The sequence below is a fragment of the Ovis aries genome, chromosome 11 (genome assembly GCF_016772045.2).
Source record: "Ovis aries strain OAR_USU_Benz2616 breed Rambouillet chromosome 11, ARS-UI_Ramb_v3.0, whole genome shotgun sequence".
Classification (NCBI taxonomy): Eukaryota; Metazoa; Chordata; class Mammalia; order Artiodactyla; family Bovidae; genus Ovis; species Ovis aries.
The window spans coordinates 50,660,226-50,772,376 of record NC_056064.1 but is presented as its reverse complement, the minus strand read 5'-3'; the positions used below and the strand labels follow the sequence as shown (position 1 = coordinate 50,772,376).

Below are 112,151 nucleotides of genomic sequence, written 5' to 3'. Positions count from 1 at the left end.
GGGATTTGCTCTCCTGCCATAAATGACTAGAAAACTGGAAAGAAAAAACATGAGGCAACTATTTTTAGACATTGGACAGTAGCCATTCCAGGTCTGTGATCCCTAAGGGAAGAGAAACATCAGATGTGAGCCCTACAATTATCTTGGCTTTCTGTCTAGAGGTACTTTCTGGAGTGAGGCACAGAACACAGAGGTCATGTGAGTTGAGACACAGAGACTGGAGTTTGGAGCGGATGAAATGTTTGGCATGTGCAAAGCAGAGTGTCTAAGGAGGTGAGTGCGCAGAGAACGAGCTCTGGAAATCTACATAGGTGTCCCCTTAATTATGAATTTTAAACTGTGCATGTGGACCAGGAACCCCGTGAGACTCAGCAAAGAACAACTCCCAGAGAGCTGTGAAGCTGAACCATTCCCAGAGCTCCAGACCAAGACACATGTGAGTTCCCAACAGACCTCATTATTAAGCATCTAGGGCCCTTCATGGAGATCCCCTAACAGTCACACCAGGAGAAGCGCTAAACGAGAATTAAAGGCTTATCTAGACTCAGCCTAACAAAGCTTTAAAATTGCCTCCAAAAAATCAGACTTCTCTGCAAGTAAGTTGACTTCCTGTGGGAATGAAATTCAATACTCCAAAAAAAAGGACAATAAAATCCAGAGATTCAATAATGTAACACTTACGATGTCCAACTTTGGATGAAAAACCACTAGACATGTAGAAGCAGGGAAGTGTGACCCATACCAAAGAAAAACCAGTCAGCAGAAACAGGCCCAGATATGAGATGGTGGAATTAGCAGACAAAGATTTTAAAAGAGATGTTACATATTCATTCACAAATGTAAAATAAAACATGAACATAATACAGAGAATGAAATGATCTAAAAGAAACCAAATGGAACTTCCAAGGCTGAAAAATACAATATTTAAAATTAAGAATGAATCCCATAGGGAATTCCCTGGGGGTCCAGTGGCTAAGACTCAGTGCTCCCCATGCTGGGGGCCCAGATTCAATCTCTAGTCAGGGAACTAGATCCCACATGCCACAAGGAAGACCCTGTGCAGCCAAATAAATAACATGAAGTTTATAAAAAGGAAGAAGAATGAGTCACATGGACTTAAGAGCAGAAAAACAAAACAAAATACCAAAGACCTGGAGGATACAATAGTAACTATCCAAACTAAATCACAGAGAGGAAAAACACAATGTATCAACATTTTGGGGCCGCAGCCAGAACAGTGATTAGAGGATATATATATACAGTTTTGGGGTTTTTTTTAAGTTTTAAATGTTTATATTTTTAAAAGAAGTCCCCAAGTCAATGATTTTAAGGCATAGAAAACAGAAGATTAAATCCAAAATGGAAGGACAAAGAAAATAGGAAAAATCAATGAAAATGACATAGAAAATGAATATGCAGGAGAGAGAAATCACTGAAAGTAAAAACTAGTTGTCTGGGGACTTCCCTGGTGGTCCAGTGGTTAAGAATCCGCCTGCCAGTGCAGTGGACAGAGGTTCAATTCCCAGTTTGGGAAGATCCCACAAACTGCAGGGAAACTAAGCCTGTGTGCCGCAGCTACTGAAGCCTGTGCACCCGAGATACCGTGCTCCGCAGAGAAGCCATCGCAATGAGAAGCCAGCCCACCCAACCCAGAGCAGCCCGTGCCTGCCGCAACTAAATAAGACCACAGATAGCAACAAAGACCCAGGCAGCCAAAAATACGTAAATAAAAATGTAAAACACTTTTTTAAAAGCTAGTTCTTTGAGAACTTTAATAACTTTGATAAAACTTTAGCTATACTATTACCGGCTGAATTGTGTCCCCCCTCAAATTCGTCTATTGAAGTGCTAACCCCCAGGACCTCAGCATGTGATTGTATTTGGAAATGGGGGGCTTTAAAGAGCTCATTTAACTTATATGCAGAGTACATCATGAAAAACGCTGGGCTGGAAGAAGCACAAGCTGGAATGAAGATTGCTGGAAGAAATATCAATAACTTCAGATATGTAGATGACACCACCTTTATGGTAGAAAGTGAAGAAGAACTAAAGAGCCTCTTGATGAAAGTGAAAGCGGAGAGTGAAAAAGTTGGCTTACAGCCTGACATTCAGAAAACAAAGGTCATGGCATCTGGTCCCATCACTTCATGGCAAATAGATGGAGAAACAGTGGAAACAGTGAGAGATTTTATTTTTTGGGCTCCAAAATCACTGCAGGTGGTGACTGCAGCCATGAAATAAAAAGACACTTACTCCTTGGAAGAAAAGTTATGACCAATCTAGACAGCGTATGAAAAAGCAGAAACATTACTTTGCCAACAAAGGTCCATCTAGTCAAGGGTAAGGTTTTTCCAGTAGTCATGTATGGATGTGAGAGTTGGACTATAAAGAAAACTGAGTGCAGAAGAATTGATGCTTTTGAACTATGGTGTTAGAGAAGACTCTTGAGAGTCCCTTGCACTGCAAGGAGATCCAGCCAGTCCATTCTGAAGATCAGTCCTGGGTGTTCATTGGAAGGACTGATGCTAGAGCTGAAACTCCAATACTTTGGCCACCTAATGTGAAGAACTGACTCATTGGAAAAGACCCTGATGCTGGGAAAGATTGAAGGTGGGAGGAGAAGGGGACGACAGAGGATGAGATGGTTGAATGGCATCACCGACTCAATGGACATGAGTTTGAGTAAACTCCAGGAGTTGGTGATAGACAGGGAGGCCTGGCATGCTGCAGTCCATGGGGTCGCAAAGAATTGGACACAACTGAGCAACTGAAATGAACTGAACTGAAAGAGGTAATTAAGCTAAAATGAGGTCAGGTAGATGAGCCCTAATCCAACGTGACTGGTGTCCTTATGAGAAGAGATAAAGACAGACACACCCACAAAGGACAATCCAGTGAGGACACAGGGAGGGAAAGGACCATCTACTTGCCTAAGAGAGTGGCCTCAGGAGAAACAACCCTGCCAAAACCCTGATCTCATTCTGTTGGCCTCCAGAATTGTGAAAAAATAAATATCTGTTGGTTAAGCCCCTTGGTTTGTGGTAATATGTTATGGCAGTCCTAACAAATTAATAAAAGTGATCAAGAAAAAAAAAAGAGACAAATCACAAACCCTGACACCAAAAGTTGGCAGAGATACTGCAAGAAAAGACTAGTGCATACATGTGAATATCACTTAAAAACACAGATACAGAAACACTTAACATACTAGCAAACTAAAGCAACAATAGACAGAAGAATCACGACCAAGTGGGGTTTATGCCCAGGAATACAAGACTGGTTTAACACTCAACAATCAATCACTGTAATTCATCATGATAACAGAATAAAGGGGAAAAACTGATCTTCTCAATGAGGCAGAAACATCATTTGACAAAATTCAACACCCATTTCTGATTGAAAAAAAAAATCATGGGACTTCCACGGTAAGCCAGTGGTTAATATTTCCCACTCTTAATACAGGGGGCATGGTTTGATCCCTAGTTGGGAAACTAAGACCCTGCAAGCCACACAGTGCAGCCTAAAACAAACAAACAAACAAAAACAGCCTCATATCAAAATAAAAATAGAAGGGGAATTCCTGAACCTGATAAAAAGTATCTATGAAACACCCACAGCTGACCACACTGAACGATGAAAGACTTGAGAGCTTTCTAAGATAAGGAACTATTGTTATCACTCCTGTTCAGTCTGTTGAATTATCATACTGGAGATGCTAGCCTGTGCAATCAGACAAAAATAATCATTAAAAGCAAACATATCTAAAAGAAAAGTAATAATAAACCGTTCCTTGTTCATGACCAGGATCTGGTCATGTGTGTAGAACGCCTACTTCTGGAATTAACAAGTGAATTAGCAAGATCTCAAGATGCCAGACCAGATGCAAAAATCATTTGTCACTGTTTCTCACACTAGCAGTGAGCAACTGGAAAGTGAAAAGAACCAGATCATTCACAAGGATAGCCCAGAACATCAAATACCTAAGAATAAGTTAGAGCTATGTAACACCCATCAACTGAAAACTATAAAATCTTAACTGAGAGAAATGAAAGAAGACCTACATAGATGGAGGGAAAGAAAACACTCATTATTTGGAGGACTCGGTATTGCTAAGATGTTGATTCTTCTCAAACTGAACTATAGATTTAATGCAGCCCTAATCAAAATCCCAGAAGGCTTTTGTTTATAGAAAATGACAACCTGATTCTAAAATGGATATGGAATGCAAAGAACTTAGAGCAGCCAAAGCAATTTTAAGAAAAAAGAACGAGGTTGGAGGACATACACCACTTGATTTCAAGACAATGTAAAGCTGAAACAATCAAGAGAGTTTGGTCCGAGGAGGATGCATATATAGGTCAATGGGGCAAGGTAAAGAGGTCAGAAGTAAACCCACGCAGTCAGTTGATTTCTGACACATATCAAGCAATTCAATAAAGAAAGGAAAATCCTTTCAACAAATGGTGCTTGAGCAACTGGATATCTCTGAGGGAAAAAATGAACTCTTACCGTACGTCATTCACCAGTGATCAACTTTTTTTTTTTTTTTTGCCTCGCACCATGGTTTGCAGGAGCTTAGTTCCCTGACCAGGGATGGAACCTCAGGCCATGGCAGTGAAAACACTGAGCCCCAGCTAATGGACTGCCAGGGAATTCCCACACAATCATCAACTTTAAATGAATCATGGATCTCAACGTAAAAGTTAGAACTCTAGTACTTATGGGGAAAAAAAAGGTAGGACAAAATCTTGATGGCCTTACAGTAGGATGTAAAAATCACTAATGATAAAAGGAAAATTGGTAGAAGCTCCCTGGTGGCCTAGTGGTTATGAGTCCGGGCTTTCACTGCCGTGGCCCGAGTTCAATCCCTGGTTGGGAACTGAGATCCTGCAAGTCACATAGTGCAGCCAAAAATGAAAAAGGAAAAATGGGTATATAAGACGTCAACAAAACTTGAATGTTCTATTCTTCAAAGTACACTGTTAAAAAATGAAACAGCAAGTTACAGAATGAGATAAAGTACTTGCAACATATGCATCTGATAAATTATTAGTGTCCAAATAGACAGAGAACCCTTACCACTGAATAATAATAAAAAGACCAACAACTCAATAAAAATGGGCAAAAGAATAGACTATATACTTCAGAAAAGAAGACATAGAATAGACCAATAAACACATAAAGAGATGCTCAACATTATTATTTATTAGGAAAATGCAAATTAAGACCACATTATGAGACCACTAACATCTAACAAATGACTAAAATTTGAAAACATTGACAACACCGAATGCTGGCAAGCATGTGGAGCAACAGAAATTCTCCTTCATTGCCAGCGGAAAATTCAGAATGGTACAGCCACTTTGGAAAACAAGTTGGCCATTTCTCACAGGGACTTCCCTGATAGCTCAGTTGGTAAAGAATCCGCCTGCAATTCAGGAGACCCTGGTTTGAGTCCTGGATCAGGAAGATCTGCTAGAGAAGGGATAGGCCACCCACTCCAGTATTCTTGGGCCTCCCTTGTGGCTCAGCTGGTAAAGAATCCGCCTGCAATGCAGGAGACCTGGGATTGATCCCTGGGTTGGGAAGATCCCCTGGAGAAGGGAAAGGCTACCCACTCAGTATTGTGGTCTGGAGAATTCCATGGACTGTATAGCCCATGGGGTCACAAAGAGTTGGACACGACTGAGCAACTTTCAGTTCACTTCACTTCGTTTCTTACAGAGATAAACACAATCTTACCATACAATCCAGCAGTTATACTCCTAAGATTTTTGCCTAATGGATCTGAAAACTTATGTCCACACAAAAATCTCCAAAAAAAAAAACAATGCTTATAGCAGCTTTATTCATAATTACCAAAATCTGGAAACAAGCAACATGTCTTTCAATAGGGGAATGGAAGGCTTCCCTGGTGGCTCAGTGGTAAAGAATCTGCTGCCAACGCAGGAGACACAGGTTCAATCCCTGATCCAGGAAGATCCCACGTGCCTCAGAGCAACTAAGCCCCCGAGCCACAGCTATTGAGCCTGTGCTCTAGAGTCTGGGAGCTGCAACTACTGAGCCCATGGGACACAACTACTGAAGCCCTCAAGCCCGAGCTCTGCAGCAAGAGAAGCCACCGCAATGAGAAGCCTGTTCTTGGCAACAGAGAGTGGCCCCACCAGCCACAATTAGAGAAAAGCTGGCACAGCAGTGAAGATCCAGCACAGCCAAAGATGAATATATGAATAAGCAAATTAATAAAATTATTTTAAAAAAACATTTAGGAAATTAAGGGAACCCAGGAAGGAAGGCAGAATGTGGCAAAAGAAGGTAACAATTACAAACGGATGAACCCGCCTCACTAAAGTGGGTGGGGGAAAGGTACTGACCTAGGTAACTTTGGGAATGGGAGGATCCCTAAGACTAAAGGCAAAAGAACAGCACATAGCCCCATACTGTAGCTGGTAAAGTTGTACTGGTACAACTGGATTAATTCTGGTACTGGTTAATTCTGAAACGCTGCACAGTTCAGTTCAGTCGCTCAGTCCTGTCCGACTCTTTGCGACCCCATGAATCGCAGCACGCCAGGCCTCCCTGTCCATCACCAACACCTGGAGTTCACTCAAACTCACATCCATCGAGTCAGTGATGCCATCCAGCCAGTTCATCCTCTGTCGTCCCCTCCTCCTCCTGCCCCCAATCCCTCCCAGCATCAGGGTCTTTTCCAATGAGTCAACTCTTTGCATGAGGTGGCCAAAGTACTGGAATTTCAGCTTTAGCATCATTCCTTCCAAAGAACACCCAGGACTGATCTCCTTTAGGATGGACTGGTTGGATCTCCTTGCAGTCCAAGGGACTCTCAAGAGTCTTCTCCAACACCATAGTTCAAAAGCATCAATTCTTCAGTGCTCAACTTTCTTCACAGTCCAACTCTCACATCCATACATGACCACTGGAAAAACCATAGCTTTGACTAGATGGACTTTTGTTGGCAAAGTAATGTCTCTGCTTTTGAATATGCTATCTAGGTTGGTCATAACTTTCCTTCCAAGGAGTAAGCGTCTTTTAATTTCATGGCTGCAATCATCAGCTGCAGTGATTTTGGAGCCCCCCAAAATAAAGTCTGACACTGTTTCCACTGTTTCTCCATCTATTTCCCATGAAGTGATGGGACCAGATGCCATGATCTTAGTTTTCTGAATGTTGAGCTTTAAGCCAACTTTTTCACTCTCCACTTTCACTTTCATCAAGAGGCTTTTAGTTCCTCTTCACTATCTGCCATAAGGGTGGTGTCATCTGCATATCTGAGGTTATTGATATTTCTCCCAGCAATCTTGATTCCAGCTTGTGCTTCATCCAGCCCAGCATTTCTCATGATGTACTCTGCATATAAGTTAAATAAGCAGGGTGACAATATACAGCCTTGACATACTCCTTTTCCTGTTTGGAACCAGTCTGTTGTTCCATGTCCAGTTCTAACTGTTGCTTCCTGACCTGTATACTGTACAGGAAGACCTTTTTTTTTTTTTTTTTGAGCTTCAGTTTATTGCACATTGTTTACAAATCAAAGGTTTGCGGCAATTCTACCTTGAGCAAATCTGTCGGCCCCGCTTTCACAACAGCGTTTGCTCCCTTCGTGTCTCTGTCACATTTTGGTTATTCTCATGATATTTCAAACTTTTTCATTATTATCATATGTGTTACAGTGACCTGTGATCTTGTGATCTACTACAACTCACTAATGACTCAGATGATAGTTAGCATCTTTTAGCAATAAAGTCGGAGAAGGCAACGGCAACCCACTCCAGTACTCTTGCCTGGAAAATCCCATGGATGGAGGAGCCTGGTAGGCTGCAGTCCGTCGGGTCACGAAGTCGGACACGACTGAGCGACTTCACTTTCACTTTTCACTTTCATGCACTGGAGAAGGACATGGCAACCCACTCCAGTGTTCTTGCCTGGAGAATCCCAGGGACAGGGGAGCCTGGTGGGCTGCAGTCTATGGGGTCGCACAGAGTTGGACACGACTGAAGCAACTTAGCAGCAGTAGCAGCAGCAATAAAGTATTATTTTAATTAAGGTACATACTTTTTTTTTTATAAGACAATGCTATTGCACACTTGAAGCTTCTCTGGTGGCTCAGATGGTAAAGAGTCTGCCTGCAATGCAGGAGGTGTGGGTTCAATCCTTGGGTCAGGAAGACCCTTTAGAGATGGGAATGACTACCCACTCCAGTATACTTGCATGGAGAATTCCATGGACAGAGGAGCCTGCCGGGCAAAGAGTCAAAGAAGACTGGGTGACTAACATATGTCACAATAACTACAGTATAATGTAAACATGTTTGTAAAGATGTTTTTGATGTGGACCATTTTTAAAGTCTTTATTGAATTTGTTACAATAGTGTTTCTGTTTTAGGTTTTGTTTTTTTGACCATGAGGCATGTGGAATCTTAGCTCCCCGACCAGGGATTGAACGTGTAGCCCTGCATTGGAAGGCAAAGTCTTAACCACTGGACTGCTAGGGAAGTCCTAAACATAACTGTTATATGCACCAAGAAAGAAAAAAATTCATGTGACTGACTTTATTGCAATATTCGCTTTATTTGTTGGCCTGGACCTGCAATATCTCCATTCTGCCTGTACATATACACTGGAATTGATGATTAAATGAATGTATGGTGGATGCTGGGGCTTCCCTGGTAGCTCAGCTGGTAAAGAATCCGCCTGCAATGCAGGAGACCCTGGTTTGATTTTGGGGTCAAGAAGATGCCCTGGAGAAGGGATAGGCTACCCACTCCGGTATTCTTGGGCTTCCCTGATGGCTCAGATGGTAAAGAATCCATCTGCAATATGAGAGACCTGGATTTGATCCCTGGGTTGGGAAGATCCCCTGGAGGAGGGTGTGGCAATCCACTCCAGTATTCTTGCCTGGAGAAACCCCTGCACAGAGGAGCCTGATGGGCTACAGTCTACGGGATCACAAAGAGTTGGACACGACTGAGCAACTAAGCACAGCACAGCACAGCATGATGGATGCTGGAATCTAGGTTGCTCATTGTTAGAGAAAGAGGTTACAGATAAATGAAGGCAGAAGAGTAGACTGATCCAGTGGTAGCGATTAGAGTTCGAGACATCAGTAGGAGCTCATGCTTAACTTAATACAGATACAGATGGTTTTATACATATTACGTGCGCACACCAAACCCAGCGTCATGAAGCTTTTGTCCTGTTCTCTTTTTTAAAAAAATTATTTTAATTGGAGGCTAATTACTTCACAATATTGTAGAGTGGTTTTTGCCATACATTGGCATGAATCAGCCGTGGGTGTACATGTGTTCCCCATCCTGAACCCAATTCCACCTCACTCCCCATCTCATCCCTCAGGGTCATCCCAGTGTACCAGCCCTGAGCACCCTGTCTCATGAATCAAAACTGGGCTGGCGATCTGTTTCACACATGCGTCCTGTTCTCTTCTAAGAGTTGTGTAGTTTTCGGTTTTACGTATAGGTCCTTAATCCATTTTGAGTTAATCTTTGTAATCTTTGGTGTGAGGTAAGGGTCCAACTTCATTCTGTTGCATGTGAGGATCCTGTTTTCTCAGTACCATTTGTTGAAAGGAATATACTTTCTCCACTGAATGGTCTTAGCAACTCTGTTGAAAATCATTTGGCCATATATGGGAGGGTATATTTCTGGGCTCTTCCCATTGGTTTATGTCTGTCTTTATTCCAGAACCAACCACACTGTTTTGATTATTTGTGCTTTGCAGTTAACTTTCGAAACCAAAAAGTGTTCATCCTCCAGCTCTATGCTTTTTCAGGATTGTTTTGGCTATGCGGGGCGCTTGAGATTCTATGTTAATTTTAGGATGGATTTTTCTGTTTCTGAAAAAAAATGTCATTGGGACTTTGGTAGCAATTGCACTGAATCTGTAGATTGCTTTGGGTAATACTGACATTTTAACAATACTGTCTTCCAATCCATGAACATGGGATGTATTTGTGTCTTCTTTCATTTCTTTAAGCAATGTTTAGTAGCTTTCATGGGACACATCTCTCATCTCCTTGGGGGAAATCAGTTAGTTCCTAAGTATTGTATTCTTTTTAATGCTATTGTAAAAAGGATAAATTTTATATACTGTGTATATTTACCATCATTTAAAAACAAAAGCACCTCACAGACCAGGGAGGGAGACAGGTAACATAGGCATTGAAGTGGTAGGATAGGTGTACAAGGGGTGGGGCAGGGCTGTGCAGGGATTTCATGGTACAGATGCACAGGTGGTGCACTGCACAATTCTAGGGGTAGCCATGCGTATATACATTGATGCTGTATCAGACTGCTGAGGCTTCATTATTCTGCATAACCAGTGATTCTGTAATTTCACCAGCTTACAGCAGTAAGAATTTGTTTCTTGCTCAAGCTCTATGTCCAAACATGTTAGCACTGATGATATCTCTCAGGCCTCCAGGCTGATGCAAAAGCCCCTCTCTGGAACACTGTGGTCCCAGAGCAGAGGGAAAAGAGAGCAGGTCCGCCCTACATAGGTTCTTACAGCCCCTTCACTCCTATTTCATTGTCTAAAAATGTGTCCAGGGTCAAACTCACCATCAATAGGGTAGGAAGTGGAACAGACCCCAGAGAGGGGCAGCCTCTGAACCCTGCACTGAGACAGGTCCCCCTGGAGGGCACCCCCTAAGGCCTCAGCAAAAAGCTGAAAGAGGAAAGGGAACTTCCATCGGGAAAAAAATCTGAATGGCCACTGGTCGATGAGGGTGAAGTCTGCAGACCAGCACAGCTGTAAGGGGCTGTGGGCCCCCCAGGGGCTCTGTGTACAGCAGGCAGCCCCAGCTGGGGTGGCTCACGTGCCTCTCAGGAGGAACACCCCAAGGAGAGCTCCCCAGGGCTGAAGTTTGGTGCCTCTAACCAGAAAAGGGTCCTGGGAAGCCACAATCGCCAAGTCATTAGAGACTGGTCTTTCCAGTGCGAATCCTTGCAACTCCCTCCTTGAAACACTTTCCATCCTCTACTCAAATACTGATCATTCATGATAAAAGGGCCTCGAACTTGAAGTTGCATCCGACAAACACAACATCCACCTCTTGCCAGGGGATGCTAATTTTGAGTTGGCATCATCACTGACCGTCCACCAGGCACGTGGATGGGCTCCTCACACCACAGGAAGGCTGGGCACCCATGAACCTCCTGCGTCACTCGCTGTCCTCCACCTGTCTCAGCATCAGGACACCAGGGGCCCTGGAGAAGAGCCTCTCAAGGGTTCAGCTCACAGATTTACTCAGGACGTGTTTCTCTGAGGGGACAGCCCTTCCAGAAGCTTCCATTCATTAAGCTAATTGGCATTAAGGCATCGGTCTTTGAGGTTTTCTTGCCTTCCCTAAGTGGCCCACAGAATGTTCTCTCATCTGTGGTCCTTCCGTGGTCTGGAGATATATATATACATATATATTTTAATTAGCCTTTATGTCTTTTTAAATATTCATTTGGCTGCATCAGGTCTTAGCTGTGGCTTGCAGGTTCAGTAGCTCTGTGGCATGTGCGACCTTAGTTCCCAGACCAGGATCAAACCCACGTCCCCTATATTGGCCTGCAGGTCTGTGGTCTGCAGATTTATCCCGTTTCCCCACTTCAAAGATGCTGCATTCCAAGCGCTGGCTGGCTTTGTTAATGACGTTCTCCCTTGAAGAGCTCCTTCTTTCTGTAGAAGTGGGCAGAGCTGGGAATTGCCTGGCACTCCAGTGGTCGAGAATCTGACTTCCAGTGGAGGGGATGTGGGTTCAGTCGGTGGCTAGGGAACTAAGATCCCACATGCCAAGGGGTAGCTAAGACCATGCACCGCAACCAGAGAGAGGCCCAAGTGACACAGCTAAATCCTGATGCAGCCTCAAAAAAGAGGCAGAGACAGAAGTGGGCAGGGCTGTCCACCTCTTGCTTTGGTTTGAGCAAATTGTGTCCAAAGTCATAGTGACTAGTCCATCTTTTCCTCCAGCTTCCTCTCCTGTGCAAAGCATAGCATTTTGCTGTACTCTGCAGGCAGAGCTGACAAAGGTGAGATTTTCCACAGAGGCTGGAGGAGGGCCTCCCTCTGGGGTGAAGTCTCTTTTCACAGATGGCACCGTGCTGAGCTCTCCAACAGGTCCAGCCAACGGCGCCAGGGGCCAGGCTTCCCCGCCATGCTCCTTCCTCCAGTGGGTACAGTGATTGGGTTTGACATCTGGTAACTGTCCCCAGAATGCCACAAAGAAAGGCCAGTGTCTTCTGTGTTGCAGAAATCTTGCTACACCCAAGAGCAGAAGGGCAGGTGACATGCGCCCCTTTCACCCATGGGGATGGTGGCTGGCCTCCACATGGAGCAGGCACTGTTCTCATTTGCAGAGGGGACAGAGACCCAGAGTAGAGGGCCATGCTCACTGGGCCCAATGCAAGGAAGGGTTTATGGAGCTGGGATTGTGGTCACCCAGGTCACCTTTCTCCTCCCTGTTCCTAAAGGTGTTCTCTCCTCCACCTCGCTCACCTGAGTCCGGTCTATCCTGTTCCCTGAATCCAATCAGGCTTCAAATCAGATTTTCTTGTTCTGAGTGGAATGCTGCCCAGGGCAAGAGAGTCATTTCTGACCCATCACTCTTGTGTTCCATGAGTAAATCACAGGGCTGCTGTGAGCAGACAGGAGCAAAGCAATTGGAGGTCTGGGCTTGGCAGGGTCCACATTTTTGTTCCCAAGACTCCCCATCTCCTTCAGTCATTTGTTCTTAGGGCCCCTTGCTCCTGACCCAGTCTAACAAGGCCTCCCTCCCCTGGACCTGGAAGCCCCTCCCCAACCACAAGGTTAAACTAGAAAGCACTATCAGCCCCCACAGGTGAAACTTGCTTCCCAACAGCTGAGGCATGCAATCTCCAGATACCTAAACCATGTTCTTCCAAACCCTTAAAAGCTTTTTCAATCAGTTTAGGTCTGACCCAACCTGCCAAATTTGAAAATCTGAAATAGCTGTGGAAGACTCTGCCTGCCCTTAGGGAAAGCTTTCAGGTATTAGTCAAGGAATCTAGAGCCCAAGTCAAGTTCACCCCACCAGGTGACCTTTATCAGCAGACTGAAGGTTCCACAGCTCAGCAAGAAGGCTCTAATTAACCCCATGGTTGTTTCACTGAGTGCACCGCCTCCCCACCACCTGTGCTGAGAAAGTCACGCCCTTCCTGCTTCTATGGGAGAGCATCTTTACACCAAAGAAGTGTAAGATGCTGCCCTCCTCCCAGCCCCCTTGGGGGCTAGTCCCACCCAAGCTTTCCTTTTCCCTGGAAGCCCAATCTGACACGGACTCTAGATGCTCACAGGACCCCTGTTCACCTCTGGTTTTGGAGAAACCAGTTTTTGTTGCCTAATTAGAGCTTGAGGCTGTTACACCCCCACACAACCCACCACTCCCCACTGATCAAACACAGGCACTGATCGGTTTACTGCAGCACTTTTATTTCCTCACAATGACGCGTTGCTGGGGCCTAATGTTCTCACATGACAGTAGAAAATCAAAGTCTGTTGTCATCTCTTAAAAGAATTGAGAATTGCGTACAAAAACCTTACATAAATTAAAAGGATGAATAAATTTACAGGTGTGAATGCAAACTGTTTCCAACTCAAGGCAAGTAAAAGCCCATGGTGTTCTGGTGGGAAATCTTCAGTAAGAAAGGAAAAGCAGGTCCTACGGCTTGGACCTTCCCAACCCCATGTAAGACCGGCCAAGACAGAAATGACAACTGTTTCAGGACTCTTGCCAGCCTCTAGAGAAATCCTGGAATAGGCAGCTCTGACACATTAATACCCTGCACAGACTGAGAGACTTGCAGTCTCCCAGATTCTTATCAAGCCATTGGATTTCTCTTCCATAACATTCTCACCTCAGCTACAGAGGTGAGAGAGCCGAATATAACTAGGGGTTTAAATCAAAGATATGCACAGGGTATTAAACATATACCAAGGTAAGAGTTAACTTGAATACAAGGTCAAAATCAGCAACAAGTTCTACAATCCAGTGCTGATATCAGATACAAGCTTCAAGGACAAATTTCTTTTCAAAGGCTTATTCCAGTTTCATGAGGCTAGCATGAGGTGTATACATTTGCCAGGGCAAATTTATACTTCTGAATTAACTCATGCAGCAAATGCTACGCATCTGCTCGCAGTCCGTTTAGAAGCATTTGCGGTGGACAATGGAGGGGCCAGACTCATCATACTCCTGCTTGCTGATCCACATCTGCTGGAAGGTGGACAGGGAGGCCAGGATGGAGCCTCCGATCCACACCGAGTACTTGCGCTCGGGAGGAGCGATAATCTGAAATGACAAGAATGGGGCTTTAAGTGGGTGGCACCATCTTAGCCGCAAGGCCCCTGGGCCCAAGGCCACAGCCGCCTCTGCCTCACCTTGATCTTCATCGTGCTCGGAGCCAGCGCGGTGATCTCCTTCTGCATCCTGTCGGCGATGCCAGGGTACATGGTGGTGCCACCAGACAGCACCGTGTTGGCATACAGGTCCTTTCGGATGTCCACGTCACACTTCATGATGGAATTGAAGGTGGTCTCGTGGATGCCACAGGACTCCATACCTAAGGGACAAAGCTCACCCTCAGAGATCCCACATTCAAGGTGAAAAGCACCTTGACCCTCGGCAGCCTCAAAGGGAGGTCAGTCATGCTGCCCGCCGGACACCTACCCAGGAAGGACGGCTGGAAGAGCGCCTCGGGACACCGGAACCGCTCGTTGCCAATGGTGATCACCTGACCATCGGGCAGCTCATAGCTCTTCTCCAAGGAGGAGGACGACGCAGCAGTAGCCATCTCCTGCTCGAAGTCCAGGGCGACGTAGCAGAGCTTCTCCTTGATGTCACGCACAATTTCCCGCTCGGCTGTGGTGGTAAAGCTGTAACCACGTTCCGTGAGGATCTTCATGAGGTAGTCTGTCAGGTCCCGGCCAGCCAGGTCCAGACGCAGGATGGCGTGGGGGAGGGCGTACCCCTCGTAGATGGGCACCGTGTGGGTGACCCCGTCCCCAGAGTCCATGACAATGCCAGTGGTGCGGCCAGAGGCGTACAGGGACAGCACAGCCTGGATGGCCACATACATGGCAGGAGTGTTGAAAGTCTCGAACATGATCTGCAGGAGACAAAAGGCTCCTTTAGTCAGAGGAAGGGACTGGGGGCCACCCCATGCTCTCACACCATGCCAGCATGCCACAAATGTGATGTGTGGAGAAAAGAAAAGGAAGCAAGCAGAAACACAAATAAGAAACCTTGAGACTTCAGGAAGGAAATGCCAGGAGAAGAACAGAACCCTGGAAATATTGAAAGAAATACTTGAATTTCAGAAAACAAAACTGAACATGAAATGACTAGCGAAATAGATGAAATGGCTCAACCCACCCGCCTGTGCTTACCTGGGTCATCTTCTCACGGTTGGCCTTGGGGTTCAGAGGAGCCTCCGTCAGCAGCACGGGGTGCTCCTCGGGGGCCACACGCAGCTCGTTGTAGAAGGTGTGGTGCCAGATCTTCTCCATGTCGTCCCAGTTGGTGACGATGCCGTGCTCGATGGGGTACTTAAGGGTTAGGATGCCACGCTTGCTCTGGGCCTCGTCGCCCACGTAGCTGTCCTTCTGCCCCATGCCCACCATGACGCCCTGGTGTCGGGGACGCCCAACGATGGACGGGAACACGGCCCGGGGGGCGTCATCCCCAGCAAAGCCAGCTTTGCACATGCCAGAACCATTGTCGATGACGAGGGCGGCAATTTCTTCTTCCATGGCGATCTATTCAAAGATGAGACCCACTCAGGCGCGCCCTGATGCTCAGAGAACGGCCCCAGCAAAGGCCCTCCCCGCGAGGCGTTCCACCTCCCCCCGACCCGGCTGCAGAGTAACCGCCTGGAACCGGGGCCGGCTTTTATGTAACGCCCCCTCCCACGTCGTTCCGCGGAGAGAAGACCGGGGGTTCTCAACACTGCCGCCCGGACTCGCCCTGCCCCTTCCCCCAGCAGCACACCCGCTGCGCCCTCCCCGAACCAGCTGGGGCGCGTCCCAGCCCACTTACCCCACCCCACCCCACCCGACCACCCTTTGTTCCCGGGGTCGAGGTGGCCAGGCCTCTAGGGCCGGGAGTAGAAAATGGAACTGCGAAGGGGTGCGGGGGCCCGGATACCCGGGCAGGCCGCCTAGGCCTGGTCGCTTACCGATGGAGGAGACGGGCCGCGGGGTGCGGAAGAGCGAGCAAAGAAGCGCGGGAGGACACGGAACGCGAGCCGGCTGCGGCGAGTGAGACCGTCCGCGGCCTCCCCCGCCGGTATTTAAGCGAAGCGGGGCGCGCGCGCGAACCGGCGGCGCGCGCGGCCCCAGAACATGTCCATATATGGCGATCTTTCCGAACGCCGGGCGCCCATTGGCCCGCCCGAGAGGGGCACGTGGGGCCCCTCGCCCGGTCCCGCCCCCCGCCCGCACCGCCCCCAACCGCCCCGCCCGCGCTGCCCCCGGGCGCTGGAGACCCCCAGAATGAGACCCCGCACTGACCGGCGCGCGGGCAGGATGGGTGGGCGCCCCCGGGGGGCTGCAGGGGTGGTCGCAGAGGAGGCCGGGAGCTGACCTGGGGGCCCCGCCCCGGGACTGTCGCGCGCCGTGGGGGAGGGCCTGGCTGCACCCCGAAACTGCCTGGCCCGGGGCTGGGCGGCACCCGGAACAGGGTGTGTACCCGCGGCCTAGCCGCGCTGGTGGGCTTTCCTCCCCGCGCCCCCTTTAATTTTCCCCTCCTAGTCTCTGCAGGCCATCAAGGCGGGTTCCCGGCACCGGGCTGGGGGAGGGGAGGGTGGTGGTCCCGGCCGGCCTCCCTTGCGGCACTGTGGGCCCGGTGTTCCAGGGGAGTCCTGGGGAGCCGTGACCTCGACACTGTCTGGATGGGAAGGAGCCGCTCGTCCCCCACCGCAGCCAGGACCGCGTAGGTCTCAGCGTCGGAGTTGAGGCACCGTGGTCCCTGACAGTACAGGGACTGGCCCGATTCTACCACACCCAACGCATCCTGCCCCTCAAACCGCAGGCCCGATTGTCCCCAGGCGGGGGCTCCACTCTGGGTTTGGGGTCACCCTGTCCCCTCTGGGGAGGGGGTGGAGCTTTGTTTCATTTTAATAACCTTTCATTTTAATTCCCTTTGTAGGGAAACAGGCAGGGAAGAAGTCTTGACTGCCTAAACGGTCAACTCCCCCGCTAAACTTGAAGGTGGCACCCTCTCTTCTGTCTAAGTTATGTGTGTGTGTGTGTCTGTGTGCGTGCGTACAGTCGCTCAGTTGTGTCCCACTGCTGGACCCCTGCTGCCCTGGGGCTGTGGTTTTCCCGGGTCCAGGGCGTGCCCTTTCTCCCAGGAGCTGGCACTTGAAGACTTGTCACCTCTGGCAGGGTCCTGATGACCCCCTTTGCCGCCAGTATTTGGGTTATGTCTAGAGGGAACTAGGTACCATGGTTTCCTTGGACTTGTAAGCTTCAGGATTGCTCAGTAATGAATGAAAACAATCAGAGGAGATATGGGGAAGAGCAGTGGCCAAGAGGGATGGCAGTGGTGCCAGGCAGAGTGAGTCTGGGGACTCGTCCAAGGTCCAGGTGCTCTGGGCTGGCGTCTGATGGGGGGCGGGGCCGCGGGCCCCAAAGAGCTGGGCAAGGTCTGGCGTCTAGCTGATATCCACATCTACCTTTGCGCTAGGCAGGTAAAGCAGGTGCCCAGCTCACCTGCGGACTGCAGTCACCCAGATGCCAAAGCCATGCCTATGGGCACCCTTAATGCCAGGCCTAGCTGGGTTCCCGACTCCCAAGACTTTGCAAGGGCGCAGGGCAACGCTGCTGTCCATCAGGTGTGTGCTCCACCCAAGAGAGAACCTGGGGCTAAGTCTCCCTCCAGAAAAATCCACCCTTACAGGCGCCCCTGGGCACAACCACAGGGCCTTCAATCCCCAGGTGGGGGAGTGTGTGAAGATGACTGCAATACTTGGGGGGGTCCCCAAGATGTCACACAGGGCAAGTGGGAAGTTTCCAGTATCGTCCAAGGCGTCGCGCCCAGTGTCCGCCTACCCCGCATTCCACTCAGGCGCTCTCGTCTGCGGGGGCCTCCCCTCCCTGGAGGCCTCCCCTCCCCGGACTCCAGTTCCCTCCGGCACTCCTTTGTCTGGTGCGCCCGGGCTGCTTCGTAGGACAGATGGGGAGGGGGCGGAGGCCGTCGGAACTCTGTCCCCTTCCCCACCCACCCCCCCGCTGCCATCTTCCCCACTTTGCAAGGGCGCTGGATGCACAAGCCAAAGGGTCGTGGGGGGAAGTGGGACCAGGCCTGGGTTCCCGGGGGCTCCCACCCTAGGCAGCCAGCCCCCCACCCGCAGGGCCGGCCAGCGGCGGAGGGGAAGGGGCGCTCTCAGCCGGCCTGGCGCGGGGTGGGATGAGCTGCGGGAGCGGCTTCCACTTCCGCGGCTGTGTCACCCGGCGCGGGGCAGGGGGAGGGGGGTCAAGGTGCGGCCGCAGGTGCGCAGGTGGGGGGCGGCGGCGCGCAGTGCGGCCATATTTGGCCATTTCGGCGCCGCCGGAGCCCCACCCGCCGCCCGGGCAGCCGCAGCCCGGCAGCCCTGTCCCCGCCCGCCGCCGGCCCTGAGTCACCGGCCGGGCGGGGGGCGGAAGTAACGGACTAGGGGCTCTGGGCGCGCTCCTCGCCTTATTTAGTCAAGGAGGCCGCGGATTGGCCGGCGAGACAAAGGGGCGGTGGCGGGCGGCCCGGGCGGGGGCGAGGCGGCCCCGGCGCCTTGGAGGGGACGCGGCGGGGAGGGGGGCCCGCCGTCACCGCTCCCACCCTGTCCGCGGGTCCGCGAGACCCCGCCGCCCCGCGTCACACCCGGCCGCGAGAGCGAAGGGTGGGGTGCGCGTGTCCCCAGAGGCCAGGTGGCGCGGGCGGGGGTGGGGGGGTGGGGAAGTGGAGCTGGAGGTTTGGCTAGGGCGTGGAGGGGGCGACCCCTCGCCTGGGAAGCAACCCCCACCCCGGAATCAGCAGTAAGAGGACGCTGCGGGTCCAGGGACCGAGCCCCACAGAGAGACCTCCAAGCCCTGCGCAGGGGGTTGGGGAACGCCGCATTCTGTGCTGTGATTTTTCTGTTTTGCAACTGGCAGTGCGAGGCCTCGCCCAAGGTCATCTCAGGGCTGTGCTCCTGGAAGCGAAAGGCCGCCCCCTCCTCCCTCAAGATGGAGAAGCCCAGGAATCCCTTGGGAGGGGACCACACGAATGTGGCAGCCCCTGGCTCGGGTGAGCAGGGAGGCCCTGGGAGGAGGAGCGAGAGACAGCAGCTGCACTTCTGCCCAGAAGCGGGTGTGTCCTATCGTGAGGATGGAGGGTGGTCAGAGAAATGATGTGATTTTTTTTTTTTAATTCGGTGCTGGGCTTGGTGGATTTATCGTGTGCTTGCTGCATCTCGTTTCATCTTGTGGCCATTTAACGGCTGAGAAGACACTGGTGCAGGGAGGTGGCATTACCTTGCAAGGAAGTGTGGCCTGACAGACTTAGCCCCAGGCCTCCCCAGCCCTGGGGCACGGCCAGGCAACCCCAGCTCAGGGTCTTTCTTTTCTTTCTCTCTGACAGCCACACCAGTCTGTCAGTCTCCCTGCTCCAGCCTCCAGGGATCCTTCGCAGGATCAGGGTCACCTCTGTACCTGGTAGCGTAAACTGCAGCCCATCACCCAACCCCTGCCTCCCGCCTCTCGCCATCTCCCACTAGCCAGTTACTTGCCAGGCAGCATAGGGACTTGGTAATAAGTCCCCCTTTCTGCCTTTGCCTCTGCCACTCCACCTGCCAGGAATGCCTTTCTTTTCCCTACCCCCATATGCAACGTGGGAGTCTGAGTTGGATCCTCGAACAGGAAAAAAAAAAAAAAAAAAGACAGTAGTGGAAGAACCGGTGAAATCTGAGCAAAGTCTGTGAAGTTTAATGAATTAAGTACCAGTCAATTTCAGTACAACAGTTGTACCATGACTTGTGTAAGATGTTAACATTAGGGGAAACCAGGTGGAAAGTCTACAGAAATGCTAATGCTGACTTTGGGGCCTTTGTGTCAGTCTAAAATTATCTCATAATAAGAACTTCATTTTTTAAATGCCAAGGAGGGCTTCCCTGGTGGTCCAGTGGTTAAGACTCTGTGCTTCCACTGAAGGGGGCACAAGTTCAGTCCCTGGACAGGACATGTAGGGAAGTTCTGTGTGCCACAGTATGGCAAAAAAAAAAAAAAAAAAAAAAAATCCAAGGAGAACCACAAAGTTTCCCTACCCTCAGCTCACTGTCCTATTCTCCTAGGCTTGTGGGTCAAATGCAAGATGAGTGTTCTATCACATAAAGCCTTCTCCAGGGTGCTGGGCTGGCTCCCATGGCAATAGGCACAGCCCCTGGAGTGGTTCTGTCTGTTTGGAACAAGGGTCCCCAGACTGCCCTGGTAAGCAAAGTCAGGTTCCTGCTGGCTTGGCCCACCTACCTCTAAGTTTCAGATCAATAAACAAGAGTCAGGCCACATACTTCTGTCTCTGGTCTAGGTGTCTAGAGGGGTTTGTTCTGCCGGCCCTTTACAGACAGGCATGCAAAGTCCAGCTGTCCCAAGGCACCCCAGGAGCCCAGGGCTCCAGCCCCAAGCCCTGTGGAGCCTCCATGGTGGCCAGATGCTTGGGTACTCAGGCATTGGTGAGTTGTCAGGTGCCGTATGCTCATCCTTGCCATTTGTCCTGTGCCAGGATGCACTGGGCCAGGCCTCTTCACGTGTCATCCAGTTGTTGCTGCATGAGGCAGGTAGACTGAGGGTCACAGGGTGTCCCCCCCCAATGAAGTTGGGAGGTCAGGTACACAGAGACACCCAGGCCAGGGCTTCACTGCTCCGGCAGTGGAGAGCTTCGGCTATCTTACAGACAGGCCCTGCTGGAGTTTCTGGGAGCTTCCCATCTCACTATGATGCAATGGGAACCGAGAAGGCCCTTGGAAGAGTACTGGGCTGGGAGTCCGGACCTGAGTTCTGGGTCTCAATTTCTGTAAAGAAGATGGGCCAGTGATGTGAGCGATGTTTGACCCACCAGAGGCTCTGAGGGTGGTGGCCCTCCTACACTGGACATAGGTCTGGGGACAGGATGCCCCTGGATGGCTCAGTGAACTTTCCCCAAGCCTCACTACTGAGGTTTTCCAGACCTCTGGCCTCAATGTCCCCAGGCATTCAGTTTTCTTTGATGAGTAAGATGTACTCACTCAGCACCTCCATGTGTCAGACCTGAGATTCTCTGGAGCAGCAGTCTCTGCACACTGCTTCCAACGGTGCACCCCCAGGCCTCATTCCCCTGGGCCTCCAGGGCCAGTGACAATGCTCTCTACACCACTGAGCAGCCTGCTGACCTGGCACAGAGGTCCAGAAGTGGTCACAGTCTGCTTTTCACCTTTGCTTGCACACATGCCAAGAGCACACTTTGCCCACCCGTGTGAACCCTGCTCCCTATGGTTAGGACTTTTCATGTCTGCACAGTTCTTACTCTTAGTGAGCTGTGTCCACAAATTGCCAAAAGGAACCAAGGATTATACCCAGAATTCTGGGCTTCCAGCTGCTTCATCATAGCCCTACCTCAGCATGTGGCTAAAGACAGAAACCAGGGTGCCTGCCAGACCATAGCACTCTGCACATCCTGGTCCTGTGTCTGTCCAGTCCAGCTGCCAGCCTTCTGTTTCCCTCCAATTAATGCTACAAATCCCATCACCCTGCCCCCATGCCACCCACTGCCTTGAGACAGAAATTCAGCCCCTTACCCTGTTGCTGGGGGCTCTCATGGCAAGCTCTGATTGACCCTTCCACCCCCTCACCTCACACACCACCCACTCACAGCCCTCCAGCCCAGGACCAGCATCTGCCCAAAAAGATTTTCCCATTGGCTGCTGCCTCTGCAGGCCTCCAGGTCATCCCCTGGCTTTGGGACAAGTCCCCACCTCCCATCTGAATGCTTGTTATTCAGTTTGTCCCCGCCCTTGGCCCCAGAGTGTGGTTCTCCTGAGGCAAGGTGCAGCCGGTGTCCCCTTATACTTGGGAGGGAAGAAGGAATGGAGGGGGAGGGTTTCCAGCCAGCGCTGCTGGAGGGAAGGGCCTTCCCTGAGAGTCAGAAGGGGGACAGGGGAGCAGCTGTGCAGAATATGACTCTAGAGCTGAGAGGGAAAGGAGACCCAGCCAAGGCCTGACTGCCCCCAGGAACCCTCTTCCAGTAATGCAGCTGGTAGGCGCATGGGGCTGCCGGCAACAAGGGTGGGGCCCACCTCCTGCACCTCTCGCTTTGGCCCCAGGCTGCGGCGAGCTCGCCCAGCCAGCCGAATTCTCTTGAGCTGGACTAGGTCAGGACTGTCCCAACAGGTGTCCCCACCCCTGGGAGGCGGATCAGGGCAAAACACAGGGAGGAGGCCGCTGGTCTGGTTCTGTCTGCTCCCCTCCACTGCACCAAAGGCTGCAGCTGGGGTGCGCAGAGTGGTGCGGGACGAGGTCAGGGCTGAGGTCGAGTTGGGTCACCCAGGCCTTCGCGGCACCCCTCTTCCTGGGCTCAGACTTCCCGGGGAAGCCGCGCTCCGGGGGCGGGGCCTATAGAGCCCAGCCCAGCCCACTCCGGCCCCGCCCACTCTGGACTCTAGCTGGCCGGGCCCAGGGCCGCTTGTCCTAATTTGGTCCCGAGCCGGGTCCCAGGCCTCGAGTCCTAGCGTGTCCCTCCCTGTCCCCCGGCTCGCCTCCACCTCCGGGAGCCTGACCCCAGCCCCAGCACCGGCTTTCCCTGGGCCCTTTGGGGTCAGCGCCGGAGTCCCGGGAGAAGCTAGGTCCAGCGGGAGGCGGAGAGAGTGCGGAAGAGGCTGCCGCCGAAGCAGCGCCAACTGGGCCCGGAAGCCTGGGGCACCCTGCCACCCACGGCCATTCTGCGCCCCCTCTGTTAGCGGGTTTCAGATCTGGGGCCGCCCGTTCACCGCTCAACCCGCATCTCCGCAACGGGGTTCGGGCAGGGCACCGCACGCGTGGCCCTGCAGACTGGGCAGGTGGGCGCCAGTGCCCGCACGCAACACTCACCTCTCCCGATCAGTCACGGGCTGGGTGCGGGTCATCCCCTGTAAGCCGCGAGTTTGCAGGCTTGGGCCAGGAGATGGCGCTCTGGCCGGTCGCGGCGGCCCGGAGCGTCCAGCTCTAAAACAGGTCACTGTCATTCCCAGGTGGGCCGCCAGGTGGATCCCGCTATCGCGGCAAAGTGCCCCGGGTCGAGCGAGGACTGGGTGAGTGGGCCGCACCTGTCAGCCCCACCCTAAACCTCCACCCGGCTGGCCCGGGCCTCCCGCACAACACCGGCAGCCACTCACCCGGGCTGGGGAGGTCGCTGTCGGTGGCCGCTGAGTCACTGCCGCCCTAGGGTGACAGGGAGCGGCTTGGGAGTGGCCGGTGACTCCAGTCAGTACTGACGCAGGGAGACAAGGTGGGATTGGGGTCAGCCTGTACCCAGGGCAAAAGAAGAAGGGAGGGCCAGGGCCACCACTCAGGAGGCAGGGCCAGCCCACCCCTGTGTCCCTGTAACTTCTGTTCAGGGAGCAGACAGCACCCACAGACGGACTCCAAAGCTAGGGCGGACTCTGGGCCTGAGTGTGTCTGTTGAATACACAGCTGGTTTAGATGGCAGCTGCCATACTGTCTGCTCACTGGACACGCTGGGTTATTTCAGCAGCTAGGCCACCTGGCCAGATGGCCTTAGATAACCAGTTCGGAGAGAAGGAGGAGGCTCAGAGAGGCTGAGGTTGGTTTGAGAACACACAGGATGATTGGAGGGGTGGGACTCTGAGCCCCTCCCCCAACTACACACATCCTGCTGGCACCGCCAGGCCAGGGTTGGGGGCCGAAGGGGTGTGTGTTCAAACCACTTCTCCAGAAGCCATGCAAGGGCTGTCAGCTGGGGAGCTAGGTCATTTGGGGTTAGGTTAGCCCCAGGAAGGTGGGAGTGGGAGCTGGTGGAGGTGCACCCTCTAGGGAACCTGGAGTGCCACACCCGGGCAACAGCAAGACCCAGAACGCCCTGGGGTGGGTGGGTAGGGAGGGAGTTGAGGGCAGACTCACGAGGTCTCCCTGAAAGTCGATAGGTAGGGGGCAGAGAGAGCCAGGTTGGGGTCAGGTCATTCCTGGGGAAGGACAGAGGACGCCCATGGGCAGGTGGCCAGAGTGGCACCTCTGCCTCCCTGGGTGACAGGTGAGTCACCCTACCTGTGTGTCCACCAGGGCCTGTGTGAGTGAATTGTCTCAGAAAGCTAGCCCCCAGGAGCAGCCCTGACCCACAGGAGTCAGCCAAGGTTAGCAGTACTGAGCAGGCTCACAGATCCACTCCTGCCCACAGCATTTTCTTCCCTACCTTGCCCAGACACAGACTGAGTGTGGGGCTGGGAAGGGGCAGGCCTAGGGCCTCTAAGTAGGAGCAAGTTGGCATATCTGCCGGTGCCTGTGTGTTACCTACCTGGGAACAAGGGAGGGAGTTTCAAGATGAAAATGTTCCCTCAGATTTTTTGGATGAATGTTCAGCATGCAGGATCTTATTTCCCTGTTAGTTGCTCAGCCGTATGTGATTCTTTGTAACCCCACGGACTGTAGTCTGCCAGGCTCCTCTGTCCATGGAATTCTCCAGGCAAGAATACTGGAGTGGGTTGCCATTCCCTTCTGTGGGAGATCTTCCCAATCCAGAGATCAAACCCAGGTCTCCCATATTGCAGGCAGATTCTTTTACCACCTGAGCCACAAGGGAAGCCCTATAATACTAGAGTGGTTTGCCATGACCTCCTCCAGGGGATCTTCCAGAATCAGGGATCAAACCCGCAGCTCTTCTATCTCCTGTATTGGCAAGTGGGTTCTTTAGCACCTGGGAAGCCCTAGTTCCCTGACTAGGGATCAAGCCCGCGCCCCCTGCATGAAAGGACGGACTCTTCTCCACTGGATGGCCAGGGAAGTGCTATGTTCCCTCAGGCTTGGAAGGCTTGACTCCCTGGCTCTTCCTACTGCTGCTCTTGGGATATGGTTGTCACTTGAGCCCCACCCAGAGTCCATGGTTTTTTGTGGTTCTCCACAAGAGTTTGTTGGGCTTCCCAGGTGGCGCTAGTGTTAAAGAAGCTCTCTGCCAATGCAGGAGACTCAGAAACGTGAATTCGATTCCTGGATCAGGAAGATCCCCTGGAGGAGGACATGGCAACCCACTCCAGTATTCTTGCGTGGAGAATCCCGTGAACAGAGGAGCCTGGGAGCCTGGTGGGTAGCAAAGAGTAGGACACGATTGAAGTAGCTTAGCATGCATGCCCAAGAGTTTAGGCTTACCCCTTTTTTCCCAGCTGATCTGAGATTTCTGGGGTACCAGTACTGAAGACTTCTCATTCTTATCTTGGCCATTACTAAGCCCTAGGCCCTCAATGTCCTTCAGTTCTTCGGAATTTTCTCATGCTATTTCTTTTATATTTTCCCTCTTTCCTGTTTTATTTTTTCTATTCTTTGGTTTGGGGTTTTCTATTAATAGACTGGTCATACCTCCTGGTTGAATCTTTTAATCATCTTATTTTTTCTTCTATCTCTATTTTTTTTAACTTCCTGTAATGTTTTTTGACTTCTGACCCTGCAGTGAAATTTAATTTTATTTACTTATTTTAGTTACACTGTGAAGCATGTGGATCTTAGTTCCCTGACCAGGGATTGAACCCATGCCCACTGCAGTGGAAGCGTGAATTCTTAACCACTGGACCTCCAGGGAAGTCCCTACAGTGGATTTAAAATTAGTTATTATGGTTTTAAAAAAATTTTTTTGAGACACTTTCAGACACACTAATTATTTTTACCACTTGTCACACTTGTCTTATTTTCTTTTTATTTTCCTCTTTTAATTTCTAAACCATTTGGGAGTTGGTCTCAGGCATTCTGACCTTTACTCCTTAATATTTCAGTGTCTTTTTCCTAAGAACAGGGACATTGTCTCATATAACCACAGTACAGCAACCAAAATCAGGCAGTTTCACATCAATATGACACAGTTCATCTAATCTGCAATCTAAATTTCAGTGATGACAGTTATCCCAATAATGTCCTACACAGAATTTTTTCCTGACCTAATCCAGGATCTGTATTGCATTTAGTTATCCTAACTTATGACACACTTAATCCCCAGAGCCTCACTCCTGTTCTCTGTACCATTTATAGCATATCACCCATGCTGCTGCTGCTGCTAAGTTGCTTCAGTAGTGTCCGACTCTGTGGGACCCCATAGATGGAAGCCCACCAGGTTCCCTCATCCCTGGGATTCTCCAGGCAAGAACACTGGAGTGGGTTGCCATTTCCTTCTCCAACGAGTGAAAGGGAAATTGCTCAGTCATGTCTGACTCTTAGTGACCCCATGGACTGCAGCCTACCAGGCTCTGCAGTCCATGGGATTTTCCAGGCAGGAGTACTGGAGTGGGGTGCCACTGCCTTCTCTAGCATATCACCTATAGGTGAGAAGATTTTTATCAGAAGCAGACCAGCACTAATGCCTCAAGCTTTAGTGGCTTGGCATGGTCCCCATGGGAACCATTTGATGAAGGTGCCCATGTGCAGAGCCTGTTTGACTGTAGGACCAGGCAATGAACCATTCCTGTTTTGGCCTAGAAGTCAGAGACAGAGCTTAGTTCTTTTTGGATCCCCAGCAAGGTTTCTGGCACACAGTAGGTACTTAATAAGTGCCTGTGATTGTTGGACATGAAGTGTCTGATTCTTTCATGATAGCCTGAGCCTCTGCAGATAGATTTGGCCTTGGCATGGGTGTTTGGCTGAGAAAAGAAGAGAACCTAAAGGCAAAGGAGAAAAGGAAAGATACCCCCATTTGAATGCAGAGTTCCAAAGAATAGCAAGGAGAGATAAGAAAGCCTTCCTCAGGGATCAATGAAAAGAAAGAGGAAAACAATAGAATGAGAAAGTCTAGAGATCTCTTCAAGAAGATTAGAGATACCAATGGAACATTTCATGCAAAGATGGGCACAATAAAGGACAGAAATGGTATGGACCTAAACAGAAGCAGAAGATATTACAAAGATGTGGCAAGAATTCACAGAAGAACTATACAAAAAAGATCTTCATGACCCAGATAACCACACTGGTGTGATCAGTCACCTAGAGCTAGACATCCTGGAATGTGAAGTCAAGTGGGCTGTAGGAAGCATCACTATGAACAAAGGTAGTGGAGGTGATGGAATTCCAGTTGAGCTATTTTAAATCCTAAAAGATGATGCTGTGAAAGTGTTGCACTCAATATGCCAACAAATTTGGAAAACTCAGCAGTGACCACAGGACTGGAAATGGTCAGTTTTCATTCCCATCCCAAAGAAAGGCAATGCCAAAGAATGCTCAAACTACTGTACAACTGCACTCATCTCACACACTAGCAAAGTAATGCTTAAAATTCTCCAAGTCAGGCTTCAACAGTACATGAACCGTGGACTTCCAGATGTTCAAGCTGGATTTAGAAAAGGCAGAGGAACCAGAGATCTAATTGCCAACATTCGTTGGATCATTGAAAAAGCAAGACAGTTCCAGAAACACGTCTACTTCTGCTTTTTGACTCCAGCAAAGCCTTTGACGGTGTGGATCACAACAAACTGTGGAAAATTCTTCAAGAGATGGGAATACCAGACCACCTGACCTGCCTCCTGAGAAATCTGTATGCAGGTCTAGAAGCAACAGTTAGAACTGGACATGGAACAACAGACTGGTTCCAAATAGGAAAAGGAGTATGTCAAGGCTGTATATTGTCACCTTGCTTATTTAACTTATATGCAGAGTATATCATGTGAAATGCTGGGCTGGAAGAAGCACGAGCTGGAATCAAGATTGCCAGGAGAAATATCAATAACCTTAGATACGCAGATGATACCACCCTTATGGCAGAAAGTGAGGAACTAAAGAGCCTCTTGATGAAAGTGAAAGAGGAGAGTGAAAAAGCTGGCTTAAAACTCAACATTCAGAAAACCAAGATCATTGCATCTGGTCCATCACTTCATGGCAAATAGATGGGGAAACAATGGAAACAGTGAGAGACTTTATTTTTGGGGCTCCAAAATCACTGCAGATGGTGACTGCAGCCATGAAATTAAAAGATGCTTGCTCCTGGAAGAAAAGCTATGACCAACCTAGATAGCATATTAAAAAGCAGAGACATTACTTTGCCAACAAAGGTCCATCTAGTCAAGGCTATGGTTTTCCAGTAGTCATGTATGGATGTGAGAGTTGGACTATAAAGAAAGCTGAGCACCAAAGAATTGATGCTTTTGAATTGTGGTGTTGGAGAAGACTCTTGAGTCCCTTGGACTTCAGGGAGATCCAGCCAGTCCATCCTAAAGGAAATCAGTCCTGAATATTCATTGGAAGGACTGATGCTGAAGCTGAAACTCCAATACTTTGGCCACCTGATGCGAAGAACTGACTCATTTGAAAAGATCCTGATGCTGAGAAAGATTGAAGGCAGGAGGAGAAGGGGACGACAGAGGATGAGATGGTTGGATGGCATCACCGACTTGATGGACATGAGTTTGAGCAAGCTCCAGGAGTTGGTGATGGACAGGGAGGCCTGGGTGCTGCAGTCCCTGGGGTCACAAAGAGTCAGACACAACGGATTGACTGAACTGAACTGGTGTCTGTGTGTGTCTGTGTGCAGGCATCTGTGTGTGTGTTTGTGTGAAGGTGCACCCGAGCAAAGTCTGGGCAGAGGCTTCTGTGGTCACCTGCAAAATTGTGAGCTCCTGACTGTCCATGCCAAATATTGACACACCTTGGGCACTGGTGTGTCTGGAAACCCAGGTGGGCAGTAGGCAGTCATATTTTGATGAAGCTGACCTGGTCCTCACTCAGTCCCACACAGCTGGGACTCACTCAGATAATGTGAATGCTCCTCTTATTCCAAGAATGTGCAAAGGTCCTTAGGTGTGGGTGCTGGAAGATTGCCCAGTGGTCATTGCCCTCAATCCTGTCCTTGTGGTCCCTTTGGAAACTTTTGGCCTTGCTGGAGCCCAGAGGCCTCTGGTCTTTCCCTCCCCTCTCCTGCCAGATATAGCCCTCGTCTCCACCTCTCCCCAGCCCCCCACCTTATGGCTTTACAGGAGACAAAAACCAGGAGATTCACCAACTTCGTACCCTGTCAGCCCCAACTGGGGGTCTCCCCAGCCCAGCCAGTAGGTCTCTGCTTAAAGTGGAACCGCCAAGATGGTGTGTGTGTGGGTGCATGTGTGTGCGTGCATGTGTGTGTGTGTGTGTGTGTGTGTGTGTGTGTAGATGAGGGTCTTGGGAGGAGGGGTCAGTGGGGGAGGTGAGAGGTCTTAAGAGATGGTGGTGGGTGGAGCAGGCTGGGCACCCTCAGTGTTTGCCCACACAGTGCAGTCTGAGATGTGGGCACCCCCTCCCTTCTGCCCTGCTGAGGGGAGCTGTCACCCTAAACCGCCAGCAGGCCTCCAGTAAACCAACCTAGGCCCCCGCCCGCCCGTGTAAGTGGAACTGCGGGGCAGCGTAGAGCTCCGCCATGAAAAAATCATGAGGACACCAAGCTGTGGGCCTGTTTCAGGAACAATGCAGGAGGCTGGGCCCTGGGCGCCTGCTGAGCTGGACCCCAGATGGGCCCAGATGGGCCCAGGAGTGAGGAAATCAGGGCCTCGGGCTGTGCCCAGCGGCACCTGGACCACCAGAACGGCCCTCACCTTGTGGGGCCAAGGAGTCCGGGGCAGAGGGTTAAGGAGGGACGGCAGAGGCCTGGCATGGGAGGGATGGGGTGCCTGGGGTGGGGGGGCGAAGAACACCCAGGGCAGCAGCTGGCCAAGGCCTGGGGCTGAGGCTCTGGGGTGAGGCGCCAGTGGTCTCCTCTGTGAGGAGAAGTTCCCAGACTCACTGCCCTGTGGGCAGGGGCCTTCTGCTGTTGCTCAGCGCCGGGAGTACAGACCTGATTTGGGGAAGGTGTGACTGTGGAGGTTCCTTAGCCGGTGGGTCTGCCCTGGCCCCCATCCTGGGCCATTTCTCAGTTTCCAGGGCTCCAGGCCAGCTGAGGCAGGGACGGCCCCCTCCCCCAGCCTGCACACACACACCGCCTGTGCCAGCTCACACCACCAGCATCAGCGTTGCCCGGGCACTGAGCCTGGCGCACGCGCTGGTTGCCATGGCAGCAGGCAGCGTGCTGGCAGGAACCCAGGCTGGGCTCTAGCATCAAGAGCTGGCTGTCTAGACGTGCAGAGGTGGGGGTGCTTTCCCTGGTAGCCCCGGAGGGGCCTGGCTACGGGGAGTGGGAAGGTGGTCCCTCCAATGGCTAGGACTACCCAATCCCCAGCATTCTAGGAAAGGAACAGTTTCCTGAGAGCTGCCGGGTGAATGTTAGGGGTCTAGGGGGCTTTAAGGCCCTCTATGCGCCTGGTCCCACCTGGACACTAAGAGGGGCAGGAGGCCAAGGATTGGCCCCAGCCTTGTCTGCTGGGGGCGTCTGATAGATGAGGCCATTCCCACCTTCCGGGGCCAGCTGTGGCCCGAAGGGCCCATCTGGCTGTGCCCATCTGCAGATGGCCACTCCCAGTAGTAGGGGCCAGAGGCATGGCTCATTGCAGGAAATGGCGCCCTCCTCCAGTCAAACATATTAAAGTTGGTGTGTTAGGCGGCCTGACATCTGTGCTCAGGCCTGGTCCTGGTTGCAGATGGCAGCTCAGGGTGGTGAGCACACACTGGGTTCATGCCCCCACCCATGGGAAGGGACGGGGTCAGGTTTAGAAGTGAGCAGGATAAGTGAATGGGGCTCCGAGAGTGGCAGAGACCTTGGATGTCCCAGGGTCCAGGCTGGCCAGGGCAGTGGTGGGCACATTTGTATGCCCCAAGTGGGTGGCTGTGTGGACAAGTTCTGGCAGGGGGCATGGGGTTCTGTGGGAAGGGTGCTCCCCATTGCCTGCGGATGCTGCCCCGGTGTGAGAAGCGCCCCAAAACAAACTCCCTTAGGCCACCCACAGCCTGGTCACCCTGCTGGGCAGCCTCGAGGGGGTTCTGAGGCTGGGATCCAGAGTAGCATCTCTGGGCTGGGGCTGAGCCAGCAGGTGGCTGTGGATCACTCTGCCCAATTCCTGCCTGTGTGTACTACACACACACACACACACACACACACACACACACCCAGACTTGCAGGCATCCTGCCCACCTATCAGCAGATGCTGGGCCCATCACACAGGAACACCCACATCAAACATTCACAGGCAGTTATTAAGTACCTACTGTGTGCCAGAACCTTGCAGGGGATCCAGAAAGGAACCATGACCCAAACAGGCAGCTAGGCGAGGCCCTGAGATCCTGGTTTGGGGAGGGAGGAAGGGAGGGAGGAGGGACCATCTGTGCAATCCCCCTCCCTCCAAGGAAGCCTGTGCTGGAAGGCCCGCCTCTCAGAACCCACCTCCCCAGCCCCCAGGGCCTGAAATGCCACCTGGTGGCTCACGCCCCTGGATCAGTGCCGGGGAGCCCCACCCTACCCCCACTTGGGGCTGTGGGACCTGAGAATTGAGAGGCCATGGGCACTTCTGGCTCTGCTGCTGAGAGGCTGCCTGGAGCCAGGCCTGCTTAGCGCCTGGTGGCTGGGCTTCCTCCTGCAGGGCACGTGATGCCCATGAGCGCCCTGCCAGCATCAGTCAGCGTTAATGAGGCTGTCGTGCTAATCGGGCCCGGCTGGGCTCCTTCAGAAGGCTGGCTGGGAGTTGGCAGTGCAAAAGGAGAGAACAGTGCCCATGCCTGGGGTGGCCACGGGCACAGCTGCCCCTCAGGCTGCCCATACACATGGGAACTGAAGTGTGGACAGCATCACGGCTGGTACGGCCAAACCAGGACATTTCCCTGGCATCAAGGGCTGGGCAATGCAGTCCCCTGGGAACGTGGGGGGATTTCATGTGGGCATCATCTCTGCGGAGGGGGTGCAACCCCAGATTACATCTCCCTTACCATGGGGTGTCTGGCACACAGCCTAGTCAGTCAGTGTCCCATAAACCCCTATTGGCCACAGAGGTGGACGACACTAGCCAAGACCAGTTCCTTGCTCAGTATGCACCGTGCTGTCATGGGGATTTGTGTGCAGACCTATCTCCCTGAACCCCAGTGTGAACCCCTCAAGCAAGGGGTCAGGTCTCCTGGTCTCTTGCTCAGTGTGCACATGCCTGGGGAGGTCACTGCCCGGGACTGGGGACATGGAGGAAGGACTCCAGAGCCATGTGCCCATCCACCCCACCCACCTCCTGGGGCCTCTGCACGCCCAACCCGAGGCCCCTTCATTCTGTTGGACCCCCATATGGCCTTGAAAGGGATGGAGGGGTGATGCCTGGAGCATCAAGGGCAAGACTCAGGAGGCCAAGGCTGGAAGTGCCCTGTGGCTCCCACTCCTGGTCCCCAGGGAGGCCTGAGGGTCACACGCTGTGATGAGGAAGAAGACACCAAGGCTGGCCTGGGCCCAGGGCAGGTGGCTCTGGTTTCACTACTTGGCTCCTGGCCCCTGAGGCAGGTGCAAGAGACAGACAGGCAGGGCGAAGCTGAGCAGGCCCACCGCAGCCCCCTAAGGCAGCCTCCTCAGGCTCAGGGTTTGGGGAGGTACAACAGGGTGGGACCCCAGAGACTGAGCTGGGAGGTACCAGGGTCAGAGGTAGTCAGCTGTGGCTTCTCCTAGCCTGTTGCCCTTATCCTTCTGCTGGGAAGGTTTTGCCCTATGTGATCGTGGGACCCGGCCCATTAAGGATCCCACAAGGACTCCACAGTCAGGCCAGTCGCTCTATGCAGTGTGAGTGGCAGTTCAGGGGTCCCCAGGGCCATCCATCAAGGCTGGCTTCACCAGAGCCCACCCATGGCAGACAGAGCAACCTCATGGGCCCTGAGAGTTGCTCAGGGGACAGGGGTCGGGTCCGAGCCTGGCCCTGTGACCCCAAGTCCAAAGGCTTGCCACCTCCTTGTGCTGCCCGGGATGACGCCTGCTCCGCGTGTGCTCCCAGGCCACCCTCCCACTGTGCAGCCCGCGAGGTGGGCATGCTTGTCTCCATCACACAGCTGCCACCTCAGCCCAAACCGAGGGCCCTTTCCCCCGGAGCCCAGCAAAGCCAGGCTGCCTAGCCAGTGTGAATCTGGCTGAGGAGCTGCCTCTTCACACCTGGCATGGATCTGGGTGCCACGAGTGCTAGGATGAGGGGGTTGCCTGGCCCGCTTACTGGCACCGACAGCCCTGCCTGCCACTTTCCCAGCTACAGGCCACCCTTGGGAAGCATCAGACTTGGGGCTGCAGGCTGTGACCCAGGGGCTGCTGAGGAGGACATGCAAGGCTCAGCCGCAGCCGCCCGGGTAGCAGCAAGGAATCAGAGAAGCGGTAACTGGATCTGGCAGCTGAGGGTGGAGGGCTGCGATCGGGTTGCGGCCACATGCAAGTTTTCCACCAGGCAGCTTTCTCTACCCCAGGAAAGAGCTGGGCTGGGCTGGCGAGTCTGTGCAGTGGGTCTGGGGGCCCGGAGGTGGGGGGCAAGGAGAGAGGCCAAGACTGGGGGGTGGGTGTCCAGAGGGTGGGGCACAGCACCGGAGCCAGAGCCAGGCAGCCGCCAGTGAGCACAAGGAGGTGGTCAGCCCTGCGGTGAGTGGCACTCTCCAGCCCCTCCGGCCCCGGGCTCTGGCCCCTGGGCAGTCCGGGAGTGGCTGAAATCCAAGCTGGGGTAACGAAAGGCTGTTCCTAAGCCGGCACAGTTCTGATCCGCCCTCCCACCCGCCCTCTGCTGCCCGCTGGCCATGTAAGAGCTCCCCGGACCCGCCACTGCTGGTCAGAGGCAGCTTCTGAGAGGGCAGCGGGTCCATGACGCCAGCTGGGCCTGGGGGCCGCTGGCCAACCCAGACGAGCTGGGCCTCTAGGGGACCTCAGGGGTCGTGAGCACAGAGAGAGCTTCCCGGGCCCCCGTCGGGGACCTCAGCCAGGCCCGAAGATGCCTACCAATGGCCTGCACCAGGTGCTGAAAATCCAGTTTGGCCTCGTCAATGACACTGACCGCTACCTGACGGCTGAGAGCTTCGGCTTCAAGGTCAACGCGTCGGCACCCAGCCTCAAGCGGAAGCAGATGTGGGTGCTGGAGCCAGACCCAGGGGAAGGCACTGCTGTGCTGTTTCGCAGCAGCCACCTGGGCCGTTACCTGTCGGCCGAGGGGGACGGTCGTGTGGCCTGCGAGGCGGAGCGGCCAGGTCGTGACTGCCGCTTCCTGGTCCTGCCACAGCCCGACGGGCGCTGGGTGCTGCAGTCGGAGCCGCACGGCCGCTTCTTCGGCGGCACCGAGGACCAGCTGTCCTGCTTCGCCACGGCCATCACCCCGGCCGAGCTGTGGACAGTGCACCTGGCCATCCACCCGCAGGCCCACCTGCTGAGCGTGAGCCGGCGGCGCTATGCGCACCTGTGCCCGCGGGAGGATGAGATGGCAGCAGACAGTGATACGCCCTGGGGTGTGGATGCACTCGTCACCCTCATCTTCCAGAACCGGCAGTACTGCCTCAAGTCCTGTGATAGCCGCTACCTGCGCAGTGATGGCCGCCTCGTCTGGGAGCCCGAGGCTCGCGCCTGCTACACGCTTGAGTTCAAGGCGGGCAAGTTGGCCTTCAAGGACTGCGATGGCCGCTACCTGGCACCCGTGGGCCCTGCGGGCACACTCAGGGCGGGCCGCAACACACGGCCTGGCAAGGACGAGCTCTTCGACCTGGAGGAGAGTCACCCACAGGTGGTGCTGGTGGCCGCCAACCACCGCTACGTGTCCGTGCGGCAAGGTAATGGGGTGCGGGGCCTGTGCGTGTGTGTAGGGTCATGTAGCAAGTGGCTCCGGGTTGAGGGGTGAGAATACACTTGTAGAATACAGTGGGCTATAGGCCAGGTATGGGGTCCCTGTTGAGCCTCAAGCCCGCTGGACAGCTGCTGAATGCAGGATGGGCAGCGCCCAGGTGGAGGTGGTTGAGGCCCAGGCTCACCGTGATGAGGGGCAAGAGGGCAGGCCCCATCCACACCGGGCTGCCCCCTGACCACCCTTCCCCTTTTCTTCCATCACCCCACTTCTGAACTTTACAGGAAATTGGGGCTGTGACCAAGGGCAGGGAAGGCAGGCAGCAGGAACGGAGTGGGACGGGGTCCTGGGGGCCCTTCCAGTCCAGGGAGATGCAAGTGGTCCCTCCAGAGCCTGGGCTCCTTGGTGGGGAGACACTCTCTGTTCAGCAGGTGTCGCGTGGCTCCCCCCAAGGCCCCGATCATCGGTCACCTGCTTCATGTGACCCGTGGGCCCTTCTCCACATGATCACCTGCCTGTGGGGTGAACATGGACAGCTCCTACTTCCCCTCAAGGAAAGTGAGGTTCCAGAGTGGCTCCATGCCACTTGGACTCCTGGCTCTGTGCACCCAGAAGGGGTGGGTGTACCCGGACCCAGCTCACTGCCGCCACCTGGTCCCAGCCCTGAGCACATAGAGGGGTGGCCCAGCTGTGGCTCTAGGGGCTCCTGCCTGTCATTTGGATCTTCAAAGCCAGTGCAGAGTAGGGACCGGCATTCAGCAAACACCCCTGAATCCTTGTGGAGTGTGGTTGGGCCCTGGGGTGTAAGGGAGGACAGACAGCCCCAGTCTTTCCCGTCACAGGTCCTACTGTCTGGCCACACTGCTTTCTGGCCTTGACCAAGGCCCATATGCTTGGTTTGCCAGTAAAAGGTGGGCAGTAGTGGGGAAAGCTTTCTCTGTGAGTCAAAGGAAATGCTGGCTACAAAGCATTTGTCCTTGTTCAGCTTGTGAGTGAGACAAGTGGTAGTGGGGATAGTGGTGATGCTGGTGGTGCTACAAGCGGTGGTGGTGATGGTAAGGGTGCCATGGTGATGGAGATGATGCTGGTGGTCCTGCTGGTGATGGTAGTGATGGTGATGGTGGTGGTGGTGAGGGGGGATGGTAGCCGTATAAACCATTTTTCATTCTTTGGATTACCCTGCATCTGACCTGATCCCTTTGATGGGGAAATTCCCCCACAAAGGAACAGATTCACCCCCCTCCCCACCAACACCACTGTGAGGCCAGAGGTACCTACATTCACCTCCCTGCTTTCCTTGCATAAGCCTGAGGGCATCAGACCTGGCCCTGAGATGTTCTGATGTTGACTTTGCTAATCAGTGATTCAGGGAAGCAGAGTGTGGCATCTCAGGCTGAGGGTGGGATAGTGCTGCTAGGTTTTGAGGCAGCTGGAGTGGTGGCTTCTGCAGAGTGGGCTGGTGGTTCCTTGGTCCCTGTCATTTTGCTGGCCAGGTAGCCCCCAAACTTGTCTCCTTCCCCCAGGCCAGGGTGTTGGTGAGCAAATTGGCTTTTGCTGTTGATTTTTTTTTTTTTTCCTTTCCCAACCTCCATTAGCCAGAGTCTGCTTGTTTCTGCTATGCCCACTGCCAGCCCTCACTCATGTGGCATTGCTGCTGGGCTGCCCAACAAGCAGTGTTTGCTGCTGCAAGTAACAATGGCTGCTTATTGGCTTAAGCCATGAGGACGCTAATACCTTGCCTAAGTGGAGGTCTGGAGGCACAGGGGTGGTAGGGTCCCAAACAGGCACCACATCCAGCTCAGTGGCATCACCAAAGCCCTCTGCTTTTTCCTCTTTGAGGAACTGCTCTCCCAGGACAGTTCTGCCCTCAGACTGGTGCCCCTGTGGTTACAAGATGGTTGCTACTATCTGGGACCTCATGTCCAAACAGAACAAAGTCCAAAGGGAAGAGGGGCACTGGCTCTTCTTGTGGCTTTGCAGGAGTAAGAATATGTCTCCTGTAAATGCTCTCAGACACCCCTTCTTGCTCATACATCCACCACTTGATCAATCCCTCCTGGGACAGTAGGGTCTATACTCTTTGCCAGCACCAGCCAGGACTCCATGAGACCCTGCTGCTGCAAGATCAGGGTCCCAGGAGCAGCTGGCTGTGTGAGACCGAGCCCCTGGGCTGTATCCTGTCTGGAGAGGGTGTGTGGAAGGAGATGCTGGGGACACTAAGAGGCTTGACCTCAGAGATGGGGGTGGAAAACTTGCAGCCACAGCCTCAGACCCCTGGCTTCACTCCTCCCTTTAGTACCTGTCGGATGGCTCCCTCACCTTCTCAGGTCCTACTTCAGGGAGGCCATCCCTGGCCAAAACCCCAGCAGTCATGGGCACTGGACATACCATTTTTGTTGTCCACCGCTCCCCTTGGGCCAGCGTCTGGAGAACAAGGCCCACTGTTTTGGTATTGCTGACCACAGGCTGGGGGCAGCAGGAGCTCACTTTGTGCAGCACTGCTGATGGGATGGTGGGGTTGGCAAAGAGAAGGGGTCACTTTCTTGGGGTCTGATCAGTGATCTGTGTAAGAAGGGAGACAGACTCCAGTCTGGGGGACAAACAGGACAAAGCCATGGGCACCCCCTCCAGTCTGGGCCCTGTGTGCTGCCCCACTTCCTTCCCAGGGGGCAGGGCAGGACAGGATGTGGCCCTGACCCTTCAGCCCTGATGGGGGTATGCCCCACTCCCTTCTGCTCTGCTCACTGGAGTTGTTGGGGCTCTGCCTCAGGGGAGCTCTGTGATCTGCCAGTTGCGATGGAACACGGATGTGGTTTATGGGAAGATACCAGGGAAACTCCACTGCCTGACTGCTCTTCTCTACCCTGGTCACAGATGCCCCATTCATCTCCCTCCCAAGCAGAGTCCCAAGTAGCTTTGCCCTCCCTCCAGGGTCCTGGGAGACCACACACTTGTGTATGAGGGGCTGAGATGACAGGGGGCCAGTCCCAGCTCAGTGCCCAGGAGCAGATCCCAGGACCCCGCTGTGTCCTGAACCATGCTAGGGAAGGACAGGGACCCTGCTGTGTCCACCCAGCAGCTTAGGGAGGAGTTATAAATAGAGGCTGCTGTAAGTCCTGGGTCCAGAGAGCAGGAGCAAGCAGATTACCTGCTGATTAGCTGAGGCAGGGGATTTGGCGGCACGGAAGGGCCTGGCTCCTGGGGCTGTGCTGGAAACCCGGCCTCTAGGAAGCGGTGTGAGTGCGTCCACAATGCGCCTGCACCGCACTGGAGCAGAACTCCAAATCTTCTCAAGTCCAAAGGGTTCTAGATGAGACCCCCGCTGACTTCAGGGATGCCCCAAGAGCATGCCTTCCCATCCCTCTGCTCCCCACCCCACCCAGGGTGAGGCGTGAGGGGCTTCCCATCTCCTCCCTCCAGGGGTCAATGTCTCAGCCAACCAAGATGAAGAACTGGATCACGAGACCTTCCTGATGCAAATTGACCAGGAGACAAAGAAGTGCACCTTCTATTCCAGCACTGGGGGCTACTGGACCCTGGTCACCCATGGGGGCATCCAGGCCACAGCTACACAAGTGTGAGTGCACCATCCTCACCTCTGTGACCCCTGCATCTCCACCATCACCATCACCTCCTCTACACACACCACTTCTGTGGCCGTCACCACCACCTCCTCCACCATCATCTCCATTTCCACTACCACAGGCATCACCACCTCCACCTCAACCATAGGGACCACACAGCCGCCCAACCAGGGAAGAAGGCTGCTAGCTTGCAGGGCAGCTCTTCATGGTGGTGGGTGTAGCAGTGGAAGTCAAGTGTCTTGAGCGGGTGGTCCTGGACTTGAAGGGGATGCGGGAGGTCTGACCCTGAGTCCCCGTGTCCTGCTTCTCTGAGGGGACCTTGACCTGCCCCTTCCAGTTCTGAGAACACCATGTTTGAGATGGAGTGGCGGGGCCGACGGGTGGCCCTCAAGGCCAGTAACGGGCGCTATGTGTGTATGAAGAAGAATGGGCAGCTGGCAGCCATCAGCGATTTTGTAGGTGAGCACTCCCCTCCTGCCCTGGGGAGCCTGGGGCTGGGCGCTCTGCCTGGGGACAGTTCCAGCTCAGCCCATCTCCACCCAGGGCTGAGCCCTCTCCCTCCCCATGGAGCTGCTGCTGTCTGCGACAAAAGAGTCTTACTTCCTGTTCCAGCCCATTGCTCTTGATGTGGGGGCTCAGATCCAGAGCACCCCAATCACTGCTGCACTTCTGGGGAACCAGGGGCTCACATAAGCAGTGGGCAGATCCAGGCACACAATCAGGGCAGGTCCTGGCCTGGCGCTCTCGTGGGGCTGCTGGAAGGTCCCTCAAGCCCTTGTCTCGCCAGCAGGGGAGGACGAGGAGTTCACCCTCAAGCTTATCAACCGGCCCATCCTGGTCCTGCGCGGCCTGGACGGCTTCGTCTGCCACCGACGTGGCTCCAACCAGCTGGACACCAACCGCTCGGTTTACGATGTGTTCCACCTGAGCTTCAGCGACGGCGCGTACCAGATCCGAGGTGCGGGCAGGTGGGATGGGGCTGGGGAGCAGCGGAAAGGGGGGTCCCGGAGAGAGTAGGGGGCTGTGCCCAGCCTGGATGGGGGAGCGAGCCACCGGCCGACCCCTCTCTGGCCCACCCCAGGCCGCGGCGGCGGGTTCTGGCACACCGGCAGCCACGGCAGCGTGTGCAGCGATGGCGAGCGCGCCGAGGACTTTCTGTTCGAGTTCCGCGAGCGCGGCCGCCTGGCCATCCGGGCCCGGAGTGGCAAGTACTTGCGTGGCGGCGCCTCGGGGCTGCTGCGCGCGGACGCCGACGCGCCGGCTGGGGTTGCGCTCTGGGAATACTGAGTGCCGCCGTCTGTCCCCCATTAAACCATGTCTGTGACCAGCGGCTGGCGGGTCAGTGGCGAAGCTCGCGGTGCGTGGGGAAGGGTTCGCATCCGCCCGCCGCAGGCCCTCTGGGCCTTTCCTGCGATGGTCGCTCGACCGCCAGAAAATCCAAGATTGGCGCTTTTCCAGCCCATTGAACATCCGGAGACCCCTTCCTGGACTGCCAGTCCCGGGCCTTCTTTTGTCTGCATCACTCCTTGGCACATAGCTCCTCCCCAAGCTTGGGGGCGGGGGTGGGGAGAGGACCCCCATTCTACTCAGCAGGACAGGGATGGGAGTGGGATAGTTGGGAGGAGCCTCATCCCAGGCCCCAGCAAGTCAGGTAGGTTAGAGGGTCTTCAGGGTCTTCAGAGCACATATCACTGCTCCCTTCCCCAGGGGCAGGGTCTCAGGGAATCCTGGAAGCACCTGATGAAGTGACTTCCACCCCTCCCAGACAAGGTTATGTGCAGCCAACCATGGGGGAGAGGGCGCTTCTCAGCCTGTGCACTGGCCTGCTGCCACCCAGCGTAGGAAGGGTGGACCACCAGGACAAGGCCCATGGTTCACCCACAGGTCTCCCCAAACCAGCTGGCACCCAAAATACCCCAGTCGCCAAGGACCCCCACCCAGGCCAATACCTCCTGGAGGTACTGGGCAACCTGGACCACGGGAGGTGGGAGTGGGGTGGGAGGTGTGCCCCTGGGATTGGCCTAGGCCTTGAGGACTGGGTGATGGAGGGCTGAGGGGACAGCCTGAGCAAAAGTAGGGGAGACCACGGGCCTCAGCGACCTTTCCCCTCAGCCCCCATCCTCTCCCACCCTGGGCAGCCCCCACTCTTGCCTGGGGCCTGAAGCGCCCCTTCCAGTGAGTCTGGCCAGCGTGAGGCGCTTTGGGAAAGGGGGGCAGCTGGGACTCCTCTCCAGGGCCCCACTTTGGCTGGCTCCCTGACTCACCGCTTCCCTTCACCTTAGCGATGAAGAAAAGCTGGGTCCCACGTGGGCCAACAGGTCAAGGTGGGCTCTGATGGACACTGGCCCAGAGGGGACAAGGGGACTGCCCTGTGTGCGGTCTGCACTGCCCCCTGGTGGCCTGGGAGACAGGAGGGTTGCCTGCTGGGCACTCTTGGCACCCTTGTTCAAGTGCTCCAAGTGGGCGCCAAGGAGGGTCTCCTGTTTGCTGACCTTGGCTGGACAGGGTACTTGGCCTCAGACATGCTGAGTGGAGTCTGTGCACCCCAGGGCAGTGGCTGGAGACGGGAGGCAGGGAAGAGGGCTTGTGGGTCCCTGTGCGCTGGCCTGCCCACTTCCTCCCCCCCCCAGGAAGTGACAGGAAGACAACCCTCAGAAACAGCCACTAAGGGGGTGCAGGCCCTTCCCTGGTTGGGCCACAGCTCCCCTCCAGGCTGTGTAAGGACCACCCAAGCCAGCAGGGACCGGAGGCCAACTGCTTGCTCATCCTTGAAGACAACTGTTACACTGCTCCCAGCACACACGGGGACAGGAGGCACAGGACAGTACTGGGTGGGCGGAAACTCCTCCCCGTCCTCCCTCCTGCTCAGAAGAACACTCCAGTGCTGGGTCTGTGTGATGACCCCAGATCCCAACTTGGAGCACACTACCGCCCCTCTCCCTCAATGGAGCATGACGAGGAGGTGCCCGTGGTCCTCCTGGGGAGGGGCCCTCATGACCTAAATGGCCCTGCAGGGACCACTTCACCCCAGTGTCTGAGGGTTCCCACTGGCCTGAGGGCCCCAGAGAGGCCAGTTCAAGGCTCCTCTGGGGAGTGCAGTGGCCACCAGCCTTGGCGGGGGCTTGGAGCTGCAGTGAGCCCAGGAATCCAGGTCAAAGCCGCCACCAGACCGCAGGGAGGAGGCTTAAAAAACAGCCCAGGACAAGGCAGAGCAAGAGAAAGGGTCATTTTTTGAGGCGGGGTGCCCCGCAGGCCCTGCATGCACAGCAGGAGAGCACCGGGTGAAGTCCCGGGGGAGAGCCACCCTCCCCCAAAGCACCGGAGCCACCCCAGGGCTGCTGTCGGCCCCGAGGGACCCTTGGAAACAACGCACAGTGCTGGGCGCTGGGTGCGGCCCCGGCCAGAGGCATCTAGTTGTTGAGTGTTGTGGCCACAGGGCACCTGCAGGAAAAAACCCCACCCACCCCTATCCCCACCCCCACCCCGAGTCTTTGTGCTTTGGTCACAGGGAGCACCCTCCCACCTGGCGACCCCAGTAACTGCAGAGAAGCAGAACCAAGGCACCCAGAGCAGGCCCGCTGTGCAGGTGTGGACAGTGCTGGCCAAGAGGTCTATGGGAAGGCGAGTGGTGCTGCCAACAGGGGCAGCCCCAGGCTCTGGGCACCATGGTGGGAACCAGACAACCGCTGAAACGCACCTGCCTGAGTCTCAACCCCAAAGCCCTGTCTCCGGGGCCCCTGCAGGCTGTGAGGGCAGCAGCAATCCTGCTCTGGAGTCTAGACCCCATGGCCAGGCCCGACTTCTGAGCGGAGTGACGTCGGTGATCCAGCCCCGACGTTCTGGGTGGGCGGCGGCCCAGCGGCGTGGAGGTTGAGTGCAGAGGCTGTGGCAGCTGCTGGAGGAAAGGAAGGAGTGATATGGGAGGCCAAGAGGGCCCCCGGCCCAGTGGGGTCACGGATTGCCTGGCTATCCTGATACAACGCCTACATGACCCGCCTCCTCTGAGCACACCCACCCCGGGGGGCACCGGGTGGCCATCTGGGGGGCTGGCTGCATTCACCCCAGACCTTCCCCAGCTGTAACCAGGCCAAGTGCCTCCTGGGTCAGGAGCCAGGTTATCTCCATAAAACCATGGAGATACTGTGAGCTGTCAAGGGTTCAGAGGCTGGGAAGGCCCAGGGCAGGGCGGGGTAGGGGTTTGGGGAGGGGGCTGCTGGTGTCCCGGGCAGGGCGGGGCCTACCTGGCGTCACAGCAGGAGGAGGCTGGGGCTGCGGAGGCGCCTGTACACCTGCAGCAGCCTCTGGGCGGTGACGCAGGAGCTGGCTTCATCCTCCGTGCACAGCCGGTCCCGCAGCGTCTGCACCTCCCGCAGCAGCATCTACAGGAAGGGACCGGTGGCGACAAGCTAGGGGCCACCTTCCTACTGGGCACGTCGGCAGGCCCCTCCAAGAAAGGGGGACACCCACCACTCAGATCCCACCCAGGCTGTGGCAGGTGGCCCAGGAAACACACTCCTCTGTGGCCTTAACATGATGACCCCTCGGGACAGGAGGTGTGGCTGGGCTGAGGGGAGACCCCGTCCCCAGGGGACGGGAATGTCCTGGCCAAGGTAGAGCAGTGTAACTGTGCCCACTCTGCCCTCCTCTCGCCCCTGCAACAGGAGCCCAGAGCTGACTCTGGGCTGAGCGGACTGGGAAGCCCTGCCAAGCTGGGCGATACGCAGGTGCTTGTGTGTGTGACCCCAGTGGAGCCCCAGCGGGTAGAAGGTTCAGGGCACAGACCCCCGAAGGGCCTCACCTCGTGGTTGGCCTGCATCTGGTGAAGATACTGCAGGCGGAGATCAGGTGGGCTGGAGCCCCTGGCAGCCTGCTCCACCACCAGCCTCTGGAGGGATACAAGGGGTAAGTGGCTGGAGAGGGCGCCCCTCCTGTGTGTCCCCAGACAGAGCCTAGGGCTCCTGGCACCGGCCTGCAGAGCCAGGCAGCCCTCCCCGCTAGCTGAGACATCCATCAGGCCTCCCTGCCTCGCCTCTAGTTAACCTCCGCTCCCCAAGAGCCCCAGCCTGATGGTCGTTTACTTGGAAGTAACGTTCCTGATTCCCAGGGAGGATGCTCCCAGATGGATCCAGGCAGCAAGGCTCCCACTGGTCTCTGGGGCAAAGAACTGAGAAGAGACCCCAATACCTCGAGAGACGGCAGGAGGTGCCACCAGAGGCAGAAACTACACATCTGACAAGGCCCCCAAATTCTGAGTGGCCAAGTGAATGAAGAACATTCTGTCATAGGTGCACGATGTGGCAGACGGAGTGCAGAGGTCTGCAGCCCACGAGAAGATTCCCATCAGGGGAGTGCCCGCAGCACTCCATTAGGGGCTGACTCAGGCCTCCCAGATTCACACGTGGAAGGTCCAGCCCCCAGCACCTCAGGTGATGGTGTTTGGAGAAAGAGGGTCTCTATAGATAATCAAATTAAAATGAGGTCAGGTGTGTGGGCCTTAATCCCACAGGACTGGTGTCCTGCTAAAAAGAGATTAGGACACGGACATGCCAAGGGAAGATCGCGTGAGGACCTGGGGAGGAGTTGGCTGTCCACACACCCAGGAGAGAGGCCTCGGAAGGAATCACCCTGCAGACACCCGGCCTCCAAACTGAACCCACTGTGTCCCGTCCGTGGCACTTGGTCACTTGGTCCTAGCAGCCCTGGGATGCTAACTCCCCTTCTTGTGGGAAGTCTGGTCAGCATGCTCCCCACCGCCCCAGTTTCTCACAACTGTCCACCTATCAGCTGCCACGCTCGGCAGGTCTGCAGACGGCCCTGCACGTTTCAGGCCCAATAAGAGCAACCACGTGGCACCTTCTGGGGTGGAGGGATGCAAGGGTGGGAGCTCCGCTCTGGGGACAGAACAGATCCCTGAACCCGGGTGTGAAGCCACGGCTGTGCCATGCAGGGCTGTCACAGCACGGCTGAGGGGGACCTCTGGTCAGGGCTTGGCCCCCAGGCTTGCCTGGGCACACAGGTGGGTCTGTTAATTGAACAGCAGCCTCGGATCCCTGCTGGAACTTGGACTGCAGCTCTCCGACTCTTGGGGTCTAGGGTGGGGTCTGGGCATGCGCACTGGTGAGTTCCCAGGTGAGGCTGCCACAGAGCCCACATATAAGGAAAAGCATGGGAATCGGCTGATAGCTGCCAACCCAGCCTGCTCTGTGCAGCCGAGGCCACGCACACAGAACAGGTGGGAGAGGGGCCAGCAGGCCCTGGGCCCAGCCTGCCAAGCCACCAGCTCACAGATTTCCCTGGGGGACACAAAGACCTCCCCTCAGATCCTAGAGTCGTGGCCCCAGTAGCCCCACAAGGCATCGAAGCGGCAGTAAGCGGCCCCCAGGGCTATGTGTTTGTGAGGGGCTGGCTGCCAACTCTCTCTTTCTTGGCAAAGATATGGAAGCTCCGACAAGCACTTTATCCCAGGACCCGAGCTGGACCTCTCCACACTACTGTATGGAAATTTCATGCTGACAAGTCACAGGTGGACTGTCTCCCTGTAACCACGTGTGCTCACGGACCACTGGGGGCTACTGCCAGGAGGGTGAGAGACAAGCCCCTCACCACCTCCCAGCTGGCCAAGCTCATTTGCAACCCCAGGCAGGAAGCCAAGCCACCAAGGTCCTGTGTCCCCACCACCCCACAGAGACTTCCCAGGCAAGCCCATGAGGGCCAACAGACCTGCAAACGCCCGACAATGGCGTGATGTGCCCTGCACAGGTTGGCTAGAGAGGAGCTCTCCACCTGGATCTCCACGGCCTGGACGGGGCCCGCTGGGCACAGGTCGGTGACGGCCACCTGCAACGCACGAGGAGCCTCGTTGGCTGTCCACAGCCTCGTCTGGCCCGAGGGCAGCATGGCCTATGGGAGCATGTGAGCTGGCTGAGGCATGTGAGGCCTGGGTGGCCCCTCCACATCCCATTCTGGGCAAAGCTTGGGGGGCCCCAGGCCTCAATCTCCAAACCCAGCACGAGTTCCCACCTGAAGAACCAGCTAGCCAAGCAACAGCAAAGCTGCTCATCTGGAAACATCCGTCCAGGAAGAGCCCTGCTCCCTCTGAGTCCAGGTGTGTGGCACGTACAACAAAGGCAGTGATGGCTGTGGCTGCACCACCAAGGACAGCCTACGCCCCAACCACTCCAGGGCCCACGCTGTGCATTCCAAGTCACCCCACAGCAAGGTCAGGTTGTAAAAAAACAGGGAGGGGGCTGGGTAACGGAGATCTCTGCCCAGTGCCCTCCAACCAAAGATAAAACCTGGCAAAGATGGGTGATAGCCAGGACACAAGGCAAGACCCCAGGGACCTTAGGAAAGATGTTGTCCCTGGAAGTTCTTCCTTCTGGGACTGTGGGATGGCTGGGCACCCCACCCTCTCCACCACCAGGCCCCCGGGACACCCAGCGTGGATGCTGCCTAGTGTCGGTGGACCTGAAAGGGCCGTCAGTGGGCAGCCTCCACCCACCACCCTCAGAGGGGTGTGCTGGGTCACATGGGATGCTCCGCCACAGCCACCAATGCTGCGGCCCGAGGGTCAGCTGGATGTGACCCCGAGGCTGCCAGGAGGGTCTCCGGAAGGAAGGTGTGTGCAAGGACTGCACCCAGAGAACTGAGCCCCGCCTCAGTGTCTCAGTGGCCCCTGGGTGGGGTGTCTGTGACAGGGCCCAGCACCCTGCGGCTCTGGGGGCTGCGTGGCTCAGGGGCTGGAGGGCTTGTGCTGCTGCTGGCGGCACAACTGATTGAGTTGCTTGGGCCACTATGAACTCCAGCTGGACGCAGGGCCAGGGCCACGCATGGGGAGTGCTGGTCAGGGTGGTCCTCATGGAGACCTGGCTGGGAGGCTGATGCAGCTTTCAGCCCTACGAAGGCCACCCCATCACAGCCTGCCTCTCGGACGTGGGTGCGTCGGACTTCTCTGGAAGGTGGGCCCCAGAATCTGATTCCTCTTGAGTGGCCAGGGACCCCACTCAGAACTGCTGCTGTCAAGGCCAACGTCTCCCCCTGGGGCAGGAGAGCTGACCCCTGCTTGCCTCTCGGATGATGAGGTGGACATCGGTGCCATCGGGGGCCACTCCCTGGACAGAGGACAGCGCCTGGGCCTTTACGATGTCGGCGGCAGCATTCTCGGCAAGGAGCCACTGCAGGGTGGCACAGCCCAGGGACACGCCTGGAGGAGAGAGGTGCGCCAGTGAGGCTGGCCGGATTCCAAGGGAGGGAGGAAGGGCCCTGAGGCTGCCTGAAGCCAGTCAGTGCCACCAACCTGCGTGACTGTCCCCTAAGGCGGCCCTGAGCAGCTCTGCAGACACCTTGATAGTGGCCACTGACGGGGGCAGGTACTTGGCCCGCAGGGACTCGGGTCCTGCCGGCTGGCTGCCCGGCACACGGCAAGTTCCCAGGAAGGTGTGGATGGGGTCCCTGGCAGGGCCCAGAGCCTGCGTGTAGGGCACGCCCAGGCTGGGGAAGCGCAGGCCCTGCAGCATGTCCACCGTGTGCTCGCTCAGGGGCAGGCACACACCATCCTGTTCGGGCAGGACGATGGGGGTGCACTCGGCCGAAGGGGGGTCCTTGAAAGGGTCCCGGGGGGTGAGGGCGCTGCCCACGACCTCCCGGAGGCTGTAGAAGAGCGCGCAGGACACGGTCACGGGCAGGTCGAGGGCACCGTCCTCACCAGGGCCCAGGGGCAGCGTCACCTCGCGCCGACCGCCGGGGCCGAGCTGGTCCACAGGGATGGTGTAGGTGACAGCTGAGCCAGCCGAGTCCAGGTCTAAGGCCTGGGAGCTGCGGAGCACCTGGATGCACAGGGCCCAGCCCCGATCCAAGCTGAAGCCGCTGCTGTTCTCCAGCAGGCAGGTGGCCACCAGCACGTCCTGCAGCTGCAGGCGGCTCCAGGTGGTGCTGATGGTGCAGGAGATGGGCCGCGGACCCTCCCGGCTTGACAGCAGGGCGCAGCTCACGTTCATGACTTCGTTGAGGCAGGTCAGGGCCTTGTCCCGCTGGTCAACTGCCTTCTTCAGAGAAGACACTCTGGAAACAGACGTGGCTGCTGAGGGAAGACCCAGACCTCATTCCTCCTTAGCATAACGTGAGAAGCCTTCACCTCAGGAGCTCCCGGCCTTCTCACACGACTGTCTAACCCAACCCTCCTCTCCAGCAACAAGAGAAGAGAGGGCGCAGGATGGAGCTGAGGCAGGCTGGACTTGGTGGCTCGCCCCTTGGGCTCATGGAGCCTATACCCCCAACTGGGCCATTGGGCCAGGAGGTGCCCATGGTGGGGCTGGCCATCCCTGCTGTGCTCCCTGACGTGTTCCAAGTTGGCCCAGATGCCCCTCTGCAGAGCCACCGTTGACAGCCCAGAGGGTGGCATGCACCCTAGAAATGGTCCTAAACCACAGGGGCCTGGTGTCTGCGCTGGCCTTTACTATCACCTTTGGCCAGGCACCACGACGTCTGGGGCAATCTCGGGGGTCAGAGGCAAAGTCACAGGCCCTGTCCGGACCAGTGCCAGCGCCAGTGCCAATGCCTTGGACACCTCCTGGATGCCATGCCGGCCTCTGCCCAGGCCGCAGCCCGCTGCTCACCTCTCAGACACGGTGCCAATTCCAGACAACAACTGCTTAATTTTCTGGCCAGCCTTTGCTGAGGTCACTCTGGAGGGCTGAGGTGCCTCATCATGTGGGTCCGGGCGGCAGATCATCAGCCGGCCTTTAGCAGACAGGGCCAGGAGCTCGGCACCCCCTGCAGGAGAAGACATGCAGGGCTTGGGTGGCAGGCAGGGAGGGGCACACGGCTGGGAACAGGCTGTGAGGGGCCTCCCTGGCAGGGGGTCAGCCAGCAGAGGCGTCACATTGTACGTGGACTAAAAGGAAACAGATGAGGGCCATCGAATTAGCAGGGTGCATACCCCCTTCAACAGCCTCCGCCTTGAGTAGAGCTGCTCTGAGATTTCCTAAGAGAAGTAAGTGCTACTCAAGCCCAGGCCTCCTTCACTGACCAGTCTGCACTTGCCGGGGCCTTTCTGGAAGCCTGCCGCCTCCCCAGCAGCGTTCTGCCTCTGTTCCCACTCCTGGACACCAGAAGCTCCCTGGGAAACAGGTTCCATCTCCTGCGACCCACTGGTTGTGCAGGACCAGTACCACTGAGGCCCTGAGCCCTGCCCAGAGGTATGGCACCCCCATTGCCTGCTACAGGCAGCCCTTCTTTCCCTGGGGGAGACAGCAGTTTCTTCCCATCGAAAGCATTTCTTTCCTGTCGGGTATGGTCCACGGCAGGCCTTACAGTGCACTCATGGGCTATCTTAAGGGGAATATACGGTGTGGGGAGGGCGGCTGTACACCTCCCCCCACTACTGGGCAGACATGGCTGAAATCCTCTCTGGCTCTGTCCAGAGAGAACACACATATCAGAGCTCAGGGATGCGCCCTCCCTGCCCCCCACCTTCAGGGCAGGGTGGGCTCCTTGGAGGCCACTCGGTAAGTGGAACAAATGTTTTCCAGCCTTCAGGAGAAATGTAAAGGCTTGACCTGAACCAGTTTGAGTTTCCCTTGGACCACCTGCCATGTGAGACTTGTCACGGGAAAATGCTCTTACCAAGGGTTGCCCAGGTGCAGACCCTACCCAGGCAGAGGGGCACAAACCCCATCCCGAAACCCACACAGGACCCCAAGACCAGCATCAACCACGAGGCTGTGCCGGCGGAGGGTCGGGCTGCCCGGGGCGGTTTTAAGGAGAGCAGGAATGAGGTAGGGAGAGGAAGATGGCCAGTTCACAGGGAGGAGATGCCAGGGCGGAGGCTCCACCAGCCACCGCGGCTTTGGTTTTTGGCTTTCGGCCGTGGCTCATACCTTCAGGCACGCTCGATGACACACACAGAGTGACGAGGCTGCAGATACCCAAGTTGTCTGGATACAGTAGAGGGGGCAGGCTTCCTGGGGCCCCGTCACTCTCCGTGGGGTCCAAGGGGGAACCCTCCTGAGCCAGGTTGACTACACAGAGGCCCGCGGAGGTGCTGTGGTACACGTGGCTGCTCCTGTCGCAGGCTGCGCAGAGCACGGGCCCCGGGACGCTGTACTCCCGCAGCTCAGGCACCAGGTGCCCTGCCTCATCCCAGCTGGCCTTGATGGCCAGCGTCCGGCCGTGGTGACCGAGGGCCACCAAGCAGTCGCAGTGTATGTCTTCCACGTCCTCGGCCAGCGGCTCTGTCCTCAAGGCGCCAATGAAGACGACAGGCTCCTCCAGGTGATGGAGGATCTTGACAAGGGCCTTCGGATCACCCAGGGCTGACGTGGAGGTGACCAGGGTCTTGATGATCACACAGCAGAGCTGGCCATCGGGGAGCCCACAGAGGACCACAGGTGACTCCAGGAGGGCGGCATCAGCTCCAAAGAGTAGCCCAAAGAGGGCCCCCTCCAGCATGACCCCCTCAGAGCTCCATGAGTGGCCAAGTGGGGTCCTGGAGCCAGGCGGTGATGCACAGCACAGCACTGGGAGGAAGCAGGGGGCTGCGGACGCCCCCTGGCTCTCAGCTGGGGGGGTGCAGGTGGACAAGTCCACCTCACCAATCTGGCCTCTGGGCCTGGGGTCCTCCCCTGGAGAGGGACGCTCAAACAGCTGCATCTTCCACTGGGTGGGGCCCAGCGCCAAGGTGATGAGTGCATCATCAAGGACGGTGAAGGCATGCAGCGAGGCATCCGGGAGCACACAGGACTCTGGGTCCACGTGGATCACAGGGACAGGGGGCTCACCGACCTGCCCATCGTCACTGTCCTGGTCGTCCCCGCCATCCTCCTTGTCTCGGCTCACAGACCTTGTAGAACCCAGGGAACTGTCGGTTACAGTGCTCACAGGCTCCCTGCAGGACAGCCTGCCACTGACATGACGGGTGTGGGGTCTGCACAGGGAGCGATCTCAGAGGCTGCCACCAGGGAGCAGCTGGCATGCCACAGTGCCTCCCACTTGCTCCAGGGAATGCTCTCCCCCACCCCGGTCACCCAGGGACACATGCATAACAGCATGCATCAAGGCTTCCAGAAATGGGGTTTGGACAGAAAATTCTCAACAATGCAGAACTGTCAGGCCCCTGAGTCCTCACCTGTGGTGAGTGCTCATTCTGAACCCAGTCCAGAGGTGACCAGACCATATAGGTCACCGGGGCAGTGTTTGAGGATGACAGGGAAGTACTACCACTCAGAAACAGTGACAAGCCCATCTAAGGGTATGTCAGCCTCAACCTGGGAGAGGGCAGTGTGGGCCCAACCCAAAGCAGTTCCCGCCAGCGACCAAGCCTCACCTGGTCGTCTGGTCCAAAGACAAGCAATAGATGCCGCTCTGGGCGCACAGGACATAGAGCACCTTGTGAAGGGCCAGGAGCTCCAGGTGCCACACCTGACCGGGAAACTTGTACACAGCCTGGACGACCGGGGAGAAGGACAGTGCTGGGTCAGGGGCGTGGGGGCTCAGGTGAAGCAGAGGACAAACTCCTCAAATGCGCCGGCCGCTCGAACATCCACGCCCGACCCTGGCCCCTCCAGGACCCCGGATCCCTCCCGCCCCAGCCCCCCATCCCCTAGGCCCCCAGTCCCAGCCCCTCCCCGGTGTGCCCGGTGCTCACGATCAGCAGCCGCCCTTCCCGGTCGTAGACATAGACCAGCTCTCTCCCAGTGGACAGGAAGATCTCCGCCCCGTGGCACAGCACGCGAGGCTTGCCCGCCGCCAGGCCCCCGAGCGGGCAGCAGAAGCCCGCCAGGTATTCGACCCGCGGCCTGGGGTCGGCCATCGTGGGATCGCCCTGGAGCCCGGCCACTGGCGGGGGCTCGGCCTCGCGGCGCGGGAGCCGGGGGGCGGGGCCCTGCGCTTTACGGCCGCCTAGGTCGTAGCGCGGCCTCCGCCGTACGGCGGGGCCGGGGGCGGGGCCGCTGAGCGCCGAGTTTCGGGGGCGTGTCAGCGGGAGCCGAGTCCTCACGCCGCCCGGATGAAGCTAGCGCACACAGAGCTGTATGGCAAAGGGCCAACGTGTTTAAAGCCAAACGCGGGAAGCACAAGGGCCTGGCCTCTCCACTCCTCGCCACTCGGGGGCTCCACTGGGCCCGCCCGAAGTCGAAGGGCCGGGCAGGCTCTCGAACCCGGGCTAGTACACGGGCTCCCCCAGGGCGGCGACCCCTCAGAGCACGTCTCTTCCGAGCGGACAGTCTCTTCCGCTCCTAAAGCGACTGTCTAGCGTTTGGGGGCTGGGCCTGTGAAGGGGGCGGGCAGCGCCAGGTCTTGACACTTTCGCAGCCGGGGTCTCTTCCCTCTGAGCTACTGAGCCACAGCCACGCCTACCCCGTCCCCGGGACACTGCCGCCTCTGAACCTAACATGGACAGACGGGTCTCTTGGATGTGTTGGTTTGACTGGACAGTGGGGAAAAGGGGTAAGCCAGAGGAATTCTGGGTTGAGGGCAGAAGACCATAAAGAAAATCACTGGTTAGGCCTTGGTAAGGGGGGCGGGTACAGCTCACCAGCAGTCATCCTGGTGGTCAGGGTGAAGACAGGGCAAGACACCTCTTCTCCCTAACTCTATCCTCCATGGCTTTGGGGAAGGGTCTGATCAGATGGCCCAAGAGTTCTCTGAATAGAGACCGAGATCAGAGTGACACTGAAAGATGCCTGCAGATAGGTCAGTTACACTCCTCTCAAGGCCAAACATCTATGAATGAAAGAGGCATCTGCGGTGGTGTGGCCAGACAGGCCAAGTTGAAGGGGCCCAGCAGCCAAGTGTTTTCTGGGCTTGAGTTAAGCTGACCTCACCAATGCTGATTTACCTACTGAAACAAGAAACCAGTGGCACAAGTTCTAATCCCCCTTGTTGAGGTTGGTGCTCAACCCCTAGGGCAGTGGAAAGCCACTGTGCTTCTGGGTTGGACCCAGCATGAGCGCACCATATGCAGTCTGTCCTTTGCCCTAAGACCAGCTCCCACTTGGCTTTTGGAATTAGAAGTGAGGACTCCTCTCAAGACACACGACTCTGAATTCCTCCTCTACCCCCCTCACCCTGCCCCCAAGTGCAACCTGTTCTTGGCTTGTGTTATGACCACCAATCTTTGTGGGTGACATGCCCATACCAATTTCTACTCTGATCCTCCCAGACTTCCAACACCAAGGGAACTATACTGAGATTGTCCCAGAGAAAATGACCATATGGGCAAGTGGACTGCAAGGAGATGGGCTAAGCCAGTCAGGCCTCACCACCCTGCTTCTGCTTCAGCCCTGACTGGCCAGGCACTGTGAAGTTGGTCACTGCTCTGCCCCACTCCCTTCGGCTTTGGAGGACTAACAGGCTCCTGGCCCCAAACCCAGGCAAACCCCACACTCTGTGATACTAGGATTTATGACCATCAACAGTCTATCCTGAACAGTGAGGGGTCCCTGAATGCTGATCACCCTGGAGGGTAGACATGAGCAATGGGCTTAGCCAGCTCAAGAGGTGATGCAAAGGCAGAGACCCCTCATGTGGGTGTCCCCGGAAGGCCTGTGGCAGGATGTGAGACAGCAGAGCATGCTGTGGACAGTCAGTTGGTCTCTATGCCACATGGAAGCTGTATCATCTTCCAAGGACAAACTACTGACAGACAGCACTGGGGGCGTGGTCGGGGGGGACAGGACACAGCATGTACAGGCAGTGCCAATTGCTTCCCATAGCAACATGGAACGCCAACATGTTGAACGTGCCAAGAAAAGGGGTGGCAGGACCCTGTGTTCTATTTCCAAGCAAAGCAGTACCTTCCATTTGCTTGATTTCGAGAGGAGGGGGCTGTTCCAGAACCTTGTTACTTCATAGAACCAATAAGGTCAGCAGCCTGAGCCATGCAGAAGGCAGAACACTGCCAGTAAAAGCAGGTAAACTCAGGGACAGGGCTGGAGCCGGGAGATGAGGCCACTCACCCCAGTCCAGAAGCTAAGCTGGGCCTGCCTCACCTAGGGCCCCTTGGACATCAGTGGTGGCGTTTCTCATATATGTGTTCAAGGAGCAGTGAGTCGGTGGCCAAAGGACAGTCGGCTGTAAGGTGTGTGTGAAGGCTCGACAAGTAATTCAGGCCAGGCAGCATGTCCTCTCCAGGCCTTGCTCCCCCTGCATCTGTGCAAGTTCTGGGCTTTGTCCTCCACCTGCTGCCTGGCTGCCTGCACCTGACCCACCAAAGGCCAGGAGCAGCCACATGGCTGATGGTGGGAAGGGTGCAGGAAAGGCACAGAGGCGGCCAGGCTCTGCTCTTCCCATGGACATCATGCTGGGAGCACAGGGCTAACGAGCCTGGGCAGGAGGGGGGGTCTCTATCCTTCATACTCTAAACACATCAGCAGAGGACAGTGATGTGTGGAGAGGAAGTCGTCAAGTCACCCGACAAGGTAGGCAGGTCAAGATCAGGGCAGGGAGAGGCCTCAGGGCCCAGGAAGGACAAACGGGGCGCTGACAGTCGCTTCAGGTGCTTTTATTGGTTCACTTGCAGGGCTGGAGTCCAGGCAACGCTACTGCAAACCCAACCGACACACACCTGCAAGACCCAAGTGGGAGCACGGGGAGCAGACTGGTCAGTGGAGGCTGGGCACCTCGTCACCCTTCGCTGAGTTATGGCGCCTGGTGGCATGAGAGGGTGTGTCCACATGAGGGCAGGTAGGATGCAGGTGGGGCTGGGGGCCCCCTCCCTTGTGTAAAAGGAGATGGCTAAGCTGCCTGGGCCTGAGTCTGCTGGCAGGGTGCCCCCACTCCTTATGCTGACCCCTGACTGTCTTTGGACAATAAAGTGCATTACTGAACAAAGAGTGACTCAAAACCAGAAGCAGAGAAATCACAACACTTTTTCTTTAGCTAAAAGACAGATGGAAATGAACTATGCAGATGCCAGAACTTCAGGGCGAGCGGGATATTGGTCGGAGAGAAGGTAAAGACCAGAACAGGTGGAGGAGGAGCGGCGGGGACCGCGTGGCCTGAGGTTAGTGCGCTCCCACTCCTCCTGCAGACTCACGTCTGATCAAAGGAGCAGGTGACCTGGGCCAGAACACGTGCCCAGCTTTCTGGCCGGCGGCCACAGATGAGCTGGGGAAACGGGGCTCTGCGCCTCGTGCCCCTAGAATAGGTCCAACCCACTGGCCGCTTGAGTGTCCTATGCCAGGTCAACCCGGAGGTGCCAGGCACACCCCTGCCACAAGTGAACACAACACCCAGGTGTGCTCTGTTCACAGGCCAAGGGTGAGGGAGGGCCACAGAGATTTGCATCCTGCCCTGGGACAGAGATATGAAGTCCTCAAGCAGCCTGTGTCTGGGTCCACCTCTCCTGGGGATGGGTGCAGTGCAGCTCAGAGATACAGGGTTTTTTTTTAAGGCAAAGAGGCATCAGGACATCCACAGCTCCTGGGGAAGGGCCAGACTGGAACCCAGCTGTAGAAGAAATGCGGGACCCTAGAGCATGTGCAAGGTCTGACCACCTTTGTCCTGGGATGGCCTGGACCCACACCTCAGCATAGGACCCACTTTCCAACAACCCAGCAGCAGCTCCACAGCCCTCTACAACCAGGTTCCTACTCCCTGACCTGGCTTGTAATGTGGCCTTGTCAGAGGCCAGGGTCTAGGCAGGACAAGAAGGAATGGTGTGGGGACAAAAGGGACCAGAGCTTCCAGCCCTGCCTGGGGCCACCCAGCTCACCCGATGCAGGCCTGGTCAAGTGTTGGCTGCCTGAGGGGCTGCCTGCTCAGTGGGGGACACTGCCAGGCTCCGGCTTGGTCCTGGGTCTGCAGCTGTGCCAGCCGTGTGGCCTGGCAGGAAAGTCTCAGGCACTGAGGTTCACTTGTGAGGAGACCTGACTGTGGGTCCCCCGTCCACTCACCCAGGCTGCACACACCTCCAGGAACTCATTAAAGGAGGGACGAAGGTGGAAACTAGTCTCTCTCACTCCCCTTTTACGCAGTTTTTCTTTAAAAAAAAAAATAAATAAAAGTCTTCTGGGCAGGAATTACTGATTAACTGTTATTACAACCAAAGCAGACTTTAAAACCCCCCATGGACGCTGGGTGGGAGCAGGAAAGGGCGGGCAGCAGATTCACCTGCAGACCAGGCTGACAGGAGGCCATAAGCCCGTGGCCACACATTTCCACTGCATGATGGCTACCAGAAGGGGAAGAGGTGGCCCTCACAGGCAGGGTCTGCCCCAGAGCATCAGGGTACAGAGGTCACCAAGAGCTCCCAACCAAAAACATGGGAGGAGCAGGAACAAAAAGCATCCAAGGAAGGGGAAAAGAAAGCTGGATGGTGGCAGCGAGCCCTCCCACCCCCTCGATTCCAGGTGATGATTCAGAGGCACCTAGTCCTTCTACCACAGTGGGGGCTGCTGTGGGGCGGCCGGGTGAGGCCACACCATGCCTCCACCAGGAGACTGGTTTTAGCCCGCAGAGCACCAGCCTGATTCCCTCTCTCCAGGGAAGCCTGGTGCTGAGAAGCTTCCTGGGTCAGAGACCCCAGGGCAGCCGCCCCCGCCTTGCCTTCAGGGCTGCTGAGGTGGGGCACGGTCACAACAATCTCGGCTTCCGAGAGGGCTGGGGTGGGCCCAGTCCTGCCAGCAGGGCCCGGGAGCCCTAGGTCCTGGGGAGGCTGCACATCTCGCAGTGGCCGGTGCCCGGCTGGTTCATGAAGGTGCAGTGCTGACAGGCCCACATGGCAGACGAGGTGGCATGTGTGGAGCCCCCGACGGCTCCGTACTCTTGGAGGCCTGGAAGCTGCACACCAACTGTGCCTGTGGGGCAAGAAGAGAAGCAGTATTCATCCATTTTGCACAGGGAAGATGCCCCACCCCGTCTGAGAGTTCTGCACAGCTGCTCATCAGGACAGGAGTGGACCTGAACAGCAACTGCCATGGGCGTGGACGAACGCGGCTTGAGAGCCCCCACCTTGGGTCCCCTGCTCTCTCTCACACACAGAGCCCTGCTAAGGAAAGCTGCTGTCTGCTGAGCAGGAAGCTGCCGGCTGTGGCCACTCACACACCTGCCCACTGCCTCCAACCAGCTGTGTCAATGGCTCCTTCCTTTTCATTGCTGAGGAGCAGTACGTGGTATGAAGAGCATCTCTGGTTATCTGTCTCCCTCCTGATGCACACTTGGGTCACTGCCAGTTTTAAGCTATTGTGAACAAAGCTGCCATGAATATTCTTAACGCAAATCTTCGTGCGGATCTGTGTTCGCCTGTCTCTCGGGTAGCAGTGGGCTGGCTGGGTCATCCTTACCCGGGCGCGGGAGAGGCTCCAGCTGCTCTGCGAGTGTGTGAGCACGCCATGCAGCCAGTGTCCGCATCTCATCTCACAGCATGTAATGGCAGCTTATTTACTTTCCACTTTTCTGATGACTGATGGTGACCTTACTGAAGCTCTTTTTGTGGAACATTTTCTATGGCTTATCTTCTAGTCTGTACCTTGCCTTTTCAAATTTTAGACAACATTTCTTCACGAGCCCAAGTGTTTCATTCTGATAAAGTCTACCTGACCAATCTTATAGTCAGTGTTTTTCTGTCCTACCTTCAAGGTCCTGAACATGTTCAACTTTTTTTTTTTTAACATATATCTTTATAGTTATAGATCTTACCATTAGGTCTATCAGCCTGTGATAGACCTAATGTCCCAGCCTGTATTGATTTTTTGTTTCTTTGATTAAAAAAAAAAAAATCTTTAGCTTCTGCTGTTGCAGCACACAGGCTCAGGAGCTGCAGCTCTCCAGACCTAGAGCTCATGGGCTTCAATATCTGTGGCACACAGGCTGTTGCTCCACAGCATTTAGAATCTTCCTGAACCAGGGATTGAACCCTGTGTCCCCTGCACTGGCAGGCAGATTCTTAGCCACTGTACCACCAGGGAAATCCTATGTTGATTTTTATATATGAGGTGTACTGCAGAAGTCCAAGTTCATTTTACCCACACAGATACCCATTTGCTTCAACATGTTTTCCTAAAAAGGGTGTATCTCACGTAATCATTCAGGTGCCTTGTTATCACCCAGTTCTCAACTCGCCATCTGGCCCATTAGCCTATTTATTCTCATGCCAAAGGCACCCTGTTTTAACCATGGCAGCCTTACTATTGAAAACAGACAGTCCACATCCTCCAGCTTCATTTTTTAAAAATATATTTAGTTACTTGGCTGCACCAGGTCTTAGTTGTGGCACATGGGACCTTCGATTTTCACTGCAGCATACAGGATCTTTAGCTGTGGCATGCCAACTCTTAGCTGCAGCATGTGAGTTCTAGTTCTCTGACCAGGGATCGAACTTGGACCCTCTGCGCTGGGAATGCAGAGTCCAATGGCACCCAACTCCAGTACTCTTGCCTGGAAAATCCCATGGATGGAGGAGCCTGGTGGGCTGTAGTCCATGGGGTCGCTAAGAGTCGGACACGACTGAGTGACTTCACTTTCACTTTTTACTTTCATGCATTGGAGAAGGAAATGGCAACCCACTCCAGTGTTCCTGCCTGGAGAATCCCAGGGATAGGGGAGCCTGGTGGGCTGCTGTCCATGGGGTCGCACAGAATCAGACACGACTGAAGTGACTTAGCAGCAGCAGCAGCCACTGGACCACCTAGAAGTCTCTTCTTTTTTCATGATTGTTTTCTAGGCCCTCTGCACCCCCAGATAAATTTTACAACTTTTCCCTCCTCTCTTCCCTTGCAAAATAAATATGTCTAAGGGGAATGATGATTGAGATTGTACCAATTAATTTTGGGAAAACTGACATCTTAGAAATATCTTGCCTTCCAGTCCAGAACAGTGGTATTTCTTTACGATCTATTTAGCTCTTCTGGCAAAGTGTCAGCTTTCAGCAGAGAGCTCTTATATGGCACCGGTAGACTGTGTCATGAGATCGCTCGTGTTCTGTGACCCTGCATCTGCGAAGGGTACTCCATTGCTAATTTACGTTACCAACCCCTGTGCAGTGAGCAGAGTTCTTTGAGTACTGTATCTGTTGACAGCATTTGACAACCACACAGCACGTTTTAGCCAAGTGACAGGCACTTTCCCAATAGAGGCTCTAGGCCAGTGGGTCCAGACCATATCATCCTGCTGCTGTGAGACTGATGCTTGAATAGGTTTGGGTTTCTTCCCACCTAAGTATGAGGCGTGGAGCCAATGGGACCCAGCTCCTACGGGGTCACTAGCTTTTCATTAGTTTCTAGTGAGGATGGCAAGGCACACCACATGCTCAGACTGAATCCTTTCCTGATCTAGTTTTCTTTTCTCCCAACTGGGCCAGTGCTTATCTAGGAAAACCTCTTGGTCAAGCCACTCTCCTTTCCCAGCTTCCCTGTGTGCTCTTTCTGGAGCTCTCTTTTTAGAGAGAGGGTTCCAAACCACTAAAGCTGCTGCAGTCAATGTTTCTGTGTGAGGCATCTGAAGAATAACACCAGGAGCTGGAAGAGCCCAGTACGTGGGAGAGCCGGACCAGGAGCTGAGACCCTGGCCAGCAACTCACACTGTCCACCCAAGGACATGAGGCCATGGGCTTCACTGTAGGAATTTGGTGATGACATTGGGTCCTCTGTTTCAGAACGTGAGGGCAAGAATTAGATGGCACGTCCAGCTCTTTTACCATTTGGCTGTCAGAATCATATAAAAAGAAAACTTAAACAGAACAGTAACACGGTGAATTCCAAGGCTCCTCAACCCCTGAACTTCCAGGTACTCAGTGTAGAGAAAGTAAGATACCCCATGGGGTTCCCTGTGGCTTGGGTTCCACTGAGGGTTTCCTGACTAACTCTGGCCCTCCAGATTGAGAAAATGTTTAAACACTTTTTAATATGTACTTTCAGGTGTGTTTTCAGGGGGCATTGCAGTTCTTCTGAAAGCCACAGGGCAAAGGGCCACCGGGGTCACCACCCTCTCGAGCTCTTGACAAGGGCACTGGGAGTATGGGAGCAGCTGGATGGAGGCTGATGGATGGAGGCTCTCACTCTGAAGACACAAGATCCCCTAATTCTATTCTCTTTTCCTCCTTCTCCACCAAGAATACTCTGAGGATTGATGGGGAAAGGGGAACAGAAAAGCCTGAGGAGCCCAAAAGCTCTCTGCACTCAGCACTTAGGTGAGTGTGAAATTCCTGTTCACCTAAAACAATGACTTTCAGACTACTCCTAAGATGCTTAAAGAATCATGTACAAAAATCCATAGAACTGTGTACCCAAAATGTGTGGCCTTAACACATATGTTACAGTGATAAAAACACCTGTGGGCCCCAGCAAAGGTCTGTCTGTGCTTGTTCCACTGCCCATGATGCCATCAGGATACATTTGGGGTCCAGTTTCCAGGGCCCAGGAAGAAGTACTGGGCCCTGAAGGGCAGGAGTCTGAGCCCTGGTCATGGGGGTTGCAGGAGGGGAGGACACTTACTGCAGAGCTGCTCAATGGTGGCCCATTGCTCAGACTTCTTCCAGGTCTGGGCAAGCTCCTCGTTTCTGGTCCTCACAGCCTCCAGCAACAAGCTAATGCTGTCCTGCAAGAAGCCAGAAAGATTCCAACTCGCTTCACTGACAGTGGACAGACTTGCTCACAAGATTTTCCTTCCCAATATCAAGACACACTTAAGGGAGAATTGTGAAAACCTCCCAGGCCGTCACATGAAACGCGAAACAACACACACTTAGTCTATAAAGGCAAGTGCTAAATTGAGCTAAAGTGTAAATTCTTCCCAGAGAGCCCCAAGGTGAACACTGTGCTGCCCTCTCCTGGGCTGCCTGCTCCACCCCCTAAGCAGTCACAGCTCACAGGCCTTCTCCTGAGGGCCTGGGCAGACAGGCAGGAGCCCCGTGGCCATGAGGCCCACCCTCATCCCTCTCGCCTCCCTCAGTCCTCTGTCTTCATCGCGTCTATATCTCAGTGCGCTTCGCAACCCAGAACTCCAGGGCAAAAGTGCAGAGAACTGAATAGCGTTTATAATTAGAAACTTACAAAGCCTTCCAGGGCCTCTCAGGCAGTACCTTCAGAAAACGCTTCCTAACAGATGACTGCAACAACAGCACAGTTTCCAGTGAGAAGGCCCTAAGCTCTCACCACCTTCCCAACCGGACAGGCAGCAGCTGAGCCTGGGACTGGAGCTGCAACTCTCTGGGCTAAACAGGGAAGGCAAAGCTAGTGTGAAGCCTCAGGATGCCCAGTGTCAAGTATCACAAGTGAGCAGTCTGGACAAAAACAAACACAAGATCAACCCAGCAGGACACAAGAACAGCTACAGAAAAGCAGTGGGAGGAAGGGGCCTCGCCCTTCTATTCTGTCTCCTTGTAGAAATGCGTTTCTTTGGGTCTCAGGCAGAAAAAGGGCCAAAGTAAAAGGACAGCCACAACACAACCCATGCAAGAGGCTTCCTGACTGGACCCGCTGCTCCTGTGCTGCTCAGAAAGCAGCTGCCATCTGTAACACTTCGCCCTCATCTCCCCACAAAGTATGTCTTAAAAACGCCAACTGTGCAGCTGTGCGCCTGGGGCCTGGATGCTGGCCAACCTTCTGGGCCAAGGTGATAAACCAGAGCTGATTCGGGAGAAGGGGGGATCAGGAAGAAGCAGAGGCTGGGGTTCTCAAACTGTTTCAACAGGAATTTTTTAACTGTGGATTTCTAATGCTTCCCTTAGAAGCTAAGTGGCCTCTGCGTCCCATATGATTTGTCCTCTGTCATGGAGGGCAGACACTTTTGAACAAGCTATTCTAGTGCAAACTCTAAAACTGAGAAAGTCACCTATCCAGGCCCTTGTGCAAAGCTGCTGCCCACAGGACAGGTTAAGGGGGCCTTAGCTGCTCCGGTGCTGCCCAGAGTGCTCCAGTCTGAGGACAGAAGCCCACCTGGCTCGTACCTGCAGAGGCATGACGTCGTTGGTGACCAGGAACAGCAGGAGGTGGAAATCCGAGATAGTGTCCAGGAACACAGATGAGGTGTTCTGGGACAGGTAGGTGGCCAGGCTGTGGAAATCCTAGAGATCCAGGTAAGAGGGGGAGGAGGAGGAGACAGACACAAGCACCCGTTGGTCCCAGGTCAGAGTTGGAGGAGAGCCACTGTCCTACAAAGACGAGACTGAGCACATTGAGCGCTGAGGGATGGCCCACCCCCTCTCCTTCTAGAACCATTTACTGGGAGCCAGGGGTTGAGGAACACAGCTGCAGAGGAAAACTTCCAGGAAAACACTCGGGACATCTGACTTATGGAAGAGTACTGACCCAGCTGTGAGACACATTCAAACTCACCTCTGGGGTGGAGTGGGAGTGGGGAGGGCCACGTGGTGCTGCGAGAAGCCCTGTCTGTCCGGGTGCACTGTTGACCAGGGCAGCAGAGTGGTGAGGAACAGGAATTGGGGCAGAGGGATGGGGGGACTATATGACACTAACACTTTCAATGGGACTGAAGCAGGACGTTCAAGGGTGCTACCCCAGTCAGTGGCCCTGTTCCTCCACCAGCACCTGGCCAGGTGGGCAGTGAGGAAACCAAAGTATCGGAGAGGTGCTGGACACGAGTCACTGTTTCAGAAGAAATTCTCAATGCAGACATTCTTTAACCAGGCCCCTTTCTGCAGTGCCTGTGATCAACTTGGGATGTGTGCTCACAGGCCACTGACGTGAGGACAAGGCAGTCATGGCAGTTCTGACTAGCCTGATGTGCAGGTGAGAGCCGAGGTGGCCAGGCCACAAGAGGCCCCATGGCTTGGATGGTGCCAGAGAAACGTGGCAAGGTCACGAGGTAGGGGGCAGAGCACACAGCAAAGCAAGACACCGCCACAGAAGACGGCGCTTAACAACAATCAATAACCTTGCTGGAAGAGGACATGAAGTGACCGATAAAACAGGCCCCCTGAGAATGGTCCTTCCGGCAAATCCACAGGCCTGAGGACTTAGCGGGATTTGCCTCTATGCTCATCCACTGCCCCTGCCCTGGAGAGGGCTCATGCGATCAGCAGTATCTTAGAAAAAAGCCTAACCAGGCTTTGTCACAAGAACGAATGAGCAGAGTCAGAAACCTTGATACTTTCTGGAAAAATAATAGTGACAGTAGATAAACAAGCAGCAGCGACTTTAAATTATGTTTCTAAAGACAAAGAGCTTACCTGTGTCTCACCCAGTACATCCCGGTTTTCAATGGGAAATGGATTTTGTGAAATAGAAAAAGTATAAACTGGATCCTTGGGGAAAGTTGTTGTGATCTAATGAACAAAAACACAAACCCATGATAAATTAATTGTGTCGTAAACAGGGATGTGGGCCCTAAGCACACCAATCCTTGGAGCCCCGAGCTGCTCACAGGAGCAAAGTCCTAACTGTTCTACCCTGAATGGGATGCTTAGCTCCTAGGACAGCCCCTAAATGAAAATTCTGAAACTGTGGCTCTCAGAGGCAAATAAAGAATCATTTTTCATAGCTGGTAAGACTGTGGTACCCGTGGGCAGTTTCCTAACTCCATCTCCACTGGAACGGCCTCTCAGCTGCTCTCCCGCTGCCAAGGGGGAGCTAGAGGGTGGGCCACGCGAGAGAGCAGAGGCATGAGCGCCATCTCAGGAGCCAACTCTGTTCCAACCACCATGTCTGGAGGGCAAGTGCAGAACCAGCTCCTGATGGTTTTGAAAGCCACGGTGCCCTCCAGTGAGCTGGCTGAGGCCCCTTACAATTCCCAGGCACCACTCCATGGAGCTAGGGCATGACCAGGCAGGAAGAGAAGCAAGGCTGGGGAGATGCAGGGCATGGCTCTCCCCTGAAGATGGCTGGAGTCAGGAGCTTGCATCCAAAGGGGAGCTGAAGCCCTGCAGTGCCTCAGACGTGCTTCAGAAACGAAGAGAGGGCATTTAAAATTCAAAATCAATAGAAGCTACAGGGACAGTGGCAAATGTGCAAAAAATCAATACAAATACAGTTTCTCATTCCTCCTGGCAGGTGCCCCACCCCCAAACACACCCAAGTGTGCACCACCATCAGCCATCTTTTGGTTGACGCAGCTCTTCCCCTGCAATATGACACTAGCAGCAGATTACACCTCGTCCAGATTTAGCACAGCTATTCTGGTTCCTTCGGGACTATTTCTAAAGAATGAAAATGTGGCTCTGGCCTGTTTTCTGCATCAGTGAAGGCAGCGAGCTGTGCCAGGCTGGCTGGCCCAGGACCCGCTGTGCCCGTGCCAGCGCTGTGACAGTGAGCTGAGCCGTCAGCAGCGCCTTCACTCGAGCCCTGCTGGCCTTTTATGGATGAGACCACGTGGCCTCGGGGCACAGGGTGTGAACTCAGCACAGCGCCAAGTCCTCCTGTGAGGCCTCGCTTGGTTCATCTGAGAGATACGGAGACCGGAGAGCCCATGCCTCCTAAGGCTGTGTGAGGATCAAGTGTGCCCAGACGTGTGGAGCCCGCAGAATGGGCAGCACACATGGGGCTCAGTCTCAGCTGCCGTCACGATTCTAGAGATGGAGGAGGGGCCACCTCACTGCAGAGACAAGGCCTGTGGCAGGCTCACAGCCCTCCCTTTGGAAGGCAGATATCGGAGTGGACCAGCAACAACAGAAAACCCACTAGTAAGTAAATGTAGAATTAAGGGAAGTATTTGTTAGACCTGTAACTGCCCCTTGGAGAACTTCAGAGCCAAGTTCACATAGCAGTCTGACTATCCCAGAAACCCAGGGGAGAGGATGCAGGGTGTCAAGCACTTCATTTTGTGCTCAAACCCTCTCCCCACCCAGCCTGCCTGGCAGACACCCCCCTACATGCGAAGCACCTCCACAGAAGGCCTGAACGGCCGCATGGCCACGAGGCTTATTTAAAGTCACTGAATGTGCTGATCAGGTGGGGGTGTGGGGTCGGGTGAGGAGTGAGCACGCCTGTCTGGACATCTGCTCCAACCTCCTTCCACAGGAAGAGAGCACGTGAGTATCACAGGGTAGAATGTTTCCCCATCAACCAAACGCTACTGCAACAGCACTAAGGCAAGAGCTTAGCTCCTTCGTGAAAGGGAACGGGTGGGGAGGCCACTGGGAAAGAAGACCTCAGGAAGCTGGCTTTAAATCACGCAGACTCCTCCTAAGTGTATGCTCTATCAATCTGTTTTCATCTTAATTACACCCTAGGTAGTCTAAAAAGCAGATGCCTTTATGGCCTAGGTAATAAATATGTTCTCGGGAGCTGTCAGTTGGAATGGAGCGTTGGCGGGCTCGGCTCACAGGGACCCGCTGCTCCAAATGCAATGATACTTTACAGCCTGAATCACATGCCTGTCCAAATGCAGCCTGAATTCATCCTGGCAGGCAGCAGTTAGGAAATGAGCCACCTCCTGTACCCTGTGGACAGAGCGCTGACTGCAGCAAATGCATCAGGCTCTGGTCCTGCAGCATGTGTTGCCCTCTGCCCGTGACCACATCTCCGTGAGGAGCCTCCAGAAAGGAGCCGAGGCTTGGGGAAGGTGTGCCAGTAACCAGGAGCCTTCCTGGCTCCTAGAGCGCCCTCCCAGAGACCGTGCTATCCCTCACTCAAGGGCAGAGTCCGGCTGTGTTCCCTAAGGATCGACTTGCAGCAGCCCACCAAGAGCCTGGCTGTGGCAGCCGTTGTGGCAGCCACTGTGGCCAGGGCAGAACCTGCGCACAGAGCCAGGGAGAGGCTCGCTGACCTCTGGGGCTGCTTGGCCCACTCGGCAGTCCTCTGCTGCACTGTAGGCTGGGAGAAGTGAACCCCTTAAGCTGTTTTTAAGGAAATAAAAAATGAAAAGCCCTTAAGGTTTCTAGCTTTTCAGGGATGCCAGAAGCTCAGTGACTCAAACATCTCTGGGTGGCTATTCTGTGCAGGCAGAGGGGCAGGTGTTCAAGCGGCGCCCTCTCAAGGCCTCCCCCAGCCGTCCTGACCTCCGCGGGGAGATGACACACACTTACGTCTATGATCAGATACTCCACAGGCAAGGGGCGGGCCAGCTGGGTGATCTCGTTGCCAAACTTGTCTATGTCCTGAAACAGGAGACAAAGGTCCAGGGTGTGAGTGCTGACCTGTGATGGGTTTTCCGTCCACATGCTTGTCTCACTCCTTAAATTACTACAATTCCTGTTGAAGTGTTTGAAAAGCAGAGAAGGAAATGGGCACATTTTTGCCATGACTCCACCTTCCAGCATTTCTTGGAGGCCACGACTCAAGAAAGTAGACTTGCTCTCAGCCACAGGTGTCTCGCCCCCCAGCTTGGTGCTGAAGCGGTGGGAGATGGACCCCAGCTCCCTTGGGGACAGATTCCTGGAAACAACCCCCCGCCACCAGGCCACATCTGTGCCCCCCGCCTTCTCTATAAGCTCTCCCAGTCTCATATCTGAATGCTAACTCTTAACAACCTCCCTCACACCTTTGAAAACCCAACTTCATGGAAACTTAATCCTTACACATTAACAAAATAAACACACACACACACACGAGTACACATACTACTACGCAAACATGAAAACCCCACCGCCAATCTGTCAAAGTCTAAACTTGTTTTGCTTTGTCAGATACACGGAACATAAAGTTTAATTATGGGGAAAAATGGCCAGCATATGTTCATTAATCATAAAATGACAATTAGATCTGATTTATGTCAAACATGCTGAGTTCAAACAGAGCTCTCGAAATAAATTCATAAGAACCAAAGCTTTTCATTAAAGATTCCGCAAGAGAGGGTCATATTTTCTATCTAACTCATCACTTAACATTATATAAATCATTCACTGAGTCATATATAAATTAGACATCCATAATTTCCAATTATGGGACCTTACATAAAAGTTTATGTTTATTAAAGCTCTCAAACCCTATTGGAAGCCAAGCAGACCACCCTGGGACATGCAGGTGACGCAGTGCCACCCCAGCACATCACACCTTTTGGGGATGTCAGAGGCCCACGCCGTCTTTTGAGACAACGTTCACAGGCTGTCCTGCGTTAAACCAAGTCTGTTATCCTAACGAGATGTCTAGAGGCTCCATGCGGCCCTGCTCCTTTTTTTTCTTCCAGATATTAAACTCTTTGGTCCACAGCACATCTCAGATTACCCACACCTTCCCTACCTTTTCTCAGTTCACAACCCAGAGAGCTGCTAGCAAGCATGTGCCCCTCTGCCCTTCCAGAAAATGGTTCAAACACATCTAGCCAGCCACACAGGGAGTAAGAGCACCAGCAGAGGACAGGTTCCTGGAAACAATGCCCATTCTGTCTATCTGCTCTCCTCGGAAGCTAGAATCCTGTCCCCTCCACCTGGGCAAGAGTCCTTGGTCTCTCCGCACGCTCACTGCTGCAGCAATATGAAGTAGGCCTGGCTTTCGGTGGCTCTATCAGCTTTGACACTGGCAGCACAAGACATGAGGCTTGCTGAATGGGTCCTGGGCCCCCAAAGTGGTAGTTTTTCAATGGAGGAAACATGGTAGGAGGCAGGAATCAAACCCAATCAAACTACATCACCATTTCCAAAAATACATGCTTGCCCCTACAAGAAACAACCTGCAACAACTCACACATAATTAGCCCGTCTGGAATTCATCTTCAAATCTAATTAAGCTCTAATATGCAGAGACATTTTCACAGCACCTGTTCGCTTTAATCTTCCCCTCTAGGGATGTTGCTTGCTAAATGCCCCCCTCTCTTTTTTTTGTGTCATGCGATTCTCTTTCAGATTTAACTACCCCACTGTACCCTTCTGCTCCCCAAGAAAATAAAGGTGCTGCATCCCCCTCTCTTCCCCAGAGGAAGAGCAGGTACTTTCTATCTCTCCCCCATGCTTTCACGCAAATGTTTTTGCCAGCCAAGCCCTAGCCCCACACACCATTTTAAAAGGCAATTACTTTTTATGGGCGTTAGCAAATGTCAGGCAGAATACACTAGGAGGAAGACATCTTAATCCTAAGTTTGGCAGCCACCAAAGTGTCAGCAGTTTTATCTCCACCTGGAGCAAGACACTGGGAGAGTCAGAAATCGAGGTCCCTGAAGCCTTGCTACCTCCCATCGGTCATGTCTACGAAACGTCAATGAGAAATCCAGGGATCTCTGTCTGTGTTAGCTCAGAGGCAAGCAGGCTTTGTGCCAGGACAACAGCAAAGTCCACTTACTGGGTGGCACCAGCTTGCTTTGGAAAAGGTAAATGAAATCCTTCAGGTAATGCTTTTCTCCTTAAAGAACTTGCAAGAAGACAGTAAGTGAAACGAGCAGCTTGATCTGAGACTTCACAGGATAAAGTAAGAAAAAACAACATTTTCAGGACAAAGTCTCTTAAAGAATCACCATTTAGGAAGCAGTCCAGTTGATAAGCACCTAAAGAGCACCTGTTAGAAGCAAAAGACCAGCAGAGCCTGGTCCAGGCTTGACAGCGTGTGCATGTACCCAGCAGGCCCCAGAGCATGTGGAGGGCACAAACGGGTGTGAGGACAAGCTGCTCTGCCCGAGATCTAACAGCCAGGAGGGGCAGAGGGGGGGGGGGGGGGGGGGGGGGGGGCGGGGACAGCAGCTGTGTCCACTTTAGACTCCAGATCTCAGTTCCAGGACTCATGGGCTCTGCTCTTCTGCCGTCCTGCCACCCAGGGTGTGCACGTCCAGCTCCATTTCCACCCCTGTGGGGATCTGACCACAGACTTGTCATCTCCAGCTCAACGGAAAGAATGAAAGCCAAGCTCACAGGTCTCAGAGACCACAAAATCCTTCTCCCTAGACTGGGATGTTATACTCGTATGTTGTTGCTCAGTTTCTGCTCTTGCTGGCAATTTCTTGGTTCCTTGATACATTTTCCTGAATAATGCTGGAGGCAAACATAATCTCCTGTGATGAAAACATTTGTTTAGAATTTCCTGGCAGTCCAGTTGTTAGGACTTGGTGCTTTCACTGCCAGGACTCAGGTTCAATCCCTAGTTGGGGAACTAAGATCCTGCAAGCCAAGTGGCACAGCCAAATATAAAAGAAATCTTTAAAAATAAATAGGCAAAAGATAAAACATTTGCTTTAAAAAGTTGAATAGTGCAGAGTCTCACCCTAACAAATATAAAACTGTTATTATGAAACTACAATAAATAGGTAAATAATGGATAAACATTACAAATCTCAATGCAAAATTAAATCAAAAAGCACTGAAACAAAATATAAGTAAATAGATAGCTTTAAGTAAAGAATTAGCTAAGTATGATGACAAAAGCAGGAATTACAATTTAAAAAGATTAAGGTATCTCTGAATCAGAAAATGTGAGAACTTCCTTTGTATGTAAAGTTAAAGAAATGATATATATGACAAAGGGTTTACATATAAAGACCCTTCAAAAATGAATGCAAAAATGATGAATCGCTTTACGAATACCTCAGGACACAGAGAGGCAATTCACAGAGAAAACATCAATGCACACAAGAGACTTGGGGCAGAGTGAGTGCAGAGCATGGGGTCCCGAGAGCAGGGCCCAGGCAGGCGAGCGGATGAGCACAGGGCTGGTCTGCAGCACAGCCTGCTGTAGCCTTCTTGGGGGAACTTTGGAAGACCACACGAAACCCCTGAAATATAGGTTAACCTTTGACAAAACAATGCTGGTGGTTTGCTCGGAATGTCCTAAGTAACTCAGAACACACATGGAGTGAGCTCCGCGATGAGTCACAGAGCACGGCTAGTCAGTGCCAGATGCTACGACAAACCCATGTTGGGCTGAGGACAGGTGGGTAAATGATGGGTGGGACAGAGAGGACTCCACAGGCCCCCAGAGCGTGCTGATCCCCTCCACAGCCATGACACCCAGTTGTCTGTGTGCTCTCTCCTCCCCACCGCAGCCACCTGTCAGCTCTTCCAGATCCTCATCACTGAGGCCACAGACACCTCATGCTGGGAGGATCCACCTTGCCACCCCCCTGCCTGGGCAGCCACCTAAGAGCAGCATTCCCTGGGGTCTCTAAGACCCTCCCTGTCCACTGAACAGCCCACCTTCTCTCCTCTACTTCCAGGGCTTTAATCTGGGGTATCTTGGCAGATAACCCTGAAGAGGCACTCTTGGTTGGCACCTCTCGCCTTCCTTCCTGTCCCACCGCATCCAACTTCAAGACACGGCCACCTCTCCCCACCATGACAGGAGGTGCTCCCCAGCCATTCTTTCACTGGCTCCACAGAGCTTCCCATGACAAACAGATCAGAGCTGCAGACCAAGGTGGACCCTCAAGCCCTCTAGCCCTGTCCTCTGTGCGGACCCGCATACAAATGTGTGTACATACACGCACCAACATCTACAGCAGTTGGGATTTTTACTATACATACAGGTACCTTTTATTCTTTAAATATATTTATTTATTGAGCTGCGCCAGGTCTTAGTTGTGGCATGTGGGATCTAGTTCCCTGACCAGGGACTGAACCCAGGCCCCCTGCACTGAGAGCACAGTCTTAGCTGCTGAGCCACCAGAGAAGTCCCATACAGATACACTTTTTTTTTTTTTTTTTGCCACCTAAAGTTTATTTTTTATTTTCTTTTTTTTATTTTCTTTTTATTTATTTATTTATTTTTTTAATTTTAAAATCTTTAATTCTTACATGCGTTCCCAAACATGAAAAAATATGGAACACTTCACGAATTTGCGTGTCATCCTTGTGCAGGGGCCATGCTAATCTTCTCTGTATCGTTCCAATTTTAGTATATGTGCTGCCGAAGCGAGCACCAGATACACTTTAAATTTTACTTCATGAGTTTTATCGCGTATCTTCACATAATTTTCAAACACATTTTTACTGATCACAGAATATCCCACCATATAGATGTATTATAATTTAATGTTCCCATTACTAGACTTTTAGATTGCTTTAAGTTCTTGTTACCACAGATAACACCATGATGAACAGCCTTAGACAAATACGGGTATGTGTCCTGTTTACAAGGTATATTTTAAATCAACCCCAAAGCCCACAGGAGGACTAAAAGGATTACTTAAATGTTTGCTTTCATAGGTCTCTTTGCTCAAACCGATATTTTCCTGAAATGTATGAAAAATGAGTGTCTCAACTCCTACAGGGCTATAAACAATTCTGAGAAGCCCTTCTAGCCTGCTCTCACTAACAGGCATGTAAGCAATCTAAGAAAACAGCAGCATGATTAAGGAAATAATATGTTCCAGGACAAAAGGGAGCTCTCTTCTTAAGGGGAGGAAACTTACAACAAGAAATGGAAATAAACAGCAAATTTCCAACATGATAAAGGGTACAAAGAAACAACACACAAAAAAGCCCCACAGCAAACTCACAGTTAATGATGAAATCCTGAAAACACATCTTTTACAATTAAAAACCAGACAAAAGCACTGGTTACTCAACTCTTCCAAAAGCCCTCGCCAGCACAGGAGCCAAAACGAAGGGAAGAATCAAAACTCCTGCATAATGCAGAGAACCCAGAACACACATACCAATTAGAGGAACAAGTAACAGAGAGCTGAACTGCCAAGCCGGTGCTTACTGCAGTATGCAGAAAGTATAAAGTACCCAGGATCAATCTAACAAACAATGGACCAAAACTTCAATGAAAAAAATCCCGACTTTCTGAGAGACGTCAAAGGTATCGTTCCTGTGTGTGTGTGTGTGTGTGTGTGTGTGTGTGTGTGTGAGAGAGAGAGAGAGAGAGAGAGAGAATCACATCTGGGTGAAACCTGCAGGCTGGTCCGCATGGCGGGGCTGCAACGGACTGGGGAAGAGTGAAGTTACAGTGAGTCGGACAGTGCGGTGCTGGTGCTGGTTGAGCAACACCGGCCAGGGGACAGAAGGGAGGACAAAGGCGAGGCCACGGTCACGGAGACGACTGCTAATGGAGAAGCACCACAGATCAACAGAGAAAGACAGCTTTCCCAATAAATGTTCAGACAGAATACGGCTACAATAAATTAAGAGGAAAACTGGGCCCCTACCTTGGAACACACATTTGAAGCAATCCTAGGTGGGCTTAAAACTCAAAACCACCAACCTTAGAGAAGACAAGATAACAGATTTTATGATTCAAAATGCCAAACCGTAGAAACCTGACCACATGGAAATGTAAGCTTTGTGCTTCAGTGACACCACGGGAGAGAAGAGGCAGAGGTGTCACACTCCTGACATGGTCAGAGGCAGGGAGAAAAGAGACTGAACCACCCAGGGAGGAACAGGAAACAGATACAACCAGCACGGCACAGGAGACAGGACGGAGCAAACAAACGGAGGAACAGGAGCCTGGCCTCACTTATGATCAGGATGGCACAGTGATAGCTCAAGAAAACGCCCCATGGGTGTCTGAATGGTGAGCAGGACTCGGGCCCAAGGCTGTGGTGCCTCGTGTGGCATTCTGCTCACAGTGGACTCGGGCCAACACAATGGCCACACACAGGTAGGTCTCAGGCTGCTCCAGGGTAAGGGAACACGGCCTGGCTCGGAGGACACAAGAGCACAGTTCTGGGTCTACTGTGTGCAGCAACATGTAAAACTCACAGTACCTGGTTTAGGAAAACATACATAGGAAGTAAAACTGGAAGAAAAGCAAGGAAGTCATACTGCACCCCTTCTGGAAGCAGACAGGAAGACCCAGCAACTTCAGAGGCCACAGGAACGTTCTGGTTCTTAATTCTGGGGATTGGTATTTCTGCTTTTTTAAATTTCTTAAACATGTTTTTTAAATAATCTTTTATATCTACTCAGTATATAATTTTTAAAATTCTGGAAAAAAAAAAAGAGATGGCAGCCTGATGACCTTGTAGCAATGTGTCCACATACACAGCGCACCAGGCTTCACAGGTCTTTGCAGCTAACAGGGAACAGCTTTCCATGAAGACACCAGACCCCATCACTGTCCCCAGACTGGCAAGCTGTCCCCAAAAGGCTCAGGACCACAACTAGCAGGATCACCAGGTCTTAGGGTCTATAAGTGAGTCATTCTGCATTCCGAAACGTGCCATACAAACATATCTCGTAAGACAGGAACTTTTGGGGAGAAGATTAAACCTTCACAGTGGTCCCGAGCATGGTGTGATTTTGATGTGTGAATGTTTAATAATGGTTTAAAAGTATTTATTCAGAGTACCTGATGCACATAGAATTTGTGTACGGGCAAAATCTGTGTTATCAAGCCAGAAATTGTTACTGAACACCACAGGAGAGAAGAGACAACAGATTCTTAATCCAGACTCTTTGGAAATGTTTTAAGAATGACATGGAGAACCTTTTCGCAGAGCTCCTTATTGTTCCACTCTGAGGCGATGCCTGAGCGAGCTATCACAGGCCAGCCTCACTGTGTCTCTCCACTGCCACCAGCCGAAAGGAGCAGATACAGCATCGAGGCCTGCCTGCTCAGCGAGCATTTCCTGACAGGCTGCTACAGAGCCAAGACAGGCTGCTTGCTACCATACTGACCCAGTCTTCCTGGCACAATGACAGTCCCCGCCCCCACTACCCTCAGACCATGCAGAAGCTGAGATTCAGAAGTAGAAGGCAGACCTTCATTCCAAAGAGCTGAGGGGAAGACCAGGGGCAGGGACAAGACCCTCAGGCCCTTGCATTTTTCCTTTGCTCGTCACCCACTGCCACAGACACCCACAGCAGGAAAGACCCAGCTTCAGACAGTCTCAGTCCCACTTCTAATCCCCAAGGAGGTGAAGCCTTTGTCACAATCATGCAGTGTCTAGCCTTCAAGTCACCACCAGGATGAGGCCCTGGAGCCCCTCAGCTCTGGGTGCTCTCCTGGGTGTCTGACATGTCCCATAGGTAGTGGGGTGTGTCCTTGGCACTGAATGCTATTCAGCAATGAAAAGAATGAAGCACTGCAGACTGCAGGCATGGATGAACCATGAGACACTGTTAAGTGGTGAAAAATTAAGTCACAAAAGACCACACACTGTAGGATTCCATCAAGGAAACCAGAGAAAGCAAATCAGCGGTTGTCAGGTGTTGGGGGGACTGGGCTGTAACTGCTAAACGATGCAGGGCTTCTTTTTTGGGGACAAAACTGTTCTAAAATTAGACGGTGGTGATGGCTACGCAACCCTGCAAATATCCTAAGAGCCCCTGAGCTGGGCACTTCAGTGAACTGTGTGATGTGCAAACTACATCTTGATAAAGCTATTTAAAAATACAGCCTTGTTGGAACAATAAAAACAAATAGAACAATGACTAGACACTGCTTAGTGTCTAGTCACTGCACACACTGATACAAAAAGAATGCTAAAAGAATCAAATCATTTTAAAGAAACTGGATCGTCACTCTCTCTGGGCTTTCACTGCTTGCCTATTTTCGGGTCCAGGCCCCTTCTGCCAGCAAGTCTTTGAGGCCTAAGTGCAGTGAGACCACAAGTAGAACTGTGAACCTAGAACTTGTTACGTGGTAAAAACGTCCTTCAGCAATGGAGACGAAGTACTTCTCAGACATATGGAAGCAGCCCTGTACCACAAGAAATAAAGGCTCCTCCGGAAAGAGCAGTGCCGGATGGAAACTGGCGTCTGCCCAGGACGGGGGACAGGCACAGAGCCGGACTGTGACCACAAACAACTCCCTCGAGGCGGGCGGGAACCAGGTCACTAGCCTGCAAGGAAGCACCCAACGCTGACTATCCAAACCAGATCACAGCTTTCTTTCTTTTCTGGGAGGGGGGAGGGGTGTGGCACGCCATACAGCATGCAGGACCTCAGCTCCCGGACCAGGGATGGAACCTGTGTCCCCTGTAATGGAAGCCCAAAGTCTTAACCACTGGGCCGCCAGGGAAGTCCCCACAGTTTTCAATAAAAGTCATTTTTATAGTTTTCACAGGAGACAGATTTAGAAATGGATGACTGGGTCTCCTCAGGAGAGCCTCACTTCTACCAGGCAGCTCCAACCTTCACTCCTGCTGAGGCCCACAGGCACCAATTCTCCTTTTCAAAAACTGAAAGAGTCTGTGTTGCAATGGTCTCACTTGTTATGCACCCCAACTCCAGGGCGCAGCATCCCCACTTCTGCTTATAAGCCCTGACACCACGCAACCCTGCATAGTTAACAAAAGCCCTGGAAAAGGTACAGATTCCTTATCCACAAGCTGGCCTCTAGATGACCATGGTGGACCCATGGCCAGAATGCACCAAAATTAGTAGCAGGACAGGTCAGCGTCCACATTGCTCTCCATCCACTTCTCTCTTCTGGTACCATCGCATTTTTACCTTATAAAACACATCAGGCACGTACTGCTCGCTGCTGGACTCCTTGGCATAGCCGAGCTCAGGGGCATCCTTGCAGGGCAGCAGGCATTCATCTCGGACCAGCGCCATGCACTGATTGGACACCTGGTACCCTTCAAAGTGGACCTGGTTGTCGGGGCCACCTGCAAGAGAAAGACCTTCAATGAGAATCCACTGGAGGATGTTCAAAACAAGTGTCACTCTTCATCTCGGATCTGCAGAACCAACTCCCGTGTATGTGTCTTGGGTAGAATCAAAAAAGTTCGACTGCAGCTTCACGAGAGCTGTGGGCACAAAGCCTTGAACACAGGCTGTGGAAATGCCACTGCAGCTCCTCAAACAGGCCCACCAGCGACACGCTCTCTCAGAACTGGAGGTATGACTGTTAAACCTTCTCTAACACCCGTCCAAAAGCACGCTTGGGCTCTTAGATTTTAGTAACACAGGGATATGAACAACAGCGCCCCATGTTCCAGCAAATTCCATTAAGTGAATGCAGGGAGACAGATGGGAGTGAATGGGAGAAGACAGAAACTTTTCCTAGCAAATACAACGCTAGTTATCTGCACACTGCAGAGGGCAGTCCTGACCTCAGACACCTGGACAGCCGGCACATCTGCGAGGCAGGCGTGGACCCTGCCGCAGCACTTAGGAGGCCATACTCCCTGTGCCAAGCCGTGCCCTCTACTCTAACCTTTCTCAGGTCCTACTCCACAGAAACCTGCAGCAGGGTTACAGTTTGAGATGAGGGTAAAACCCATGGAGGAGGTCAGGCAGGACCAATCATTCGGCCATCTTCCTCCCCTCCAGAATCAGGGTCACACCCTGACAACTGCGATAGCTTTGGAGAATTAAAAAAAAAAAAGTTCTCAACATCTCTAACTTAGTTTCTTTATAAAAGCAGAGTATGGTACCGATCAAGGAACACCACCCATCGCCACTCCCGGGAAAGGGAGAGAAATTATGCATCTGAGCATCTCGCAGCACTACCAAGAAGGACAACTCAGCCCAGATCTGAAAGGACTCTAACTGTAGATCTTATTATAAGTGATTTACTACCTTACAGTTTTAAAACCTGTCAGTAAAGTGCCAATTTCAGATGCAAAAATTCCACGGACAATCTGTAATTTCCAAATTCTCAACAACAGGTATGACTCAATAACTGAAAGTACAGGCAGCTCCTGACTTGGAAACTATTTATAATTCTAAACAGGTACCAGTTCTTTGGGCTCATCAAATAATTCCCTATAAAAATAGTAATTAAAGGGGTTAGGTTACCATGGGAGCCCATGGAAGCCTAAAACAACAGTGCTCACAAGAAGCAGTTCTGAAAATCTGTGGAGGTGACTTTTGTTTTTCTTAACGAAGTGGGGCAGGGTGGGGCGGGAGCTGCTAGTTTTAGCAGGCTAGAGTCAAAGGTGCCGGATGTCCTGCTGGGTTCATGGGAGTCCCTCACGGCAAAGAACCACTCCACGTCACACCTGGCCTTGAAATGTCCTGTGCACACTCCTGTAGGCAAAACTCGCATTTGTGGAGACCTGGGATTAGAATCAACTGCATTTTATACACAGCCACAGAAATAAACACTCATAGCTTTAACAGCGTATCATCTATGAACAGGATACCGTATAAGCTGAGGAAGGGCCCTGCCTGGCTCAGAGTTCTATGGAGGGCTGCTGGCTGAACGTCTAGGAACCATGTCACTGATGCCTACACAGGGCCAGCCCACAAGGCTGGCAGCCCTCCACAGTGCTGTCCCCAAGCACTTGCTGGCTCATGGAGTGTACTGTTATCACACGTTCCTTCACTATTATTTTTCCTTAATGTTACAGTCATCCTACAACTCTGCTTTCTTTTTAGAATCAGGTGTGTAGGCTGGTATATTACCTATGAACTTTACTTTCTGATAGTAAAGACGAGTCATAAATGTACTAAAGAGCAGGTATCAAGTCTAACAAGTTTGAGAACCACCGGCCTAAATGTCTAGACCCAGAATCTCAGCCTAAATGAAGCGAGTGGGGGTTTATGTGTTGTAGGGAGTAGAAAGAGAATACTTTCCTCCCCTGTGTCAAACAGAAAGCTGGCTTGGCAAAATTCTGGTAATGTACAACCTGTCTCTTCTCTGTTCTCCCCCTTGGCTCCTGCTGCCCTGAGTGTTCTCATCACAATAGGTTCCCTGCCCCCATGAGGCCCTGGTAGAAGGACTCTATGCTACAGAATTAAGTGTTTTCACTAATCCCTGTCCAAACTCCCATCCACTTCCTTAAGCAACTGACCCCATTAATTCACGTTAACATGTGAATGATGCTGCCATAGCCTCTTGTGCCCCAAAGTACATTCATTTCAAAGAGAAGGTGCCTGTCACTCTAAATGGATCACAAATCAAATGGATCTTAAAACTTCAGACAGCATGAAAGATGTCTTCCTTCATGATTCCCATGGCAGTAGTAACAGGCTCAACTGGGATTAATAGGGGATATAGTTACTTATGGAAAAGGAAATGGCAACCCACTCAAGTATTCTTGCCTAGAAAATTCCATGGTTAGAGGAGCCTGGCAGGCTACAGTCCATGGGGTCATAAAGAGCTGGACACGACTAAGCACATATTTATTTATATGCTTTAGGATGTTTGTAAACTGGGTTTTTAAACTAGAAGAAGTGTGATAGCCATGAACGAACTGGATTATCACCTCTGTGATGGAAGAACTCAAGGCTTCACAGGATCAAGGTTAGTGTTTAATAAACTGACCAAAGAGACTGTTTTTAAGAGTTGGTTTTCCAAGTTTCAAATTCCTACTCCTTTTGAACCATATGGTCTTATACTTGGCTTTTTTCTAGAACAGCATCTCAAGTGTATTATAGATTTGGTGGCACTTTTTTACAGGCCATAATCTTTTATTACTATGTATTCATGACGTATGGGCTTCCCTTGTGGTTCACCTGGTAAAGATTTTGCCTGCAATGCGGGAGACCTGGATTCGATCCCAGGGTTGGGAAGATCCCCTGGAGAAGGAAAAGCTACCCACTCCAGTATTCTGGCCTAGAGGATTCCATGGACTGTATAGTCCGTGGAGTCACAAAGAGCTGCACATGACCGAGCGACTTTCATGACATATATGTAACATGTAATACAACACACACAATATCACAAACACATTCATCACTCCCAATAAAAGCTTTATGGAAAAGATTTCTTAAACTGACACGTCCACTTCTTCCGGTAAGCGGCCTGAGGTGACTCCTTAAAATGGTGCGCTATTCACTTGACCCAGAAAACCCCACAAAATCATGCAAATCAAGAGGTTCAAATCTTCGTGTACACTTTAAGAACACTCGTGAAACCGCCCAGGCCATAAAGGGTATGCATATCCAAAAAGCCACCAAGTATCTGAAGGACGTCACGTTTAAGAAGCAGTGTGTGCTGTCCGCCGCTACAACGGTGGAGTTGGCAGGTGTGCACAGGCCATGGGGCTGGCCTCAGGGTCGATGGCCCAAAAAGAGCGCTGAATTTTTACTACACATGCTCAAAAATGCAGAGAGTAATGCTGAACTTAAGGGCTTAGATGTAGATTCTCTGGTCATTGAGCACATCCAAGTGAACAAAACCCCCAAGATGCAACGCAGGACTTACAGAGCTCACGGTTGGATCAACCCCTACATGAGCTCTCCCTGCCACATTGAGATGATCCTTACTGAAAAAGAACAGATTGTTCCTAAACCAGAAGAGGAGGTTGCACAGAAGAAAAAGATATCCCAGAAGAAACTGAAGAAACAAAAACTTATGGCCCGGGAATAAATACCGCAAAAAATAAATGCAAATAAAAGTAAAAAAACAAACAAACAAACAAACAAACAAACCTGACACTTCCACTCATAAACAAACAAGTAACAGAAACAGTAAATTCCTTTTCTCTTACTTAACCAGAGCCATCCTTCGTTATTAGAAAGAGGCAAAGGCAGCCTAGAACTCCGATCTAGAACCAAGTGAACCTGGACTAAGGCTAAGACAGTGGACCAGAGGCCACGATTCTAGTATTAACAATTTGGGGCAACGCTGAGTTCAGGATTTCTGCCACAAACCAGAAAGAAGAATTTCATGTCTCACAGGCCCATTAAGAAAATCTATTGTAACTACATTAACAATGCAGGGCTTTTCTGGTTGCTCACCAGTAAAGAATCCACCTTTCAACGCAGGAGACCCAAGTCTGATCCCTGGGTTGGGAAGATCCTCTGGAGAAGGAAATGGCAACCCACTCCAGTACTCTTGCCTGAGAAAACCCCATGGCAGAGGAGCCTGGCGGGGTCACAGGCCACAGGGCTGCAGAGAGTCAGACATGACTTGGTGACTAAACCAACAACTGGGCAGCAGAGCAGGCTAAACACAGACTTGACATGATCTAATCCTTTCTTTCCTGTATCCATTCAGGCCTGGTGCCAGGGTGAGGCAAAAAAAAAAAAAGTGCCTAAAAAAGAATGCAAAGAGGAACAAAACCTATTGACAGGGTAGCAATGGTTATAACATAACTCTGCCTCCATTTATACCTGTAGCCACTGCAGTAACAAACTTGGATCCAAAATGTCCATCTGGAGATAGTCGACATATGTTGGGATGCTTATTTTGGAAGTCTCCTGCAGTGATACATTCTTCTGAACTCAGGAAATAGGTGTCCTAAGAAAAGAGAACCAGCATATCAAGTTCTACAGCATCATGTCAAAATATGCTTCTATTTCTTCTTTAGAAAACAGTAAGAACTGAACTGTGACACGTCACAAACGACGGTGAAACAAGCACCTACACTTCCTGTTACCAACCCCTCACAGAGAACCACTTGTAACCAGTAAGGCCAGAAGCACAGGGCAATTCACCTCATGGGCTGACCTATGAAAGGCAGAGCTTTATAAAGGTAAGGAGGGTTTTGATTTCCAACACAGAATGAACAGACTCAGCCTTAATTTACCAAGAACAATGTGTTGAAAATGATGTGTTCTAAAAACGTAAGCTGTGCGGGGATACCCAAGAGTGCGGCCCAGAGCTGGTCTGTAACAAGGTCCCGCCAAGCAAACATCCCCACCCCACCTCACCTTATTTCGACTGTATCGAACTGTACCCTTCCGAGTATCTTCTGAGACAAGATCTGTAAATATCCAGCCAACCTGCATAAGAGAGAAAAGTACCTTCTGAGTCTCTCCCTGAAGCAGATGACAAATGCCTTCTAGCCTCTGCCCAGAGAGGAGACTCCTGGGAGTCAGTCCTTTCTTTCTAGGTGAGTCAGCTCCTCAGCTAAGCCACTGTCCAAACCAGGGTTCTCAAGCAGTACTCAGCTGACACTGGTTGAACTCCCCCTGATGCTGCCGGGTGGAGACGAGAGCAAAGGAGCAAAGCTCATTTATGTGTTAGAAACTAAGACTCAGCGCCATCTCTGGGCCCAGCACTGTACTAGGTGCAGGGGACTCTGGGATGGACAAAACTAACAGAGTATCAGTGAAAAGGGGATTGGAGAAACAACGAGCAAGCAAATACAGACAGTGCCGCTCCAGATGCTAGGGCTTTCTCCAGACAGGAGAACATACTCCCTAGAGAATGCACTTAAAATAAAAGAAAACACACAACAGAGACTTCACCCAGCTGCTTCTCTGAGCGCCAGTGCAGGGCTGAAGGAAGCATCTGAAGGTACAGGAATCTGAAACGCCAATCCCAGACCTCGGCATAGTCAGCCTTCCTGGCACGTCCTGCTACAGCAACAGTGCCTGTCTATGCGCTCTGTGAACCCTGGCCCTCCTGTGCCCATGAATCTCACAGCTGGTTACCCTTCCTGAACCAGAACCTGGCTGGGAGGTCGAAGAGCAGCGATGGAATCCAGATACACACCTATTTCAGTCCTTCAAAGAAGTGACCTGGTGTCTGTGACCCTCTCCAGTACAACCCTGACATGAAACTCTTCAACTCCATCTCCTGCAGACATGACCAGCCAAATCAAGAGGCTTTCATTTTCTTTAAAAATGTCCAAATGAACAAAACTCCCAAGGAGGATGGCAATGGAGAAAATGAGACTTAAGGGATAAATGTAATTTAACCATTAAACAAAACAGAATCAAAATCAAGCTGAGATAAGGGCTAAGGAATTAGTGTTTCGAGAAAGGCATTTAAGTAATTTCAAGATCTTCTAGTCTACCACGAACCAAACATTTATAACAAAAATGGGTTTAAAAAAAAAACATTGATTTCTCTTTTCAACATGAGAAACTTTCAGAATTTAAACCAAAATACGCCCCTAAATCATGATACTGACTCCTTGTTAGAAACAACAGGAGTCTTTTTTCTTAAAATGAAGTAGTAACTTTGCTCCATAGCATTCCTGGGTTAAAAGGCACATTTCCAGTCTTCCCCCATTTATCTGTACAGAGTCTTTTTCTCTCTGTCTAAACTGATTAGGAAACAAAGGATAAAACTTACGTAGCTATTAATAGTGAATTTTTAAGATGTGTTCAAATTCACATTTCAACATTATCTATAAAAAGTCATCTTTATAGTTCCTAGGAACTCTACCAAAGATGTGAGATAAACTAGATGAACAGGTTCAAAGAGAAAACCCTCTGTCTTCTAACTGCCCAGAAAACTAGCAAGGCTTATATGCTCAGATGCCTCAATTACAAACAGGAGGTTCAATGAGGACTGAAGAGGAACCACCAGAATCTCCAAGTGCAGGGGAGAGAAAATGATCGGTGCAGACAGACACATGAAGGGAGAGCTCACACCCAGAAGGATGTGCCTTAGCAGGCAGGTGGGACACAGAGCCTGGTGTCAGGTCCCCTGCAGCAGAAGTAGGGGTCTTGCTCCTGCTGCTTTTCCTGGCCCACTTTGAGGCAATCCGCAAGAAGTATGTCTGGTGGATTTACACATAATAGTCCCTACACTGGCATCCTTTTTTAGGCACCCAATAAATACAAGCGAGGCTTCAAAACGTGCAGGGCCTGCATCTGACCTTGAGCAGCTGGGGGTTCAGTCCCGGATCAGGCCTGGCTACGCAACACACCTAGATGTCCCCAACACAGAGCCCAGGTCCTCCCTCAAGGAAAAACAGTCTCAGTACCTTCCTCAGGCCAAGTTTGGCAGCAATTTCATCAACCACCTCGGCCTTTGGGTCTTCAAGAAGCTCCAAGCTATTCTGTGTACCAATCTGTGGGGGTATTAAAGAGAAGGCGGATTCAGAGGAGGAGTTCAGAAAAGCAGCAAGCAGCTCTGCTCCATTTCTGGTTGGTTGTCACAAAGGAGCACCAATCTCCCTTGCCAAACAGGAGATTTTCAACAGTAAAAAAAGCTCAATCAGATCCACAAGCCAAGCCCTCCAGGCTCTTTCCTTCCAGGGCTCGGCTTTGCTTTTGATCAAGATTCAGAGAACATGGAAGAGGCAATATTCAGGCTGGTTCACGTTAGCAGCTCCACATGAAACGTGTGGTTGTTCAGGACTAGAGAAGGCTCTCTACACCTTAAGATTCCTTGGTTTGGAATAGAAGTTAGTTTCAAAACTCCCTTGGATAAATAGTTTAACTCCAAGTAAACTTGGCTAGATTAGGCAAGGTTAGAGTTACAAAGTAACATTCATTCCCAGAAAAAACAGCTTTGGAAAACCTGCACACAACTTATACAGGGACAGTGCTTAGCAACCTGCATACAACTTCTACAGGGACAGTGCTTAGCTTCATGGGCAAGGCAGAATAAGAGAGCACAGAAGATAAACACACTCTAAGCCAACAAAAGGGCACCTGAAGTGGGTATCCTGTTGACTCAGCTTGGGGCAGTGGGGGGCTTGGGCTGGCTCACATGCAACCTACACTGGCCACAGGACTCCACTTCTTGCAGCAGACAAAGCATGCTGAAATCTTTAATGTGCACCAAAATGCAGCTCATAAGTTAAGCATCATACTGAGCAGAAGACACAGCTATGAAACAGGAAAGTGAAGGTAATTCCAAATTGAGTTATGCTAATTGGGTATATCCTTGTAAATTAGTCAAATCCTGGCAAAATAACAAAAGAACTTTATGTTGCTGGGTATGACCCATATGGAGATGATTACTACACCCAGAGCACAGCTCAAAGTACAAACTCAGAACAAACCTAAGGATTTTTGTTTCATGACATGTGGCATCATGAGCTTCAACTTCTAATGAGCTGGAGGTTATTAGAGGTCACATGTTTCAACCTCCAGGATCCCCAATTTGGGAGCTCTGATGATGCTGTGAGTAGTTTCGACGCCAAAGGCTTCTGATTCCATTTTTTGTTCAATCATACTCTAAACAGAACTGTTAAACTACTTCATGAAAGGACCCTCCTCAAAGCTGAACTGGAACATCATGTGCTTCCAAAAGCAGATCCTGCTTACAGAGCACATTCAGCACCTGAAGGGTTGGACAAGCAGGGTCTCCTGGGTGAGCACCTACTGCCATCTTCCATCTCCTTACAAGTGAACCATCACAGAAGGCCTGGTCCAACAGTTCCTCTGTGGCTCTCAAAAAGTAACAAGAATGTCAAGGGGGTAGACGACACACAATCTGTGTAAATATAGCCAGGGAAGAACTGATATCTCTACAGGAGCTACACACTGCACAGGCCACAAGGCCTGCAGTTCCAGACCCTGGTTTATTATAAAAAAAAATGAACCAGTCATGGCAAGATCTCCAGAACACAGCACAAGGCTAGAGAAGGCTCTCTACACCTTAAGGTTCCTTTGTTTGGAATAGAAGTTAGTTTCAAAACTCCCTTGGATAAATAGTTTAACTCCAAGTAAACTTGGCTAGATTAGGCAAGGTTAGAGTTACAAAGTAACATTCATTCCCAGAAAAAACAGCCTTGGAAAACCTGTACACAACTTCTACAGGGACAGTGCTTAGCTTCACAGGCAAGGCAGAATAAGAGAGCACAGAAGATAAACACGCTCTAAGCCAACAAAAGGGCGCCTGAAGTGGGTATCCTATTGACTGGTAAGGAGCCATGACTGGTTCACTTTTTTTTTTAATAAACCAGGGTCTGGAACTGCAGGCCTTGTGGCCTGTGCAGGTGTGTGGCTCCTGCAGAGATACCAGGAGTATCTCTACACACGTGTATGGCATGATGCCCACCAGAGAGAAAGGAGAAGACAGTAGTATCTATGTACCCACTTATACTAAAAAAAAAAAAAAAAAAATCAAACTTTGCAGATCTAAGCCAAAAATTGTTTAAAGTGAGGGATACCTGTAGGGGAGGGAGGAAATCAGATGAAAGGGAAAACGCTGTTTGTAGATCTCACTTTGCAAACATGCAAATTTCTTTTCCAACATTTTTTAAAATAAAAAATTTCAGGCATACAACAAAGTTTAAAGAATCAGTAGTGAACACCTATATACCCACCACCTAATTCAGCCTAACTTTACTATGTTCCATTTGTTCCTCTGTTCATGGCTCAACGCACTGCATTTTTGTGTTTTTGCATCACAGTAACCTGCAGAAATAAGACCCTCTCCTAACAATCTCAACACATCATAAACCAGGATGCAATACAGTTCCAGTCTTCACTTTTGTAGTAAACTTATTATATATAATAAAACAATATATTACATATACATATCACACAACCATATAGAAGTTTTACGTAATTGTACAACAAATTTAAATACATATATATAAAACCAATCCCTAAATACTGAAAATCAAATGAACATAAATGTTGGTTATAACCTGTTGGTGACATAATCATACAGAGAAGATCTTCCAGGCAACTTTAAACACAGAAACCAACTGCTGGTCCCTAGTGGGATATACCCTAGGGGACCCTGCCCTTCCACCTAAACAATTCTAAACTGTTTTCAGTCCTACACCAGTGGTAATCTTGATACTGTTAGTAAGTTACATGTGTGGCATAAGATAAAGAACTAGAGTAATTTTGTGACTCTAATTTCTTAATTCCTAGGATAGGTGATTGTAGGCATGAGCAGAGGAGACAGGGAATCAGAAGAGAGCAACTGTGTGACACTTTTGGGGGAACTGACAAAAGTGGGATAAGATGGCAGATTAGATCTATATCAAAGCTCGACTTACTTAAATTGCTCAATGTGCTTGTAATATAAGAACGTGTCCTTATTCTTTGGAAACATACACTGAAATATTTACGGGCTATGCTCTTACTCTCCAAATGTTCTTTTTGAGTGTGTCTGAGTGTCTACAGACTGTGGCAAATGATGCAATAAGAAAAGCAACAAGCAATCTGAAAAAGGCATCCCATAGAGCCGTCAAAATAAAGCAATAGAGACCCACAGACTGTAAATCCTGTTCACGTCTACCTGAGGAGGCTCATAAATTGCAGCTACTTCAGCCCTGATACCAAGAGGAATGTCTTTGTGCTCCGTGTACCGTCCATACAAGTACCCGAAGTGCTGGTTCCCCGTCTTCCTCCAGAAGTCAAGGAAGCGGTCAGCAACCGTATGATTCTCAAACATGATGTTGTCCACATGTCTGTATTTCTGCAGAGTTAACAACAATAGGTTAAATTCAAACACTCGATAAAAAATAATTCTTTTAGCACAAACCGTTCATAAGTATCTTTTACCTAGCTTTTTAAACACACAGACTTTAAAAATGTGCTCTGCCCTTAAGACTACTTCAGATTTTAGCAGGTAGAAGGGGTAATGGTGGGATTCCTCAATAAATTAATTCAAATTTATCTCACTGGGGGACATCCCTAGCAGTCCAGTGGTTAAGACTCTGCACTTCCACTGCAGGGGGGAAGTGTTCGATCCCACATGGGATTTCACCTAAAATGCAGGTTTTCACATTTTCTAAATCAAAAAAAGTTTTCAAAAAGAAATTAAGACAGAAAGAAAAAAAGAGAACTAGAGTGATGGATGGAAGGAAGGAAAGAAAAGGAGAAAGGTTCTCAGACAGTCCAGGAGATTATGGAATTCTAAGCAGCTAAACACAGGCTGGTAGTGGCAAGGGAAAGATGAGGTGAGCTATTCTTGGAGGGCTGGACGATCAGAGTGGAAAAAGCCAGAATAACTACACAAAATTTTCCCTGAGTTCCTTCTTGAGCCAAGGCTCCTTCCTGAGCTCAGTTCCCTCCTTAACCTGGCTTGGAAAGACGTCCTGAGCTAGTCCCAGGACAGTTCTGTTCATAGCTGAGCCATAGCCAACTTCCAGAGCCACAGTTTCTTAAAAGGCAAAGTCACAACCACTGAGCATTATAAACAATCACCAAGAAAATTTTGCCTCCACACAAGCCAACAAGACAGAAAACTGAAGGCTACCCTCTATGCTTGAAGGAGCTAGAGATCTTTCCTCAGCCATGAACACAAATATACTGCTTTCTGCATCCAGATGGACACAGACATCTCACCTGTCTGTTCAGCGTGATGGCACTCGGCTGGCACTTAGTACAGATGCCGTTAGGCCATGGAAGGTGTCCCTCACACCCTGATTTAATCTTGCAACTGATGTTCTCCAGGGCAACAAATTTCCCCCTGAATAAGAAAATGCAACTTAATTAAACATTACAATGGTGAAAAGTTTAGCAGGAGGCTGGAAATAAAATGTAAGATACCTTACACTTCCTGAATAGAGTTCTTAGGAGCCAAGCACGTGGTAGCAACAGCAGGGAAAATGTGCTAAAATTTATTCTAATGGAGTTCTAGCTTCTGTCCGGTACACTTAAGACTGTACAGGATTCAGAACTATTTCTAACAAAAACAGTTTGTTTTCACTATCACTAACATCTATGAAGATTTTCAAGAGTACTGCTGAATATCTAGATTTAACCTATGCCTCTGAGAGAAAATGAAACTCTTTTTAAATTTCATCGACTTAACAGAAATATTTACGTAATGAGTCTAGCACTTAAGATTTCTGTACAGAATTCTTATCCATAGAAAAAATGTGATTAGGATACATAACAAATATCGCCACTCTGCTTTTGGTCAGTGAGGAAGTCCTGGGCCCCACTATGGACTTGGGGTGAGCTTGCACGAGTGCCTGCAACCTCCGTCACTTTCCTGTTCACAAACAGCCCAGTGATCAGCACTGTCCCCACAAGCCAGTGGCATCACAAAAATGATGGCACTTGGAAGCAAGGGTTACCACCAAGGTTATGTGTTAACAACAGCGATGAGCGAGCCCTTGACCTAGACTGACAAAAGGCCAGCAGACCTCAGCACACTCGTGCTCTGGTCCAGACAGCCTCAGAGCTTACCCCACAGACAAAGCAAGAATAGGCTTCTGGTAGATTTTTTTTCCCCTGGCCTAAGTTTTTTTTTAAGTCATTTCAGGATGTCAGCAGGCTGTCAGAGAAAAACTACAAGCAGGCGAACATGACATTCTTCATGAAATGTTGCTGACTTGGGTTCAACCACCGTCTCCTCTTGCTGCACAGACAGGAATCATAAAATCCTGGTAAGAAGTCCGTTCCTTTTTGGTGAGGCGAACACATCAGCAGGACGGGGCTGCATGACTTGATGTAATTCAGAAGAAATCAAAGTGCTCTCAGCTTGCCACTGTCACAGCTGCTCTCTAAGAGCCAGCCGTCCCCGCTGCCTGCCTCCACCCTCACTGCCCGCCTGGCCGAGCCTGCAGACAGCAATGCTGAGGCACCAGAGGCCAAGCCAGGGATAACACCCTACCTCGGCCTTACTATGGCTGTGAAGTTGAGCTGCTAACGAGGCAGGCTCCAGGGCAAAAGGATGACAGGGGCTATGAAACAGGGGAGCCAAGAGGATTGAGGGGAGGTGGTTCAGGTTTTCCAAAAAGCAGAGGGAAGGTGGGCTCAGACTCCAGACACAGGACTGGCCACTGTCATGCCTCATCTCATCCATTTTCGCAAACAACTAGCTGCCAGAACACAGCATACCCGAGAGAAGGTTGCCAAGGTACCCCGGGGCCGTCACAGCAGCCACCGCCAGCCGGGCCTCTGCCCATGCACTGGGCACTGCGACTACAGCAGGTACCAGAGTCTCCACCCACCTGTTTCCTCTTCTAGAATCAGAATAAGATTCACAAACTCAAACAATGCATGCCCAGACTCTTATCTTTACTTTTCTCACTCATATGCCAAGGGGCTTTAAGCAACGTGTGCAAGTGACAGAAAATTAACTTCTGTGCCCCAAAGCCACACGGGTGCCACCCCCACATTCAAGCTGCTTACTTGTCAGCCCCTCCAGTCAGCTTCCGGATGTAGGCGTGGAAGGACATGTGCTTCACGGGAGGCTCCAGGTGGTTTAGGTAGTCCTCATCAAACGGCTGCCAAAACACACCGTCAACAGAGTTACGCACCTGCGACCGGGGTCACGGCCACAGCCTCCACCTGCTAAGCCCTGAGGCAGGTGGGCAGTAAGGGAGAACTGGTGCTGGGTCCTCACTATTGTTCTAGGTCAGAACCAAGTTTTCTGTGTACCAGTTATCTTTAAAAGATTAAAATTAATCTCTATTAAATATAAAATGATGTAAGTCAAGTAAGTATCAAGTAAATTTTGCAAAAAAAAAAAAAAAAAAGCCACAAGATAAAGCAAGAGGAGCCTCATGAAGAAAATCAGGTTGGCCTTCATGCCGTAAATTCAGTGTTAACCAGTCACAAGTCAGCATTATTACGGTAACTCTCAATCTCACCAGGACAAATCAGTAGAGATGTGAGATTCAGGGCAAAGTAAATCAAAACGATGATGAACACAAAAACCGCCAGGCCCAGCTTTGTGTCAGGTTTTAAAAGGACTGTCCAGGGAACCCAGTGTAAATGCTGCCCCTTTATCACAGCAATACCCTGTTCCAGCTGTTCATAATCCACCCAGAAGGTCACTCCCATAAATAAAGGCTCATCCTCTCAGTGCAGCCTGCACTAGGGGGACTATGAGGCCCAGGGCAATAAATAGAGAAGTTCTCTGAACCACTCCAACCCAGCCCAGGGACTCAGAGGTGTGGAGACAGCCCTGGGAACTCCCTCTGCGTGGACTCTCACCTCGAGAGGAACGCAGTGCACGCACTTCCCCAGAGGCCCGTGCCGGCACCTAGAGCACAGGGGAGAGAAACGCACAGCGTCAGCACACGCTCCTCCGCCTCCCTGCATGCTGATGCTCACAGTGCACCTCATACCGAATGCAATGCTGCCCCACCCACGCGAAATTATCTGAAATGGTACATGGTGAAGAGCTTCTAACAGTTCAATATTTTGGTGTGTATTAAAACTATTGACCTGTGCATCAAACCTGTGATTCCATGGATATTAACTGCTTAAAATGACAAAAACTAAAAAGAAAAGTGAATGAAGTTAAAGTCAATTTAAATAAAAATGTTAGGTAAAGACTAAGAAAGTTGGTATGTGGATGTGGCAAAAACCCTGAAAATGGTACATAAATAGCTCAAGTGTGGAAAACACCCACTCTGCATGCACATTTTGGAAAAAAGGATGAAAGGATCACTTGGCTTTGTGGGTTTCAGTCTGCACAGGGTAGGACAGTGGGGGTGTGGGAGGGTGGCAAGGCTGCTGACGGGTGCAGTCACAGCACTGTCCACACAGGGTGAGCTCTCAGGTGCACCTCGCTCTGTATTTCAGAGCAAAAACCGCCTGGACCTCCCAACAGGCAGGCTCTTCCAGGTAATGCACACGGAGGCACACGAACTCTGAAAAAGATTTCTAACGAGGCCTCACAAACACTGATCAGGGTGGGAGCAACCCTGGATCCCTGGGAGGAATGCAAATAGGGGCGGAGAGCTAACTGATGGCCACAGCCACAGAGTGGTTCCATGCCAACTGCATCTCAGCACTCTCTGGGGCCCTCTGATCGGAGACATACAAGTTCCTAATGCAGCATGCTGAATTCCAATATCTCAATGCCATGCTTGCAGAGTGATGCAGTTACACACTCCACTGCAGAGACAACTTTCACTCAGTTTTACATCAGAGTGTGAACTCAGATATTTCTAACTAGTCTCCTTACAAAGGACAGCCAAAAATCTAAAATAAACAAACGTACACAAGCATAAGCACTTTATACAATCCTCAATGAAAAGTGAACATTCCGAAGGGAGCAGCGCCTTTAGCAAATGAAACATTTCCTAGAAGAACGCAAAGAGCACACTGAGTATGGGAGGTTCAGCGTCGTCCATGAGAATTAAACCAGACGATGTGAATGAGGACCTGTGCCGGCAGGTGCTGAGGTCCCACCCCCTCCATCCCGTCACACTGGCTAAAGCCCACTCTGCACGTGCATCCAGGTATTTCAGGGGCACACCACAGAGAGGACTTGGTTTAAGGCTCCTCCCTTCTTTCAAATCTCTTAGTTCTCACCACTTAAAACGTTTAAAATACATGTGGAGCACAGTTTGAGATTCAAACAATGAGAAAAACCTCACAGTTATAACTTAGGTGAGATGTAAGTTGAAAACAGATGGTCAAACTGGAAACTTACATTTCTTCATCAGGACACATTACAGACATTTCACTTGACTGACCCTGTGGCCCCGAGGGCACTTACAGCTGCGGATCGCGGCTCCTGTAGATCTTCCCATCCTGCCTGCTGAGGTACTGGTCAATCTCATCTTCCACCACATTGGGAGCACCACAGGCCTTCAACCCCTGAGGGGCTGACGTCTCCATCTCAGATGACGGTCCCGCAAGGTTCGAGGGAAACAGAAACAACAGATCTCCATGCCTGTTCAAACAACAAATGTTAAGTTGAGGCTGTCTTCTTTTCTCCACAACCTGAGCTGCACAGAAGATCAACTCATGTGAAAACCTCTGATGCCTGCGAACAGCCAACACCAACCACCCCAACAGCCTAGACAGCAAGGCTTCCAATTTTAAGAGAGTAGAGTGCTCCTTTCCTGTCTCCTCTGTGCCTGTTCACCTTATCAAGGCCAGCAGCAGGCTCTCTGGACTGAAATATAACTTCCTTACAACCAGACTGCAGGATCTATGCTGCACAGGCACAGACACACCTAGTTTCACACAGAAGACGCATGACCTCAGCAGACACTGGAGCAGCACAGCCTCTACCCTCGTCTTCCTCCTGTGCTTGGCGCCCACTTCCCCTCATTCCTTCCATGGCCCTCTCTTTAGCTCCCTCATTTACCTCCCTGGGGCATCTTCCTTTCACTTCTCTCTACATCCACACATGTGTCCCTAACATGCATGTCACTAATGTACAACCCTGAGATGATTAGACACACACTTTTTGCATTTGCTGTTCCCACACAATCCCTCCAAAGATGGTCTGCATCTAGTCAATGTTCTGCGGTGAAACCACCCCACAGTACACTTTGCTGCTCCCGCATGACAGGCAAGGCTCTTGAGAGACCTGCCACCACCATGCCACCAAGAGATGGCACAGTCTCCCGGCCGCAGGGCAGATTTCCCAGAGAAGGTACATTAGACTTTAGGAGTTTTATTTGTTCTTAAAGCTGCTGATGTACTGCTTTCTACAATAGTTCAGTTCAGTGGCTCAGTCGTGTCCAACTCTTTGCGACCCCATGAATCACAGCACGCCAGGCCTCCCTGTCCATCACCATCTCCCGGAGTTCACTCAAACTCACACCCATTGAGTCGGTGATGCCATCCAGCCATCTCATCCTCTGTCGTCCCCCTTTCCTCCGGCCCCCAATCCCTCCCAGCATCAGGGTCTTTTCCAATGAGTCAACTCTTCACATGAGGTGGCCAAAGTACTGGAATTTCAGCTTTAGCATCATTCCTTCCAAAGAACACCCAGGACTGATCTCCTTTAGAATGGACTGGTTGGATCTCCTTGCAGTCCAAGGGACTCTCAAGGGTCTTCTCCAACACCACAGTTCAAAAGCATCAATTCTTCGGCACTCAGCCTTCTTCACAGTCCAACTCGCGCACCCATACATGACCACTGGAAAAACTATAGCCTTGACTAGACAGACCTTTGTTGGCAAAGTAATGTCTCTGCTTTTCAATATGCTATCTAGGTTGGTCATAACTTTCCTTCCAAGGAGTAAGCGTCTTTTAATTTCATGGCTGCAGTCACTATCTGCAGTGATTTTGGAGCCCCCCAAAATAAAAGTCTGACACTGTTTCCACTGTTTCCTCATCTATTTCCCATGAAGTGACGCGACCAGATGCCATGATCTTCATTTTCTGAATGTTGAGCTTTAAGCCAACTTTTTCACTCTCCTCTTTCACTTTCATCAAGAGGCTTTTTAGTTCCTCTTCACTTTCTGCTATAAGGGTGGTATCATCTGCATATCTGAGCTTATTGATATTTCTCCTGGCAATCTTGATTCCAGCTTGTGCTTCCTCCAGGCCAGCATTTCTCATGATGTACTCTGCATATAAGTTAAATAAGCAGGGTGACAATATACAGCCTTGCCGTATTCCTTTTCCTATTTGGAACCAGTCTGTTGTTCCATGTCCAGTTCTAACTGTTGCTTCCTGACCTGTATATAGCTTTCTCAAGAGGCAGGTCAGGTGGTCTGGTATTCCCATCTCTTCCAGAATTTTCCACAGTTCATTGCGATCCACATAGTCAAAGGCTTTGGCACAGTCAATAAAGCAGAAATAGATGTTTTCTGGAACTCACTTGCTTTTTTGATGATCCAGCAGATGTTGGCAATTTGATCTCTGGTTCCTCTGCCTTTTCTAAATCCAGCTTGAACATCTGGAAGTTCATGGTTCACGTCTTGCTGAAGCCCAGCTTGGAGAATTTTGAGCATTACTTTACTAGAGTGTGAGATGAGTGCAACCGTGTGGTAATTTGAGCATTCTTTGGCATTGCCTTTCTTTGGAATTAGAATGAAAACTGACCTTTTCCAGTCCTGTGGCCACTGCTGAGTTTTCCAAATTTGCTGGCATATTGAGTGCAGCACTTTCACAGCATCATCTTTCAGGATTTGAAACAGCTCAACTGGAATTCCATCACCTCCATTAGCTTTGTTCGTAGTGACGCTTTCTAAGGCCCACTTGGCTTCACATCCCAGGATGTCTGGCTCCAGGTGAGTGATCATACCATCGTGATTATCTTGGTCATGAAGATCTTTTTTGTACAGTTCTTCTGTATATTCTTGCCACCTCTTCTTAATATCTTCTGTTTCTGTTAGGTCCATACCATTTCTGTCCCTTATCGAGCCCATCTTTGCATGAAATGTTCCCTTGGTATCTCTAATTTTCTTGAAGAGATCTCTAGTCTTCCCATTCTGTTGTTTTCCCCTTTCTCTTTGCATTGATCACTGAGGAAGGCTTCCTTATCTCTTCTTGCTATTCTTTGGAACTCTGCATTCAGATGTTTATATCTTTCCCTTTCTCCTTGCTTTTTGCTTCTCTTCTTTTCACAGCTATTTGTAAGGCCTCCCCAGACAGCCATTTTGCTTTTTTGCATTTCTTTTCCATGGGGATGGTCTTTTTTTTTTTCATGGGGATGGTCTTGATCCCTGTCTCCTGTACAATGTCACGAACCTCAGTCCATAGTTCATCAGGCACTCTATCTATCAGATCTAGTCCCTTAAATCTATTTCTCACTTCCACTGTATAATCTTGATTTAGGTCATACCTGAATGGTCTAATGGTCTTCCCTACTTTCTTCAATTTAAGTCTGAATTTAGTAATAAGGAGCTCATGATCTGAGCCATAGTCAGCTTCCGGTCTTGTTTTTGCTGACTGTATAGAGCTTCTCCATCTTTGGCTGCAGAGAATATAATCAATCTGATTTTGGTGTTGACCATCTGGTGATGTCCACTTGTAGAGTCTTCTCTTGTGTTGCTGAAAGAGGGTAGTTGCTATGACCAGTGTGTTCTCTTGGCAAAATTCTATTAGCCTTTGCCCTGCTTCATTCCGTGAGCTATCCCACGCCCGAGGTCAGGGGCGGCAGCCAAGAGGAACATCCCCACGGCCAAGGAGCTTAACTGGAGCAGCCGTGAAGAGATACCCCACGGCCAAGGTAAGAGAAACCCAAGTAAGACGGTAGGTGTTGCAAGAGGGCATCAGAGCGCAGACACATTGAAACCATAATCACAGAAAACTAGTCAATCTAATCAAACTAGGACCACAGCCTCGTCTAACTCAATGAAACTAAGCCGTGCCCTGTGGGGCCACCCAAGACAGGCGGGTTATGGTGGAGAGGTCTGACAGAACGTGGTCCACTGGAGAAGGGAATGGCAAACCACTTCAGTATTCTTGCCTTGAGAACCCCATGAACAGTATGAAAAGGCTTTCTACAAAGGCTGCCATGATTCACACTGCAAAGGGCAATATTTGGTTTTTGATCATTTTCAATATGAACAGCGTCCTTTCCCCATCAGACCCACTGCAGACTTCAGCAGAGCCTGACTGCCCACCTACCACCATGCCTGAGGCCAGTGAACAGTCCCACCTGGGAGCACTGCAGGTCCTGAGACAATCAGCCAACCCGTCTGGGAGGAAAAGCTGTAGCATCACCACTGGGTTAAGTATTTCCTTGCTCTCAACAAGAGGCACGTGCAGAAAGCAAGACTGGAAGCACAGCCTGCAGCCTCCAACCAACCAACCAAGAGAACAGGCACCTAAGCCAGGATGGGGAGGCTGGGCTGCAGCTCTTCAATGGGTCTGCTTGGGCCTCTTTTTCCTCTCACAATTTAGGGTGATAAGACTGCCAACTTGTAATTGAAGATGTCTATGTCTAACAGCAAATGAGATATTCCTAAACATCCTCCAGGTTCAGGATACTTGGCTCAACTATCCATCAGTTTTAACAAACACACTCTAAAAGGCATTGTGGAGCTCTAAAGAAGGGACCTCTCAAGGGTCCAAAAACCCAGAGCAGCTCAAATAAGAATAGTAAGGGAACCTACAGCCAGCTCATGATGGGAACCTTGAAGCTGGCTTATAGTCGTTTTCTGGGCGACAGAGGTGAGGCCTTGAGCCTGCCTGCCCAGAGCGAGTTGCTGAGCCCAAAATGCCACACAGAGCCAGATGTCTGAAAATGTCTCAACAGTTTGGAAAAAACCTACCAGCTGACAAAACAGACCAAGGAGAAATCCCATCTGCCTCCATCCACTACGCTGTAGGCAAAACTGTCTGAGAGTCTGAAACCAAAGGCCTGCTCTTGCAAGCATCCAGGGTACAATCAGGGATGCTACCTGGTTCAGGAAACCAAAGACAGAAATTAACTTGAGTGCTGAGCCCACAACGCCCCCTTGTGCTTATAGAAACAAATGCTTCTCAGTAAGTAAGACTCTGCGACCCCATGGACTGCAGCCCACCAGGCTACTCTGTCCACGAGATTTTCCAGGCAAGGATACTGGAGTGGGTTGCCATTTCCTTCAGTAGGAAAGCCAACAACCCCAGATCCTTCAGGCTCCCTAAGACCAAGTTTGGCCAAATATAAGCTCTCAAAAAAAGGTCACCAAATGTACAAGAGAAACAAACCACCAGGACCAAGAGAGGGCAGGAAACAATCAAGAGATTTAGATAGCCAAAGATTTCAGGTGTGGGATTCAAGACAAAGAATATATACTTATGAAGGAAATGTCAGCTGGAAATGGAATGAAGAATTATGAGCAATAAGAGGCTATCTGCAATAACCAGGGCCTCCAAGAGTGGGCAGAAGGGCCACAGACTCAGCAGTTCTTCCCAAATCCCCTGCTTACAACAGGCTAGACAACACCAGCAATAGTGCAACAGGATCCTCACAAACCCTAAATACACTCAGGCAAGACAGACTCCAGACACCTCAGGACCTGAGAGGGAAGCACCAGGTGTGTGACAGGCCAAGGCGGAACCCCAAGGAACCCAGGAGTCTTCACTGGAAGCCTGGGGGCCAGCGTGAGAGCAGAGCAGGAGCCGGGAAGAAGCCCCTGTGAGCATATGAGCTAACAGCCAGGGCTGAAAGAAATCAAATAGGAAAAAGTAAAAAATGTAATCAACTGAAATAATAGAGAGACTGAAAGAGAGGTATTATTTAAAGAGATAATGGGGAAGAATTCTCTAGACCTCACCTGCAGATACAGAAAGTACATTTTACATCAGGTAGATGTAACATAGCAACTAACAAACCATCAAGTCCACACCTGGACAGATCAAACAGAAACCACAGGACCCAAGACCAACAGAAGATCTTTAAAGCAGCCAGAGGGGGAAGAAAAGAACCTACAAATGAATAAGAGAATTAGAACAGCCAACTGAACTGTGAAAATGGCAACAAAGGCAGTGGAGTGAGACTCGCAAGGAACTCTGGGTGACCGACTCTTACAGACGTGGTCAGGTAACTCTCAAGCAGGGACAGGACGTGGTTCTCATGCTGCTCAGCAAGCATCACAATTATCACTGAAAAGACACGCCCTCCAAGTGTGACCGCACTGCAGGTGGACAGCTTTGCCTAAAGGGTACTTCATTCTGCAGCCCCCCTTTCCTGGCATCCAGCTGTCAGAATAGTTCTGAGACACATAGCTGCCACTTCCACAGTGCTTGTCCCGTGTAGGGACCAGACAAGGGTGGAGGGGCCCAGTGAGACTGGATGACTATTCAGGCACACAGCCAGGAGTAGTGGGTGTGAGTCCAAACCCAAGTAACACCCACAAGAAGTGATTCTCAAGATGTGGAAACCCTTTGCAAGCTGGGAGGAAAGTCGGCCCACAACGACTGGAAATGAATATACACAAGACAAGACTTCACATCATCACAGCAGCAGGCAATGAGCAGGTGCTAAACAAGTATCCGTTGAAGAACAAATAAATTCATGTTAAAATTGCATTTTTCCCCCTAAGATATACTAATTGTGAATCTAAAATGGACCACACAGATTGCCAAGACGGCCTATTATTCTGACTGGTAAAAGGCACACAGCCAAGTACCAACAAAGCTCAGCCCAACCCTCAGCAGTGGTCACAGCAGCCAGGCTACCTGTACCGCAAATAGGAGAATTCCCTGCCCGCTACCTAAGGACAGCAGAAGACCTGAAGGGTTCTACTCACTAATCCATGAGCAGGTGTGCCCACACAGCTCAGACAGGGGTGAGCAAGGCTTTTCCATTAAGGGCCAGACAGTAAAATATTTTTGGCTTTGCAGACCAGACAGCCTCTGTCACAATCACTCAGCCCTGCCCTTGCAGCATGAAAACATAAATGAATGGACGTGGTTGTGCTCCCATAAAACTAAAAAAACAGAAGAGGTCTCTGCACTCAAGAAACTTCTTCTGACATTACCCATCAATTCTAAGGCATTCCAGGGGTCTTGCCAGCAAGAAATACAACACAGACCTACCAAGCAGGTCTCAAGGCAGAACTACACACAGAGTTACATTCAAGGTCCTTCTCTGCAGTGAGGCAGCTGAGTGTGCAGCTGCACACACACTATAACTCCTCCTCTGTGACGCATATCCCTGAATTCTGCAAGTCAAACAGATCGGCTCGACAGTAACTGTAGATTCGGCATGGCTGCCAAACACCTGGCGAGGAGCACGGTCATCTGCACTTTGGTCCGCGTTCAAGACCGTAATCACAGCAGCAGAGGGAAATGGGAGAACTTAGTGACTTCAGGTGGGTAACTAGTGCCAGCATGCCCTCCCCACTCCCCATCTTCTCCCCTCGGGCACTCACTTGATCTTCAGCAGGTTGAGGGATTTGTTAGATGACGCTGTTATTTCTCCAGTCTTGTTTCTATTGATGTAAACTGAGAAGCCATTATTTTGGAAGCCAAACTCCTTTGCGACCTAAAACAAGCCCCAAACAACAGAGATTTAATAAAATATTTAAGGGAATTCCCTGATGGTCCAGTGGTTAGGACTCTGAGCTTTCAGGGTTAAGGACCTGGGTCCAATACCGGGTTGGGGAACTAAAACCTCACAAGTCACACAGCACAGCAAATAACATACCAAAATATTTAAGTCTCACTACTCTGACCACATATATACATGAGACATTCCTAGTGAGTTTAGAAACTGCTCCTCGTTAAACAAATACCTCTTGTTATTTTGCTTTCTTATGAGGAAACTCAAGTCTGGGGCCAAGACATGGAGCTCAACTCTTAGCGTCATCTGAGACAGGGAATTTTGGCAGAGAAACAGAAATTATAAAATATAATCAAATGGAAATTCTACAACTGAAATAGAAAATTCACTGGATGGGCTTATCATCAGAAGGGAAATGACAAAAACAAAAAAAAAAAAAAAAGTCAATTAAAGATGGGTTAATAGAGATTACAATCTACAGATAGAGATTTGAAAGAATGAACAGAGCCTTAGGGAACCTCCGGAGCAATAGCAAATGATCCTCCAGAGAAGAGACTAAGGCTAGAACTGAAAAATATTTGAAGAAAGAATGGCCAAAACCCTCAAATTTGATGAAAAACATACGAGTAACAAATCCAGGAAGTTCAGCAAAACCAAAATAGGATAAATAAAGAAAAAACTATGTCTGGGCACACTGTCATCACACCGCTAAAAACCAAAGATCAATGGAGAACAGAAGACAATGGAACAACATCTTTAAAGTGCTGAGGCAGGAATAAAAATCTGTCAACTCAGAATTCTCCATCTGGAGACAATACCCTTCAAATACAAGGGCAAAATGAAAACATTCTCAAGTTGACAAGACCCATGGGCACCTGTTGCCCACAGCCTCCACCACTATAAATGCCAGAGGATGTTCTTCAGGCTGAACACCAGACAGAAACTCAGAAGCAGAGGACACACAAAGATAAGAACTCCAAATCACACAACAGGCAATCATCACAGAATCACCATGAGAATCCTGAGAGAGCAACAGTGCTGGTCAGGAACAGGACCAGGTACTTTCTTGGCAGTCCAGGGGTTAAGATTCCATGCTCCCAACACAGAGGGCATGGGTTCAATTCCTGGTCAGGGCCTAAGATCCCGCATGCTGCGCAGTGTGGCCAAAGACACAGAAACAGACAAGACTAAAGACTTTGACCTTTTTCTGAAAGCGATAAACTGAAATTAACAAACTGTGGCATTTTATCTGTTCTGCAAAACCATAGTTTTTCTATAGACAGAGCATTGCAAGCTATTGCCAAGAATAAGAAAGAAGTCTTGCACCAGGAACATTGTTCCTGTGTGAGTTAGGATAGCACCCCTGGGATGTAAGGCAATCTCTGAAGTGGTGCAGGGTATCATGTGGGCAGTCCTGTGGGCAGAGGGAAATCCCTATGACCACATGACTGAGAACTGTGCTTTCTATCAGGACCAAGAGCAGCAGTATTTTCAAATACAACAGCCAGCAACATTACTTCACACATGCTGAATCCCACTTTGGGGAGATGCAGAAATATATATACTAGGTTCTATATGTGCTCCTGTGAAAATAACTGCTTCTGCCAACTCTGAATTCTTTATCTAAAGATACAGAAATCAAACACAAGACATCAAGCATCAAAAAAAAAAAAAACCTTAGCAGAGTCTTACAAGAGCACACTTAAAATCTTAGAAACTGGGACTTTGCTGTCAGTCCAGTGGTTAAGACTCTGCCTTCCAATGCAGAGGGCACAAGTCCCCAGTAGAAGAACTAAGATCCCACATGCCACGCAGTACAGCCAGGAAAAAAAGCTTAAAAACTTCATTTCAAATCTGAGATAATCTTGATGTGTGACTACTGTAATAAAACCAGAAACATGGTACTGTGTAAGATGAATACAAATGTTTATAATGGAAAATAAAAAAAAAAGAATACACGGCATGATTTAAGTTCAAAAACAGCCAAAACTAAAATTTAGGGTTTAGGAATGCATAGAGGTGGTAAAACACAGAAAAGTGGGGAAGCAGCTCCCATCAGGTCAGAAGAGGAGTGACAGGCTGAGAAGTGGGAAGGCTGACCGATGGTTCCTGGAGGCTGGCACTGCCCCAACCCAGACCTGGGTATTTGCTTCACCATCAGTCTTTTTGACTGTTCACATTTTTCAAGCATCTCTTAGCAGGTACTTTAATTCACAGGTAAAAAAATGTATAATATTATAAAGAGAAAGGCTAAGAGGTCGGTTAAGAAAGGACTGAGGGAAATTTCCTGACAACCCAGAAGTCAGGATTCTGCGTTTTCATGGCTGAGGGTGCACATCTGATCCCTCACTGGGGAACTAAGATCCCAGAAGCCACGAGGTGCAGCCAACAAAAAGGACAGAGGTAGGATCTGGGGTGACTCAGTGAGGGCCCTTTCAGCAAAGTGACAGCAGCAGAAGCAAACCCTGGGATCCTGGAGATGAGGAAGGATGCTGCCAAGCAGGACAGCCAGAAGAGCCTGTCCTGGAGGGGTCACGGTCTAGTGATTCACAGAGAAGGAATTCTTCAGGGAGAAGCATTAGGTGGCCTCAAAGGATCCGGTAACTCAAGAGTCTATGAGAGATTTTCATTGCAAGATGTCTTATTACACTTACAAAACCAATCTCCTTAGAGAGCGTAATGCCACATATTAAATCAGGATCAAGGGTATCAAGTGTGGGGATGGGAAGTTGGAGCCAACAAAGTTCAGTGGTTAACATACTTTTCAGGCAAGTTTGTGAGGCGACAGGAAGGCCATTTCAAAGCCCTCTTACAGGGCACAAATGCATAGCCAAATTATTAATTATCAAAAATCAGTATGGGTCCACTCATATGACACACCTAGAGAGACAGAACGCAGGGTGGTTACCAGAGCTGAAAGGGAGGCGGGGAGAAAAGTTTGTGTTTAATGGGAACAGAGTTTCAGTGTGGGAAGATGAAGAAATTCTGGAGATGGATGGTGGTGATGGCTGTATAACACCATGAATGTACTTAATGCTACTATACACTTAAACATGGTTTGCATGGCAAATTTTATGTTATTTTTCTTATCACAGTTAAAGAAAAAAAGATACAAATCTACATTTGTTGACATACAGTCATGTCCATAACCTACTGTGAAGTGAAAAAAGGTTACAAATGATCACAAGGTGAGATGTGAATTTCTCTAGAATGGGTGCATCTTACTTCTTCTGCCTGCAGGGCAGGAGGACTGACATATGGCTCACTGCCTGGACTTGTGTAACTTGTCACCCAGACAGCTAAACAACCATCACCCCTCAACACTGCCATCAAACAATCCATTCAATGATCAATCAAGGAAGAAACAGGGATCTTGGTTCTTGAGCCTTGTCGGTAAGGTGGAGAGCATCCAAGCACCAGCACCGGAAACACAGGCGTTGGTGGCTAGCTCACTGATCTTCCTGACAGGGCAGACAGTGACCCCTTCAATAAGACATAACATGGTCACTTGAGTCAAAAAATGATTCAGGAAGGTTGGACTCTGAATGTGAGGTCACAAGGAGAGCCTATCCAATTAATTCCAGTTGGATTTTCCTCTTTACGAATGCATAATACATGACTAAAATACATCATTTCCAAATCAGTCTTTAAAAAGCACTTTACATATAAATTAAAATGCAGGCAGGCCAGTTTTTTTTTTTCATTTTTTGTACTAAGTTGTTTCAGTCATGTCCAACTCTTTGCAACCCTAGAGACTGTAGCCCACCAGGCTCCTGATAAGATTCTCCAGGCAAGAGTATCAGAGTAGGTTGCCAATTCCTTCTCCATTTTTTTCTTTAGTGATCCATAGATGTTTCTCCTTAACCTCAGATTTGAAATAGAGCAGTAGTATAGTGCGCTCCTATTCTGGTGAAAGTACATGTACAGGCATACACAGGAATGTGTGCGCACACATGCCTGCACATGTGTACACATAAAGACATGCTACAGTAACAGTTACTTCTGGCTAGTAAGATTTTGAGTTATTCTTATTGCTTCTTTACACTTCCCTGTATTGTTCGAGGCTTTTATAATTAATCCATATCATCTGCATAATCAGAGGAAAGGATTTTCACTTGAGGGGAAACATCTCGGCATAATAAATGTTTGTTTTTGAGTATTCCCCAGCAAATTTCTCCTAAGCAATGACTACTGTGGTGATAATGGCTTCAGAAATTAGGTCAACACTAAACTGTACCTCCCTGACTCCCACATCCAGTGACAGCTATTGTGTCTATATTCCCTATGCAAGGCAACAAGTAAATACCCAGAGGGAGCACTAGGATTTCAGGATACTTCTGAGGCAAATAAAAGTCAGAATAATCCTGTATTTTTAGGTTTCTCTTAAATCATTTGAATTTAACCTGTCCAACAACTCTATATTTGATGCCAAGCACAAAAACCTCAAGTTAAAAACAAAATCATATTTCTACATGGTTACTAGAGATATAAGAAATTTTCATATAACAAAGACTCGGAAAAGTAAAGAACAACTGTAGGCAGTCTTCTTAATCTCACGTTTATCCCCATAACTGTCCAAGCAATAGCTACTTAATGCTTCATCTCTGTCTCAGACGATCTCTCAAGAACTCAAGCTTTTAGGGTATCCCAGCACCATCACCAGGAGTGAGCTGACAATGGTCAGCTGCTACCAAAAAAGCAAAGAGTAAAATATTAAAACAGTAGGAAAAGGCAACCCACTCCATTATTCTTGCCTGGAAAACTCCATGGCAGGCTACAGTCCATGGGGTCACAAACAGCTGGATATGACTGAGCAAGTAAGCACACACGCAGGATATTAAAAAGTCCTTAAAGACACAGAGATTCTCTTTTCTGCTGTCTATTGCATCTGGGTCATTCTTCTTTTTTTTTGTAAATATGGTCACTTAAGCAGCACTGTTGGGATCAGAATAAAAACTACTTTTCAGAGACCAAACTTCTCAGGTAAGTGCTATGACTTCCTTAACAGATCACAGTGTAATCCTCAGCAAATCTCCTTATTCCCTGGACTTCAATTTCCATCTTTGTGAAAACAAAAAGATCAGACTACCTGACACTGAAAATTTCCTCTGGCTTTAACAGTCTGTGACCTTTTTTTTTTTTTCCTTATGAAAAGTGATTTTAATTAAAAGTTAATAGTTATCTACAACAAATTCAAATAATAAAGAATGTATAAAGTAGAGGTTGGCAAATTTTCTCTGTAAAGAGCCAGGCAGTAAATATTTTCAGCTTTCAGGCCATACAATCTGTCACAACTACTCAGCTCTGCCCCTGGAGCTCAAAAGCAGCCAGACAGTACATAAGCCAAAGAGTGCGGCTGTGTTCCAATGAAAACAGGCGGCCAGCCATGAACCATGCTTTGCCGACCTCTAGAATGAAGCATCAAGCAAAAGCCACTCTCCTTCCTTTGGCATCCTCTTCTGGAGCTACCCCTTTTAGGTCTGGCTTATGCTCTTTAAACCACATTCTCACATCACAGATTTGTATATGGCGCTTTACCTAAGTTTTTAAGAAGAAAGTGGGATCGTTCTATACATGTTAATAACTCCCCTTTGCTAAAGAATGATTCAAGTTCTTCACTCTCTGATTTTTCACTCACAAATATTCCTCCTGGGAAATCCTTTTACACTGACCTTTGGGCCCTCGGTCCTGCGACGGTAAGCAGTGGTCAGCTGCGACACATCTGATCCTGTATCAGTCCCACCAATCAGGACAGCGAAAACCAAAGCAAGAGACTAAACTTGGGAGTGGGGAGGAATCAAGAAAATGAGGGAAAGAGAAAAGGTACAGACTAGGAAGGGAACAACAGTGGAGGATGAAGAAAGGTCAATACCCAAGCCACAGGTACCTTTTTCAAAAATGTTGCAGCTGTTTCTCTCTTTGTTGCCGTGATCCGCTTCACCCCATCTGGGGACTGGACACGTATTATCTACAGTAAATGAAACAAGGTGGTTACTGTGCAGACTTGGAAGGTCCTGACCTATTACTGAAACTAACATTTGCAGTCTCTTGGCATGAGTCACTGAAACTTAAGAGTCAAACTTCGCCTTTCCTCTTGCATATTGTAACCCAATGTTTCTAGAAGATGAAGCAGAGGTCTGAGAGTCATCAGCACAGGGAAGGACATCCTAAGAGGGCTGCCCTAATAGTCAACTCGTATCATTTCACTCAGAAAAATACAGCTTCAATTTTTAAAAAATTTATTTGGCCATGCTACATGGCTTGTGGAATTTTAATTCCCCAACCAGGGCTTGAACCCACACCCTGCAGTGAAAATGCAAAGTCCCAACCTCTGGACCACCAGGGAATTCCTATAACCTCAACTTTTAACCATTATTTATAAAGAATATATCTGAAAGATCAACATTTTTCTCATGTTAACCCAAATTTTTTTTTAATCAGCAGGAAAAAAAAAAAAAAGAATCATGAACAATTGAGTTGTTTAAAAAAAACTTTGTTCCCAGACCCATACAGACTACTTTTAAAAGATCGCAGAATTCAATATGGAACTCCTTAGCAGACTATCGAGGGTTAGGACCCGCAGTGAAAGCCAAGGGCACAGGTTTAATCCTTGCTTAGAAACCAAGATCCCCGCAAGCCATGAGGCCAAAATAGAAAAAAAAAACAAACCTAAAAACATTAAAGGACTGCAGGAAATCTAATTTGTTATTTACTTTCAATAAAAAGAAGACAAGTAAGATTTTAATACCATGGTAAAATTTGTCAGGGTTTTAAATATTTTCATGGCTAGCCATGAAATGGTTGTCAGGTCTGGAAGACAGCTAGACAGAGCAGCACTTTCTAGATTTGATTTTCACCCTGACAGAAGCCCAGTGAAAGTGAGCTGCTATGTCCAGGCCAGCCATCCGAGGTCTTGCCTCAATGGGGAGCATGAAAAGGCACGCCCTGCCAATAGCAAGACAGAGATGTTCCAACCACCTGAGGGATGGGAGGGGCCACGAACAGAACGTGCCAGAAAGTACTCATGTTCTTCATCTCAGCAACACTGCACTGTGTATTGTATTCAAAACAACACTATACAGATGAGAAATGTCATAAGCAATTGTTTTCGAAAGGCTTTCATTGATATAGGGCAAAATGCCACAATGGCTTTCGATCTGGTCGATTTTATCAAATTAAGACTAATGTACGGACTTCCCTGGTGGTTCAGTGGCCAAGACGCTGGGTCCCAATGTAGGGTGCTGGCGTTCGATCCCTGGTCTGAGGACTAGATCCCACATGCCACAACTAAGATTCTGTGCAGCCAAATAAACAAATATTCTTTAAATAATAATAATTTAGATTTTCCTAAATTATTCCTACATTTCCTAAAAAATAGCTTGCCTCTGTCTTTCCCTGTTTTGGTTTTTTCGGCCATACCTCTCAGCATGCAGAACTTTCCCAACCAGGCATCAAACCCCTACCCCTACAGGGGAAGCAAGGAGTCCTGTCTCCACTACTGGACTGCCAGGGAAGTCCTTTCTCATTTTCTAGTAAATTGTGTGTGTGTGTGTATTCAGTTGTGTCCGACTCTGCAACCCCATGAACTGTAACCCGCCAGGGTCCTATTTATGGAATTTTTCAGGCAAGAATACTGGAGCGGGTTGCCATTTCCTACTCCAGGGGATCTTCCTGACCCAGGGATTGAATAACTTTTGCTTAACTGAAAAGGTTTTCCCCCCATGTTGTATTCAATTTTAAGATTTTGTTTTGAATAGTCCTTATGAAATCCCAATTGTTAAGAGTCTATTTTCTTTATTTTTGCTTCTCAATAACAGGTTTAACTTTCTCACTCATCTGTGTGTACCACAAACAAAAAGTCTTTTGACTTTTGATTTCTAGTATACTCTAGATTCAAGATCTAGAAAAATGTTTTAATACACAGCCTGGACATGAGGTAACCTCCCACTTATTTGTTTCTGCAATCTGTCTCCAATACTGAGGCAGGTTAAGCAGTCAAGTGCCCTGCTTCTCTTTGAGAGATGTAGTGACTGTGGCTTTGAATGTTCACATAGGACCAAGAGCGTGACACTCTACTTGAGGAGTTAAAGGTCAGGATTACATGTTTCTAGAGAGTTCCAAAGCTTATGAAGTTATTCTACTTGTTTGTTTACAACAAGATACAGAAGTTGAGGTTTCCAAGCTAAGCCCAGTATTTAACTCGGAAAGACAAACATAACTTATACTGAGGGAAGTTATGGCCTGGCCTTCGACACAGGCTATAAAGTAAAATACACAAGAAAAGACAAACCAGGCAACAGAGACACATTAACTTCTTGGTAACCTAGGTCTCCCTAATTATGAGAAAGTGAGCCCAGAATACTTCTTGGGGGAGTCAAAGAATTAGTGAGATAAAAATCAATTTTTTCCACAAAAATTTTTAGAAGACTTCTTCTAAATAAGTAAACAAACTTTTGAAATAAATTTCAGAATGATCTGTTTCAATTCCTCACAATGTGAGAAATTCAGCAAGAGATCCATGCTATCAACTAGAGCTTTGCCTTATACATAGATACAAAAGTGGCTTTCTCTGAAACTCACTTATCCACAGGTATTTCAATTCAGTTAAAAATACTACAGTAAAGAGAAAGTTTGGAAGCATATTTGAGTGCTAACTCTTAACCTATTTCTAGGATGAGTTACCAACAATTGGTGAGAAGTCTTATTTTAAAACGAGTTAGTTGCTCATTTCTCTTGGGCCATTTATTCCCTCTGCTCATCTCTAGGCTGGGAAACACGGAGAAGGAGCCAGGGCCCCTGAATAGAGAGCAGAGTTAGGACTCACTAGAGGAAAAGTCTGAAAGTCCCAGAGCTGGAGGTTCCTGCAGACCTGACCATCCAGAGAGAATGCGTGCTATTCCCAACACCTGGCAAAACTGTTCGAGGCCCTCCCAAGGCCAAGTTCTGAACATGACTTGTCACCCCAAACTGTCTTTGCTTCCCCCAGGAAATTCCAAGTGGTCCTTAAAGTTAACCAAAAAATTCTTCTGTCCAGCTGGTCTGTTGAGTTTTTTCCGGCTACACTGACTTCTGAGAGGAACTTTTCTCAAGTTAAGGGATGGCCAGTTTTTTTCTGATTTTCACTTAAAAAAAAAAAAACAACTTTAAGGGCACGTGTGTTAATATCTAACTTTGGGTACAAAATGAGATCTTTTAACATCCCTTTACAGACAGGTAGCTGTCAAGGTCTCCTTGCCATCCGCCAGTCCACCGTCTCCCTTCTTCGCAGCTTCCTCTAGCGGGGAGAGGGGCCCCCATTTGTAGAAAATGCTCTTTTAGTGACCTGTGACAAGGCAGTCACTGGGGCGACGGCAGGAGGCAGGAAAGACGGATAGGAGGCGAGGAGGGGTCGTAGCCCCCGGCAACCAGGAGCCCCTCTTCTAGGCGCGCCTGGCGAGACCCCGCGACCAGGAACAGAGCGGCCGGCACAGCCCACACCCTCAGACCGCCCGGCCTCCCACTCCATCCGGGGACGGGAGGTGCTGAGAGGAGGTCGGGAGCCCAGTCGGCTGGCCGGCCCAGGAGGAGGAGGGCGGGCCGCTGCGCCTCTCCGCAGGCCGCGCCGGCAAATATGCTGCCTCATCCCGGCGCCCTCCCGCCCGGCCGCCCCACTCACGATGCTCTCGGCCATGGTGGCCGCTCCCGTGTCCGGGCTCGAGCCCCGGGCTGCCGCCGCCTGCCGCCCCACGGGCCTCGCAGCCCCGACCCCGGCCTCAGCCCCGGCCCCGGCCTCCCGCCGCCGCCGCCACCGCCGCTCCAGCTTCGCCGCCCGGCCGCCACCGCCGCGACGTCCTGTGCCTCACCCGACGCGCTCCCCCGGCCGCGCGGCCGCGCAACCAGGTTCCGGCCCCGCAATCAGGTTCCGGCCCCACCAACGGCCTGCGCCTGCGCAGGGCGGCCCCGCGCTGGGCTCTGCGTGGAGGGGCGCCCCCAGCTGACCACGCGGTGGAGAGACGCTGCGCTGCAGCCCAGATGGACCCATCAGAGCGCATCTCATCCACCGACAGAGATCGGTGGGCTCGAATTGGGCGCCTTGCTGGTCACACGGAAATTCTGTTCTAAGTGTGTTAGGGAAGTCTGGGGAAGTGAGAGTGGAGGACGTATGCTCTGTGTAACATTGTAGGATTCTTCTAGAAACTGAATGGAGAATCGTGCAGGTGGAGAATCAGGGAGACCCTTGGGGAGACTGAGGCTTATTTAGTTCAGAGGGCAGAACACGGTGGCCATGAGGGGGCTGGAGGCGGGACAGACATTGGCAGAAGAGTTGATAGGGTTGCTCCTATCAAGGGGCAAGGTTTGTGGTTTTTATCCTGCTGACACGCATCCTGCTTTCTCACCCTGTCCTGCTCTTCTTGTACAGGATGGCCTCTTTTTGCTTCTCATACTGACTGTATCCCTTACACAGAAGGACAAAACTGTGTCCTGGTGGTGATGTCTCCTAGTGTGGTCACGTCCAAGCATTGACAGACATGCTATTCTACTCTACACCGCTTACCTTTTAATCTCCATTGTGTGACTGTGAAGGTATTACATTAATGTTTTAAAGTTATACTAGTAGTTATATTTCTGGGGCTGCCATGACAAAATACCACACACTGAGTGGCTTAAACTTATTTTCTCACAGTTCTGGAGGTCAGAAGTCGGAAATCAGGCTTGGTTTCTTCTGCGGCCACCCTCCTTGGCTTGCAGATGGCCGTCCTCGTCCTGTGTCTTCCCTCTGTATTAAGTGCATCCCTGGAGTCTCTCTTTGTCCCAGTTTGCTTTTCTTATAAGGACATTAGAGGAAGGCCCGCCTTAATGGCCTGATTTTTTAAGTTAATTACCTCTTTAAAGGCCTTACCTTCAAAGTCTCATTCTAAGGCCCTGGGGTTTGGACTTCAACATAGAAATTTGGAGGGGGACACAGTTAAGCCCATAACAGTGGTGGTAACTACGCTTTCATCCAAAGGCTACCCAATATTGGAACAGGGCTGCGATGGAGCCAGAGAGGTGACAACCATCTTCCGGAGGCCCTGCTTTGAAGCCTGATGCAGTAATTGATGATGCCGGACGTGTCCTCTCTGAGGAAGAGATGAGCCACAGTCTGGCTACACTGGGCCTGACCTCCAGCTCCCATCCTATCCCTGACCTTCTGCCCGTAGCACAGCAGCCTGAGTAGTTCTTTTGTCAAATTGGAAGCACCTTACTCAACACCTGTCATCTCCTCATCTCACTCGGAGAAAAATTTGAAGACAGCCATCCTTCTTCGGACTTTCCAGGCTTGTTCCCACCTAAGGTACTACATGTGCCCGAAACGCTTTTCCTGCACGTCAGCCTGGCGTGTGCCGAGGGCACTGCCCAGACCCCCACTCAGGACCAAAGCTGCTGGCAGCGCTGGCTGAGCTCCCCTTTGGGGACTTAGCTTACTCCAGATCACAGTCCCTTCCCCCAGGCAGCTCATGCCCAATAACGGCAATGGTTAGCAAGGCCCAGCCCCATGTCTCAGTCTGGTACAATTCTGCAGGCCATCCCAGCTGCGAGGATCCCTGAGGCCTTTATTGGGATTGTCTGATTGCTCACCTTCTCCCTCCGCCTGTGCCATGCTGCTTCCATTGCCGGTCTGGATCCTGAGACACTCCCAGGTGACCTTCCTGAAGTCATCTTCACAGGGGCCTTGCCCCAAGAAGATCTATGAGGCTCATTCCCTCTCTTCCTTCAGCTTCTTCTCAGTCCTCTTGTTCTGTTCTTTTCCTTTAAAAAATTTTTTTAAGTATTTATTTATTTATTTGGCTGTACTGAGTCTTCATTGCAGCACCAGGGATATTAGATCCTGGCATGCCTGGGTCTTTAGTTGCAGCATGTAAACTGTTTACTTGTGACATGTGAAATCTAGTTCCCTGACCAGAGATCGGAGCTGGGCCCCCTGCACTGGGAGCACAGAGTCTTAGCCTCTTGACCTCCAGGGAAGTCCCTCTTTTCTTTTTTTAAATTGAGATGACATTCACAGAACCTACAGTTAACCATTCTAAAGGGGAAAACTCACTGTCCTTTAGTGCATTCCCGATGTTGAACAATCACCTTCTCTATCTAGTCCTAAAGTTTTCATCAACCCCTAAAGGAAACCTCACACTCATTCAGCTGTGGCTGCCGTTTCCCCCTTCCCCAACCACTGGCAACCACTAACCTACCTCCTGTCCCAATGGCTTTACCTATTCTACAAGTGGAATCACATAATATGTGGATTTTGTGTCTGACTTCTTTCACTGAGCATCATGTTTTCAAGGTTCATCCATACTGTAGCCTGTGTTAGAGCTTCTTTCTATTTTATGGCTGAGTATGGTAGACTTCCTGATGGCTCAGTGGTAAAGAATCTGCCTGAAATGCAGGAGCTGCAGGAGATACCGGTTTGATTGCTGGGCTGGGAAGATCCCCTGGAGGAGAGCATGGCAACCCACTCCAGTATTTTTGCTGGAGAATCCTATGGACAGAGGAGCCTGGTGAGCTACAGTCCATAAGGTCACAAAGAGTCAGACATGACTGAAGCAACTAAACACACATGCACACGTATTCCATGGCATGTATGGAGCACATTTTATTTGTCCATTCTTCATTGATGGAGGCCTGCGTTGTTTCCAGCCTTTGGCTGCTATGATTCTGTATATCTATGTATTTATTTGAGTCCCTGTTTTCAGTACTTTTGGGTGTATACCTAGGAACCAGACCCTTACAGTGAGGCCTTCCCAATCACCTTATACAAGAAGATAACATCACCGCTATTTCCTTTCCTTGCTTCATGACACTCGTGACCATATACAACAGCACATATTTGCTTGTTTCTCCACATACTCTCTGACTTCCCCTGTACTTGAATGTAAGTGCCTAATGATGGGGGACTGTCAACTTTCGTCACTACTGTACTGCAGGGCTCTGTACTGCAGACCAGTCCCAGACAGAATAAACTCTGTGTCAGCCATTTGTGCTCACAATACTGCTGTGTAGTGAACCCTCCCAAAATTCAGTGGCTTAACACTCAGCTGGCCTTCTGCCAGAGTTTAGGCTGGGCTCCAAGGAGTAGTCATTATGGGAGCAGCTAGTGAGGAACCTGAAGCGAAAACACAGATGGGAGCTTCCCTGGTGGTTCAGTGGTAAAGAATCCACCCGCCAATGCAGGAGACATGGGTTTGCTCTCTGGTCTGGGAAGATCCCATATGCTGAGGAGCAACCAAGCCCGTGTGCCACAACTATTGAGCCTGTGCTCTGGAGCCTGAGAGCCACAACTACTGAGCCCACGTGCCGCAACTTCTGTGCTCTAGAGCCTGGGAGCCACAGCTTCTGAAGCCCGTATGTCCTAGACCCTGTGCTCCTGTGCAACAAGAGAAAGTGAAAGTTGCTCAGTCCTGCCCAACTCTTTATGACTTCATGGACTATACAGTCCATGGAATCCTCCAAACCAGGATACTGGAGTGGGTAGCCTTTCCCTTCTCCAGGGGATCTTCCCAACCCACGGATTAAACCCAGATCTCCTGCATTGCAGGCAAATTCTTTACCAGCTGAGCCACCAGGGAAGCCCAAGAATACTAGAGCAGGTAGCCTATCCCTTCTGCAGGGGATCTTCCTGATCCAGGAATCGAACCGGGGTCTCCTGCATTGCAGGTGGATTCTTTACCAACTGAGCTATCAGAGAAACCTGTGCAACAAGAGAAGCCACTGCAAGGAGAAGCCTGCATACCACAGCTAGAGAGTAGCCCTTGCTTGCTGCAACCAGAGTAAAGCCCACACAGCAACAAACACCCAGAGCAACCAAGCATAAAGTGTGTATATATATATATATATATATATATATATTTTTTTTAAAGAACAAGATAAAGCAAATAAAAATAAAAAGTGCTCCCTGGGCCATACTAGTCTGGAATTGGACACCAAGAAGACATTTCAGGGGATGGCATAGGTCAGGGAACATCAGTGCCAGGCTGATCAGGGCCCAGCAAGCAGCCCAAGTGTCTGGATTGTAAAGTGGTGAGTGAGGAAGGAAAAGAGATGGGCTAAAACATCAAACAGAAGAAGCTGAGAAAGGGAGTGGGGAGGATGGTAGAGATAGGACAGGGCACACAAATCCCCCAGAGACCACTCTTTCTCCTGCCATGCAAACGTGTTTGCAGAGGGGCTCCTGGCAGCCTCTGTTTTCCACGGTCTCAGGGCTCCAGCAGCCAAGAGCAGCATCCACACACATCACAGTCTCATGCATGCCATAAGCTGGACTCAGGAGGTATGGAGGTTCATGCCCAGGGTCTTGAAGAGTTGGTGGGAGCTAGGGTCCCGCTCTGAGCCAGTCTTCCTACTGCATCCAAGCAAGGCAGGCAGGGTGAGAAGGCAGAGGATGCAGGCTCAGGGAGCCTGGAGCACACCTCTGTCTGTTCCTTGCTGCATGGCCAGGGTCCTTCCAAGCTCTAGGGCCCAATAGTGACCTTGACAAAGTCCTGCTGCTGAGAAACTCAGAGGGTGAGGGATCCCAGGTACCTTAAAACCAAGAGGGATGTAATTTACCCAGTGATGTGTGAAAATGAAAAGACACTTCAAATATACACGAGTACATTTGTATATAATTATGGGCTTCCCTGGTGACTCACACGGTAAAAAATCTGCCGGCGATGCAGGAGACTGGACTTTAATCCCTGGGTCGGGAGGATCTCCTGGAGAAGGGACAGGCTCTGTATTCCAGTAGTCTTGCCTGGAGAATCCCATGAACAAAGGAGCCTGCCGGGCTACAGTCCATGGGGCCGCAAAGGGTCGGATACAACTGAAGCAACTAGGCACACACACGCACACACACGTAATTATATGTATAT

General features: G+C 51.1%; 4 protein-coding genes, 1 long non-coding RNA gene and 1 other non-coding gene across 8 annotated transcripts; 1 reads left to right on the top strand and 5 right to left on the bottom strand.

Moving 5' to 3' along the window:
• Positions 1–13,452: 13,452 nt before the first annotated feature.
• On the bottom strand, positions 13,453–16,307 carry ACTG1 (actin gamma 1). The gene is made up of 5 exons (XM_004013078.5): positions 16,218–16,307; positions 15,430–15,798; positions 14,711–15,149; positions 14,422–14,603; positions 13,453–14,332 (listed from the first exon to the last, which is right to left on the bottom strand). The coding sequence occupies exons 2-5, from the start codon at positions 15,790–15,792 to the stop codon at positions 14,189–14,191; spliced, it is 1,128 nt and encodes a 375-aa protein (XP_004013127.3). The 5' UTR covers positions 15,793–15,798; positions 16,218–16,307; the 3' UTR covers positions 13,453–14,188.
• Positions 16,308–19,958: 3,651 nt separating this feature from the next.
• On the bottom strand, positions 19,959–23,167 carry LOC105606270 (uncharacterized). The gene is made up of 2 exons (XR_001043677.4): positions 23,113–23,167; positions 19,959–21,062 (listed from the first exon to the last, which is right to left on the bottom strand). It is a non-coding gene; the product is annotated as an uncharacterized LOC105606270 (long non-coding RNA).
• Positions 23,168–34,028: 10,861 nt separating this feature from the next.
• FSCN2 (fascin actin-bundling protein 2, retinal) lies at positions 34,029–39,777 on the top strand. The gene is made up of 5 exons (XM_027975426.3): positions 34,029–34,854; positions 38,286–38,442; positions 38,787–38,949; positions 39,212–39,407; positions 39,531–39,777. The coding sequence occupies exons 1-5, from the start codon at positions 34,029–34,031 to the stop codon at positions 39,734–39,736; spliced, it is 1,548 nt and encodes a 515-aa protein (XP_027831227.1). The 3' UTR covers positions 39,737–39,777.
• Positions 39,778–41,660: 1,883 nt separating this feature from the next.
• Positions 41,661–51,340, bottom strand: FAAP100 (FA core complex associated protein 100). Of its 2 annotated transcripts, none has more exons than XM_027974269.2 (10): positions 51,093–51,340; positions 50,772–50,890; positions 49,327–50,288; positions 48,064–48,220; positions 46,746–47,509; positions 46,516–46,652; positions 45,170–45,286; positions 43,248–43,334; positions 42,691–42,828; positions 41,661–42,344 (listed from the first exon to the last, which is right to left on the bottom strand). In XM_027974269.2, the coding sequence occupies exons 1-9, from the start codon at positions 51,255–51,257 to the stop codon at positions 42,697–42,699; spliced, it is 2,640 nt and encodes an 879-aa protein (XP_027830070.2). In that variant the 5' UTR covers positions 51,258–51,340; the 3' UTR covers positions 41,661–42,344; positions 42,691–42,696. The 2 variants fall into 2 exon arrangements, with proteins under 2 accessions (XP_027830070.2, XP_012041832.4); XM_012186442.4 differs by having other exon boundaries at positions 41,661–42,341.
• A 2,592-nt stretch (positions 51,341–53,932) lies between these two features.
• Positions 53,933–107,131, bottom strand: NPLOC4 (NPL4 homolog, ubiquitin recognition factor). 2 transcript variants are annotated; one of them, XM_015098918.3, is made up of 17 exons: positions 106,943–107,131; positions 103,175–103,255; positions 97,157–97,269; positions 90,106–90,282; positions 88,590–88,638; positions 87,783–87,877; positions 85,986–86,109; positions 84,934–85,113; positions 81,710–81,796; positions 79,701–79,772; positions 79,161–79,287; positions 74,601–74,761; positions 65,367–65,438; positions 62,574–62,669; positions 61,332–61,448; positions 59,878–59,980; positions 53,933–56,244 (listed from the first exon to the last, which is right to left on the bottom strand). In XM_015098918.3, the coding sequence occupies exons 1-17, from the start codon at positions 106,955–106,957 to the stop codon at positions 56,087–56,089; spliced, it is 1,827 nt and encodes a 608-aa protein (XP_014954404.1). In that variant the 5' UTR covers positions 106,958–107,131; the 3' UTR covers positions 53,933–56,086. The 2 variants fall into 2 exon arrangements, with proteins under 2 accessions (XP_014954404.1, XP_042112684.1); XM_042256750.2 differs by lacking the exon at positions 97,157–97,269 and having other exon boundaries at positions 106,943–107,010.
• Positions 70,011–70,117, bottom strand: LOC114117136 (U6 spliceosomal RNA). Its single transcript, XR_003590920.1, has one exon. It is a non-coding gene; the product is annotated as a U6 spliceosomal RNA (small nuclear RNA).
• Positions 107,132–112,151: the final 5,020 nt, after the last annotated feature.

Coding starts and splice junctions, on each gene's coding strand:
- FSCN2 (XM_027975426.3), top strand. CDS start 34,029: ATGCCTACCAATGGCCTGCACCAGGTGCTGAAAATCCAGTTTGGCCTC. Junction 34,855..38,285: donor CTACGTGTCCGTGCGGCAAG/GTAATGGGGTGC, acceptor TCCTCCCTCCAG/GGGTCAATGTCTCAGCCAAC. Junction 38,443..38,786: donor CAGGCCACAGCTACACAAGT/GTGAGTGCACCA, acceptor TGCCCCTTCCAG/TTCTGAGAACACCATGTTTG.
- NPLOC4 (XM_015098918.3), bottom strand. Junction 62,670..65,366: donor TGGAGTATCTGATCATAGAC/GTAAGTGTGTGT, acceptor TTTGTTCATTAG/ATCACAACAACTTTCCCCAA. Junction 61,449..62,573: donor ATGTACTGGGTGAGACACAG/GTAAGCTCTTTG, acceptor CTGGATCTCTAG/GATTTCCACAGCCTGGCCAC.
- ACTG1 (XM_004013078.5), bottom strand. CDS start 15,792: ATGGAAGAAGAAATTGCCGCCCTCGTCATCGACAATGGTTCTGGCATG. Junction 15,150..15,429: donor ACCGTGAGAAGATGACCCAG/GTAAGCACAGGC, acceptor TGTCTCCTGCAG/ATCATGTTCGAGACTTTCAA. Junction 14,604..14,710: donor CTTCCAGCCGTCCTTCCTGG/GTAGGTGTCCGG, acceptor TTTGTCCCTTAG/GTATGGAGTCCTGTGGCATC.
- FAAP100 (XM_027974269.2), bottom strand. CDS start 51,257: ATGGCCGACCCCAGGCCGCGGGTCGAATACCTGGCGGGCTTCTGCTGC. Junction 46,653..46,745: donor CTTAGGGGACAGTCACGCAG/GTTGGTGGCACT, acceptor TCTCTCCTCCAG/GCGTGTCCCTGGGCTGTGCC. Junction 43,335..45,169: donor CCATTGTCGGGCGTTTGCAG/GTCTGTTGGCCC, acceptor GTATCCCTCCAG/AGGCTGGTGGTGGAGCAGGC.